Source organism: Ornithodoros turicata, chromosome 2, assembly GCF_037126465.1.
Source record: "Ornithodoros turicata isolate Travis chromosome 2, ASM3712646v1, whole genome shotgun sequence".
Classification (NCBI taxonomy): Eukaryota; Metazoa; Arthropoda; class Arachnida; order Ixodida; family Argasidae; genus Ornithodoros; species Ornithodoros turicata.
This window is the reverse complement of record NC_088202.1, coordinates 38,633,747-38,777,925: the sequence shown is the minus strand read 5'-3', so window position 1 is coordinate 38,777,925 and position 144,179 is coordinate 38,633,747. Positions and strand designations below refer to the sequence as shown.

General features: G+C 45.8%; 2 protein-coding genes and 1 long non-coding RNA gene across 3 annotated transcripts; 1 reads left to right on the top strand and 2 right to left on the bottom strand.

The window, feature by feature from the left end:
* The first annotated feature begins 25,652 nt into the window (after positions 1-25,652).
* On the top strand, positions 25,653-26,657 carry LOC135383374 (uncharacterized). The gene is made up of 3 exons (XR_010419836.1): positions 25,653-25,839; positions 25,917-25,987; positions 26,441-26,657. It is a non-coding gene; the product is annotated as an uncharacterized LOC135383374 (long non-coding RNA).
* Positions 26,658-29,224: 2,567 nt separating this feature from the next.
* Positions 29,225-142,355, bottom strand: LOC135383373 (uncharacterized). The gene is made up of 13 exons (XM_064612856.1): positions 142,265-142,355; positions 141,030-141,086; positions 32,739-32,921; positions 32,435-32,482; positions 31,371-31,430; positions 31,217-31,270; positions 30,898-30,948; positions 30,649-30,708; positions 30,322-30,363; positions 30,199-30,243; positions 29,977-30,030; positions 29,605-29,649; positions 29,225-29,536 (listed from the first exon to the last, which is right to left on the bottom strand). The coding sequence occupies exons 2-13, from the start codon at positions 141,045-141,047 to the stop codon at positions 29,372-29,374; spliced, it is 825 nt and encodes a 274-aa protein (XP_064468926.1). The 5' UTR covers positions 141,048-141,086; positions 142,265-142,355; the 3' UTR covers positions 29,225-29,371.
* Positions 75,485-82,130, bottom strand: LOC135383372 (uncharacterized). Its single transcript, XM_064612855.1, has 7 exons — positions 81,945-82,130; positions 81,636-81,857; positions 80,472-80,622; positions 79,971-80,391; positions 79,345-79,426; positions 76,252-76,393; positions 75,485-76,188 (listed from the first exon to the last, which is right to left on the bottom strand). Exons 1-3 carry the CDS (start codon positions 82,124-82,126, stop codon positions 80,475-80,477), a joined length of 552 nt encoding a protein of 183 aa, XP_064468925.1. The 5' UTR covers positions 82,127-82,130; the 3' UTR covers positions 75,485-76,188; positions 76,252-76,393; positions 79,345-79,426; positions 79,971-80,391; positions 80,472-80,474.
* Positions 142,356-144,179: the final 1,824 nt, after the last annotated feature.

Sequence of the window (144,179 nt, the reverse complement as noted above, 5' to 3'; positions counted from 1 at the left end):
GAGTTACGCTTTACCGAAAAACGACTCGTGTTAGTGAATTCGGTAGGCTTTACAGTCTGAAGCTAATCCCTAAGAGCAGTGGTTACCAAACGGGGAGGAATTCCACACTGGGGAGGAATTTCATGGCTCCAGGGGAGGAGATAGTCCCGTAAGGCCTCTGATCCGCCTTCAAGCGCATATAACAGCTAGCAGTTTGTTCCCGAGGAGTGCAATCGACGACATCAATCAATCAATCACTTTATTTCTCATCAAGTGGTGAAAGGAGGACAGAGAAAAAGTTGTAAAATACACACACACACCTCAGTACCAGACTTGTGCACGTTACTAAGAAAGAGTAATCGATTACCGTTACCGTTACCCCGTACGAAACTTAATTTTTTACCGTTACAAATTACTCGTGGAAAAGGTAATGAGGTAACGTCTAGAAAAGTAACGCGCTACTTTGCGAATTACTTTCGATATCTGAGAGAAAACGAGAAGAGTCTGAACGCCGTCGTTGCTTACCGGAAGCGTACTGCAAGCTGCAAGGCACCGACAAATAGCATGAGTTATACCCCTGTCACACGGGCATTTTCGATCCTGCTCGACCGAACCTGCTTGAACCCAATGCAGATAGGATGGTGCTACACGGCCGCTTCCAAGCAGGATCGAACTTTGATCCTGCTTGACTCAAGACAGTTCCCATAACAGGATTGAGAATTTCAAGACTGCTCGACGGCCGCCATTTGCATCCTCGACCCCATTGAACTGTCATAACTTAAGACGGACATGCGCGCGAAGCTACAAATGATGCTTACATAGATATACGATAAATTACCACTAATATCGCTGTTATATAGGAAACGCGAAATTAATGAGTTCCGTTTATTCATTTGCACAGGTCAACCATTCAATGCGCATTGAAAGTGGCCGTGTAGCAGCGTCAAAACTCGAGCGTGCTCGGGAAGTTCAATGCAGATCGGATTCGAGAAGGATCGAAATGCCCGTGTGACAGGGGTATTAAAGCTCAGACATATATTTATATGATGGACAGTAAAAAATGAAAAAAGATCTACACTGCAAAAAAGTCGGCGTGAATGCAGAATTGATTCCATTACGCAAGTGATGAACTTCAATAGCAGCATGCTTCTCAAACTTTTCGTCCCTTAATTTTCCGCGCTTTCCTGTGTGAACGACCGTCGGCAGCCACACTGAACACTCTCTCCACCATTGCACTGGACGGAACTGTAGTGATGTACCGTAGGAACACCTGCGATATTATTCGGTGGTCTGCAAAGATTGACAAAGGGGCGGTCGCAGAACAAGAAGGGTATCGAGCGACCTCATCGCTGTTGTGTGGGAGAGATTTACTGAACGAATTTCACGTGGGTACTATACAACAAGCACAGCATACACACAAGATCAACGATGCAGGACGATGCAAAATGCGGCTATTAACAAATGAGAGGTAATGAATACCAGCTCCGGTGGCGCAGCGGTAACGCGTGCGCTTGGAGACTGCGAGGTCCGCGGTTCGAATCCGCGGGCCGGCTGTGCCGTCTGGGGTTTTTCCTGGGTTTCCCTCAGATGTGTAATAGCGTATGCCGGCACAGTTCCCCTGAAGTCGGCCCATGGACGCAGCTATCCTCCCCCCGAGCGGATTCCGCTCGGTCTTCCACTTCACCCTTTCCTCTCCTCCTGTCTACCACCTTTCCCTTCCCGAGAAACATGCCGCCTAATCAGGCAGGCAGACCTCTCGGTTCCTCCCAACGACACTCCTCGTCCTCCTCCTCCGAGGCAATGAATGATAAATAATCATGGATGGGGAAAAAATATGGGTGGGGAAACAATATGTATAAAATATGACTACGCTTATGACAAAATATGAATGACAATAGTAGTAATCATTCAACCCAAGTTTTACACAGAAAATCCGCGGCAAGTATTGCACTTTTTACTTTAAATTTTTTAAAAATTTAAATTTTTAAAATTTTTAAATTGGGCAAAATCTAACTCAGTGCAATACTTGTCGCGGATTTTCTATGTAAAACTCGGGTTGTAGAAAAAAAAACTAGATAGAAAGGAAGCAGAGAGTTGGAAACAATTTATTTGAAAATCAACGACGCCATCTTGAAGAAATCACGCCGGTGCAGGCGACTGGGGGGGGGGCACGACGGTTGCAGAGGCAGGTGGCCACCTAGTTCCAAGGCATCAGACCAGATGGCGCCAGCATCGTAGCTCTATGCGAGAAAGACAGAGAACAACAAAGTACTAGCGGCACGTAAAAATGGCAGCACTGCTCAACAAGTCTAGGCATGCGAGAGAAAAAGCCTAACCAGAGCGTCACAACACTATGCGGCTAACACAAGGCGGGAACCACTACCCACACGACGGTAAATGTGCGTCAACAGGCTTGGTATGGGACACCGCTAAACAAGTCTAAACATGCGCGTACAGCGAGAAAAGGCTTAACCCGAGCACGGTAAAACAATGCTCACACACCGGTAAATCACTCACCTTTTTCCCCTGCGACTGCTCATCAGCCAGGCAGAAACTGAGCGGGCACAGGGACTGCAGAGCAACCGAACGCACGTCTGCTCTCCGTGACAGCCAGCCAGAAACTGAGCGAGCGCGGGGACTGCGGAGCAATCGAGCGCACCTCTGCTCTCCGCGACAGCCAGCGAGCAACTGACTGGGACGCCGCTCCGCGGCCGCTACACATGCGCGCGCTCTTAGCGCCCTCTACGGCGGCCATCTGCGAGAGGCTAAGAGACAAGAGCATTCCTGCGCCCCCTGCAGGACGTTCTCATTGGTCGTGACGTCATCCTATTGTCTCAGGGCTACCCTGTTTTTTTCCACTAATGCTCCTTTGGACAAGGTCCACCTGAAACAATAGTGCCATGGTATGACGTCATCATGTACCTGCGTGGCTCAAGAACGCGTGCGCTCTAGACAGGGGACCTATTATTTATTGAATCACTATGCCAAGATTATTTCCTTTATTCTTCTATAACGATTGCATAGAAAGCTATTGCAGAAGAGCACCATGTGTGAAAGCTGATTGTAGGAATTCCAGTCTTACTAAATGAGACTTGCAAAAGAACAAAATATCCTAACACGTAACTCCATCAACGGCTAATAAGAGGACTAGGCACTCAACAAATCAACACAGAGTACGGGTAACAAGGAGCGCAGAACGATGCGTCTACTCTATCCGACAGCCGAATTACGGAACTGAGTCATAATGCTTTTTCTCCTCTATAAAGTCATGCATCTGTCCCTCTTGCGGTTGATTTCTGAACTAATTTAATCGCGAAATTATTAAGAATAGCACTATTCCCATTCAGGACAGCACTATCGACATCGTCAAGACAAGAATGTTCTTTGTCAAAAAAGAAAAAATACAAAGCGTCAACAAAGGAAAGCATGCATATCGGGGCATGTCAGGACACGTCAGGACAAATCGCACGACTGTTGGCCAACAGAGGAAAACAAACACTTGAACAGAGTGAAAAGACACTCACTATCATCAGACACGTACACTACATTCCCTCATTGTAAATCCGCTCGTCACAAAATCCACCTGCATCGTCGAACACCATTCACCAGTGACGAACCACACATCCGCACCCCATCAGAGGCAGACAGAATCCCACGTAAGCTACGCTCTTCCACTGACGATCAACGCAATTGCTAGGAGCAGAATTAACGTGTCTACACCCGCCAGTGTCCAAGAGAGAAGTGAATCCTTGCGCCCCCTGCAGGCCATTCTCATTGGTCGCGACGTCATCCTATTGTCTCAGGGCTACACTGTTTTTTCCACTAATGCTCCTCTAGACAAGGTGAACCCGAAACAATAGTATCGCGGTATGACGTCATCATGCAGGTGCGTGGCTCAAGGACGCTTACGCTCTAGACAGGGGACCTGTTACTTATTGAATCACTATCCCAAGATTATTTCCTTTATTCTACTATAAAGATTGCATAGGAAACTATTGCAGAAGAGCACCATACATTAGAGGAGATTGTAGGAATTAAGCATTTCATTCCCAAAGTCTTACTAAATTAGACTTTCAAAAGAACAAAATATCCTAACACCTTCTATGCCTACATACAACGAGCTAATCGAGATATGTCTATCCCTTCCGAGAGCCAGGCAGGTAACTGAATAATGTCGCTTTGTTCCTCGACTGGATAAAGCACCTGTCCCTCTTGCGGTTACTCTGTGAACTAAATGAATTGCAACATTATTAAGAATAGCACTACTCCCATTCAAGGCAGCAGTATCATCAAGAATGTTCCTTGTCAAAAAGGAAAAAAACTACGTGTAGAAGGAAAACATGACAGGGCCAGGAACAGGGCCAGGGCATGTCAGCACATGTTTGTCAGACAACAAGGGGGGGAAAAGCAAAGAGAAACACTTGAACAAAGCAAAAACCAACATCAAACTATTTCTAAGCACACACACTCCTCTTATTCAAAAACAGTGCTCATCATAAATCCGTCCAGGACAATACATACCATTTTTCTATTGCTACACTTTTTTCCAGTAACGGTCAATGCATTGCTACAGACTGCGTGACGTCATCACATCCTGCCTGAAGAAGACAGCGGCATAGACAAAGACTCCTATTATTTATTGAATCGCAAGATTATTTCCTTTGTCCTACTCTTAATGATATTCATTCTTACATTAAAATTCAACAAAAAAGCACACCAGTAAACTACCACTGGTCTTTTGAAATAATAAGTGAGTCCACTCAACATCATCACCAGGCTTATGTAATACACGACCCTTTCTATGCTCGTATACTCATTGTCTGAGGCTACACCTGCGAGCAAAAAGGCGCGAAAGGCGGGGGGCAAAGTTCCATTCACGCTCGACGGAGGACTAGACAGAACACCTTTACGGGAACATGATGGCATTCCCACGATATTAATGATTATTGCATTGCAGTTTAGAAAAACTACTACAAAACTATAATTTTAGGAGCCTATTAAAATTCTACTTTCTATGGAAACTATAATTGCCCTATTACTTGGATCGCTATTAATGAAGCGCTCCAATTTTTTCTCTCTTCCCATATCAGCCTTGTGATGCAGTGAAGCAGAGTCACATCCAAAATAATTAATTTACATTGAGGGTGTCGTGCTTCAGGAATTCCTATCCTGCCCTCAGATGCAAGCATTTCTGCACGAATACCTATAACAGCTTACTTCTTCAACATACCGAGCACCTAACATCTAACAAACAAGCAGAGAAACCCACTTCTCAGCTTTACCATGCGACTTTCTTCTGCACAAAAGCAGTGATTTGAGGAGCAGCAAAAATTGCGCGCACTTGGGCTTGACTTCAAAAAACTGAAGCATATGCTAATAAACTAAGAAAAAGACACTCATGTCTGGTATCAGATCATGCTACATACACAGCCGCATTGTCCCTTCGTAAAGAAAGCACAGGACGAGGGCACACAAATTCCTTTAAGCGAGCAGGGAAAAGGCTTAAGGCCTCAGGAATAATAGCACAGTCACCGGACATCGCCAGTGGCTACCACAAGATAACAACAAGGTACTAGCGGTAGGTAAAATTGCAACACTGCTAAACAAGTTCAGACATGCCATGATGACGTCACAAATCAAGAAAACAAGCACGCACACTCAGACAGCACCTCAGGAATGCACAAGGAGACGTGCTTTATAGGAATTTCTACTCCACACTCAGATACCAGCATTTCTGCACAAATACCTATAAATGCAAACAGCTTACTCCATCAACATATCGAGCAAAGTGAATAATGGCACTCAACATCATATAACAAGAAACAAACAAATTCAATTCTTAAAAACTCTCCTTTGCCAAGCAGCATTCTTCTGCTCTACCTGGGGCCCTATCCTCGTCAAAAGTAATCGACCTCGATTACTTTACGTCACAAGCTGTAGGGCGGGGCTGCCACGAAATACCCCGCCCTTAAATCCCGCCCGTTTCAATTGAAATTTATACCTAGTTTTCCTTCGCAGCCTCTCGGCCCTAATCTCGGACCGTGACCCTACGTCATTTTGACGTAACAATGACGTAAAAGATTAGTTTCAAAGCTGAAAAGTAATCTAGCGAAAGAGGGTCGATTACTTTGAGCGGCGATGGGTTTCGTGATGGGTCCGCATGTGCATTTCCGTTTATTGTGTTGTATAAAGTCTGTATGTGCTCGTCACAACAAAAAATTCATGTCGTTCTTCGTTTGTGTTTAATGATGAGAAAAAAGCACCACGTAACACCGTTTCTCTGCGCCGATCGCGGCATCGTATGCGTGAAAGCGGCGGGCTTTTCGAAGCGTCGTCCGAGCCGTACGTCGTACAATCAATGTTATTGCAACGTAGCGGTGTGCACACAAAAAACTCATCGATCAAAGTTCACTGTTTCTTGAGTAAAACTATCAATGCTCATTTGCGGTATCATTCGCACCCCCACAGCTCACGAGCAAAAGAAGCATATTGCAATGCGAATTATAATTCCGCATATCGAGCACACGAACACACAGAAAAATATAAAGAAAAGCTCATAAATAAAGCTCAAGTTTTAAAGCACGAACCGATTTGTCATAAACGCGTTTACGGCTCGCGCCACACTGTCCGTTCGACCCTTTGCCCTTTGCAATGATCCTTCGCGCTTTTATCGTTTTGTCCGTTTTGTTGCCTGCCATCAGCGCCATCTCACGGGTACATACCGAATTATAAATGCCAAGTACAATCACGGTGTCACACAAACATTGCCGTCTTGCACACCTGTACGTCAAGAAAAATGACAAACAGCAAAAAAGGAAATTATCAGCGTTCTTTTCCACGCATTTTCCACGAAATTCAGTTTTACGCCGGTAGAGTTTTCTGTTTCCGACACCTAAGAACCGAAGCAACAAGGCAGGGCAGGCAGATCACAGGTGTGGTCTTCGGATTCTCAGGAGGAAACACCGATAAGGCGGGTCGCTTTCCAAGATAACACGTGGGGCGATTGGTTGATAGAAGGTGTCAACCCGCTTTTAATATTCACGCCTTTTTTGATTGTGCACCAATGACAGAAGAAATTTCAAGTAATCGAGGTAGATTACTTTGACCAGGATAGGGCCCCTGGATGCTGACTTTTTCCCCTCACCTACATTCTGTGTAAAAGCAGTGAAAGGAAAAAAGAACCGCAAAAAATTATACGCATTTGTGCTCCAATAGCTGTAACTGCAAGAAACCGTAACGCACGCTAATAAACTGAGAAAAAGACACCCATTTCTGCCACCAGATAATTCTTGCATAATGCCACATACACAGTCGCATTGCCCTTGCGTAAAGAAAGCACAGGACAGGGATACACAAATTTCCTTAAGCGAGCAGGGAAAAGGCTTAAGTCGAACCGCTCAGGAATAATCGGAGAATCACCGCTTATCCCTATACGCGGCTAGCACAACATGACAGCAACAAGATATTAGCGAAGGGTAAAATTTGCAAGACACTACTGAACAAGTCCAGATATGCGACATCGCATACAAAATACTGCTCATCGGGGAAAAGGTCTACGCCTGCAACAGAAAATCATAGAGCATACAGAACTTCATTTTTCTGTTTCGCGTAAACTGAACGCGGTCTGCTTTGAAAACGACGCACAAATTTTCTTGCCGGCGTCGGCCACTCATAAAATACCCTGCCCAAAACAAAGACTTCACCAGGTTCGCGAGGCAATTCCATTAAAAACGCTCGTCCTATCCTACAGATAGCAATGCAAACGCGACTAGCACCCTTATTTTTTAACCCACTATTTCACGCAATAGTACATAAATGTATCACTCGTGTCACACGAAAAGGCAAACACTTACTTGTCAAGTGGGGTCCCTGGTTCAGAAAAGCGCGCGCGCACACAGACACACACTCATATTTTCACACTCACAAACACAAAGTCTATTTCACAAACGCATAAATCCATATTTTTCCCCAGGTCAATAATTATCCAACCAGCGTCAAAACGGGGAGAACGCACATATGCCTACACAAAACAATAGGTCTTTGTTCCGGATGTAATAGGATATCACCAGTCGACCGTCGCAATGCAAAAAAGAAACACAGCATCGCAGGAATGCATATTCGCTATATATCCACCAAGAAAACGGTGCCGTGCCTCTGCGCAGCGATCATTATACAGGAGTGAATTCACTTCGTTTTCTTTTTATGTCCTTGCACCCATATATGTTGCAAGAATATTATAGAGCAGAACGGGTAAATGTGAACATCATTCGCTACACACTGTAGCTCTCATCATTTTTAAACCAAACCACTTAACATGTGTTCATAGGCCTTAACTAAATAGGTGAGCCGATAAGGACTCAAAATAAAATCAAATAAAATAATCATTCCACCATCGCTGGCTGCAGTTTGGGTACACAACAGAGCAGTGTGCTCCCATCAACACGCCTTGGGCTGGATTTCACACACACACCCGAAGCCTTTTTGAATACATTCTGCTGTCGCCGGAATAAAAGATTTATCGTGAGGGTACTACAACGTCAGCTCTGTTGCTGTTTAAGTGATAAAACAGTGCGCTCGCTCGGGGTAACGGATCGCCCGCGTCACGCGTCCAAACCGCGAGAACGGGCCCGCGTTGCGCTCGCACGGGGAATCGCGTGCGTCGCGAGTCCAAACCGCGAGAACGGGCCCGCGCGCGGCTCGCGTGGGCGCGGTTCGGGCGCGGTTCGGTTAGTGAAGGCCTATGAACACATGTTAAGTGGTTTGGTTTAAAAATGATGAGAGCTACAGTGTGTAGCGAATGATGTTCACATTTACCCGTTCTGCTCTATAATATTCTTGCAAAATATATGGGTGCAAGGACATAAAAAGAAAACGAAGTGAATTCACTCCTGTACAATGATCGCTGCGCAGAGGCACGGCTCCGTTTTCTTGGTGGATGTATAGCGAACATGCATTCCTTCGATGCTGTGCTTCTTTTTTGCATTGCGACGGTCGACTGGTGATATCCTATTACATCCCGAACGAAGACCTATTGTTTTGTGTAGGCATATGTGCGTTCTCCCCGTTTTGACGCTGGTTGGATAATTATTGACCTGGGGAATAATATGGATTTATGTGGTTGTGAAAATAGACTGCGTTTGTGAGTGTGAAAATATGAGTGTGTGTCTGTGTGTGTGTGCGGGCGCGCTTTCCTGAACCAGGGACCCCACTAAGTGTTTGCCTTTTCGTGTGATACGAGTGATACATTTATGTACAATTGCGCGAAATAGTGGTTTAAAAAATAAGGGTACTAGTCGCGTTTGCATTGCTATCTGTATGATAGGACGAGCGTTTTTAATGGTATTGCCTCGCGAACCTGGTGAAGTCTTTGTTTTGGACAGGGTATTTTATGAGTGTCCGACGCCGGCAAGAAAATTTGTGCGTCGTTTTCCAAGCAGACCGCGTTTAGTTTACGCGAAATAAAAAAATGAAGTTGTGTATGCTCTATGATTTTCTGTTGCAGGCTTAGACCTTTTCCCCGATGAGCAGTATTTTGTATGCAATGTCGCATGTCTGGACTTGTTCAGTAGTGTCTTGCAATTTTTACCCTTCGCTAATATCTTGTTGCTGTGATGCTGTGCTAGCCGCGTATAGGGATAAGCGGTGATTCTCCGATTATTCCTGAGCGGTTCGACTTAAGCCTTTTCCCTGCTTGCTTAAGGAAATTTGTGTATCCCTGTCCTGTGCTTTCTTTACGCAAGGGCAATGCGACTGTGTATGTGGCATTATGCAAGAATTATCTGGTGGCAGAAATGGGTGTCTTTTTCTCAGTTTATTAGCGTGCGGTTTCTTGCAGTTACAGCTATTGGAGCACAAATGCGTATAATTTTTCGCGGTTCTTTTTTCCTTTCACTGCTTTTACACAGAATGTAGGTGAGGGGAAAAAGTCAGCATCCAGGTAGAGCAGAAGAATGCTGCTTGGCAAAGGAGAGTTCATAAGAATTGAATTTGTTTGTTTTTTGTTATAGGATGTTGAGTGCCAGTATTCACTTTGCTCGATATGTTGATGGACTAAGCTGTTTGCATTTATAGGTATGTGTGCAGAAATGCTGGTATCTCAGTGAGCTGCTGTCTGAGTGTGCGTGCTTGTTTTCTTGATTTGTGACGTCATCATGGCATGTCTGAACTTGTTTAGCAGTGTTGCAATTTTACCTACAGCTAGTACCTTGTTGTTATCTTGTGTTAGCCGCGCGGCGATGTCCGGTGACTGTGCTATTATTCCTGAGGTCTTAAGCCTTTTCCCTGCTCGCTTAAAGGAATTTGTGTGCCCTCGTCCTGTGCTTTCTTTACGAAGGGACAATGCGGCTGTGTATGTAGCATTATCTGATACCAGACATGAGTGTCTTTTTCTTAGTTTATTAGCATATGCTTCAGTTTTTTGAAGTCAAGCACAAGTGCGCGCAATTTTTGCTGCTCTTTCCTCAAATCACCGCTTTTGTGCAGAAGAATGTCGCATGGTAAAGCTGAGAAGTGGGTTTCTCTGCTTGTTTGTTAGATGTTAGGTGCTCGGTATGTTGAAGAAGTAAGCTGTTATAGGTATTCGTGCAGAAATGCTTGCATCTGAGCGCAGGATAGGAATTCCTGAAGCACGGCACCCTCAATGTAAATTAATTATTTTGGATGCGACTCTGCTTCACTGCATGACAAGGCTGAAATGGGAAGAGAGAAAAAATAGGAGCGCTTCATTAATAGCGATCCAAGTAATAGGGCAATTATAGTTTCCATAGAAAGTAGAATTTTAATAGGCTCCTAAAATTATAGTTTTGTAGTAGTTTTTCTAAACTGCAATGCAATAATCATTAATATGGTGGGAATGCCATCATGTTCCCGTAAAGGCGTTCTGTCTAGTCCTCCGTCGAGCGTGAATGGAACTTGGCCTCCCGCCTTTCGCGCCTTTTTGCTCGCAGGTGTAGCCTCAGACAATGAGTATACGAGCATCGAAAGGGTCGTGTATTACATAAGCCTGGTGATGATGTTGAGTGGACTCACTTATTATTTCAAAAGAGCAGTGGTAGTTTACTGGTGTGCTTTTTTGTTGAATTTTAATGTAAGAATGAATATCATTAAGAGTAGGACAAAGGAAATAATCTTGCGATTCAATAAATAATAGGAGTCTTTGTCTTTGCTGCTGTCTTCTTCAGGCAGGATGTGATGACGTCACGCAGTCTGTAGCAATGCATTGACCGTTACTGGAAAAAAGTGTAGCAATAGAAAAATGGTATGTATTGTCCTGGACGGATTTATGATGAGCACTGTTTTTGAATAAGAGGAGTGTGTGTGCTTAGAAATAGTTTGATGTTGGTTTTTGCTTTGTTCAAGTGTTTCTCTTTGCTTTTCCCCCCCTTGTTGTCTGACAAACATGCGCTGACATGCCCTGGCCCTGTTCCTGGCCCTGTCATGTTTTCCTTCTACACGTAGTTTTTTTCCTTTTTGACAAGGAACATTCTTGATGATAGTGCTGCCTTGAATGGGAGTAGTGCTATTCTTAATAATGTTGCGATTCATTTAGTTCACAGAGTAACCGCAAGGGGGACAGGTGCTTTATCCAGTCGAGGAACAAAGCGACATTATTCAGTTACCTGCCTGGCTCTCGGAAGGGATAGACATGTCTCGATTAGCTCGTTGCATGTAGGCATAGAAGGTGTTAGGATATTTTGTTCTTTTGAAAGTCTAATTCAGTAAGACTTTGGGAATGAAATGCTTAATTCCTACAATCTCCTCTCATGTATGGTGCTCTTCTGCAATAGTTTCCTATGCAATCATTATAGTAGAATAAAGGAAATAATCTTGGGATAGTGATTCAATAAGTAACAGGTCCCCTGTCTAGAGCGTAAGCGTCCTTGATCCACGCTCCTGCATGATGACGTCATACCGCGATACTATTGTTTCAGGTTCACCTTGTCTAGAGGAGCATTAGTGGAAAAAAACAGTGTAGCTCTGAGACAATAGGATGACGTCACGACCAATGAGAATGGCCTGCAGGGGGCGCGAGGATTCACTTCTCTCTTGGACACTGGCGGGTGTAGACACGTTAATTCTGCTCCTAGCAATTGCGTTGATCGTCAGTGGAAGAGCGTAGCTTACGTGGGGTTCTGTCTGCCTCTGATGGTGTGCAGATGTGTGGTTCGTCACTGGTGAATGGTGTTCGACGATGCAGGTGGATTTTGTGACGAGCGGATTTACAATGAGGGAATGTAGTGTACGTGTCCGATGATAGTGAGTGTCTTTTCACTCTGTTCAAGTGTTTGTTTTCCTCTGTTGCCAACAGTCGTGCGATTTGTCCTGACGTGTCCTGACATGCCCCGATATGCATGCTTTCCTTTGTTGACGCTTTGTATTTTTTCTTTTTTGACAAGGAACATTCTTGTCTTGACGATGTCGATAGTGCTGTCCTGAATGGGAATAGTGCTATTCTTAATAATTTCGCGATTAAATTAGTTCAGAAATCAACCGCAAGAGGGACAGATGCATGACTTTATAGAGGAGAAAAAGCATTACGACTCAGTTCCGTAATTCGGCTGTCGGATAGAGTAGACGCATCGTTCTGCGCTCCTTGTTACCCGTACTCTGTGTTGATTTGTTGAGTGCCTAGTCCTCTTATTAGCCGTTGATGGAGTTACGTGTTCGGATATTTTGTTCTTTTGCAAGTCTCATTTAGTAAGACTTTGGAATTCCTACAATCAGCTTTCACACATGGTGCTCTTCTGCAATAGCTTCCTATGCAATCGTTATAGAAGAATAAAGGAAATAATCTTGGGATAGTGATTCAATAAATAATAGGTCCCCTGTCTACAGCGCACGCGTCCTTGAGCCACGCAGGTACATGATGACGTCATACCGTGGCACTACTGTTTCAGGTGGACCTTGTCCAAAGGAGCATTAGTGGAAAAAAACAGGGTAGCCCTGAGACAATAGGATGACGTCACGACCAATGAGAACGTCCTGCAGGGGGCGCAGGAATGCTCTTCTCTCTTAGCCTCTCGCAGATGGTCGCCGTAGAGGGCGCTAAGAGCGCGCGCATGCGTAGCGTAGCGTAGCACGGCGCACGTAGCGTAGCATGTACAGGCAGCTACGGTGGTTGCTATACAGCCGCGCAATGATATCTCGATTCCACTGAGGGAACTGATATGCTCGTAGTACAGCAAACAGGTATGAGTGGTCCATACGATCGAAGACCTTTGCTTAATCGAGAGACAAGAGGCAACCATCAACTCCGGTGGCGGCAGCGTAATGCAGAGCATCGCGCAAGCCAGAGAGCGTGTCCTACACGCTCCAACCCGGAACGCTGCACGTTTGGGAGAGATGTATTATTGCCGGCGGGACACTCTGGATGCGCTGGGCCAATATATATGACAAAAGTTTATAATCACAATTCAGAAGCGTAATAGGACGCCAGTTTTCTGAGTACGCGAGGTCACCACTGTTCTTGGGGAGCAGAATAATGTGCCCGAAGCTAAAGGAATCAGGGAATGCCTCCCCATCCAGGCAAAGTCGCATAAGCTCGAAGACGAAAAGGCGGATGGTAGGCCGGAAAGTAGCGTAAGACTCAGTAGGCAGACCATCAGGGCACGGGCTGGTACAAGAGGCTGCCCTGGATATAGCGTAGTCCAGTTCTTCGATAGTCAGCGGAGCCTCAACGGAACGTTGATCCGCAAGTGAAAGGGACGGCAACGCGTCAAGAAAATCACTGTCCTCGGTACTTGCAACTGGTGTGCTGGTGTAAAGAGAGCGGAAGAAAACTTCGAAGCCGCTTACTACCTCTTGTGGGTCCTCAGTAATAGTGCCGTCGGCATCACAAAAGCTGTGTGGTGGCAGCTGGCTGCTGTGCGAACGACGAGCACAGTGAAGGTAGCGCACGACACCCTGACCAGCAAGCGCCTCAGACTGGGTGTGGCACATACGAGCAGCCCCAGCTGGCGACCAAAGGAGGAGCCTATATCGCTCCTGGAGGCTCTGAATGTATTCCTCCATCAAAGGGGATTAGCGCCCCCACCCCCCTGCGCACTGCACGTATCTTTACAGCAAGCCGTCTCAGAAGAGCGCTCCGTCTCCTGGCGCGTTGTTGGCCCAACGACTGAAACAGGCGCCGTGTCCACATCTTGAACGCTTCCCACGACTCCGTGGAAGGAGAATGACGAGAGAGGTAGCCAGCTATTCTGGATCGGTCCTCAGCCACAATGGCGTCATCGTAGAGAAGCGAAGTGTCCAGTCTCCAGCGCGAGCCCTGGGCAGCTTCAAAGTGCGCCATGTCCAAGGATAGCAGAACCGCGCTGTGGTCGCTCACATGAGCACCGAGCTGGTTGGTGGGGACAACAACACAGTCCACAAGACAAGAGCAAAGACTTGAGGGTATATAAAAGCGGTCGATCCTGCTCGAGGACCCAGCCCGTAACCAAGTCGCCGAGTATAGAGACCCGCGCAGGGCTGTCTAAGCGTCGCTAAGGTTACGGTGCGCCGGCAGGCTTCTCAGCTCGCGGGCACTCCACGTCGGCCTTCCCCGGCCGGGTCCGCGGTTAGAATCCAGCACACAGTTGAAGTCCCCACCGAGAGTAGCTTCAGGGAGAGGTATGAAGCTCGTATCCAAATCTTAGAAGAAACCGTTGGCTTCGGAAGCTCGCGCCGGGGCGTAAATGTTCACAATTCGGAATTTTGTGCGGTAGACGAAAAATTCAAAGCACAGTGCTCTGCCGTCTGTATCATTTCGCTCTATGCAGTGTGGCAGTAAGGCACTGTTGAGCACTACCACACCCACTCCACACCGGTGAGTACTACCAAAACTAAAGAAGCCGCGAACATTACAATGTTCTTCCACTATATGCATATATCCTCCGCGCTGGGTATGGATAAGACGGCTGTCTTGGAATTTGCAGAGGACACTTGGTTTTGTCTTCCCGAACAATGTGGATGCTTTAGTCTCAAAGATATTTATTATTAAAAATTTTAATTGTATTACTGAAAAAAATACTTGGCCTGAAAAATAATCGAAAATCAGCGAAAAATAATCGATTACGTTACAAATTACTCAAAGACCTAACTGATTACTGGTAACACAATTACACGTTACAAATCTACAGCGCACATCGCAGCAGATGTTGCAGTCATGGCCCGCGCCCGGAACGTACTGTTGAAGTCTCTTCGGAGCCTTCCAGACAGCGAGTGTGCACGCTAGAATGACTCTCCAGGGCGCTGCGCCCGCGCTTTTGAGCGAGGGTTTGATGCCACTACTGACACCTATTAGTATTCATTAATATGGCATTGTAGGACGCGCGCTTTGGGAGGTGTTTTCAAGCTCGGAAGCTCGGTGAACAGTATACAGCTTCGCGGTATAAGTTGCACGCACCTGTTGTGACATATACATATGACAGTGTAATCGTGTGATCAAGAAGTCCCTGAGGCAGGGCCGTAAACAAAGAAAAGGGCATCCACTATATGATGTATCGTCAAGCGCTCGCGTCAAAAACGCTTCCAGCTCCATTGCAAAGATCCTTGGTCAAACGATCCAGACTGTTTACTTCGTCAAAGGTGGCGCTTCCAAATCGCGACCTTTCCAGGAACTGTGCGGTGATATGGACGCTGGTCACCAGTTCCTTCTTTTTCCTCCTTTCTTTTTCATACAAACGTTCGTTGGCTTTCAAGGGGAAGCGTACCTTCCAGGGTGTTTGAACTCCGAGAAGAGCTCAAAGTATTCTTTCATGAACAAGGGAACATGACGTATTTTGCCTGGTTGAGTGATGAAGAATGAATGTTGCGTCTCGCCTATTTGGTGTACATGTTTGAGCAGCTAAACATGGTGAACACGGTGCAACACGATGCAACACAATGCACATGTAACATGAACATCACTGAACATCAGAGGAACAGGAACATCATCAAGTTGATGGACTCACTGAAGGCCTTCTTGTGCACAGTAGAAAACTGCAAAAGGAATGTCAAATGAGGTAATGCCGCAATGTTCGAGAGGCTAGCCTTGACGCTTAGCGGCAGTGACCATGATGGCAAATTTCCAGCGTTCGCCAGGAAAGAAATTCTGCTCCCCTTCAAGGAGCAATGAGGTGACATTTAAAATCGCTCGAAATCCTTCCTCGACTGTCAAGTTGTCCACCAGGAGTCACCGTGTAAAATGTTTTCACTCTGTGGTGCCGAACTTACAAAAAAAAAAAAAAAGGAAAAAAATAAGCGATCGGAGAAAGTATAGCCGCTAAGGCTGGCACGATGCTCGCGTGACGGGGAGAGTACCCCGAGCCCTTTACAGCGTCAGCTGTATAGTGGAGACTTTCCAGCGATTGCGTCGGCATCGTCGGCATTCGCTTGTTCGCACAAAAACGACGACAAGGGGAAGATACTATCACAGGAGCGGCGTGAACGAAAACGACGAAGACAGCGGGTAAAGACACGCGAGCTATGTTATTTGTAAAATTTTACAGCGTGTAGAATTTTTGTGGATGCTTTCCCGAGATCGCGTCGGCGTCGTCGGCATTCGCATGTCCGCACAAAATTCTTACGCATGTGCGTTCAGCGCTGGGAGTGCGGAGGATAATCTCTCCAGTTTACAACCGCTGTCCATGGGACGTGAGATAGCTGACATCGACAGCACTTTGGCGGACGAATTTAATCGGCTGCAAAGCCACCGCCTACGCCATCACCGGTCCTCCTCCCCTGCTGGAAAAAGTAGACCCGATCTCATTAAGCGTCCGCGTCAATTTCAATGAGTTTCAATGAGAATGTATGCATCCAATTCATTTAATGTGAATATAGCAGGTATTTCTCATTGAAGTAATGAGAAGTGTTGCGGGAAAGCTGACTTTATGTTTGAGCGCTTGAACAGATGTTGTGGTGAAGGAGTCTTCCAGGGAACCGGGAGCTAATTTGTCCAATGAGAACCAATGACTTTCAATGAGAACTGAGACACCCAATTCATTTAATGTGAATAACGCAGGTATTTCTCACTGAAGTAATGAGAAGTGTTGCGGGAAAGCTGACTTTATGTTTGAGCGCTCTAACGGATGTTGTGGAGAAGGAGTCTTCCAGGGAACCAGGATCTAATTTGTTTAATGAGAACCAATGACTTTCATTGAGAACTGGTACACCCAATTCATTTAATGTGAATAAGGCAGGTATTTCTCATTGAAGTAATGAGAAGTGTTGAGGGAAAGATAGCTTCATGTTTTAGCGCTCTAACAGGTGTTGTGATGAAGAAGATTAATAGGAAATCAAGAACCAAATCAAGTAATTAGTTCACTAGGTGCCAATGAGAAACAATGATTTCCAATTGGAGCAATCTGAACCGACGTGTTGTGCAATGAAGATCTCCTTCGCAGAAGAAGAACAAATTGGGCAATAGACGATTTCAGAAAATGCCGCATGACGCCGCGTAGTGGCGTGGTGTGCGCAGCCTCGCAGCGCATCATGGGAGATGCACTCCGGGCGAACGAGCGGCTGTTTTGGTTTTCGCTTCGCCTTGGCAGTGTGTTTTCTTCGCTCGGCCTGAGCTTTCTTTGATTTGCTTCATCTACCGGACGTACTGGACGAAAACCGCTGATCGAAGGTAGATGAATGGTGCTCTTTCCTCTATCGTGATGGTACGTGTGTGACCAGCGGAAATTTTGTCTCCGACTGTTAGCTAAAGAGGAGTCGACAGAGGAAGCTAAGCCCGACGACGAGTGGGCTTGGCGCGGAAGCTCGCCACAAATAATTTGTGGGTTGTATGCCTCGCTCTTTGCATTTGCAATCCGTGACTTGTAATGTCGGCATGAAGTTGACAAACGGGAGATTGGCTTAGGATAGTTTGACTTGTTTGTGGTTGTCCTGATTCGGTTCGAAAGGCGGACGAGTGACGTATTCAGTACTTCTAAGACCACCTATCACGATGTCTTTCTGTTTTATTATTCCCTTTTTTGTCTGTTGCTGTACGAAGAAGTATTCCACGGCGCGTGTTGCGCCCACTTTAATAGTTTTTTAAAAATATAATTTTTCGTTTTCCTCAGAGATGACATCGATCCCTTCGCGAGGGTTTCCCTACGCGTTTCATGTGTGTAGATATGTATGCATGTAAATTAATTTCAGGTAAATAATAGGCACACCTTATGCAGAGTACGGAAGGATAATTCTTGTAACTATGTATATATCTCAATGCAGTTCAATGGTTACACTCTAAATCTGGTGATGCCTTTTCAGCGTTAAAAAAAAAACAGTCCTTTTTTTACACTAAAGTATTTGGTTAATAATAAAAACATGGTTGCAACTAACTATTGCACGACAATGCTGAGCTTTTATCAGGCTGCTGATGTGATGAACGTTTCATGAGTGTATATGCATGTAAATTAATTTTGTGTAAATAATAGGCACACCTTATGCAGATTACGGAAGGATAATTCTTGTAACTATGTGCATATCTCAATGCAGTTCAATGGCTCCACTCTAAATCTGGTGATGCCTTTTCAACGTTTAAAAAAACAGTCCTTTTTTGACACTAAAGTATTTGGTTAATAATAAAAACATGGTTGCAACTAACTGTTATTTTCTTAAGTGAAATTAAAGAACACACTTCAAAGACGTCACCGACAAATTTGTAAAGTATACTGTATACCGCAGGTCATAGTGGTTTATTCGAGCGGTTCAAAGAAAGAGCCCACGCTGACTGTTGAATTTCGGGGGTTTGTTTCGGAGTTTAATTATTCAAAGTGTAAATAAGATAGAGCCAAAATGTTTCGGGTACGTTTGCTCTGTAGGGTAGCCTTTCCAGTAACAGAAGTTCGGATTCATTTGGAGGAACCGACATTCAGTGGAGAGAAAAAGTCTTTGGCGTAAAATAAGTGCCTTTTTTTAACGCTGAAAAGGCGTCACGTAGTGATTTTAAGCGTCACCAGATTTAGTGTGTAGGAATCATATGCTCAATCGTGACAAAGTAACAGCTCCCGACATTTAAAACACACAATCTGCAGGTGCTTTTTCAGCATTAAAGGTGAATGCGCTGCAAGTATTGTTCAAATTTGCAGAAACAGATGGATCTTGTTTCGTACGTGTAACATTGCAAACACGCGTAATCTTCCACAGATGCTGCGCACAGAGTGGCAGCCCCTCAAGCTATTTCCTTGTCAGCAGTGGTTCATCTAAGAAGTTGCACAACAATGCACAAGTCTTCCAAACAAAATTGAGCGACCCTGACACTGAGTTACAAAAAACGTACTTCAAAATTCTAAACATTTTCACATTCCGAATAACACGTTCTACATGAATGCGAACTCTAGCGATCCTTCGTGTTGTTGTTTCATCTTCCATGGTCAGCTGTGGAGCACCATTTAAGAATGGGGGAATATTTAAGCCAACATTCAGTGCGGCAAGGTCCTCAACAATAAGAAATCCCCGGTCCGCCATAACACTGTTGCCTGGTTCAAGTAATTGATACAGTCCACTCTGTTTAACCAGAGCCTTATCTGAGATCCTCCCAGGTGCCAAGTCACTTACAAATGTAACAAACCCATTTGGAGCAATACCGATGAGACCTTTTGCTGTGTTATGCGACTTATATGGCGAGTAAGTATCACTTTGAACCCGCAGGTCACTCGGGGTCTCAATGAAGAGTTCTGTGCAGTCAAAGATGACTCTAGTCGTTGGTTATGATTCCCTGAATACTTCCGGCATAAAGTCATTCACGGTCTCTCTGGAAGGCCATATAGGTGCTCCAAGTAGTTGCTCAAGAATTAAGTCCAAAATGAGCACAGTTCACTCACGTACCCTAAACTGACATCATATCTAAATGCCAGGTCCCGTTCCAGTAGTCCCACCCTGAGTCTGATGAGAACAATAATGAGCTGCTCCTCCACAGAAAACACCCGACTCCTACCTCTGTTTGATGGACTCTCGGTGCAAGCGTTCTTGTAGTCTTTATAGCCTGCCTCAACAAAGCTGCAAAACCTTTTGAAGCGCTCCAGGCCATTAAACCCAGTGTAAAAATGAAGCTTTTCACCGTCGGAGAGAACACGGGCGGGGGTGCACCTGTACCGAGCTTTTGAATGGAACTGCCCCGTTCTAGTTTCATCTCCAAATCACAAACATAAGACTTCAACTCCTGCTGTTCCTTGGAGAACTTTTCACCAGCTGTGGCCAGTGTTGCATGGAGCTTTTCCAGTTCATGGCTTTGTAGTTCAGCAGCTGTTTCGAGTTCAGTGATACGGCACTCAAGCTGCCGGTTCCTGTGACGCAGGTCGTCATTTACCTGTGCCAACCAGTTCACGATTCAGATTCACGTTCTGCAGCGCTGCATTCTTTTCATGAAGGCTCGAAACTGCTTCTCGTAGCCGTGAACATTCTTCAGTGAGCTTTGCATTTACATCTTCGAGCTGCCTGGGCTTGGTACCATTTGTTGCATTTGAATGTTCAGGTGCAGCTTCCACCATTGCACTGTCTGTAGGTGCTAGAATCAGATATGGAATTATTTTCGCTTCTGCAAGTAGAGGTGGGAAATAACCGAGTACAGAACTGCTCTTACCGTGATCGTATGCCACTGCACCAGTCCCATCTTGGCTCACACTGGGATATGTCTGGGATATGTCTGGGATACTTCTGGGCACAGCTCCAATGTGCAGCTGACATCTTCAAAGGATGTTTCCACGGTAACCTCCACAGCGGTATCTAGCATGGCTGAATGGTTGCCATGAACAGAGATAAAGAAATATCACCCTTTTTGTCCTGTTGACGAACATGGTATAGTTCCCATACCTGATTGGATGAAAGTCCTAGGCGTCAAGTAGCGTGGCAACTTGTCCATGTACTCCTTTCTTCCTGAAGTGTGCGCCGCAGATCCTTTGTTTGGGTTTAGGCTCCCATGACTCCGGTAGCACAGTGTTCTGGATAAGGGCTTGTATCCAGAGCTTGCGCAGGGGATCCTTCTTGGGAAAGTAGTGCCACGACAGTTTTTTGTTGTACGCAGTACGATGATTGCAGCTGGGTACAACGCACGGGCTCGTCCCTCGCGAAGGGATCGATATCATCTCTGAGGAGAACGAAAAATTATCGTTTTAAAAAACTATTAAAGTGGGCGCAACACGCGCCGAGGAATACTTCTTCGTACAGCAACAGACAAAAAAGGAAATAATAAAACAGAAAGACATCGTGATAGGTGGTCTTCGAAGTACTGAATACGTCACTCGTTCGCCTTTCGAACCGAATCAGGACAACCACAAACAAGTCAAACTATCCTAAGCCAATCTCCCGTTTGTCAACTTCATGCCGACATTACAAGCCACGGGTTGCAAATGCAAAGAGCGAGGCATACAACCCACAAATTATTTGTGGCGAGCTTCCGCGCCAAGCCCACTCGTCGTCGGGCTTAGCTTCCTCTGTCGACTCCCCTTTAGCTAACAGTCGGAGACAAAATTCCCACTAGTCACACACGTACCATCACGATAGAGGAAAGAGCACCATTCACCTACCTTCGATCAGCTGTTTTCGTCCAGTACGTCCGGTAGATGAAGCAAATCAAAGAAAGCTCAGGCCGAGCGAAGAAAACACACTGCCAAGGCGAAGCGAAAACCAAAACAGCCGCTCGTTCGCCCGGAGTGCATCTCCCATGATGCGCTGCGAGGCTGCGCACACCACGCCACTACGCAGCGTCATGCGGCATTTTCTGAAATCGTCTATTGGTTTAGCATCGAACCATCATGATCACTGTGTCAATTGAATTAATGTGAGCAAACATGTTGTACGGATAGGACTGCTCCATGCATAGATGAAAGGACGAAGATCATGAAAGACACATTCGAGGGATAGAGCAAGTTGGTTTACACTGAATACAGTCATCATTGAAGTCAATCATTCTAATTTAAAATATCTTCTATTCGAAACGTGTTTGAATTCCTACACACTTCAATTGGCACACACTACGCAACTGACGAGTTTTAAATTGCTTACATTTAAATTCATATATTTTTTTGCACTGCACGAGAGGGAAAGAGAATATTCTTTTCCCCAGGAGCATGCATATAGAAATACGCAGGAGTGCCTCAAGTGAAGTATGCTCTCTACCCATGCATAGTTTTGCACATTGTGTTTGCAAGTGGTGAACAAACTTGTGTAAGCAATATATAGCAAAACATATGCAAATAATGTACGCTTGTATGTGACAGCTGTAAGTATATACTTCAAACAAGAAAATCTAAAATAGACGGTACATGACATCGTGTAAGAAAGATTGATGGTTATAGCTTACGTTATCTCAGAAAAAAAGGAACTGCTAGAAAAGACATCAATGGTTATCTCAAGATTGTCGCACTACTAATACAATTAAAAACTTGAATGATACATGCAATGATAGAAATTTTACCAAGAAAGGAAAAACAGTTTTTCACAACGGTAGTCATCACTCATATTCAATCTTGTCTGGCAACTTGGTCACCACAAACTGCTCATTTAGTGCCATGCGCATACGTCTACATGCCAACACTACAGGTGAAGGTATTCTTACTCACTGCGAAACATAGCATATTGTTAAGTATGTTCCGAACACTGTTGTATTCCAAAAGTGTCAGTGAACTTACCGTTTGCTGACCCTCTTGGCGAAAGCTAATGCGAATAATCTCGGCATATGACCCGCCGTCCAGACAAACTATCTTATTGTTTGTCCTCTGACATTTAATACGATATGTAGTAGCATTGTACACGACCCCTTTGGCGATCATTCGCTCGTAAGCGGTGGATGATGAAGGCGATACTGCCCTTGCATTTTTTAAATATGTTAACGGTCTCGAGCCCTACATCTTTCCCAAGTGCCCGTGCAGACGAAAAACTTTCAAATCATGTTGCAGCAAATGGTTCTGAAACAGTTGCGCAGCATAATTAAAGCGGCCACTGAAATAGGGCACGGATAGGTCCAAAACTGAAAACACTTTTTTTTTGCAATGTGAGTCAAACAATGAAAACTGAAGGACACTGACGACTTGCAATAGAGGAGCTCTATTTCGCACGCAAACATAAGAATGAGCCTAGAAAAAAAAAAAAAAAAAAGACTGCCGAGGCAGTTTCTAAGCTGGGTCAGTGCAGGTTGAATTTACATTGTGAAACTATCCATAGTTCAATGCTGGATTCGAGCTGGAAATGGGATGCATCCTTGTGGGATCCTTGTGGGATGTTCCAGCGACTACGCCATACAGTGTTAGATTCCTGGCTGTGAAGATAAGCTGGGCTTATATAAAGCGAAAAAAAAAAGGAAAATAAAATAACTGTCGAAATTAATTGCACAACGTGTACATATTAAATTATGCTCAAATACAATAAAACATATTGATTAAATAATAAAATAAACGAACTAAGAATAATAATTCTAATAATAAATAAATAAATAAGATAATAAAATAAATAAAGACCGAAACGTGTGCAAAGTTATGCACACAACTCCGCGTTCCTGAGTAGGTTGCAAAAAACTGATTGTGCACTGCGGCAGCTTTACCGTGCGGCGCTTCAGCTTTGCCAGTCTGTCAAAACGAAACTACAGCCATAATGCTCTCGTCGTCGTATGCGACCGAGCGCCATCGGCATCAATTTAAAATATGTTTTGAACTTGGAAACGTCTGTTGGCGTGTAGGATCTAAGATGCAGTCTGGTAAATTCTTGGAGGAAGGAAAACTAAGGAGGGAGCACGACCGTTTCTTTCCGAATCACAAAAGTGTAGTGGAAGTGACGACATATAGTACCCGTCATGAGGACGTCATATCGATCAGGTGACTGGAGGCAGCCAATCTGCGGTGAGCCTTCGCCACAACTGGGACAAACAAACTGGGGCAGCTGCCGGCGTGGATGGTGGTTTCTGGCGCCCGGCGAGGTGTTAGCAATAAGAGATAGATACGAGATACTAGCAGTTAAGATTACTAAACCGACGCACAAGTGATACGGTAAAGTTCGTAGCATTGTCACCGCACGTTGCAAACTTTCAGGGAAACAATTGTGCTGAAAATTTTACTGGAGAAAGCAATCACGAGCTGCGCGGAACGGATATGAAATCCGACGATGTTCTTGTTAGTGTTACCTATTCAGTGCCGTTTAATTTGGCTCCATAACGTAGTATGGCTTCATTGTCTGTACCACGGTACTGAGAGTAACCTGCTGGATGCAACCGGGAAAGTACAGAACGCACGGGTGGTTATGTTGCATGTCGTCGCTGTACGCAAGTAGCTGAGAAAAATCAGTTTTTCTACTTGTGTTATCCATGAATATAACCTTCCTTATCTTGATACCATTTCTTTGTCTCATGTGATTAATATATGTATATATATATATATATATATATATATATATATACGGAATGGAAAAAAAGGTAGCACCACTGGCCACCTGTATGCACTGTACCACATACTCACCCCATCCATATGAGTTTTCAAATGCAATGTGTCGTGTCCCATCTCCGGACGATTTACTGGGGAGGACAGCTCCTTTTGCAAGTGTTTTCTAGGCATTGCACATGTGGGTGCAATACAATAGTATACGCATGTACATACATCGGACACTTAATGTTTTTTTGTTTCATGAGGCACAGAAATAGGAGGCAAGTTAGCTGGTGCGAATGCGATGAGGGAAACATCTTGAGTTTGAGAAGCAAGCACAGGGACACGGATGAAGGGGAACATGGAAAAATACCAAGAAGCAGATGAGACAGACTCAAAACCAGCAAGTAGTCTGCCTCGGCTGCTCCTTTGTATTTTTCCGTATTCCCCATAACCCATGTCCCTGTGCTTATTTCTAATTCTCAAGGAGATGTTTCCCTCATCACATGTTTATGGCTTGTGCAGATGCATGACATAAGTTATATACATAATCACTATACATTTGTCTCAGAGCACAGATAAACAAACAAACAAACAAAAAAACAAAACAAAAAACAAACAAACAAAAGGGGTTGGGGCCGAAGCCATGCAAGATCACTGTTACACGGCAGCTGTCTCCACAATCTCAACAACTATGCAACGTGGCAACATGTTCACTTATTCGAAATAGCTGCAAAGTCCTAATTTACTGACCTTTAAACTGAGTCAGCTTTGTAAACATCTGCCTCACTCTTTTTACGTGAAGTTTTTGTGTTGTATCCTTGCTAATGTGATGCAGCCTTATGTCAATGTACTTCTCTGCTACGCACTTTACGAGATGGACATAATGATTGTCTAAAGGACTTTGATCGAACATGTGATCACGGAGCAAGGGAAAAACGCTCCAGTCGAGGAATTTGTGGAGCACTTCGGAAGTCATTGTTGCAAGGATGTTCTTGGCCGTGAGTCTATTTTCTGCACTGGCAATCCGGACAACTTGTTCTGATTTCTGTGCAATTTTGATTACACTTTCAGATGGATAGAGCAGCCCTCCTCTGCTCTTTCGATATATAAGAGCATATGTTGGCTCTTCAGAAGGTGATGCAGTTAGTGCATTTATGCACGTTTCACACAGCAGGGACGTCTGAAGTTTGCGCACAACAAATCCTGCTATGTATGTAACTATCATTCCCCCGCATTCTGAAATGTGCCCAGGATCAGGACAGTAATTGTGGTCGTCATCAAAACCCAAGTTTTCTTCACAGCTTGGCAGCAGTTGCCTTCGATCGCTTGTCCCGTTCAAGACCTCTTCAGAAATGTGCGGCTCTTGCACTGCTCACATGGAGTATCGCAATGTGCTCCTGTGGCAAGCAGTTGCCAGTGGTGATGTCTCTGACTTCGTTTTGCACAATCAGTCGCTTGAATGCTGCGGCGAACTGTTGGGCACTAGGGTTGTCGTTGCACCGTCCATGGGATCTGATAGCACCAAAGAAAAGTTCGAGATGATCTTGGCTCACCTTATGAGATGGTATGTACATCAGGACCTTTTTCTTCAAAACCAGTTCATCATAGAGAATAAGTAGGCTTTTCATTGCAATTTTGAAGCCCAAGAATCCAGTCTTCCGATTGGTCTTCAGTAGTGGGATGCCATTTGGATGTTCTCTCAGGCTGGACAGGTAAGTGTCTGCAATGTTGAACAGGGACTGAACGGAAGAGATGTTAGCTGAACACAGTGGCTTTTTCCAGTGCTTCTGATACATACTTCTTGAGTTTAGGACGTCAAAAATATTATTAATGATTCGGAGAAACTGTTCTGTGTCTTGACTTTCTTCCATAGATCCCTTGTGTGCGACATTCTGCAATGGCATCCGCAACAGACATAGTTAGAACTTGAGCTGCCAAACTGACTTTCATTGGTTGTCTTCGCCAATCGATATATGAGCTGCGGAGACGGTTAGCAAGGTGCAGTCCCTCTTTCTGTTGCAGACTGTGCAGCTTTTCGATGAAATTCCACTTTATAGCATTCCCGTCTGGACTCATTACGATCTTCTTGTCACACAGCGCATTTCTCACGAGCTTCAGCATATGACAAGGATCCATGGAAACGACAACAACTTCACCTGTTTCAGGGTGCTGGAAACTTGTCTTCAAATTTTTGGGGTCACTGAAGTTGCACCCAAGCTGTCTAAACATTGCGAAGTTTGACGGTGCCCCATCACAAGTTAAGGAGACAACAGTCGCTCCCACTTCATGGGCAAGGACAAGACTGCGTTGTACTAGGTCAGCCCTTTGTTCACCGCCAAGTCCATCAACAAGAAAATAGCCCAACGGGACCTTCCACCTTCCATTAATAGCCACTGCTATTATCACGAATGCTGCCTTAGCCATTGGCAAGCAATCGCCATCTGTTCCAGTGCCCATGTCAACATAGCCTTGGAATTGTTTGCCGTCCCATTGGAGCTGCTGTCTGATTGAAATTTCATCCACCATGAGACTGCATAATGTTGGAAAGCCTGACTTGCTGTTTTCTGTTGCTTTCATTTTCAATGCATTCAGAGCTTCTTTTGAGAACCCTGGCCTGCCATCAACTGATTGGTACCATTTGCTCAGTGTTTTTGGATGAGGCAGGCAGGTGTCGAATACACTCCGTACATAGTTATAGGCCCGAGGTGAATAAAAATGTAAAGTCAATGCAAATGCTCGCAGCTGAGGTGAGTACTGTGTGGGGAGGGGATTTCCTGTGCGTTTTGCAACCTGTCATTTCAATAATTCTTGATTTGTAGCACCAAGGCTCTCCAAAACTGCAACATTCTCCTCAAGCAGGATCTTCTGTCTTGTTAAATCCTTAATCACACCTTTCAGCCCCGCATTTCTTTTCTTTAAACGTCGATTTGCCTGTTGAAGTCTCTTTATCTGTTTGCTGCTTTTGGTATGTAGGGACGTATACCACTTGACCCGTTCTCTTAAGAAGGCTTTCTCTGGAGTATCAGCTGTGGATTTTGCCTAAAACAGATCCATATACAACATAAATTTTTGTGATGTACATTTTTCCATTTTCTGACGTGGTATGTCCTTGTTAGAATCTTGTGAGGATGGGAAGGTTTTATCCTACAGCACACTTTGCCATCTGTGCACAGGACCCGTAAACTGACTCAAACCGGCATATATGTGGTGCATGTATACATGGTGTCTACTAAACCCCTCCTTACTGTTTTCTATCCTTTTAATAGAACTGTCAGGTCTACTTGAAACGACCACGAGTGGGAATGAAATTTAGTTTCTCGTAAATGTTATATCCTTGTCTCCGAAATGATGTTGGGCCATGCCTCATGAATATGTATACACACCAGTATGGGTCTGTAAATGCCTGCTTCTGGTACTGCTTTTTGGTCTTAATTTAATTCAGCCAGATCACATACTCACAATGCTTTCTAGTCCCCACAGTACTCCAGTTTACGAACTACAGATACATGAATCACAAATCCGTTTACAGGGCTTGCGCAAACCACATTGTTGTACCTGATGTCGTCACAGGAATAATTGGGACGTTTCCTATCATTTATTCGTTGAGAACGTGTCGTGTCGTCTTTTTTCTGTTCAGTGTCTCAGGTGTTATCGTCGTTTTTACATTGTGCCAGCTCCCCTGCACTTCGTTTCTTTTCAGTGTTCAGACCTCTTGCAGGTCATGACAAATATTGATGAAGGGAGACTGTTCTTGCAGTCCTGACCGTTTTCAGAGTAATATTTTTTCCCCAATAATTAGAAACACTTCACAGATAAACTACTGCACATATTACTACCATTCTCCCCAACAATTCCAGGTTCAGGAGGTTGCTCATCCTGGTATAGTATAGCTGATATGTGCCTTCAGACTACTGTTACAGGCTTATAGTTATATAAAGAAAATGGGGTTCACATTTAGCCTGCAGTACGCCATCTATAATATTTTAGACAACAATTATACTAGAGAACTTTCTATTCTACTGCAAACTTACCCCCTGTTGTAATTTGCTGTCAGGATTCCTATTTAGAACGATAGCTAATTTACATAAGAACAGAAGGGACATGTAAATATAACTATTTTGCTGTCATGATTCCTATTTAGAACAATAGCTAATTTGCATATGAACAGAAGGGACATGTAAATATAACTATTTTGCTAAAAAACATGTTCATCTTCTGTAAGGTGCATAATCTCAGGGTAAATAGTCACACATGCTTGATTTCAGAAAAATTCATTTGTTTATTGATTCACATAGAGGAGTACATTGTGCAGAACAGAGTCAGTAGATGTTAGTAAAATCATCATTGAATCATCAGTCATAAGTGTTTAGTATACATTTTATTTCGAGCAATGAGGTTAAAATGCATGCACATTCTGCCATGTGAGAAGAGAATCAGTATGGATAGATTTAAATGCAGATGCGGCTATATGCACCTGGTCTGCAACCTAAAATTACACACCATGCAAGACAGAAGGATCCGGGGCTTTTGCCGAACGATGAATGACTGCGTAATGCTAGCAGCTGTGTGTCTGCAGCACCTACACACGGGACAGAGCTTACCCATAACTTTTGCGCACTTGTAGAAGGGCCAGGGAGGGAAGTAAATCTTTCCTCTTCAACCTAAATAGGTAAAAACATTTAGAATATCATTCTTTGTGTCACAAGTGTTTGCATTGGAATGCTGTTTCCTTTTGGAGCCCTGTTATGCCAACATGCTTGCAAAAAACTGACAGCTAGGGGCTGTGAACATAGAATTCACCATTCATACCTGACTTGCGTGGTTTCCAGAACCAGGGGATGAGTCTTCCTCGAGTGCAGATCCACTTGTGCCCTAGAGTTACCATTTGCTCAAATAAATTGTAATGTGTAAAATTTGCATGAAATTTGCATGTGGTGCCCTTTCAGAAAGCCACATGTACTCTGAGAACACTACTTGGGACCCCATTACGACAGCACTCAACAGTAAACTTCAAATGTGGGAGCGTAAGGGCTACTATATTCTGTCGTTTCCAAGGGCACTTACGTCACATTACATGAAAGAGCATATATGCACAACTAGGTCATCATGGCATAGGGAGATGATGATACCCCAAGTGAAGTTAAGGGGAGCTCTACACTGTTTTCCTTTGTCAGAGCAGAAGTACTATGTACCTCTCGTGGTCCTTCAGCTTCCTCAGTGTCCACACTGACAAGAGGGTCCCACAGGAGTTCAGAAACATGCTACATTTTCATAAAAACATTTACGTAAAATTTCACCAATCCAAGCTAAATGTTGTCTGGCATTATACCTGTTCCTTTTCCTCCATGTATTCTTGTGATAGCACGGGGGATTCCTGCAACAGGAGCATGACATGATGTAGAATTTACTTCATTTATTTTGAGTATATAGGCAAAACATCAAGCTCTACAACTGTTAACTTGTATGTCAGAGGCAGTGAACAAAGGAGAACCCAGATAAGCACAAAAACCTTGGCACTAATATTTTATTCTGCGCTTTATGGCCTGCTTGGTGGGGTGCGCGGTGCATATAAATAGCTGCAATGCGTCTCTACACTGACTTAGCTTAAGTCACTGCATCTGGTCTGCAACAGGTCTCATTAGCAGTTGTGGAAATATTTAACACGCTGTGGAAACAATTACTTAAGGCAAATTTCTTTTACCTGTTGAACTTGCTCCACAGAGGGTGCACCTCCCATCACAGAACTAGAACTCTCCTATAAAGTGTGGAGAAGAAAGTCAGCCTGCATATTGCCTAATGGATGTAAATGAAGGTTTACATATTTCATTTCTGCTGAGCAAGTGCAATAGAATACCTTGGTAAACTGAACACGAAATTAAATTGACAGCCTATTGAGTAGCACATAAGCTGGATAATATATTACCGCCTGCATGTCAACCAGAGAGTCACAGGGAATTGGTGACGTGCCCTAGAATGTGAGGAATGCAGATACATAAGGCACATAAGTTCACTCCTCTCCAAAAGCTGCTGTATGTATTCATTTCACCTTTTGTGTCACGAGGTTCATCAGTGATGGTGGAGCCACTACCTGCAAAATTAATTCAGCATAGCAGCTAAAATTTCTTTAGAGCATGTAACTCAATACATTAAAAAAAATTTCAGGACGTGTTTGTGCACTAAGCTTGCACCTTAATGTATAATATGAAGCATAGTCTGTTAGGAAGATGAAATATACATTCTTGTGGCAGAAGATCAGGAACACAACTTTTTTTTTTGTTACTGGATTGTCACTTTAACCAAGTGTATACCTATGTACCTAGTATCTACACTCATATACCCCCACATGTGGTATATTAATTTATAATTGTGTTACCTGGCTCATTTGGGACACCAGCTCAACAGGGAGGTGTTCCGTGGAAGGACTGCAACTATCCTGTGAAAAGCACTATGTTAGCTTGCATAAAAAAGTAAGCGCTTGACTCAGTGCTCTATGCGTTCCTTGCCATGTGCCCAACTGTCATCGCTGTATTCATTTTGGGGATAACGAGTTAGCCAGCTATGAATACGCATGACTTGAACTACAAAACAAGTCTAGGAGAAACTATAAAAAGTGATGCATTACCACTTCCATTTCCATAGTGGTGAGAGGGTCCCACAGCAGCTCAAAGCTAGTCTAGAATTTGAAAACACCTATGAGCCCACAAGATGCACTATTCAGATTACTATGCAATTGCATCACTAGGGGCCTGCCGTACACACTGGGTGATGTGACGGAAGGGGGTGATGTGCTGGAGCAGTATTACACTTTCTGTACAGTAACATATATTTTTATGTATTGCAGACCATGCTACTGTGTACAGTGTATCACATATGGAAAAAGATTCATTATGGGAGAGGGGGGTGACATGCAGCCTATAGTGATGCCGCTGCTGCTATTGTACCTCTATGGCTCGCCCCTGTGTTTGCAGTGGTGCTGCGAATGATGTAGAAGCAACCTGAAAAATTAAAGTCCACATGAATGAGGCCTTACACGTCCTACAGCTTCAATGTGCATAAGTCCACGGTGGCGTAGTTGCACGTCACAGCTCCTCATACCTCTTCTACAGGGGGCACTTGTGAAATGTGTGACAGGGTGCTGTCTTCAGTAGGGATGTCCTGTGGAGCATATGGAACCAGTTATTCCAACAGTTATCATATGATAAACATGGGTCTTTCTCATTCGGTTTCTAGCTATAAGCTGTTATGTGAAAAACAAGCATACAGGGTGTCCCAGAACTATGTCATTGTATTCTAATTAAAAAACTACGCCACCTAGAATCATGAGGTCAACGGCATTCGTTCTTATGTGCATGTCATGTATCCTATAAGTTTTATTATGTAAATTTTTGTGAAGGTTAACTCTGAAATTTGCCAAGTAAAGGACACTTTTTTACCCTGAAGTGCGTGCTGAATTTACTCTAATTCATGATAATTGACAGTGACAATCAAGATCTATTCTATCGGAAAAAATAGCCGAACATCACTCTTCTCGGGGTGCTTGAGCATAACGCACGAGGGCTTTTTCAGCGCAGTCGCTGTTCGACGAAAGGAGGTTGGAAACCCAGCCCACAGAGTGATAGTAGAAAAAGTGACAGCTCCTGAAATTGGAAGAGGGAAGGCATGCATGGTCCCCAGCCGAAGCCGGACACGATAAGCTATGTCTGTGTTATCTCTCTCTGCCATGCCGACGTGGGCTGGGTTTCCAACCTCCTTTTGTCTGATTGACAAAGATTTTGGTGAAAATTTCGTCGCACGCTATCCTGTGCGAGCTCCGTAGAGCATGATTTTTGGCTATTTCTTCCAATGCAATAGCTCCTTAATATTCCTGTCAATTTTCATGAATTTGAGTAAATTCAGTACTCTCTTCACATTGGTGGGGTAAGTGATCTTTACTTGGCAAATTTCAGAGTTCAGATCCCAAAACTTTACATAGTTAAGCTTAGGACACATGATATGCACAGCAGGAGGTGGCAAGAACCCAGTAAGAACAAATGCTGCTGGCCGCATGATTCTAGGTGGCTTAGATTTTTTTAATTAAAATTCAATGACACGTTTTCTGGGACATCCTGTATCTTCTTGCTGCTGTACACTACAATACAAGATAAGCATAACTATCTCACCATTGTGCCTTCCACTGTAGCTTCAGCCCCACTTGTGGTTCCAGCATGCTAAAGAAAATAGAGGACATCTGTTAGTTTGAAATATTTCCTGAAGTATCCAGAGCGCTGTACCTTGCGAAAATAGAGATCAATGATTTTCTTTTTTTTCTTCCTGTACCACTGAGCGTAAAGTACGATATATTTATATCACGTGCGACATGCAACCAGCGTGATAACTAACAAGCAGTCAAGCTAAACTACCCATTTGACGATGAAAGCATTAAAAGTATCACGTGCGCGCTCTGCGTCGTTTATGTCGTCCTACGTCATGTTGTGGGAAAAATTTGGGAACTGCACATGGACGAAGTCGGACGAGAGACTGCGTTTGGACGAAGTCGCTTGGTGAAAGTGCTTCGAGCAAACTCGGCTCCACTCTGGCGGCACCCAGTTCACGTCTTTCCCCAAGGCCTCGATCCATTTTGCTCTTAGCTGTGGGTTTTTTGGAAACCTACACAGTGACGAAAGCAATAATCAGCCGTAACTTAAAGTCCAGCATTTCTGACTAACAACTTTCAGTTTCCTTGCATATGAATTGATCATATACAGGGTGTCCCAGAAAACGTGTCATTGAATTATAATAAAAAAACTATGCCACCTAGAATCATGCGGTCAACGGCATTTGTTCTTATTAGGTTTTTGCCACCTTGTAAAGTTAATGTCATGTGCCCCAAGTTTAATTATGCAAATATTTGCGAACTGAACTCAGAAATTTGCCAAGGGAAGGTCACTTTTTTACCCCACCAATATGAAGAGCGTGCCGAATTCACTCCAATTCATGATAATTGACAGTGATATTCACGAGCTATCCCATCGGAAAAAATAGCTGAATATTATGCTTTTCGGAGCACCGGACCATAACGCGCGATGTCTTTTTGAGCGCAATCGCTCGCAGTGCGACGAAAGGAGGTTCCGAGGCCAGCCCAAAGAGTGATAGTAGAAAAAGTAACAGTTCTTAAAATTGGGAGAGGGAAAGCATTATCCCAGCGAAAGTCGGACGTGATAAGCCATGCCTGCGTTATCTCTTTTTGCGATGCCGGGGTGGGCTGGGTTTCCAACCTCCTTTCGTCGGACTGACAAAGATTGCGCTGAAAAATTCATCGTGCGCTATTCTGTGTGACCTCCGTAGAGCATGATGTTCGGCTATTTTTTCCGATGGGGTAGCTCCTGAATATCCCTGTCAATTATCATTAACTTGAGTAAATTAGACACGCTCTTCACATTGGTGGGGTAAAAAAGTGACATTTACTAGGCAAATTTCCGAGTTCAGTTCGCAAAAATTTACATAATTAAACTTACGTTACACGACATTCACATGAGGAGGTGGCAAAAACCCAGTAAGAACAAATGCCGTTGACCGCATGACTCTAGGTGGTGTAGTTTTTTTATTATAATTCAATGACACGTTTTCTGGGACACCCTGTATACTCACGAATGGAATGAAACTCCAGGCTCTTTGCGAAGAGAGCGCGATCTGCAGCGTTGCACGCAGCAGGTCGGCATCTCCTACACGCTGAAGAATGTAAACGAAGTTTCAAGTGCAACTGCAGCAAACACACGCAATTCAAGATCCTTGAAACGCACGATCGCAAACCAAAACTCGCACTCACAGCTCCTCTGACAGCTGCGGAGAGCTGGGAGAGGAGGATTGTTTGTCCCAGTTGCTTCTCCTCACCCAAACTTCCGGAATCGCGCAAAATGACGTCACACTCCCTCCTTATTTTCCTTCCTCCATGGGTAAATTAGATGGTGCTTCCTGCCCTTCAGCTCCGCCGACCGTATAAAAATCTGAACGTCTTTGCATTTGTGTAGTGAGGTCCTCCGTCACGCATTTTGTTCCTGAACCCGTGCACGAGCTCTGTTAGCACAAAGGTAAGCGGCGTGTTTCGGACGCTTAATCCTCAACTCCCAAGCGAACCAAGAGGTGTTCTAGTGACCCGATATTTATCCATAGTTCTCTGAAGTGCCTTCATGATGTGCCATCATCCAGTTTGCACTAGACGGACTTACTTTGTCGGACAATTAGATGAGAAGGTGCTACTGGATAAGTGACGTTCGTGATTTCTCATATGCATGTATCAGATTTTACCTGCTTCAAATTGTGTCACACATTATCTCCTTATAGTGTTGTCACTGTTGCTGTATGTACACTGGATATTTGTAGTATATCTGTTTTCATACCTGTTAGTGTGGATCAACTTTGGATCAGAAATTAATGAAGCAGAGTGGCGTTTTCATTGTTTTAGCTTCCTTTTTCATGCACCTTTCTTTCTGTTAAACGAGTTCGCATAGATAGTGTCTTCATTTGCAGCCAAACTGTCTCACATTCTTACAATAAATCTTCCAATTTATTGCTCATTGTCACTTCGAAATTTTCTCGGCATATTTCAGCCTTTTCAGCTTCCTCGTGCAACAGTTTACCTTGAATCAGTTGCTTCAACGAGATATGATGTAAGTTTTCAGTAAGGATACCCTATATACATGGGTGAACTTAGAAAAATAACCAACCTTTCCATTCTGAGGGCTTCCAAGAGCTATATTCTCTGAAGTCCTTTGGTGGTTTCGATAAAGAGCTTCGTGGCGTCATTATTCTTCTGCTAATTATGATTATTGTTTGTTTCTTGCAAACATACAAGGTGTTTGTTTTTATTCGCTACAACATTTTTATTAAAAACTAGTAGGGCAAAATAGATGCCATTTTTCAGTTGAGTTATATGGCCAGGCGAACATTCGCTCGAAGAAAATCATGCAGCTATATGATCACGAATTACCTAAAGTTCATTAGCTTTTTAATTATGGGACTTCTCGCAAAGGCGAAATAACAGAACGGGATCTATTCGGCGTCGAAAGTAATTTCATGTTGAAAAAAACACACAAACGCGCACGTGCGTTGAAATATCTGTCGCAGAATTTCGCTATGCAAATGAGCCGGAACATGAACTAAGCACGTTTCTGGCGCAGAAAGAGCGACACGCAACCGAAGTGGGAGGGCCACGTAATTTGGAGCGATGAAACTGATTGATGTAGGAGCTAATGGCCAGATAGACCGCTCTTCTACCCGGATAAGGCGAAGGTCGCATCGTTTCTGCGTTTACAAACTGCGTATTTCTTGTTTCGGCTCATTTGCATAGCGAAATTGAGCGATGAACATTTCAACACAGGTGCGCATTTAACACATATTTCCACATGGAATCAGGGTGTCGAACCGCAAAAAATACGGGTTCGGTTCGGGTTCGGGTTCGCGTTGTTTTGATTTCGTTCCGGTTCAGTTCCGGTTCGGCCACGCCAAAAATCGAACCGGTTCGCAAACCGGTTCGCAGCCCCGAACCGGTTCGCGAACCGGTTCAACGCTTCCGTTTTATATGTTCCATAAAACTGCTTTTATCAGGAAATGCGTGGCTAATAGCTTACTGCTGTTGTCTGCATTGACGTCTCTAGCGGTGAGGTAGCCCTTTACCGAGAGAAATGAGAAATGGATGAACACTTATTGCAACTAGAGTTCACGCTGTTGAAGCGGTGTAGTCCTGCTACTTTCTGTTCCCAAAATCTCTTTTTTCACACGCACAGTGCCAGCAAGATACACTTAAAGGAAGCCTAATAAGATGGACAGCGTAACATAGACGACAGTACTTGCCGGCACACTGCCTTCGCAGCGTGAATCGATCTGAAACCGTACTGAAGCATGTCGAAAATAAGCCTGCCAACCTTACTCTGTCCGAGCTCACAGCAGTGTACTAGTTAATCCACAACACAACGGCAATGTGTCACGACACAACTGCGCTACCAATAAACAGAACCACATTTACTTTTCAAACCACGACCAATCATACAGGCACCGTTCTGCGTACGCTCCTTCTCCACTTCTCATGTTTCTGACTTGTTTAATTTGTACTGCTCACGTGTAAAGGGAAATCTTGGGCGCTTATTTGATCACATATTCGTCCTGTAGAGCTATATAACTGGCCTACTCCATTCGTGTTTCATTCGTCCGCGTGGCACCTCGTCTCTGAAGAGTAGACGCCGCACCGCGTGCGTGGGGCGCTAGCCGCGACGCTCACAAGGACAACTGCGCTTCAACATGTTAAAAAGACGCTGAAAGTATACTTACTATACGTCGTCGTCTGACTGCTAGGTGAACATTTCTGAAATCCATAGGCGCGTGATGATGATACCAATGTGTCTTCGTTCGGGGATAGAGAGGAACTCTTATGCTGACTTCTTTTATGTCCGAACCGTTTTGTTGCGAACCGGTTACCGCTATTATTTTTTACGGTTCTGCTCCGGTTCGGGTTCAACAGTGTCATGAAAATTTCGGTTCGGGTTCGGGTTCGGTTCCGGCAAAAATAACGGTTCGGGTACGGTTTTCGGTTCGGGTTCGGGTTCGGTTCGACACCCTGCATGGAATGTCTTTCAACGAGGAACATATTCCTTTCCGTTTCCTCGCTTTTATGCGAAATCCCATAAGTAAAGAATTAATTAATCATTATTAGGTAGTTATTGATCGTGTAGTTACAGACTTTCTTCCGGAGAATGTTCACCTGTCCATATTACTCAACTGCAAAATCGGCGTCTATTTTGCTTTGCTAGTTTCTAACTACAATTTATGTGACGAATAAAAGTAAACACCTGCAGAATGCGTCTTTGGCTTCACACAGCCACGTACCTGTGGCAGTCCGTACAACGCCTAAAAGCGATAAAACCCCGGTGCAGGGGACACAAAGAGACAACACAGACGAAGCACTGACTGACAAACAACTTTAATGGCAGGGACACATCTTAAATATACCAACTGCACACCCGACCCCTAGTGGCACAAATTATCACAAAGTTATCAAAAAACTATCACGCAAACAAGGCACCAAGTAAACGCCCCCCCCCCCCGGAACAGAATTCGCGTTAGTTATCAATGAATTGCTAGATTGTATCCGTTACCAACACGGAAGGCACGCTAATGCAACTATCTCCAGCCTGTCCAGCCTGTACAGCCGTACAACGCCCAAGAACACCGTGTGCAAATTCAAAATATGGCATGTTTATTAGTGCAGCTGGTCCTTTATATTCGCAGACATTAGAGCTTGTCCTTTAATGACTGCTGAATCTCTCTCACTGCTGCTTCACCAGTCGATTCTCTTGGGGTGTTAATGGTGATAGGGTCCATGGCTGAGGCATAGTGCTCTCCTTCATGGTAGCACCAACTACATCCACAGTACCCGTGAAACCCGACTGTTTTGCATGGGGGACAGAGATATGGAGTCGACACAGCAGCATAGTCCAATAAATCTGCTTTGAACAATGCTTCCTGACTTCCATGACTTTCACGACTTCAATGTCACACCACTGAAAATATCCTTTGCATCGTCTACAGAAACGAGGAAGGTGTTCATGTCCAGCTTTCCTTTACCACAATCTGCCTCACAGTTTGCGGCAGCTCATTTATCATCACGTGAATTGACCAAGCTGATTTTTGCTGATTTAACTTCTGCTACTTGTGCCCCATCGGTATTAAATGTATAAGATAAGTTGTCAATTGATGACAGGACCTAACCGGGCTGGGATAATGCTTCATACTTTGCTCCGTCCAAGATGCCTTCAAATTTGTTTCTCTTAATTCTTTACAGTGACTGCCGGCAACCTCTTCTCTAGTGTTCGGTTTACACTGCATTGTTGCGCTTTATGAGGTGCTCCCTGGTAAAGAAGCAGGAGTGAAGGAGGCTGCGCCTTCAGCTACTGCTAAATGTTAATTACATCTTTTAGATTTTCTATTTCCCACTATCTGATGCATGACAGTATTACTAGCCAAACATTTCGCATCTGTGAATGCACAGTGTGACTGAGAATATTACACCCAAGCTGAAATATGTGCTGTGATAGAATACAATATGTAGTGCATTGATCCAGTAAATTAGCCAAATCCCATTGAGTCTAATTCATTTTTGCGGGAATTCATTTATACTCATTGGAAAGCTCTAGACATCTAATGTGACTATACCACAGGCGAATCGAAATGGAGAGCCATTCCAATGAGAAATATCCTGCTGGGGCTCATTGGTTCAATGAGACATGACGGGGACATTCAATGAGTTTGAAGCCACCACTTCTCATTACATCTCATTAACACTTTCTGTGACTTCTCATCATATCTCATTAACACTTGCTGTGATTTCTCATTACATCTCATTAACACATACTGTGATTTCTCATTAAGACTAATTGAATATGGCACCATTTTCAATGTAATATTTGTCCCAAATCATCTATTGGGAATGAGAATTTTCGCAGTCACTGAATGAGATTTGTGTACATGATATCCAATAGGTTCAATGAGATTTTCATAGGATTTTGAATGAGACGGTTTCCAGCAGGGTCAGATACCCGAGGGTACGGCTGTAGAATATGTACTACTGCGCCCATCTACAATGTTGCAAGCTCATTGGCCGAGACTGTGTGCACGCTCCGGTTGGTCGACAATGTTTTGAAATCGCATTTTGTACGCGCGCATGTGCGCGCAGCGTCCCGCCGGCCGTTTCAGCATTGTTTCGAAATAGCACGTCTCGGCCGGCACAGCGTCCTCTTGTGTTCCATGTTTCAGCCGTGTCAATCGACTACGAAGGAATGAGAATAAGGTGAGAGATTGACGTCATTCCACTCGAATCCGGGAGTTTGGGTGAGGAGAATGAACTGGGACAAACGATTCTCCTCTCTCAGCTCGCCGCAGCACGGTTTCGAACTTCGAATCGAGATCAAGGGCTGCAAGTTGACACACAGGTTCACAGAGGTAAGTTGGTGACACAATGGATGTTTCGGTGACAATAACTCCCTTCAGTGAAGCAGACTAAGTGCTAAATTCAAGTAAAGGGACCGTTGATCTCGATTCAAGTGTTAACCCTGCCGATCGTGCAGCTTAAACGTAGCTTAATTGAACCATAATCGTTTCTCCTCTAAGTTCACAGCGTGCAGCAACACTACTACGAAATTCATCGCTTCACTTGTCTGTCGCAAGGATCTCGTATCTATGCGGATCCACCAACAGGGTCTACGCGATCTAGGCTGGCAGCTGAACCGTTGCATTTTTGTCGCAGTTGTGGCGACGTCTCACCGCAGACTGATTGGCTCCGGTCACCTGGTCTATATGACGTGCTCTATATGTCGTCACTTCCACTACACTTTCGTGATTCGGAAACAAACTGCCGTGCTCCCTCCTTAGTTTTCCTTCCTCCTTGCAATCGACAGGACAGTTTGTAGAAATATGCAGAGTTCGAGGTAACACGTTACTGTAACTAAGTTCCTTTTTTTTTTTTTTTGGTAACTTGTAACTTAACTCGGTACTTTTGCGCCGTGGTTAACTTTCAGAGGAGCTCGTTCCTTTTTCAGGTAACTTTGCCAATGTAACTTAAAGGGACGGTCTCGTACACCCTGGCCCATCCACAAAGCGTACCATTCGATTCCTCATTGCTGAAAACGTAATACTGTGAATTCGCTCGCCCAGAATCGTCACGGTTATTAAATAAACGAATTATGTTGATAAGAACAGCGCCAGCACATTGCGATTTCTGTTGGCAACAGCGATATCCGCTACGATGGCAGACCGCTTATTGGATGAACAAATCGTCTGCTCTCGCGCCTTTTTGCAGCGGTGAGAGCAGACGACTTCCAAGAGGTGCTCGAGGATCACGGCGACGGCAATAAATTTGCTGCATGTGGTGTGGTCAAACAAAAGACGCGTATTGTAAAATGTGGCCGAACAACAATGTCAATACGTCTCGCATCTTCATTTCGAGCGGCAGTTTACGCGGATGACTCCACCTAATAAAGGCAGTTGACGCTTATTTACTAACTTGTCTCGTATCGTTCGGTATTTTGAGCACTTCTAGTTCGTCTTACCTGCGAAAAGAATATTCCGTATGGAAGTGGTGAAAACATAACCCGGGTGTATAACAACTCTTTTGTCGACGACAATGTGACGAAAGTGGATATAGAAAAGCACCTGTTGGGAGTCACACACTCGAAACATCTTCAACAAAAGGTCTGATTGTCACACGCGCGTGCGTGTACTCCGCACGTTTCGTTCACGATGCATATGAGGTAAGAGACGTTCTGCGGGCACGATATGTATGGGACGGCGCCGAACGCAGCTCGAACTAAAAGATGTCGGCCGTCACGCAGTCAACTGTTAGCGGCAATGGTGTCCAAAGAACTGGATACGCGCAGTATTGAAATGTAGGTATTACTTTGTTGATAATAGCCAAAAGTGATGTGCACAGAAATTGTCGGCACCGCACGAAACGGCAGTCCCGCGTACCTCGGTAGTATTGCGAGAAGGAAGTGCTTGATCCAGCAGGCTACATCAGTTTGTTTTGCATATAGCCCCTCTAAGGTATTATCCCTACCGGAGCAGTATATCGCCAAACTATGCTCAATAATGTTGTCTTGTACCCCTTCAGTAGCTGACACTAACTGATGAGAGTGGCACTCCTCCCTGTGCCAGAATCAACACCTATTAATGGGTCACAAATACAACAACTCCAATTCGCAGGCTTCACAGCTCTATTTAATTTTTCCCTGCACATTGCTGATGTGAGAAAAGTATTGCATAATATAAATATGTAAGTTATATCCACAAATCAGTGTTGTGATTATATGATGTTCAAGCAGCAAAAGACAAGACAACCTTGTTGACAGGACAAGACGACAGGTTGCTCAGAGCTTGCTGCTTGAACATCATTACCGACCATTACCAACAACCCAATTTTAACAAAATTGGTCAGTGCTGTGGACGTACACTACAATAAGGGACAATAAAAGATGACTACATAAACACTCAACTTCCGCAACCTTTATATTCAACGTGCTGGACATGTTAGTCTGCAACCCCTGATATCAAATCAAAATGTGAGCCAGTATGGGCTCATGAACACACCGGTGTAACATGAGCAAAAATAAGACTGACGACATGTCGACAAGTTGCAAACCGCTGTTCCATCTTACAAATTTGTCATGCACGTCTAGGTATTTTTCATATTTTTTAAACATTTCCACATCTTTTATATTCAACGTGCTGGACATCTTAGTGTGCAACCCCTGACACAATCAAAATCTGAGCCAGTATGGGCTCATGAACACACCGGTGTAGCATGAGCAAAAATAAGACTGACAACATGTAAATATGTTGCAAAGCACTTTTCCATCTTACACATTTGTCATGGATGTCCAGGTATTTTTGATATTTTTGAAAGTTTTTAAACATTTCCACATCTTTTATATTCAACGTGCTGGACATCTTAGTGTGCAACCCCTGACACAATCAAAATCTGAGCCAGTATGGGCTCATGAACACACCGGTGTAGCATGAGCAAAAATAAGACTGACGACATGTCGACAAGTTGCAAACCGCTGTTCCATCTTACAAATTTGTCATGCACGTCTAGGTATTTTTCATATTTTTGAAAGTTTTTAAACATTTCCACATCTTTTATATTCAACGTGCTGGACATCTTAGTGTGCAACCCCTGACACAATCAAAATCTGAGCCTGTACGGGCTCATGAACACACCGGTGTAGCATGAGCAAAAATAAGACTAACGACATGCAAACATGTTGCAAACCGCTTTTCCATCTTACAAATTTGTCATGGACGTCCAGGTATTTTTGATATTTTTGAAAGTTGTTAGACATTTCCACATCTTTTATATTCAACGTGCTGGACATCTTAGTGTGCAACCCCTGACACAATCAAAATCTGAGCCAGTAATGGCTCATGAACACACCGGTGTAGCATGAGCAAAAATAAGACTGACGACATGTCGACAAGTTGCAAACCGCTGTTCCATCTTACAAATTTGTCATGCACGTCTAGGTTTTTTCATATTTTTTAAACATTTCCACATCTTTTATATTCAACGTGCTGGACATCTTAGTGTGCAAACCCTGACACAATCAAAATCTGAGCCAGTATGGGCTCATGAACACACTGGTGTAACATGAGCAACAATAAGCCAGACGACATGTAAACATGTTGCAAACCGCTGTTCCATCTTACAAATTTGTCATGAACGTCTAGGTATTTTTCATATTTTTGAAAGTTTTTAAACATATCCAAATCTTTTATATTCAACGTGCTGGACATCTTAGTGTGCAGCCCCTGACACAATCAAAATCTGAGCCAGTATGGGCTCATGAACACACCGCCATAACATTAGCAAAAATACGGCTGTTCCATCTTGCACATTCGTAATGCACGTCTAGGTATTTTTGATATGAAATATTATAATCATCAATGATGATAAGGGCTTATTCGATGCAGAAGCATGGTCTTTGATGCAGATATGTTGGATGGTCCTGAAAAGGGGCTTTTTTTTTCATAGGCCAGGGGTAATTGAAGACGTTGACGTAGATCAGCTTATCCTTGATTTTGTTATTTGCTCCAGGTGTAATGACATGAATGGAAAGCCTTCACTTATCACGTTGACAACCTCCTGCCGCTTGCGGGAATGGATAGAGAGAGCAGCTTTCTTCAGCAGTCTATCCAAGTTCTGGTACATATATGACTAAATGCCCAAATCTGAAATTTTGCATAACGTACCATGAAACACACATTTTTATATGCAAATAAAAAGCTGCGCAACAAAAACAAACCTTACAACACCTTTCAGGAGAATACAACACCATGTGTACGTGACGGATCGAAACAGGTTCCGGATTGTGTGCACAACAAATGCTGCTATTGGCGAGCAGTGACTACACACACACCTGCAATGTTTGTACAATTTAGAATGGTGTCGCGATCATGCGGAACATATATACGCAAAAAAGTGCGCTTTTATGGATGAGTCTTACCCGTCAATCGATTCCGGATCATCCACTACTTTCACTGGCAACCACGTTGTTGTGGCAAAGGGTCAGTAGCTAAAGGTTCATCGACGTCCCCGGTTCTTCAATCGATCGGCGCCGATGAGCTCATCTTCACCGCTTACTGACAGGGACCCGTCACTATCGCTAAATTTGCTATCAGACATTACGACGTCGCGCGTGACAACTTCCAAGCGCAAAGCACATACACCTCCGACTGTATTCGCTTCGGTCGCCCAATGGGCGACCTGCCACCATAAATACCATAACCACGTCACATGTGACGTTGCATGAGAGGGAGTTGAATCCAGCTGCGACTTCCGTCGTCTGCTGTCGCGCCATATTCCTTCAAATTTCTCGAAAACCACTTCGTTGTTCTGGTTGAAACTTCGCGACTGTGTTTCTGTAGCACTCTTGGATATAATTTCAGCTAAGTTTCGGAATCGCTCGATCTGTACGAGACCGTCCCTTTAAGTTGTTCCAAGTTACTTTTAATTCGCTTTTCCCCACTCACGTCCACATATTTTCTTGGTTTCTCTCCGGTTCCTTCATGGCATGTTTTTGTCATAAAACGTGATATTCAATCAATGACAGTATTTTGTTCAGGAAATAAGAACCGCTGCCATTGAAATGAAGCTGAAGCATTGTACGCCCACAGGGAGTAAGATGCATAGCGTTCGAATAGATCTCTACCAGAGAAACGTCATCATGACGTTGGCAGACAGACTGAAACGGATACAATTTGGGAGGAGAGGGCTGGGTTCCACGAACGGTGCACGCTGCCTCCCATTGAAAGAAAAGTAGGACCCAAGGACGCGTCCCTTTCAGGGACCATCGTAATCCCCTCAAGACTGTGGCTTTCGGGCGCGACCTTGTTCACCTCTAGCTCCGAGCGTAGTTCAACTCTACCAAATTTGTGGAGCTGTCGAACACTGTGACGCCATTTGTTTACAAACAGGGAGAGGTCTAATGTTGGACATAAACGAAAACGATATAAACGTGTTGCACTTCTCCGCAGGCAACTCAAGGTCTAACTCAACTGCTCACGCGCGCTGCACCTGCGTAATGCTATTTTGTGTCCGAAGTGGGAAGTCCAAAGTGGAGCTCACTGAATTGTTTTCAGATTCGTTCGCTTCGCGCCGATCGCTGGGGAATAATTCTCCGTCTGCGCTGCTGATTCATGACGGGATTACTTCTCTTCGGGCTATTCTGGCACTGTTCGTTCGCGCTTTCTGGCGTGATCCACGGGGTGGTCTGGCCGCTCCTGATCGTGAGAGTGGGGACTGGGCTTAAATTTGTTTGCTGATGTTTGGTGTTCCTTGGCTGATCTTTCACTGGGGATGGATCCGTTCGGCACCCAACGAGTAAAGTATCTCATTGCGCGGTCTTAATTAGGTAGGGGCCCTGGCGCGTCCGTTCAGAAGTGGACGCAACCGTTGCCGTGCTCGTTGTGAAGGGCTTCGTGTTGGCTAATCTCAGGCTGAAGTTCGAGGTTGGTGTATGTTCATTGACGTGTGCTATCTTCTGTAAGCTGCCGGGCTCTCAAGGACGCGTTTGCGCCGGAGGGCGGACTGAATTTTCGTGCACATGTTTGGAAGGCAGGGTGGTCGTGCAGGCTGTGAACTGTGAACACTAGTAGGCATATGTCGATTTTCGGTGTTACTAGGCATCATATGTGGCTCGTCCATATTCCTGGGTACTGTGTGATACAATACTGGTATACTATACGTCAAGGGCGTGAAAGCAAGTGTAGCTGAGTCGATGAAAGCTCAATGTGCACGTGGGAACGCAAAACTAAACTGTTCTCCGCAGGTCCGCTTTTTATTTCGTGTTTCTTCATTTCTTTTGAGTGCCGTGCTGATTGCGAGAACGTTATAATAAGCAGGGATAACCGCAGCAACACGATGACTGCTGGAACCGCGCCTCTCCTCTCTTGACTCTTTCTTTATAATAAATGTGAGGTCACCGGTCACAGACTTGATGACGCCATCGCGTCACGTGGTGTCGTGACGTCACTGAATCACTGAACGAATCACTAAAACGAACTGAATTAAATGAATCGATTCACTAACAAGAGTCATTTTGCCCATCACTGATGCACCCACCAGATAACATCACGCCTGCTCTGTTTACAAGTGTTCGGACCTCCTAGAACGAAGAGGTCAGGTTCCCCCTCAAGTCATTCGATCCCATTTTTATTTTTATCTCACCGTCTCTGGTAGACGCGAGGTTCTCTACCTCTGCCGCAGCATACACCGATGGTGCATCGCGAAATGGCAACGCCGCCTCGGCATTCGTCATCCCATCCGAAGGCGTAGTGGAAGGACGTCGCCTTTCGCATCAAACCTAATCCACAGCTGCGGAACTCTATGCCATACTTTCCTTTCTGCAGCACAGCGTTGATTTTACCCAGCGAGAATGGGTCGTGTTCACTGACTCTACATCTGTGCTGAAAGCAATTGAAAATTCTGGCATCCGAGGCTCATCCGCATCATTGGTGATGCATGTGTTATAGGCTTACAACCTTGTCAACGAAGCAGGGCACAGGCTGGTTCTCCAATGGGTGTCGAAGGGAATGAACAAGCCGACAGCATGGGTCCCATACAGAAATATGTGGAAATGTCTGATCGCCCGGACAATAGCGAGGCACTCTTTCTCAATGGTTGAGTACGCCCCTCTCGGTCTAATAACTTTCTACTGGCATACCCTACTGGGCGAAGATCATCGGAACCTCGTTGAAGTAGAACCGCTCCTAAGCCTGTGTCAGATGCGTCTGTTCGAAGAATGAACGGCTTCGTGAAATCGGGCAACTGCAAAATGGGTGCCTCAGCAAGATGCGCTTTGAGCGTACAGAACGACCGTTCCTGCTCTTCTCCCCATTTTACGTGGGTTTTCTCTCGTTTCTTGGTCAGGTCTGACAGTGGCGCAGCAATTGACGAATAGTTAGGGATGAATTGTCGATAGTAGCCAGTCAGTCCTAAAAACGACCGAACCTGTGTCTTCGTCTTCAGCCTCGGTGCATTCTTGATTTTTTCCGATGTAGCTGAGATGGGGCTCTGTTTCCCGTGACCAATCCTGTGTCCCAAGAATGACAACTCCGTGAACCCAATTTCGCACTTTGCTGGCCGTACCGTTAGCCCTGCTTCTCTTATCTTCCTGAAAACTTCGTTCATCTGAACGTGTTCTTCCCACGTATCAGTGGCGATGAGTACGTCATCGTAGTAATGTTGCACATTGGGGATTCCCTGCAGCACTTCTCGCATGAGTTTTGCAAATACCGCTGGTGCTGTCTTCAAACCGAACGGCATGTACCTGAACTGATGCAGGCCACTTGGCGGTTTTTGGTTTTGACTCCTTATTCTGACCTCATCAGAATGATTAAGAAAACTGACTCGTCAGATAGATAAACCTCGTGGAGAGGTGAAAAAACGTTCCTGTATTTCACCTTGAGTTACATGTTCAGACAGACGAGAGCGAGAGCTCAACAGTTGGTCTACATAAGACACAAGAGAGAGAAGAAAGGTCACGTGGTACAGAGATCCAAAGCGTTGTACTCAAACCAAATGATATCAGTCGAAGTATACACGGAGGGGCAGATTGGAGGGAACCATAACATGCCACCCATCTCGAAGCGGGATCCCCGGTGTTGATACAATTCGAAGAACCCCTGTCTGACTCCACAGGCCATAACCACAACAAGTGTCGGGTTTAACTCGGTTGCGTTACAGCGGTCTGGCTGGACGAGGTGGGTGGCTTCGGTGTGTTTGTGGTTCGCTCCGTTTTCTTTTCTTTCCGTTTGTGTACAACGCTTTGGATCTCTGTACCACGTGACCTTTCTTCTCTCTCTTGTGTCTTATGTAGACCAACTGTTGAGCTCTCGCTCTCGTCTGTCTGAACATGTAACTCAATGTGAAATACAGGAACGTTTTTTCACCTCTCCACGAGGTTTATCTATCTGACGAGTCAGTTTTCTTAATCATTCTGATGAGGTCAGAATAGTGAAAAAACGCCTTCCAAGGATTGTTGGATATACGCTTGCTGATGGACGTCTACCATGCGGACATATGCGTCAGCACCAGCCTCAAGCCACACCGTCCTTGGATGAGACTTCACGCTTGACACTGTCGCCGGAAGACCGTGCGCCGTCTCGAAGCAGCGTCGGATACACCGTATCTCGCCTACAAGCAACAACGGCAGATATAGGATACATCGAGAAGCTTCGACGTCTCCGGCACCTGTCCTTCCTCTCCGTGAACGGCGTTCGAGGAACTACGTGAACGACAGCCTACATCGCCATGGCCGGGAAGGACACAGGTGAGCACTTTGCAATCCAAGAGAGAGATAATTCGGACATAGCGGCTGCGGCGCCGTCCGTAGATGAACAGGGCGCTAAGCCGAAACGTAGAGTAGCCCTCTCGCAAAAGGCTCAGCAGAACTACGAGCTCGAAAGAGATGAGCATCGTGCGAAACTAGATAAAGCTTGGGAAGAAACAGCGCTCGAGCTGGAGAAGATCTGTATACCAGAGGCGTCGTATCAAGAAGCCGGGAGACTGAGCACCTCCTACAAACGGTACAAGCTTCACGCTGAAAGGTTCTCCTCCTTCCTAACAAAGACGAATGTAGAACAGAGTTTAACGGAACGAGACGTTCAGAAAGCAATCGACAAGGATCGGGACGACCTTGTGCGAGGTATAATCACCGAAATTGAACACCGTCTCGACGGCCAGCGAGAGACGGGCTCTCGGCGCTCCGATGGTTCTGTTCATTCATCCTTGTCGTCACGACGTTCCACCCATTCCAGTTTGGATTCATCAGTAAGCTCCGCAGCGACTAGAGCTAGAGCCGATGCCGAAGCAGCTCGCGCTCTCACGTCTTACAGTCAACAGGAGACTGCCATGAAACTGGAGAAAGCTCGTATAGAGGCCAACCTAGAAGCACTTCAAAGAGAGAAAGAAGCTGCTGTCGCGGAAGCGCAAGCCAAGGTTCTAGAGGCGGCACTTGAACAATACGACCCACGGCTTACAGAAGTCAAATTCGTCGACACGTCGGAAAGGACTAGGGAGTACGTTCTACGTCACGGAGTACCCCAGAGCACGCACGCGTTTACGGGAGACAGTCATCGATGCCACACTGTAAGCGGTGAACAGACGGCTGCTGCAGCACCTGGCGCGTCACAAGGTGACAACGTCTCTCGCGCTGCCGGTGGAAGACTTTCCGGAAGGCGTACAATTGGTCTGGGGGAGAATCAGAACCAACTACACTCCAGAATCCCCTACCCATTATGGGTGACGTCGCCAGGTACTTACTTCGCCGGGAGCTGGTTACTACGGGCCTCTCGAAGTTCGGCGACCGTCCGGAAGACTATAGGTCGTGGAAATCGGCATTTCGTAACGCTACTAAAGACCTTGGAATATCAGCCACAGAAGAGATGGATCTCCTGGTGAAGTGGCTGGGGACCGAATCGTCCGTGTACGCTAGAAGGCTAAGAGCTGTACACATCGGAAACCCGGACATGGGACTTCAGGCGATCTGGGAACGGTTAGAAGAGGCCTACGGTAGCCCAGAGGCAATCGAAAACGCGCTAATAGACAGACTTGAAAGGTTTCCGAGGATACTAGGTAGTGACCGAGAGAAACTGAGGGAGCTGGGAGATTTACTCCAAGAACTCGAGTCAGCAAAGGCAGATCCACACTTGCCTGGGCTCTCCTACCTGGACACGTCACGTGGGGTCAACCCCATTGCAGCGAAACTTCCTCTACATCTGCAAGAAAAATGGATCGCTCTAGGATCGAAATACAAGCGGGAACACCGTGTGTCTTTCCCACCATTCTCTGTCTTCTCAGACTTCGCCCGAACCACAGCGAAGACAAAGAATGATCCAAGTTTCATAATCGGGCCCTCAAGCGATAACACAGGCAAGAAGGACAAGACGTCCTCGACAACGCAATCCTCTAAGAAATCGTCTGTATCGGTGCACAGGACCACGATTACCTCTTAAGAAAACAGCTCAGCGAGTCAGGTGGAAAGAACTCCAAAGAACCCGGAAGGAATGTGCCCATTGCACAAGAAGCCACATATACTTAGCAAGTGTAGGGCATTCCGTCAGAAACCTCTCGCCGAGCGAAAGCGCTTGCTGTCAGAGTTCGGCGCATGCTTCAAATGCTGTGCGATGACGCACAACGCGAAGAGCTGCGACTCAACGATACATTGCACTGAATGCAATAGCGACCACCACATTACGGCACTTCATCCAGAGAACGTTACCTCGCAAGCTCGACGCACCGCGGTAGTCCCGTTGGCTGAGGAAGACGGTTTCAGCCGAGCGTCCGCAAAGGTTACATCAAGCTGCACGGAAGTGTGTGGAGATGCCAATTCGAGAGTATCCTGCTCAAAAATATGTCTCGTCAAAGTGTACCCAGAAGCTCAGCCAGAACAAGCAGTTCGGATGTATGCGGTCATTGACGACCAAAGCAATAAGTAATTGGCCAGACCCGAATTCTTCGAATGCTTCAACATTCACGGGTGCGAGTATCCATACACGCTAAGGACGTGCGCCGGGGTGGTTGAGACGTTGGGACGACGAGCTACCGGCTATGTTGTTGAGGGCATCGACAGTGGCATACGTCTGCCTCTACCAACGTTGACGGAGTGCGACCAGATTCCTAATGACAGGAATGAGATTCCAACACCGGACGCTGCTCGCAGACTTCCTCATCTCAAGGCACTGGCAAATGTCATTCCGCCACTCGACCCCAATGCACAAATCCTACTGCTCTTAGGAAGGGATCTCGTTCAGGCGCACAAAGTGCGTCAGCAGCGCAACGGTCCCAACCACGCTCCTTTCGCCCAGAAGCTGGACCTCGGGTGGGTCATAGTTGGGGACGTCTGTATCGAACGATTGCGCACTCCACAGGTCTGTACCTTCGCCACAACCGTGTTGCAAAACGGCCGTCCTTCCTACTTCACGCCCTGCCCCAACCACATGATTGTGAAAGAAAAGCCCTGCTTTGAGCATTCTGCAAAAGAAGTCGTCCAGTCTCCCCCGCCGCTAAGCAACGACCTTACGGATCCCCTATTCCAGATCACAAGAGATGACGAGAAGCTTGCTCCGTCAATGGAAGATAAAGAATTCCTGAGCTTGATGGACGGAGATTTCCACAGGGACACGTTAAACAACTGGGTAGCCCCTTTGCCTTTTCGTGTGCCCCGACGTGAACTCCCTGACAACCGAGAACAGGTGTTTTCTCGGTTCGCTTCGTTACGTCGCACTCTGGAAAGGAATGCGGAAATGAGGAGGCACTTCGTTGCCTTCATGCAGGATATGCTCGAAAATGGCCACGCTGAGCAGGCACCGCCAAGAAAGGAAGCCAACGAATATTGGTACCTCCCCAGCTTCGGTATTTACCACCCGCAGAAACCGGGCCAAATCCGGGTAGTTTTCGATTCAAGTACCAAGTACCAAGGTGTTTCGCTCAACGACTTGCTCCTTTCGGGACCGGACATGACAAATAGCCTGATCGGTGTGCTTCTCCGTTTTAGAAAAGAGGCTGTGGCGGTAACGGCTGACATCCAGCGAATGTTTTATTCCTTCTTCGTACGTGAAGAAGACAGAGACTACCTGCGCTTCTTGTGGTTCCGAGACAACGACACCAGCAAGGATGTCATTGAATACAGGATGTGTGTACATGCGTTTGGCAACACATGCTCTCCCGCTATTGCAACCTACGGCTTAAGGCGCACCGCACAGGAGGGAGAGCAGGACTTTGGTGCGGACGTTCGACACTTTATCGAGAGAGACTTCTACGTCGACGACGGCCTCAAGTCCTTACCGACCGAAGAGGAGGCTATTGATTTACTCAAAAGGACACAACACATGCTGAAAGGAGCAAACCTGCGGCTTCACAAGATAGCCCCTAACTCTGTGGAGGTCATGGGCGCCTTCCCATCCGATGACTACGCCAGGGGCCTTAAAGACATGGACTTCGACAGAGGTCACGTACCGATGCAACAGAGCCTTGGACTAAACTGGGACCTAAAGGGAGATACGTTTACCTTCAAAGTGCCCGTAAAAGACACCCCGAATACACGACGCGGCGTACTATCCACTGTGAACAGCCTATACGACCCCCTAGGATTCACAGCCCCAGTGACAGTACAAGGTAGGCTGTTGCTGAGAGATATTTCTTCAGAAACGTCAGATTGGGATGCCCCTCTCGACCTGAATGACAACTGGCTAACGTGGCGATACTCCTTACATCATCTTGAACGGCTCAAGATACCACGCCAGTACACTGCAATCTCTCTCTCCGACGCCCGTCGACGGGAAATCTGTGTATTCTGCGATGCCTCAGAAAAGGCGATCGGCGCTGTGGCGTACATCAGAGTCACAGATGCTGATGGAATGCAACACGTGGGTTTTGTGTTTGGAAAAGCAAAGCTAGCGCCGCGCCCCGAACAGACCATTCCAAGACTTGAGCTATGTGCCGCAGTGCTCGCCGTCGATATCGCAGAGTTAGTCGTTAGCGAGATCGATGCTCACATCGATGACATTAAATTCTACACGGACAGCAAAGTTGTGCTCGGATACATCTTCAATCAATCGAGGCGTTTCTACGTCTATGTCAGCAACCGTGTGAACCGCATACGAAGATCTACGAAGCCCGAGCAATGGCATTACGTTCCCACCGGTCAGAACCCTGCAGATCACGCCACTAGACCTGTGGCTGCAGATGCTTTGGCTGGCACGACTTGGCTGACAGGACCGAAATTTCTCCGGGAATGTACGGACGCGCAGAGAGAGCGCACAGCCTTCCCGCTTTTTGAACCAGATCAGGACAAGGAAATCCGTCCTCAAGTGGCTGTCTCGGCAACTCGCATAGGAAATCAACAACTGGGGGCTCATCGCTTCGAGCGCTTTTCGACATGGACATCCTTACTGCGGGCCGTGGCATGCCTGGTGCATATCGCTCGTTCCTTTCATAACCCTTTGGCTGATTGTCACGGATGGCATTACTGCAGCAAACCTCGAAGCGCGGATGAGCTGAACGAGGCGAAGAAAGTAATCCTTCGTTGCGTCCAACACGAAGAATTTCCAGAAGCCGTCACATGTCCCCGTACGGACGCAGCTCAACAAAGTCGCATTTCGTCCAGCAACCGTTTGTGTGAGCTCGACCCGTTCGTCGACAATCAGGGCCTGTTGAGAGTTGGTGGACGCCTACGGAACTCCGACCTCGACGAAGCGGAAAAGCATCCAGTCATCGTTCCGGGTCGCCATCATGTTGGCTTATTGCTGATACGGCACTATCATGGAAAAGTTAAACATCAAGGGCGACACTTCACCGAAGGAGCTATTAGAGCTGCCGGGTTTTGGATTATCGGCGGAAAAAGATGCATCGGCGCCATGATTCATCATTGTATCACATGCGGCAAACTTCGAAGAAAATTGGAGCATCAGAAGATGGCCGACTTGCCTGAAGATAGGCTAAGCGCGGACCCTCCGTTCACCTACGTGGGACTTGACGTTTTCGGCCCTTGGATGGTTGCCTCACGTCGCACAAGGGGCGGTCTCGCCCACAACAAAAGGTGGGCAGTCTTATTCACGTGCATGGCCATTCGTGCAGTGCACATAGAGGTCATTGAGTCAATGGATACGTCAAGCTTCATTAACGCCCTGCGAAGATTCCTTGCGCTCAGAGGCCCAGTGAAACAGCTCCGTTCAGACAGGGGCACGAACTTCGTTGGTGCCTGCTCTGAGCTCAAGATGTCGGCTGTTGGCTTCGAACTTCGTAAAGTTCAACGCTTCTTGAGCGAGCAAGGCTGCACCTGGATTTTCAATACACCTCATTCCTCCCACATGGGTGGCGTGTGGGAACGCATGATAGGCATGGCTCGCCGGATCCTGGATTCAATGCTTCTGAACGACGGCTCTCCTCGCTTCTCCCATGAGGTCTTGACCACATTCCTAGCAGAAGTGACCGCCATTATAAACGGAAGACCATTGGTTCCAGTCTCCTCGGATCCCGAATGTCCCTCAGTGCTCTCCCCTGCGATGATCCTGACGCAGAAACCTACGTCGTCAACAGCACCTCCAGGAGATTTTAAAGGTCTTCATGTGAAGCAGTGGAAACAAGTTCAAGCTCTTGCCAACAGCTTCTGGCATCGCTGGAGAACACAGTTCCTGCCCACCCTTCAACGCCGTCGCAAGTGGAAAACCGATCGACCTAACCTTCAAGTTTGTAATATAAAGACGACGACAAAGATGGGACATGGCCGTCGCTTGTATGCGCGAGCTGAGCGCGTGGCTTTCATGATTAAAAAAAACGTTCTCTCGTTCTTGGAGACGGTCGCATTTCTACCCGCTCGACTACGACATGGTGGCAGCGGTGGGATGTTAGTGGAACAGCCCAGTTCACGTACTTTGGAATGTCCACCCAAGACTTAGCAACAGCGGCCGGCGAACCTACGGCTACGCCTGCGCCTGCGCCACCTGCGTTCAACCCGTTCGCGGTAGAACTTCCAGACAAGTTCGATTTTCGACAACCGGAGGGGTGGAAGCGCTGGGTGACGAGATGGGAGCGGTACCGGATCATATCGGGCCTGCAGAAACAGGACAGCTCGACACAGGTGAACACGTTCCTGTACGCTATGGGGACCGGGGCAGAGGACGTCCTCGTTTCCATGCGACTAACGGACGAAGTAGCCAACGACTACGACAAGCTCAAGTCAGCCTTTGACAAGTACTTCGTTCCAAGCGGGAACGTGATCTACGAGCGCGCGCGCTTCAACCTGCGCTCTCAGTTGGAACACGAAACTGTGGAAGAATTCGTTAAGGAGCTACACCGGCTAGCAGAGTTCTGCGAGTTTGCTTCGCTCAAAGAAGAACTCATTCGAGACAAGCTGGTTGTTGGCCTCCGGGACAGTCGTCTGAGTGAACGGCTACAATTAGACTCCCAACTCACACTGGAGAAAGCGGTGACAATGGCCCGCAACTCTGAGGCTGTGAAGGGCCAGCAGAATCTTCTTCGCGGGAACGAACCTCCATCGCAGGCACCGACGGCGAATACCACGCTAGACGTCGTCACTTCTAGCAGGCCAGCTTCACACAAGGGACGGCAGTCTGAAGCCCGGCCTCCAGCTCAACGACCGGCACAGCCAAAGTCCGATCCCTGTAAATGGTGTGGGTCGATGCGATTCCACCCGAGGATAGAATGCCCTGCACAGGGGAAAGTCTGTAGCCAGTGTGGGAAACTGGGCCATTTCGCGTCAGTCTGCCGGACTACACCGGCGCCGAAGCCAGCATCCGGTCGCGGACGGCGTGGTCAGCGCCCCAAGCAATCGCGGAGAGCGCTCGAAGAGGTATTCCTCGATGGTCTACAGCATCCCTCATCGTCAGACGCCTGGTTTATTACGATCCTTGTCAACGGCAGACCAATCAAGTTTAAGGTTGACACCGGAGCAGACGTCACGGCCGTGCCAGAGTCAGCCCTGTATCCAGAGACGCGACGCTTTGCGACACGTCCTACGAAGAGGCTCTACGGCCCCGGCAAGTCCCTGATAAACACTCTGGGTCAAGTACACGTCGACATGAGCTGGAACGGCAAGACGACCAACCAGGAAGTCTTCATCGTCGACGGCCTACAACACTCTCTGCTAGGTCGACCAGCCATCAAGGCCTTGGAGGTTCTCCCTCAACTTCTCGAAATCGGACACGATCACGGACACGACTGCATTGCGTCAATGTACCCCGAGCTCTTTGGAGGCCTAGGACTGATGAAGGCAACATACAGCATTCACCTTGTTCCGGGACCGAGGCCATATGCAGTAACGTATCCAAGACGTGTAGCACTTCCATTGCTACCGAGTGTACAAGCCGAAATACACCGAATGGAAGGGCTGGGCGTAATTCAAAAGGTAGAGCACGCCACGGAATGGTGCGCACCGATGGTAGTTGTAAGGAAAAAGAACGGCAAGCTACGCATATGTGTTGACTTCGGCGAGCTCAACAAGCAAGTCGTCCGTGAGCGCGTGATCATGCCGACGGTAGAAGAGAACCTCAGCAAAATCACGGAAGCTAAGGTGTTCAGCAAGCTCGACGCCAATGCTGGATATTGGCAAGCCCCCCTATCACGAGAATGTCGCGAACTGACCACCTTCATCACCCCGTTCGGAAGATACCAGTTTCTTCGTCTGCCCTTTGGTATCGCGACTGTCCCGGAATTTTTCCAACGAGAGATGTCACGGATACTTCAAGACCTCGACGGTACTGTGTGCCATATGGATGATGTCTTGATCTACGGGAAAAATCAAGAACAACATGACAGGCGTCTCCATGCAGCGTTGCGTAAACTCCCAGACGCGGGCATCACCCTCAACGAGGAGAAATGCCAGTTCACTAGGACCAGGATACACTTTCTGGGTCACGTTCTGGACGAACGAGGGATCTATGTTGACCCTGAGAAGACCGAAGCCATACGCAAGATGCGGGCACCGGAGTCTGCTAGTGAGCTACGGTCGCTCTTCGGGATGCTTACGCACTTGATGAAGTTCCTTCCGGGGTTGGCCGAAAAGACGAAAGTACTTCGTGAACTCCTTTCTTCGGATGCCGCTTGGTACTGGGGTCCACAGCACGAGCAATCGTTCAAACAGATCAAGAAGGATCTCACAACCAGTCCCATTCTGGCGTACTACTCTCCGTTGCGACCACACACTTTGTCCGTGGACGCGTCGTCCTACGGCCTCGGAGCGGTGCTGCTCCAGGAGGAAACTGACGGTCGACGTCATCCAGTTGCGTATGCGTCGAGGCTCCTGACTCCGACTGAGCAACGGTATGCACAGGTAGAGAAAGAAGCTCTTGCGGTGACGTGGGCATGCGAAAAGTTTCGTATGTATGTCCTGGGCCTTCGCTTTCAAGTGGAGTCTGACCACAAACCCCTCGTGCAAATCTTTAACACCAAGAGGCTCGACGACCTCACTCCGCGCCTACAACGATTGCGTATGCGGACTCTGGAATACGACTTCTTTGTGACGTTCGTACCGGGGAAGCAGCTATACACAGCGGATGTCCTGTCAAGAAATCCACTTTCGCGCACCGACGACGTTGGCGGCAACTTGGAGTCGGTAGTGGCAGAATACGAAATCCTCACCGTCGAGATCTTACCTGCGTCTCACACCATGCTGTCACGCATAAGGGACGCCCTGAAGAAAGATGCGACCCTTCATCAAGTCATGGAGTACTGTGAGACACAGTGGCCTGAGGTCAGTACTCTTCCAGAAGACGTACGGAAATACGTCAGCGTGGCTGACGAACTTTCGGTGGTACGGGGACTTCTGCTTCGAGGCTCCCGCTTAGTCGTACCACCAGTCCTCAGAAACGAAATTCTTGAGCGTTTGCACACGGGACACCAGGGAATAACTAGGTGCAGAGCAAGGGCCCGTGAATCGACGTGGTGGCCTGGCATCAGCAATCACTTGCAGGACTACATCCAGAGGTGTCCGACTTGCCAATCACACAGGGCACCTGGGACGGAGCCGCTGCTGCAGACCCCTCTCCCAGAGCGTCCGTGGCAAGTGATAGGGATGGACATTTTCTACGCCAACCGTAAAAATTACCTGGTAGTAGTAGACTATTTCTCGAAGTTTTTTGAGGTTGTTAGGCTGAAGACTACCACGACAGCCGACGTCATCTCTGAGTTGGCGCCAATGTTCGCACGCTATGGGATTCCAGATATCGTTCGTTCGGACAACGGCCCGCAGTTTACTTCGGCGGAATTCCTACGGTTCTTGGTCACCCAGGGGGCCAAACTTGTGACGTCAAGTCCACACTTTCCGCAAAGTAACGGACAGGCGGAACGCACAGTACAAACGGCTAAGGCTCTCCTGTCCAAAGCTCCAGATATTGACAGAGCGCTCCTGGCGCATCGAAGTACACCAGGGGCATGTGGCTACTCTCCGGCAGAGCTCCTCATGGGTCGACGTCTCAAGACCAACGTTCCAGTCAATCCAGCTTCACTTGTTCCACCATGGCCCCAGGTTCGAAAGTACCGGAGGCGGTACAAGAAGCTCCAACGCTCCAAGGCGCAGGGGTACGACAGCCGACATCGCGCAACGGAGCGACCTCAACTAAAACCAGGAACAGCGGTTCGCATCCTAGCCGGCGCTGCTGCACACGGCACCGTGATCGGACATGCGGATACACCAAGATCGTACATGGTCAGGACCGAAACTGGCCTAGCAAGACGGACCCGAACACACCTGCAGGAGACAACTCCCACGGGGGATGCCTCCATACATGCCGAAAGAACGTCGGGACAACCGCCAGTGAGAAGGGGACAAAACAGCGGACAGTCAGTGACCCAAACCAGATCAGGGCGACTGGTGAAAAAACCAGAACGTTACGGGTATGGGGACTGTTCGTAAGTTCGTGTAAATATGTTTTGTGGTGTCCTGTTTAAAAAGGGGAGGTGTAATATAAAGACGACGACAAAGTTGGGACATGGCCGTCGCTTGTATGCGCGAGCTGAGCGCGTGGCTTTCATGATTAAAAACGTTCTCTCGTTCTTGGAGACGGTCGCATTTCTACCCGCTCGACTACGACATGGTGGCAGCGGTGGGGCAGTGCCAGTTGGCGATCTTGTGCTGCTGAAAGACGTGGGCGCTAGACGCAACGAGTGGCCAATGGGATGAATCACCGCTGTGCGGCGAGGGAATGACGGTAAAGTGCGCAAGGTGCAACTCCAGACAGTTAAAGACGGCAAGAAGAAAACCTTTGAACGACCAGTCTCCGAGATGGTTCTTCTGTTCTCGCCGGATCAAAGTGACTGAACTCGTTTGTGTGCATGATAGTGCATGATAGTATCTGGTATCCTACGGGACACCAGCCGGGGGAGTGTGCTGCCACTTACAAGGCACGGGTTTCGTTTCTTTGCTCTGTATTCTTAGCGTGTGAATTTCTTGTACTCAAACCAAATGATATCAGTCGAAGTATACACGGAGGGGCAGATTGGAGGGAACCATAACATGCCACCCATCTCGAAGCGGGATCCCCGGTGTTGATACAATTCGAAGAACCCCTGTCTGACTCCACAGGCCATAACCACAACAAGTGTCGGGTTTAACTCGGTTGCGTTACAGCGGTCTGGCTGGACGAGGTGGGTGGCTTCGGTGTGTTTGTGGTTCGCTCCGTTTTGCCCCTCCGTGTATACTTCGACTGATATCATTTGGTTTGAGTACAAGAAATTCACACGCTAAGAATACAGAGCAAAGAAACGAAACCCGTGCCTTGTAAGTGGCAGCACACTCCTCATTGAGGGGAATCTGCCAATATCCCTTGGCAAGGTCGAGTTTAGTGAAATATACGCGAGAGCCAACCCCTGCAATTAGGCAATCCGACCTGGGAATGGGCTCCACGTCTGCAACGAGGATATCGTTGAGTCTTCGGAAATCGATACACACCATGTTTGGTCCGTCGGATTTCTTTACGATCAAAACTGGAGAATGGTAGCGAGAGTTAGACTTTTCAATAATTCCCAGCTGAAGCATTCCCTCCAACTCCCTCTCAACCTCACCTCGTACGGCAAACGGAAGGGGATATTGTTTCACATGCACCGGACAATCTGTTGCCGTCTGTAAGTTGCATTTCACCAAATTAGTGGAGCCCGGCAAGTCGGAAAATATTTCTTGATACGCCGCCGTTAGGTTTCGCACGTCACTTCTCTGCTGTGTGCTTAACTCCTCACCGACGATTGCGTCCCGGCAATCCTCTCTCGTTTCTCCTAACGTAGTAGGAACCTCCACGTGGTCTTCGCACCCATCCCTCGCAGCCACTGATGCCAACATGGCGTTTACTTGTGTCGCTGGTTCTCTTTGTTCATACTTCTTCAGAATGTTCGCATGAAACAGCTTCTTTTTGTGTCCGAGGTCGATAACATAGTCAGCTTCTCCCTTCTTTTCAATTATTTTGAAGGGTCCTTTCCATTGCATCATTAATTTATTTCCCTCCGTCGGAAGTAACAGTAGGGCTTCGTCTCCAACTTCGAGCTGTCGGTCTCTGCTTCTCGTGTCATAATACTTCTTGTATCGCTGCTCCAGCTCCTCGTGGGCGATTTGACAAGTCTCTTCGAGCTTGCTCCGCAGATCCAATATATGCTGATACGTCGTCTTAACCTCTTCATCAATCTGTGCTCCGCCCCACAGCTGTTTCAAAATTGCCAACGGCCCCTTCATCTTTCGGCCGTACAAAAGCTCAAATGGGGAAAATCCCAGGCTTGCCTGTGGCACCTCCCTATATGCAAATAAAAGGGGTGACAAATAGCGATCCCAGTCCCGTGGGCGCTCATGGCACATTCGCTTCAGCATCTTCTTCAATGTTCCATTGAACTTCTCTACGAGTCCGTTGGCCATCGGGTGGTATGGTGTTGTGGTGAGCTGGCGAACTGATAGCAGCCGACTGATCTCCCTCATCAGGTCGGAAGTGATGTTAGACCCCCTGTCGCTGAGTATTTCATCTGGCAATCCAACCCGGGAGAATATGTTCAGTAAAGCTTCAGCTACTCTTTCTGTTTCGATGCTTGGCAATGCAACGGCTTCCGGAAATCTGGTAGCATAGTCGACGAGAGTAAGTATGTAGCGATTGCCCCCTTCCGACGGTGGTTTTATCTGTCCGACGATATCGTTGGCCACTCTTTTGAATGGAGTGTCGATAATAGGCATTTTCCCTAGTGGCAAAGGTCGCGTCCTGCCACTGGCACTGGTTCTCTGGCAAATGTCGCACGTTCGGACAAACCTTTTCACGTCTGACTGCAGTCCTGGCCAGTAAAATTCTATCATAATTCACTCGGCCGTGCGTTTTGACCCTTGATGTCTGGCCATTATTCCATTGTGTGCCAACTCCAAGACCGTAAGCCTGAATTTTTGAGGTACCATTAGCTGAATTGTTGTCTCCCCACTAAACGATTTATACTTCCGATGAAGCAAATCGTTTTCCACAAAAAAATAGGTAGTTGCCCTGACGCCGGTTCTTGCTTTGGAATTGTTTTCCGATGGAAGCAAAAAACTTTTGCAAAGTCGGGTCGTCCTTTTGCTCTTTACCGAAACCTTCATTCACTATGCCCTCGCTTAGGAGTGGACTTCTCAACGGACGCGTATTGCGTATTGCGCTGCTGAGAGGAGATCGTCGTTCCGTACTTCGACGCCTCGTGGCTCCCCTGACTTGCCATCAATGGACCGCTGACATTCTCACCCCAGCCATGCTAAACAGAGTTGATCCAGCGCTGGCTTTCGGCATGCCTCGACATACCTTTCGTCAAGATGTCGCATTAGTTCATCGAATGCGCCTCGATGTAGCTTATACAGCGCAGTGGTGTTACCGCTTGAGACAAGTTGACTCTCCCCAGTGCTGTCACTGCGGTGCTGTAGAAGATCTAGAGCACATTCTTCTGCATTGCCCACACTACGATGCTTCAAAAACCGTACTCTCAGGACCCCTTAACGAGCTAGAGTCTCGCCCTCTCTTTCTCGCAAAATTGCTTGGTCCCTGGCCACATCCAGCCCCACCAACGCTCTCCCCTTAAGGATCTCGTCAGCTGTCTGGATTCCATAGGACTCCGATCCATATTGTGAAGGGGCTCATTATTTCATTCACCACCAGCAATGGGGTAGAGTATCGCCCCTGACGACAAACTCCCCATTCATCATCTCACGATAAAGTTGTTGTCTGTAAATGTTTCTGTTTCTGCAAATACAGTTGCACACGCTTAGTGCAACTGACGATTATCATCTTTTATTGTTGCAACAACAATTATCTGTAGGTTTTATTGTTACACATTTGCAAACTGAAGGTTATTTGTTTGTTTCAATGCCCATCATGCATACATCTGCAGTGATGTACGATGGGAGGCTTATTTGCGTAGCCTTAGAGGATGATTTCTTCGTCCGATTATACTCCAAAAGCCGGGAGATGACATAATGAAAGAAAGAGAGGACTCCGACTTAACGTAACAAATAACAACTTTAAGCAGTCCCGCACAATCATCCCGAACAATACTGTCATCTCCTTAAGTAGCGACTGGTTGTTGGCTCTCCCGCTCACTCTTGCACTGATGATGCCCGTCGTATGACAGGCGAAACGTCTGATTAAAGTTGTTATTTGTTACGTTAAGTCGGAGTCCTCTCTTTCTTTCGTGATTTCTTCGTCATACGGGAAGTGGAAATTCCCTGAATCTGACTAAGGCCATTTTGCCAGTCGCCAGGAGACCACCTGGTTCGTGTATGCCAGGTTGAGATCTTCCCAACGGATTAGGAACAGCGGAAGGTTTCTACTCCGTTTCGATGGTTTCCAGAAAGAAAAGCAACCCAGAAAAGCGAGTTGTGATCATAAGGCGAAAGGCTATAAGGAAATATACAAAGAAAATAAGGCTATAAGGCGAAAGCAACTGAAAGCATATCAGATTCAGTTAACATTGACCACGGAAAACGAAAACTTCTTTTGGACTGGGGGCGCTTCACGAGGAAAAGAAAGTCTGAGGGTGGCCACTTTCGCCTTTTATAGCTGAGGTACACAGGATACGCATTGAAAGAAACAGAAAAATATGCAACGTGCATACGTAAAGCAGTAAAAGATTACAATCGTCATTTGCACTAAGCGTGTGCAACTGTATTTGCAGTTCTATGAAAGCTATATCGAAACGAATCAGTGAAGCGAGCTTCAAGGAGCAACACGTTTGAGACCCAGTGTTATGCACATGCAATGTAGTCTTGCCACCATACTTGACGACCAGTAACGCAAAGTAACGCGACACAGTGTTGCCCATAATTTTCCCAAAAATTGTGAGTTAAAAAGTGTCCAAATGCCAGGGCTGTTCATGTATATTGTAGCTGCCAGTGAGCATTTTAATGGGTGCAATCGGAAAGAAGAAAATCGTGCCATAAGAGTACTGAAGCTCACGCTGTTGAGCAGATAAACTGCCCTAAATTGCACGTATCCACGTATCCAGACGTTCCTGTCAGTCTTTTCCTTGCTGGGCTCAGCGAGGTGCATATTGTTTGAAAACACGTATCTCAAACACGTTCCGCTGCATTTAGCCCTTCCAAGTAATATGTGTCGGTTTCATCCTTACTAGGGAGAAAAATAAGGAATATACTGTATGATACGAGCACGTGCGTATTTAAAGGCGGTTGTGACATTTCGTCCCAAGTTACGTTGGAAAATGCAAAAGACGGTTATGTGTATCGACGTGAATCTCCACTCCAAGTTTTACAGCAAACGGGCTAACACACGCGTAGAAAATGGGCACCGTGAAGACCGAAACCCATACACCTCTGACATCACTACAGGCGTCTTCCTCCGTAAGTGTAGGCAGCACAGGAGAGGCCACGTGCTTACAAACACCAATGAAAATAGCAGTAGCTATCTCTGCAGAGCTGGAGTAGCCGCCAACCGCTCCATATTTTTCTTTTTCAAACCAACCAACCATGGCTCTTCTGACGTCAGAGCTTGACGCGGGCGTGTGTTCAACTACGACACCTAAGTAGGTAATTATTTTTCCTCAATACTCTGGTGGGGAGTACAATGTGGCCATGACGTAATGAACCTCATGTACAAACGTTTCCGAACCCATTTATCTACCGAGCTCGCGCAGCGTGCTGCAGCCAGCGTCACGTGACGGGAGTTGCATACGTCACGACGTGCTCTCGTTCTGCGATGCGCTCTTTTCACGAGGAGAAGGATTTTTCAAGGGTGTGCGGTAGACAGCCCTCGCGCTCGCTCTCTATAGGTCATCCAGGCTCATCGTTCTTTCGCAGGAAATCATTTCCTTACGTGTAACATCACAGTACCATTATTAACTCATTATTAACCCATTTTATTCGTTGGAGAACACTCTGCACCGAAAAACGAAATTTGGGGGTCACCTCATTACTCCTTTAACAGCCCTCGCTATCTCGACAGCTATCTCGACATTTTCTAGACTGCGTATTATGCAGGGTTGTTACCTTTTAAAAGTATCCGAGTTACAGATACGGATGCCCCATGGGAGAAAATACACCGATATAGTTACAGATACTTTCAAAAATGGACTCAGTAATTTTACACTTACTTCTTCCAGGTTGATGTAGCGAGCTATTATTAGTTGCATTACGATTAATACAGCAGATGAAATTGGGTCGCATGATGTTTTTCATTTCTTCCTTCCGTTCTTATGGATTCTGAACCCCCCCCCCCCTCCCAGATATGAACCATTCAATATCTTCATTCTAAGCTCAGCTGTTTGCCTGTTTGCTTTCCTTCTTAATGCTTCAATTCACTTGCATACCTTCTGCTTGCACGAAGGAGCACAATAGTTTGAAAATTATTCTCCATCATGCGGGTCGGAAGATTTGTGCTAACGAGCCCCCCCCTTACAGCTAAATAATCGCTCCATCGCGGCACTGCTTGGGAACCCAGTGTTATGTTTGGAGCTCAGCCATATTGCGTCACATGTTGATGACGGCTGTCCTGTCACTGATGCTTTTTTTAATGTGAAAAAATAGATTGAAAAATAGTTCAAGTTACTGACAGAAGTAACTGAAAGAAGTTACATGAATTGTATCCGATATACTTCACTCAAGATACGCAAAAATATCTAAATACACATACTCAGTTACTTAACAACCCTGACGGTGTTATGCGCATGCAATGTAGCTCAGCCGCAGCACTTGACGAGTAATGCGGAGTCAGTGGAAACTTGGACACAGTGTTGACAGTGGTTTGGGAAGAAAGAGTACTGAGGACTCATGCTATTGAACAAATCAATTTTCATGACGGCTATGTGCATCGATATGAACATACATTCTAGGTCTTTACAGAGAACGGGTTAACACACGCGTAGGAAATCGGCACCGGGAAGACCGAAACTCATCCAGCTGTGACATCACTGCAGGTATCTCCCTCCGCCAGTGACGCAGCGGGGGATCGAGAGGTCACGTGCTTACGAGAACCAATGGAAATAGAAGTACCTATCGCTGCAGAGCTGGAGTAGCCACCATCCAATGTACTGCTCCATAGACGAAAGTGTGCTGGGCGAACGCAATGCATTCTGGACAGGTCACATGGTCCTACGTCACAGCAAACGTCACCGCACACGTGACCTTAGAAATGGCCGTGCCTGTGATCGGCGGCCAAAGCATTTGTAAATAAACGTGTTTGCCATTTCTGTGCGCGATTTTGGGCGTTTCTCCATCCCGGTTATTATTTTTATCCGATAATCTCGCAGTAAAACGCGCAGTTTTGTACATCAGGGCTCATACTGTTGTCCACTTCCAAAAATGTGATGACGACCCCGCGACGACACACTGAGCCGATGTGACGTAATTATACTAAGGAGAAATGGGATACCATGTCCTCGAAGAAGCTCCGTATAGTTTACGCTGGCAAAATACGTTCATCTCTTGATTTTATGCCTACGGAAATATGTTGGCAAGCGCTAAAACGACATGAACACAAAGTCACGTGACCTTAAAATAACGTTGCATATGGCGTACGTGTGGCCACTACAAGGTGGCGGTTTTGCGTAAAGCACCCGCTTGAGTGTAGTTACAACAATGGCGGGCTTGTGTCAACCCTGTGGTAACCGCCATCCACTCCACATTTTTCTTTTTCAAACCGACCAACCACCCATGGCTCCTCTGACGTCATAGCTTGACGCGGGCGTGTGTTCAAGAGTTTGTATCTCGCCAACTACGTACGACACATCAATAAATAGTTTTTTCGCAATACTTTGGCGCGCAGTACAAGGTGGCACAAAAGTGTCAATGATAATATTAATTACGTGATGTTACACGTAATGTTTGTCTGCCGATAGTACAGCAGTGTCATAACACCTTTTATCTACCGAACTCTCGCAGCGCACTGCAGCACTACACGAACTGGTGCTTCCGAATTGAGGCACGCGCATGCGCATCTCCACAAGTCTTTCCCAGAAGCACCCATGCGTTGAAACTGCTTTGTGTGCGGTACGTGCTTGAGGGATACGTGGATTTCACCCATGGGCACAATCATCTTCAATGCTGTGCGTGTAGTACGTTCATCGCATTGTCATTCTCTCTGAGCACGAATGCACGCCCTGGATATGTACTCGCTTCGCGATAGCTCATGGGCGATTCGATAGATGCCCCACCCGTGCAAGGCAGGAAAGAGGGTCTCTGGAACAATTAGGGGGTCATTGTAGGCCTAGTAGGCATCATTCATTGTTTTGTCCCCATGAAATACATCCCATGATTCCAACATCCCGTACACAATTGTCCTTGCTATTGACTGTCTTGATATCATGCCCAACATCCGCAGAAAAAAACTTAAAGTGTGCTTCGCCTGCATTACACCCATCGACGCAATGCATAAGAAACGTATAATTTCATTTTGGCAGAGAACGCCGACACTTTTCACTGGTTCGCCACTGGATCCTGTGAGATCTATGTTCAAGAAATTATGCCGAAAAAGAATTATCCGTATATCTATACAGGCTTTTGTTCCCCCGGCGTTGGAAATCTTACACATTGTACTCAATGGGACAGAAGTAGAATTCGCGCTCCATCGTGATCTCACAGTCTTATACATCAAAATATATCCGCTTTTGCTAATTTTCCACTGCAGTTTCATAATTAGGGGGACCATGTTTGGAACCTAAAATGAATGTCTTGGTTTTGTAGCGAGCCAATTTTGTTCCCGAGGGCATCAAAGTGCGACTAAAATGTGAGACATCACACGTAAAGAGGGCTTAGCCTATCGACACTTCCGCATGTAGGAAAGCCGACTGTACATTTGAGCACGTGTAAATGGGAGGAGGAATGAACGTCGAAAGGCAGGGGAATTATCAGAGTTCAGCGCGCATTCTCCTATGATAACCAGCACCGCAAGACGGCTTTGATCAAAACATCTACCAAATAAAGGTGTTCTTTCAAGTGGGTGAAGAACATTTCTGGTGACTTCTGCTTTAACAACAGAAGAGACAAAGCTGCAGATACTGCGTTCCCCTGAAGTTGGCGTTTTGGGAAATCGAACGCTCTCTTGTTCTTAGTATCAGTTTCTTAAACTCTTTCTGACATTGTACTTATGGCGTTAAAAAGATGTACAAAAATTCTTATGGCTGTAGTGTACCGTTATTGCATTGTGACCTGCCCGCCGATGATTTTCTTTTCACCTTTACCTTATCTGTGACCCTCATGTTTTTTTGTATCTATACAGTGTATGCTTTGATGGGTATAATTTGATGGGTACCTTAATGGCTGTAAAATCGTATATTTTGTCTAACGACGTTATATACCTCTACTTAGGAGAAGGGAAGGCAAGGTAATTTTTTTTTTATTTTCTTCATGCATACACGCGCTTTCCAGAAACGCCCCGATCAAACAGCTCGCCTAAGGTGAAGTAATTGTGTGCTTCCAGTGACTTGTACGCTTGCACAATATCAGCAGTGAACAGTCTAAGCGAAAATATTAGATAAACTACAATGCGATTGTGATCGGCGGCATGTTCTGTGGCTGGGCTGTCCAGTTGTCGATGTGTAGCGCAAAGAGATCGTCTTGTATACCGTTCGTAAACAAGTTGGTATTGTCTGATTCCTTCATAGCTCTATATTATTCGGGTATTCTGGAAGGAGACAGTCGAGAGCGTTGCAGCAGTGAAATACAGCCGATATCGCACTTGCGGAAAGCATTCGCACGGCTGCGTTCAGTGTGTTCCTAAGCAGCACAATGTACTGCAAGTCGAGTGCAATAGGGGTGGACGGGTAGGTGGAAGACCTTGAACACACTCTTGAAACTAAAGAACATTGATAAGACAGATACCGTCCACCCCTATTGCACTCGACTTTCAGTACATTGTGCCGCTTGGGATTTTGCCCACACCAACTCCACGCATACGCAGATGGCGCGCGTCTTGTCTGTCAACAGCTGGTCAACAGTAAAGTGGTCTATACATTTTGAAAGAACGAAGAGATCACTTCTTTCCGTGCGCATTTCTGCTGCTGTCGGGCGGTATTTTTACGCGCTTTTTCTGAAAACGGAGAAAAGAAAAAGAACTGAGAGGAGGTACATAATCACGGATAAGAGAATCGAAGACCCCCTTCCCTCTCTACAATTCCGCGATTGACAGTTTCGCTATAAGTCCCTGCAGTTAAAAGGATCACCAATTAATTTCAATTAACGAATTAATAAATTAACGAGGAAACAAAACAAACTGAGTGGACTGACTGGACCCTTACTAATATTACGCACCAAGCCTCGTTAAAGGGGCCGTAAACAGGCCACCAAACATTTCTGAAATAACGATACCCCATGAAAGAACGCAGATCATAATACCCAAATGTACATTTCGTTCGGCTCGTGCCAGCTCATTGACCCATATAACTGCTTTCAAAGATTAATAACCAGCGAGTCTCTCTCCACCGCGCATACGTCACATGGCTGCGTAGCGTTTTGCCGTCCAACGGGGGGCCGAGCTGCGCACATGACGTTTCAAATTACCAGCCAATAAACATACTTCGTTATCAGCTGCGAGTCGGAGCGCTCAGTTTGTTTGTGTGAAACGACGTTTTGCGCTCCGTGGTTCCGAAATTCAACGTCATGACATCTTCAACATCTCCGGCTGGCGCAAACGTCGACAGTTGGGCTGCTATCACATGACGCGATTCGAACCTGGGTTCCTCCCAGCCACGACGTGACATGTCCAGCACGCTATCCACTGTTACACACGAGCTGGTGACGCGATGGCGGGTGGCTCAAACCGAAGTACGGCAGCCCAGTTGTCGGAACCATTCGAAGATGACGAAGATGTTCCATCACGCACCTACTTAAGATTCCGGAACTGTAGCCCCGGATATTCATTCGCGCTCGTGGTGTGCTGCGTGCTACTGCCCAGAAAACGTAGTGCGCGTATGATACCTAAATTAAACGCATTTCTTTTTCAGTTTGAGGCTATAACTGTTTAGACTTTGTATAGAAGAGGATTCACGTTCATCTAGTCCAATTCCGCATCTGAAATAAAATCATACGTGGAACACTCGATCGTAATTGGTCAGGAAAGCGCTACGTCAAAATGACGTAAAGTTAGAGCGCAGGGCGGAGCTAAAATGCGAAAGAGTGCAGCGAATATTTCATCCGTATGCAAGCGCCTTTTGTTTTTGAGCGTTAGTAATTGCAAGGAGTTTTCACTGCCTAAGTTTCAATAACATAACACGAAGAAATGTGCACCTTTTGTACCTGTTTACGGCCCCTTTAAGTGCAATGCACCATTTGCCCTACAATAATAGAGAGAACAGAAAGTGTCCAAGCTATGATGTCATTGAGAATACATTTGTACTAGCGATACTCGTCTGGCATTTGAAAGCGATGAAGCAGTCCTTGTCAAGCTAGTCAGGCAGTGCGCGTTATCACCAATCAAAAGGAAGTGACCCGTGATAAGTGTTCGCTCTCTCCTTTCCTCCTCCTTCCTTCCGGATTTCATGCCTCCTTTCACCTATGCACGTGTACAAACGTAAAATTGTCTTACTTACACAACATGTGCTATTAGGCTAAGCGCACTTTAGGAAGACGTGTCCGCGAATCTTGGGCATGTGATATCTTCTGTAATTTTAAGTATTTCAAGAATAAGTGCAGCCGTGTATTGTGTTGTTACCGTATGAAATGCATGCGTACTTTTTTTTCTTGCGTTCATTTTTCTTGTACTATTCTGTTACCACTGTTGTGTGTTTCTAACGCTGTATGCTGCACTGCCCGTTAGGCTATATTTTAGCCGTTGGCATGCACCAGTGCCAAAATAAAAGCGCAATCAATCAATCAATTGTATTTCCATATAAAATAGCACGGATTTCCATAGCCTCCAATTACGAGACTTTTTCTCATTGCTCGCCTTTCTCGCGAGACGAATTGAAATTACACCAGAGAGAGCGCGGGCCAACCAATGCCCGCGCTTTGGTACACGCGGAAAAGTACTACAAAATCGAAGATAGTACCAACGTAGTGGTAGCAATCGACTATCGTGAGAACTCTCAGGATGTCGAAATTATCCGCAGTCCTACCCTGTGCTACGTGCAGCATGCCATCATACAAATGTATAGGCTGACTTACCCTACACGTAAATTTACTCCAAATTATTATTCACTTAAAATCGCACGTGCGCCCTTCCACTCCACCTCCCTGATCAAATCTGGATGCAGTTATAGGTAAAACCAGAATTCCCGGAAAATCTGTATTTCGAAATGAACCAGGAAGTTATAGGTACACCAGCTTCATTCCGCTGCGAGATCGACCTATAGGGGGCGACACTGTCACCTTTCTAGTGTGGATAACACGTGGGCCGATATTCAGAGTTGATGGTTCTTTTCCGTAACTCTTGTGTATATTCATCGAAAGATCACTTGTGCCGCGATGGTACGATACTGTTCGGTTCCCCAATGCTCCACCTACTGCACTGAACGCAGAATAAGCGTGTAAAAGCAGACGACGCGTCCACACTGCGGTAGTTCTCCGTTCTCCGCAGCGCGCCTACACCGTTCGATCTCGGAGCGAATAGCTTCAACTCACCTTTTGTTCGAACTGGCCTCATATTGCTGCATAGCGGTTGTACACTGTGCCATCGATTGGTATAGCGTTATCAACACTCAAGTGAATGATCGAGGGTTGTTGTTCGCTATCTATTCAAAGATTGTAAAGACTTGAATACATGATAACAAAATGTGTTTATTAACCGAAAGGCAAGTACATAGCGCTGCCGAACATCAGTATACCCGAGATGACGAATGAGCATTCAGTTTTTGTTTGCTGACTAATACAGGTGATTACGACTCTTAACATTTACGTAAGTGTTGCTTCGAGGCATATGTCACTCATAAGTAGCATCTACAGGCCTGTGCAGCGCAGTAGCCTCCTTTCCCGCCCATGTTCTGGCAGTGGAAGTGACAGCGACTCAGGTAGGAAGGGCAACCGTAATGGCGTCCTGCAGAAAGAAACAGAGCATTATGTAGGTCAGGGGTTCTCAAACTTTGTGAGCCCAGGGAACCCCTATGAGTTCGTCGGTATAGAGCAGGGGTGCCGAACTCATTCGTGTCCGCGGATCGCATTGAACCATGGAGGGACAAATCGGGCCGCATACCACAGGTTCGGGGTAGCCTGTTCCTGATATAGATGGCGCAGCAGAGAACTTACGAGCAGTGCCGTGTATGCCAAACGAAGTCTGGCCATTAGGAGGAGCCTAAAAAAGAGGCTCGACCTGTCAAACAAATTGAGCGTTTTTCATTGGCTGCTGTTTTCTATGCGGGCCGCCATGACACCAAGTTTTTCCCGAAAATGGCGGCGTAGCTTGGAACGGCGAAGCGAGGGTTTCATGAGAATTTTTTTTCACAAATTACTTCCATTTTATTCCGTAAGTGTACATTCTGTTCAAATTATCTTACATAATCACCTTTAAATTACGCTCAGTGTTAATGTTTACCTGAAAATAATATGTTTCGTCGTCCTTGTTAGGCCTAGTAACGACAGCGATCACAGGCAAATAGCAAGAAAGACGCTACGGATGGCCAAAAATTTTCATTTTATGACATACTTTTATTCATATACACACTTTTGCCCGTTCTTGATTCAATCTTGTTATGTTTCATAGTTAAAATATGTATAATACCGGCAGTCTGTTCCAACAAGCGGTTCTGCCGGCCAATCAGTTCTGCTAGCAAGCGCTTCTACTACTTCCGCCCTTCTGGGTCTTCCCGACATGCTCCTCTCCATCCAGATGGCGCCTTTAAAGGGACGGTCTCGTACACCTTGGCCCCTTTATAAAGTTTACCATTCGATTCTCCGTTGCTGAAAATGAAACACTGCAAGTTTGCTGAACCAGAATCGTCACGGTTATTAAATAAACGAATTAAGTTGATAAGAACGCCATAGCATATCGGGATCTGAGCTGGCAACAACAATATCCGGTACATCTCGTTGCGGTGGAAAGGGTGGAAAGTAGACGTGATTGGATGCAGAGATCGTCTGCTCGCGCGCGCTTTTACACTTGCGAACTGCGAGAGCAGACTACGTAGTTTCTGAACTGACATGGGACCGTGCGAACTCCCACACATTTTCTTTCACTTCGCAGCGAAAAACGCGCTTTCTAAGAAATGGCATACATTGTCAACCCATGTAGTGTCCCCGTTTGGAGAGAAAAGGGATACTTATGGGGACGACTTGACCCAAATAAGATCATTTCTCGCTGATGAGCTTGTCTCCTATCATTCCGTCTGTCTTCAGTCGTCGTGGTTTCACCGTCTTTCGAAAGAAACATGCCGAGTGGTGGAAACTACTGCAGTGTGCCCGGGTGTAGCAACAGATATGTTGCGAATAGCAACATGAGTTTTCATGCTCTGCCGAAAGACGAAACGATGAAGCGCAAATGGGAAGTAGCTATCGGGAGCCAAGCGCCTTCAACCAGGGCCTGGCTCTGACACGCGTATGTTCCGCACATTTCGCGGACGATGCGTATGTCTTCAGGCCGGACGTTCTTCAAGAGCGATGTGGGACGACGCCGAAGAGGAAGCGGCTCAAGGTAGGAGCCGTCCCCTCGGTTTTTGAAGCCACTACTACGGATGACAACGACGTTGGCCAAGTTGCACAGAGTTGTGACGTAAGTGCATTTGATTGATATAGATATATATGGTATGATAAAGAGCTATTGATAAAGCAGATTTACCGCGAAAAATCGATTACGCGCGTAAAGCGTGAACAGAAAGTGATCCAGCAAGTTCAATTCTTGTTTTGTGTATCGTCTTTCCAGGAGTCACCCCAGCCGGCATTCAGCAGATATCGTGAGTACCGAGCACACGTTTCTTATCGTTGTAAATTTTAGTACGTCGGAAGAGCTCTGCGAACACGGTACGATAAAGGAAGTATAATCAAATCCAAGCTTGGCAGTGTTTATTGTTTTTCAAAGAGAACTGTGACTGGTAAAAAAAAAAAAAGACATAATAATTGACGCAGATGCGACTGCGATGTCATCCACTTCGAAGAAACGGTGATTTGCTTATGTTTTCGGAAGTGTCGCGGAAGTGAACCACTTTCCAACGTACAAAAACTCGCTGGCATATACGCACATATGACAAGTACACATCAGTGACCATGTTGCATGACATTCGCATTTCACATCATCGCGTACAATGCTAAACGTTATGGGTTGCTACAGTTCATATACATTTTGGATCACCAGACTAGAACTTGTGAATCTAATATTGCATTTTTATTAATGAACATACCTCGTTGCATATATATGACCACATATAGAACGGCCGGCGGAGTATTTATGTGCCAAATGGCAAAGCAGCTGGTTCACTTATTTTCATTTATTTGTTTATTGTCTTTTTACCCTTTAGAAGGTGACACTTCAAAGGGATGGAGCTGTGAGAGCAGGGGTGACTTCCTTTCTCTACCAGGACCAGCATTTCATGATGCAGTGTCATCAACAGGTATGTAGCAACTCAGTTACAGCTTGCTTGAACTGAATAATGGCAGGTGAAGAAAAAAAAACATAGGTTGTTTACTTTATTCTGCTATTGGCATGAATAATATTCCTGTATAAATATATCATTTCCTTAATACAAATAATTATGGTAGTTACAATAACAAAATAAACTACTTTATTGATACACAGTAAACATTTATAAAGCAGTGCCACAAATGCATATTACTTATCAAATATTGACAATGAGGGACATACTAATGGACATCAGTTAAGAAATGCGATGGAAAACACAGAAATTGACAGAACAGAACATGAATAGATCAGTTGTGTATATTGCTCTAGGTTGCTCATAACTCTAGATTTCCCAATATATGCTATAGATGTATGCTAGCTGGTGGAGAAACTCCATGACAGGAGAATCTGAGCAATGGACAACATGATGCTCATTGCTCAGGCTTGCCTGTCATGTAACTATATATTTCCACCTACTTTACAGTGGACGTGCTTGTGCTAGATGGTTTGCATTTGGAGCCCCTGTCACCATACCAAACTGTCAGCCAGTACGGCTTCATGTACACACTTGTGCCGTATAAACCAAATAAAGGGGCCAGAACTGCGAACAAGGAAACACAAACCGCTGTTCCATCTTGCACACTTGGTATGCAATCTAAGTACTTCAAATACTGTGTACTGTTCATTTGAACTGATTTCTGTTTGCGGATGTTAAAAACAGCATATGGCTTTCAGGAACACAGACCCATATGCATCGCTCTAGTGCGTCTGCACAAACAATCGTTTCGGTGCATCTCTCCAGTACAGCCGCATACGCATCATCCAGCAGCCATTTCAGTTACATGGATGAGTGTGGTGACAGCGGGATGGGCAGCTACCTCGAGATGCCACCACCACAGACGTCCAACTCAGAGGTTGCAGCTTCAACTGTTAACAACAGCCTGCCATCAATTCGGTCCTCCACGCCAATACCAAGGGAGCTTGACACGACTGCTGAGTCTGAATGGTAAGTAGTTGAATGCAAGCCTTTTTATGGTACAGCATGTACGTCAACTGGAAAAACCAAGAAAACTACACACATTGATTGCGTTATATTCAAATCACTCGTAACAAAACAGAACACACATCATGGCCTGATGAAAGCAATTTGTGCACAACCTTGTAAGTAGTTGAATGCAAGCCTTTTTATGGTACAGCATGTCGTCAACTGGAAAAACCAAGAAAACTACACACATTGATTGCGTTATATTCAAATCACTCGTAACAAAACAGAACACACATCATGACCTGATGAAAGCAATTTGTGCACAACCTTGTTGCTTTGCTCGTGGAATAGAGTTTTCTTGAAATGTTATTGTCCTACTCTGCAGCCCACCTGATCCACATGACACAACTTTTGAGCTGTCCAATGCTTCGGGAAGCACAGACTCTGACGAGTAAGCTTATGCGACTAAAATTTATGTGATTTTATACCTATTTTTAAATTGCTTGTGCTCTTTTAGGTTTGAGTACCAGGATCAACCTAAGTCACAGCATTCTTCCCAAGTTCGTAAGACGTAAGCATGACTAATATGTCTGCGCTTAAATTTTCATGTGTACTGCTTTCTTGTCCTGAACAGCTTATTCTATAACATGCATGAGAAAATTTAGCAAGTGTTTTCAATTATCAATGTTTTCCCAGTATTTGAATAATGTTGTACAATACTTATTTCTGTTGCAACAAAATGCTGTTCCATACTGCATAAAGTCTTAGTTTTGTAAACCATTACTGACACTGTACATCCTTTGCACATCGTGTTTAATCACTTCATGCTGAAAGTGCACTAGGTCTGCTGTGCATTTCATTTTGTGTTATGTGCATTGCATGTTATCTCATCAATGGCAATTAATATGATGTACTGTGTTCTAAGTAAATATTTTTTTAATATCATGATTGTACTTTCTAGGTCTGCTACAGAACGGATGTTCATTGTAGCAGAGTCTTGCTTACGACAGCTGCTGTCATTCTGTCCGCAATGCCAGAGAAGTGATGTCACAGCAAACCTCACCCTCAAGGGCACATGCGTCAGAGCAACAATGACCTGCGGTTGCCAAAAAGAAAGACTGTGGCAGAGCCAGCCATGGGTGGGAAACAGGCCACTTGGAAATGTCTTGTTGTGCTGCGGAATCCTCTTTTCTGGGACAAACATTGCCAAAGCCCTCCGTATGCTTCAGGTAATGGGAGTCCCAGCACTTTCAAGGTCCCAGTACTACAAGGCACAGCAGTGCTACTTGTTTCCTGCAGTGAATGACGTGAGTACTTCTCATTTTTAGGATACGCTGACAGGGTGACTGACAAATGACATCAAGTAGCATTCATAGAATACAAATATTGCCACAAGTATGAAACCCTCATACTTTATCGTAAGGAGTATGTACATCGAGCCCTCATTAAACGCTATATTTGTCAACCCTGGTCAAAATGTTGAACAACTGACGAGTACGATGAACTATGCAGAACAAAAGCCTGGTTATGAGGATTTATGTTGTGCATAAATCAATAAGCTGTTCAACACTGTCATTGCAGGTGTACGAGATGAAGCAGAAAGAGTTATTGGAAAAGCTGCGCCCAACCCCAATGACACTTGCCGGTGATGGGAGATGTGACTCTCCAGGTCACACAGCTCTCTACGGCACATACACACTGCTAGAAACCAATGCCAATCGCATTGTGCACTTTGAGTTAGTCAAGGTAAAAACTGGTTACACCTTTGGGCATTTATGTGAAACGTATTGAGTGCACTAGCTTTAAGGGCTCTTTTATTGCAAATTTTTGGCAAAGTTTTATCTCAAATGTTATTCAATTTATATAGAGCACTTGGTGATAGATTGTTTCCCTTTCACTACTTTTAACTATACTAGGTAACAGAGGTGGCAAGCAGCAATGCAATGGAAAAGCATGGGCTACAGGTGTGTCTGGCATTCCTCGAGGCGCATGATATGGTGGTCGAGACACTCGTCACAGATCGCCATACGGGAATCAAAGCCATGATGCGAGATCTGTGCCCCCACATAAAGCATCGATTTGATGTCTGGCATGTTGTCAAAGGTGAAATCAGAGTGAACATAAAGCTTGCAGTTTGTTGTTACATTTTTGTTTATATCAGGCATCAAGAAGAAACTTCTTGCTCTCGGTCGCACAGCAAAGCACCAAGTGGTGCAGCTGTGGATCGAAAGTATTGTCCGGCATGCCTACTGGTGCCCCAAAACGAGCGCTGATGATGGGGATCTCTGCCTGGCAAAATGGGTGTCAGTAATGAACCACATTGTTGACATCCATGTACATGAAGGCCCTCTTTACCCTGTCTGCTACCACGGTCCACTGTCCTCACCAAGGGAGTGGCTGAAGGAAGGTAAGGAACTGAAAATGTACCAAGAATGGTGTGAGCCTTCATGACAGATAATTCCAGACAGTGAGACCTACATGCGGTTACATGATATCTTGATGGCCCCTACACTGCTCAAGGATGTTCCTAAGCTGTCATCGACAGACCAGACATTCGGCTTGGAAGCGTTTCACAGCGTTCTTCTTCATTTTGTGCCAAAACTAAACAGCTTCTGAGATGCTGGAATGCGTGCAAGGTGATACACTTGAACACTTAGATGATACAGAAAAAGAAGCCCACAAGGTTAAATGACAAGCTATATGCATTCCTTTTTTTATCAGAACTCAACTAGCTGTCTTGCATTACAACGAAAATGCGGACCGCTTGCAGTTGACAGAGAATGGCACAAAGAAGTACCGACTGAAACCTTCCAAGATAAAGAAGACTTGGCTTGCTGTCCCACTGAAGGAAAATGCCACACACAGTAAGATATAGAAGCTCAAAGCATGTACTTATTGCAAAGAACACTGATGCATAGGAAGCATAACCACAAACCCTCTTGTGTTGCACAGACTACACATCGACACTGACTAACTCGGTTATGAGCCGCATACAGAGCTATCCGACGTTTGAACTGGCCAAAAGGTCAGTGCTCTCAGAGGCTCAGCCAGCACGTTCAACAACGTATGGTGACAGGCCCTCTCTTGCTGATGCCATTAAGCAACACCGAGCCAGGTATTTATGATGCAAATGATACTCATATGTGAACTCAGAATTTGTGTAATTAGCTAAGTTTATAGCATAATGAAGTAAACCTGACGCAAAAGACAAAAGTACAGAGGAACAGACAGGACGAGCGTCCCTTCGAACTTCATTGACACAAAATGTAGGCCAAAAAGAAAGTAAATCACAAACAGCACCACAGATCTCACAGGTTCAAAGGCACGAGTAACAAAAAAAAATCTTATACATGGAAAAGATGTAAAAAGATATGAAGGTTCACCCATGCCGACTTTGTATAAATTGTATTTCCCACTCATATAACGTAATCGAGGGCCTGCTGACGCAATTTCTCCGTTATCAAATATACAGTAATTTCCTGAGTAGCCTGTAATAGAGATTTTCCCCAAAATGGTGGTGCTTTGAAAGTCAGGTTTACATGCACATCTGCTACAGTGAACCGCTAAGTTTCCAGAAGGCATACCTTTTAAGGTATACTGTTGCTCTCATAATCTAATATTAACAAATATACATCTCTGTCAGAAATACACTTTTTTACATGAGAGTGTGACTGAATATACCGCACCTGTTATACAAGGAATAAACTTCTGAGTATGCTTGATATCACACGCACTAGCCCAATCATTTTTCTTCCTATAGGCCACCTAGTTTATTTGGGGCTGAAAAGACTCTGGGGACAAAATATCTGTTAACAACCTTTTTAATACTGTGCGTTACACGGTGAACATATGGCAACACAGCTGGTCCCCCCAAGGGTCTACCTTCGTTTCTTTTTTCATTTGCAAGGATATATGGCAAGAGCCCCTCTACAATTCCCACAATAAGGTGGTCAGGGTATCCAGCATCAACTAACCGTCTATGTTGCTAGATGAATGAGGAGCAAACCCAATGCTGACATGACGCATCCAGGGCAATCCTCGATTACGTTATCAGAGTGGGAAATACAATTTCTTCAAGGTTGCACGGGTGAACCTTCATAGCTTTTCACATTTTGTTTCTTGTATAAGATTTACGGAGATTAGTTTTGATTACTCCTGCCCTTGAGCCTGTGAGATCTGTGACGCTGTTTGTGTTTTCCTTTCTTTTTGGCCTACTTTTTGTGTCAGTAAAGTCGCCCTGTCTGTTCCCCCGTCCCTTTGTCTTTTGCATCGTGTTCACTTCATAATGCATTCGCACCAACTAGCCCAACTGCTCGATGTGTTGTAAGTTTACAGCATTGTCTGCCAAGATATGACAACAAAATTACTTTTTTTTTGTAAATTTATAGGTTCAACGTTTGATGTGCAAAGGGCAAAGGAAGGCAATCCTGAAGTCTGCCCCAGTCTTCATGAAAAGTTTGCCACCACATCTGAAAGAAGACTGGTAGAAGAAACAACTAAAAAACGGCCCTTCTCAGGGCCACCCAAATTTCTACAACAGAGGCCAGCAATGCGTCATGAAACCCTTTCATACAGATTTAGATTTGCAGATCTCATTTTCATTACTGTGCATGGATTAATGGGATCTTCACTGTCCTTATAAAGTGGCAGCAGAGATCTCACTGTCCTAAAATGTGCCCTCTGGAGGGCGATTAGCAGATGGTGTGTCCAATGCCAGCACAGGCAGTGTGAATAGTTCTGATCATCCGAAGTAATTTTAGTCTCAGTAATGTGTTACTCCAGGCTAGGTGGTGCAAGCTACCGCCCATCCCAAAGGGAAATCCCACCATATCCATCCATCGTCAGGCCACTCCGAAACCTACATAGCTCTATTTTGGCCCCAGCACCAGTGCGCCTATATGTGGTACACAGCCATGCAGGTATTTTATCACTTCCACTTTTCGTCACAGTTGTCCCGTGAAGGGAAGCCACAAATTTCTTATACTTTGACAGCTCCCCCTCTCTCTGCCCTGTATTTTTCACTCAGGAATATGTGTGACTGCATTTAATAGAAGACTGGTATTTCATTACGTATAATTTACATCAACTACTCAAACCACAGCAAGCTGCACTTCTCTGGATGCTTGTAAGTAATATAACCTGCAATTTATGGACAAAATGGTTTGAGCTTTACTGCAATCAAATGTGTCTCACACATACATATTGCATTGCAGCTGTCTACGTGCCAAGTACATATGTGGAACCTTGACTGTAGTTTCATCTTGCCTCACATATGCTTACTTTGCAGCAACATCTGGCAAACAATTTGCATTTTCTTCTTCTCATTCCAGCAAAGAACTTGCCGTAAATCAGAGATCTACCATGGCCAGCAACAGGATACCGACAGCAATCTTAGGTATACCACTCAGCATCATGATGAGTGGTAAACCTTTGCGACATTGCAAAATGCTACAGCAGCACAATCTACTTGCATGCCCACCCCATTCTAGGAGGAGCAAGCCTTTGTGCCATCCTTTGTGCAATCCTTGACTGCAAAGCTTCCAAATACTGTAAGGTCTGGAAACTTCATACCTGATTCCTGCAGCAGGTTCATTGAGTTGCATATGACAGTGCCATGCCAATGCATGCCAGTTGTATTTGTTGCATAGCTAACCTGCAAAAACAGTGCATGTGTAGTAGATAAAATGCTAAGAGCCTTAAAGGAGCATGGAAGGCACTTCAAAATTTTACTGTGTCACATGAGCTACCACTCTGAAACTGTCACACAAAATATTTCCTTTGGGAAGTGCTAATTTATTGGAAGAATTGCTATGCAAGAGAGTGTGCAGTGGTGGAGACGTCACTCAGTGGATCCTAATGACTCCTCGCAGAGCACATGTCATTGGTCATAGAGAGTCATCTGCTAAAGCTAGCAACCAACCAAGACACGGGATGGGTGGTACAAAATCGGATTGCAAAAAGGAAGATGAGGGAAGAAGGCATTCGCCTTAGTATTGGCACATAGCATTGCGGATTAGCAGCCGAGGGTAGCAGGTTTTCTGACCCACGAGATTAATAGCTCTCTTGGACTCCAAGATTATGTGCTGCCCTCTTAGTTTTGTGCAAATGTCTATCCCAGGACTCATAAACCTGTTTTCTCTAACCCTGACATGTTCGTTCTCAAGTCCTTGCATGCTCCTTTCAAAAGAAATATGTACCAATACAGCTGCACAGTGTCCAACAAGGATGAAAACACAGTTGGATGATGAGGCATCTGTGTGCTGACCCAGCAGCTCCTGTCCTGCATTGAGAAAAATTGAAGAAACGTAATGCCTTTGTCAGGCCTTTCAGGAATGCACGTAAATTAATGAATAATATTTAATATAATTAATAAATATCATCATCATGAATGACGATAAGGGCTTATTCTATGCAGAGGCATGGTCTCTGATGCAGACATGTGGGGTGGCCCTGAGAAGGGCCTTTTTGCCAAAGGCCAAGGATATTTGCAGACTTTGACGTAGATCAGCTTGTCCTTATGTTTGTCATTTGCTCCAGGTTCAATGACAAGGACACTGGGTGGCAGCTACGTTCAGAAGACCATTCAAGTCGTGATGCTTATGACGAAGTGCACAAGCCCTGTAATTTTGTGTAATGTACCATGAAGCACACGTTTTTATATGCAAATAAAAAGCTGTGAAACAAAAACTATACATCACCTTTCAGGGGAAGTAGCCTGTGTACGTGACTGATGGGAACAGGCTCCGGATTGTGCGGACAACACATCCTGGTATCTGGCGCCTATTCCTTGGACCAAGATATCCCCAGATCCAGTTTGTAAAACATGCATATGCTGCATATCTGATGCACCTGTCAAAAGAAATACAGTTGCATGTAAATCCCGCGTTTGTTAACGTGACATTCTATAAACCAGGGATGTGCAGTAATTAACTACTTGTAATTTAAACTACTGTAATTAACTACTTGTAATTAAACTACTGTCAGTATTTAAAAAGTAGTTAGAAACTACTTGAAAAAATGGTAGTTATAACTACTAGTTTACTACAGTAGCCAGGTTACAGTGGGCTACTACTACTTCACATTATTTCACTTCGCCTACCATGTGCTTGTTACCGACAACTATGAGAATTTTGTCGTCTTCTACATCAGACACACAGTGGATCTGACACAACCAGTAAAAGCTTATTCAGCATTGTCATTCAGTGAGAGAACTGCATAATGTGCACTGCAATGTTCAACACCGGTGCACAGAGGCGCATGCTTTGCCTGTCACAAGTATGCAAAGCCCGTGGGGCAAGAATGGGTTTCGACGGGGAGTCACGACAGTATCCAGCATGTTGTAACAGGAGTGTTGGTCAAATGGGTTGCGCTGGACTAGTTAGCTACAGAATGGAGACACTCATTGTCAAGATTGAGTACAGAAATGCTACGGCACATGAGCAGAAAGTATGTTTCTTGTGTTAATCATGTACATAACAATCGACACACAGATTACATTACAGATTACACACAGAGTACATTCAAAGCACTTATGCCCCCATTGTGGCAGGTTGGTGGCGATGACTATCATTGCATGGCATGTCACTACATCAGTATTGTATAGAAGGAGCTCACTGTCTTCTAACTACCCATGCACTTCCTATTTCTATGCCTCAGGGATTATGAATATAACAATGCGCACAAATACCACAAATGTAGTTACACAATTAACTACATCCTAGTAGTTGCATGTGATGCAGTTAAGCTAATAATTAAACTAAAATTGACACAGTAGAGTTAGTAGTTATAGTTAAACTACTAAAAAAGTAGTTACAGCACATCTCTGTTATAAACAGTAGTGCAAGTTCAGAATCACAACACACCTGTTATCGTTAGGATCCAGCGGCCGTAGCTGACGGCTGTGTCGCCGATACGGAGCGCCGTTGACGATCAACAGTTCCCGACGTGTGCAGAAATCAGGGAACAGCACATGTTGGGTGATGCAACGTACACCGGAGTCAACAGCAACTGCTGCTACCCTGCCGACAGTCATGCAGCATATATACTCGTCAGCCTCCTGCGGCGAGCAGTGGCCGCACACACACCTGCAATGTTTATAAGGGTTTAGAATGGTGTCACAATCAGGCGGAATATATATACGGAAAACGCTGCGCATTATCCATAAGTCTTACCCGAAGTCAGTCGGTTCCGAATCATCCACTACTTCCACTGGCTGACCACGTTGTTGTGGTAAAGGGTCAGCAGCGAAAGGATCATCGACGTCCACGTAATTCAATCGGTCGGCGCCGATGAGCTCATCTTCACCGCTTAGTGACAGGGACCCGTCACTATCGCTAAATTCGCTGTCAGACATTACGACGTCGCGCGTGACAACTTCCAAGCGCAAAGCGCATACAGCTACCCGGTGGTGGTGGTGGTGATAGGGCTTGCCGTTGTCGGCCTCACGTATGTGGGCAACGTCACGACTCACGCCCTGGGGGAATGTGCGTCCTGGGCCGACTACAGCTACCCGACTGTCTTGTGCATTGTGCTTCGGTCGCCCAATGGGCGACCTGCCACCATAAATACCATAACCACGTCACATTTGACGTTGCATGAGAGGGAGTTGAATCCAGCTGCAACTTCCGTCGTCTGCTATCACGGCATATTTCTTCGAATTTCTCGAAAACCACTTCGTTGTTCTGGTTGAAACTTCACGACCGTGTTTCTGTAGCACTCTTGAATATAATTTCAGCTAAGTTTCGGAATCGCTCGATCTGTACGAGACCGTCCCTTTAAAAGTGGACGCAAAATCCATTGTGTTGGTAGGTAGTCAGGGAATATCCTATTCAATCTAATCCAATCCAGTCTCCCGAAAATGTCGGTACCCAGTGAATACAGGTAATATATAGCTTCTTCTTCTTCTTCACTAACTGAGCGGGAGTTGGAAGTTGGTGGCTGTCCAAAAGGGCGCCTGCAGCTCCATTTCTTGTGAGTTTCGCCAATATGGTAGTGATTATCATACGTGACACTCTGTAGTGAGCATCACATGTACTATTGTGTTTTGTTTACACTTCTTTAGTAGCAACTCGATATGCCGCTATTCTTCAAGAATGCACATAATGCTTTCATGGCCTAGTCTTGTTGTTGAGGACTTGTAGAAGCTGAATGGACGGTTGTCAAGTTTTTCCAGTGTCGTTTGAAGGTTTCTTCTATGTTTCTCAAACACTGGACAATGCATTATGACGTGGTGCGTATCTTCAGGGACGTTGCAAGTTCTGCAGAATGGGGAGTTTGCTAGCTTCATTTTGTGAAGGGTTTTTCTTGTATATAATTGTCCCAGTCGGGTCCTGTGAATAGCTGTTTGAATAGTTCTGTCTAGGCTGACAGGGATATTTGTTGTCAGACCTGGATCTATTGTAGAGAGGTAATCTAGAGATGCCTTCCAGAGGTTTCTAGTGAGTTGCTGAATTGTGTTCTTCAGGTGGATTTTGCTGTCGGCCTTTGAGAAGGGTATGGCACTAAGCCTGGTCTTCTGCAATGCTGCTTTTGCTGCCTTGTCGGCAACCTCGTTGCCTGGAATTCCGCAGTGGGAGGGGATCCACTGTAGAGTTAGATTGTGTCCATTTTGTATGACCTCTTGGAAGGTGACAAGAATTTTATAAACCAAAAAGTTGTTGTCACGCTGTTTGGTGATTGCCTGTAGGGCTGATTTGGAGTCGGTGCATACTAGCCAACTTTTGTGTACGGATCTCTTGATAAAACGGAGTGCCTTCAGTATCCCGTGAAGCTCCGCTGTGATGGAGGATGTGTCGTGTGAGAGCCTGTATCCTTTGACTGTGTTTTCAGCGACGAAGGCACTTGCTGATTTTCCTGCAGCAACTGAGCCATCAGTGTAGATCACTGTCTCCATAGGGAAGTTGTCTTGCAGGTAGGCAAGGGAGAGTGTTCTTAACACAGAGGCATCTGTTTCCGCCTTTGTAGTTATTCCTGGGATCTGTGTGCAGATTTTCGGTTGCAGGAGGAGCCATGGTGGGTGTTCCTGTCGCAGAGTGGGGACTCTCTTCTTGGGAAGGGTTGTGTTTAACTTCAGAAGTGTCTTTGCTGCTCGGCTTTTGTAACGGGCTTGTATTTTTTTAGGTAGTTGATGATCCGTGTGCCTGGTAAGTAGCCGGATAATGTGCCGTCGTGTCTCTTGATGCCGTAGTTCTTCAACTGGAGTTTCGCGGGCTTCTACTAGGACTATTGGCGTTCTGGCTGTTCTTGGTAGCCCGAGACAAATCCTGAGGCTCTTTCCCAGTAAGTTGTTGAGCTTAGTTTCTTGTTTAGGAGTTATGCCATGAAGATGCGGGATGCTGAAGGGAAGTGTTTGTTTTATCATGGCCTGATGAACGTTTCGGATGGCTTTTCCGTTCCCTCGTTTCATGCCTGCCAGCATCCTCATGACATTTGAGTATGTCTTAGTAATTCGTTGTAGTTTATTTATTTCTGGGGTCCAAGAAAGGTTTTGATGTAGGACTATTCCCAGAAATCTGTGGCTACGTGTCCTCTTGATTTGTTCGCGTCTTATTTCCAGACTGAAGTCCTTTAATTTCTTACGGGTGAAGGCAATGTAAACTGTCTTTTCTGGACAGGGGTCCATTGCACGTTCTTCTAGGAAACAAGCGATGGTTTCCAAAACATGTTCGAGTGTTCTCTTGATATAACTGATGTACCTTCCTGAGACCCATATACATAGATCATCTGCATACATGGTGATTTTAACACGTTTAGGAAGAAGCTTTACCAACTCATACATGACGAGGTTGAAGAGAATGGGGCTGATGACACCTCCTTGTGGTACTCCATGACTTATTGCAGTCGCACTTGTTTTCCCTTCTGTTGTAACCATTTCTATAGTCCTTTCAGTGAGGTAGTCAGATATCCAGTCGTATGCACAGCCTCCGATGTCAGCGTTTAAGAGCCCCTGACGCACATGTGGATGGCTGATCGTATCAAAGGCTCGTTTGAGATCCAGGAAAACTGCCACTGTTATATAAGACAGGGCCATGTTGTGTTCAACCTCAGAGACGAGATCCATAACGGAGTCCGTTGAGCAGCGGCCTTTTCTGAAACCTGTGAGTTCGTCCGGAAAGACATTGTGCTTCTCCAGCCACCAGTGTAGCCTGCAAAGTACCATACGTTCCATCACCTTGCCTATACAGCTGATGAGGCTGATAGGTCGATGGGATTGAATATCTGTGGGTGTTTTATTTGGTTTGAGGATTGGTACGACCTGAGCCATTTTCCATTCCTTGGGCAAGTATCCCTTTTCCCATACATTATTGTAGATATCAAGTAGTTGCTGGGTGGCGGTTGGTCCGAGGTTTTCCAGCGATTTATAAGTAATTTTGTCGTGTCCTGGGGCTGTTTTCTTTCTCGATGCTTTTGCAAGTGCTCGCTGTAGTTCACCCATGGTAAATTTTGAACTCATTTCTGGTGTTCCTTTATGTTTGGACACGAGTACATTTACGTAAGCAGTTCGGGCTGATTGTATATGCATAGGGCTTGATGGTCTTGTTATTGTCGTAAGGAATTCTTCAGCAATCATTTTTTCCGAGGTCCCAGTTTTCAAAGCAATGGCACGGAAAGGGATGTTTTGCTTGGGAAGTGATTTCAAGCTTTTTATGATGCGCCATATATTGGTGCTACTTGTGGATGGATCTAATGAGGCACAAGTCTCGGTCCATTTTTTTTATGGCTAATTGTTTGAGATGTCTCTTGATTTTTTCTTTGAGTGCACTGGCCTCCTTCCATTGTCTTAGGTCCCCTGAGCGTCTGAATCGTCGTTCAGCCCTTCTGCGCTGGGCCCTGAGTTGCTGGAACTTAGCATCAATATTTGTATATGCACTAGGTACTGTAACTGTCTTGCTTGCTTCCCGAAGGTTTTCTTGTATTTTTGCTGCAAAGTCTCTCGGAGATCCACAGCCTGAGAGGGATGCCGTGTTTTTATGTCGGAAATCATGCCAGTTGTAGACTGTAAGGGACCTTCTGGTTTTTTGTTGCCTGCAGCTTTCTTCAATAATATAGATTGGAATGTGGTCACTTCCTCTTGTATCAAGATCCACAGCCCATGTAAGGTCTTGTGCAATATCATTTGTGCACAGCGTGACATCAATGCAGCTGCTGTAGGTTGGGCCACGCAAAAACGTTGGAGAGCCATCGTTAGAACTGTAAGATTAAGGCCCATAACTAGGTTCTCTAGCTGTCGTCCTCTTGCGTCCGTTGTCCTGCTTCCCCATAGAGGGGAATGAGCATTTACATCAGCACATATTATTGCGGGTTTCAGGTAGCAAGGAGATAAATGTCCGTAATTGCTTAGTATCAACTGCATTTTTTGGAGGTATATATGCTGCAACAATGGTAACTGTTTTTGTAGATAGGCGTGCTCTTGCAATAACATATTCCACAGAGCCGACACTGGATGACTGCACAAAAACCGACGGAATATCTCTCCTGGTTGCTAAAAATACACGGCTCTTGTGTCCCGGGCACATGTAACAAACACAGTTTGAGATCCTGAAAGTACTGCTGATTCCAGTTTCTATGTACGCTAGCACTGGGATAGGATAACGTAACAAAAAGTTTCGCACGTCACTGATTCGTCCCTGAAGTCCATTACAGGTCCACTGCATAATCGTTGCACTGCTGTAGATTTTATCCATGACTGGCTTGCGTAATGATCCTCAGCAGCTCAGGTTCGAAGGCTAGAACCTGCTTTACCTCGGGAAGTTGTTGGGCTTGTGGGAGAGACACAACAATAGCCTTAAATGCTGCAAGAACAAAAGGAATGATCTGGAGGACCAAGGAGACTTCTGTTGTGGGTGGAACCCTTCTGTCTGGTCGAGGGATGAGTTTCCTTGGTGGCACTGGTGGCGGGGTAGGCTTGTAACTTTCGGCAGACTTTTCAGTAGACCAGACACTTGGAGGCGGTGGAGGCTTTTCTGCTGGTGGTGGGCCTGTGGTCTTTCGTTCTTGCCTTGTTTTAGCTGGCCTTTGTGGCAGCTGAGGGAAATTTTCAGACGTTGGCGGTGGTGGCAGAAGCTGTTCTTTCTTTTGTTGAGCCTTTTGTTTTGTTTTGCGACTTGCAGCTTGCAAATCACTCTTTACTTCTTCATTACCATAGGCATCAGCCTGGACTGCTCTCATGGCGGCTAGGCTTCGGGGACACTTGCCATAGGAAGCTGCGTGGGGGTCATTACAGTTGGCACACGTATTTTCCCTTCTCGCAACACAATCACGATAGTTGTGTGGCCCTGCACATACCTTACAGCGCGTGGTGCCTCTGCAATTCTTTGCGAGGTGGCCGAACCGTATGCAGTTGTAACATTGGGTTGGCGTAAAATACTCATACACTTTGTAAGTGTCGAATCCCACTTTTATAGAGTCCGGCATTTGAACATCAGACTTGAAGGTAATAATCACACTAGTGTAGTTCCTGACGCGTATGTCTCCGTCGTCTTGCTCCTTGAAGCCTTTTTGACGACGAGCATCCACAGCACCATAGGGTTGCAAGAAATCCAACAGTTGTTCATCAGTGTATGGAATCCTGAGCCCAACTATTTTCCCTATGTTTCTTGCATATGAATCTGCAACTCGTGAGGTCACAGCAATACTGGCAAGCGTTGTTAGCGCAAGCAAGGCTTTGGCAGCAGGCAGAGACGCAACCGATATCACAATACTGCCGTCCTTTGCGAAACGGTGGCTTTTAATTTGCTCTTGAGTTGCTTGCAGGACTTCTTTAGCAACGTTTGTTTGGGTATACTTGCAAGAAAGATTTTTTAGGATTAACAGGTCTCATAATAATAAGTATTCCTGCTTTGCTTTGCTTTTTGTGCACCACAGTGATGAATCCCTCATAGTCTTCCATTTTATCTGAGAGATCGTTTATCCAGGACTGGTTCAGAGCACTATCTATAGCCACATCATTGCTGCGTTTGTTAAGTGCAGTTGTAAGAGTATCACTTTCAGTAGATTTCTCATCAGAATCGCTTATCTCACCCTTGTCTGAGGTGTCAATACGAGGGCGCGTTTGTTCTGACTGGGCTTACTTTGCATTTGAGAAGTTGTCAGGGGGTCCTTAGCCAGGCCTTTTTGGCCAGCATCGTCCTCCATGCCTTGATCCGCCGCGGTGATAACTGCGATGTTAATTGAGGCACTTGGTATTGTAACTTACAACTACCTGAGAGGCGGACGGCTTGTCCGCATAGGGCGGAACGTCGACGAGCAGGGTAGCCTTGTAAGTAACGGTGTCAGAAAAATGGGAACAAAATAGGCTTAGCGAAGAGCTCTATGCAAACACGTCCTTACTCAAGAGATAAACTGATGTTCTGAGGCTGGAACAACATAGAAGGGACAGATACAAACAAAGCCTCAGATTGCCTAAGAAATCAACGATGAAAGATGAAAGTCACTGAAAAGGTTAGCCAGCTGTAGGGATCGAACCCACATCTTCTGGATTACCGGTCCAGGGCTCTACCAATTGAGCTAAGCTAACACGCCTCTCCAGCGACTTTCGGGGTGCGTCATCTGAAGGGACGACAAACCAGCCACTCTCTCTCTCACTCATCCTCCTTTAACTCTTACATTTTTGCTCACTCATACACACATTCATACGACGGAAATGGACGCAAGCGGCACCTGTTGAACAAGAGATAAACTGATGTTCTGAGGCTGGAACAACATAGAAGGGACAGATACAAACAAAGCCTCAAATTGCCTAAGAAATCAACGATGAAAGATGAAAGTCACTGAAAAGGTTAGCCAGCTGTAGGGATCGAACCCACATCTTCTGGATTACCGGTCCAGGGCTCTACCAATTGAGCTAAGCTAACACGCCTCTCCAGCGACTTTCGGGGTGCGTCATCTGAAGGGACGACAAACCAGCCACTCTCTCTCTCACTCATCCTCCTTTAACTCTTACATTTTTGCTCACTCATACACACATTCATACGACGGAAATGGACGCAAGCGGCACCTGTTGAACAAGAGATAAACTGATGTTCTGAGGCTGGAACAACATAGAAGGGACAGATACAAACAAAGCCTCAAATTGCCTAAGAAATCAACGATGAAAGATGAAAGTCACTGAAAAGGTTAGCCAGCTGTAGGGATCGAACCCACATCTTCTGGATTACCGGTCCAGGGCTCTACCAATTGAGCTAAGGTAACACGCCTCTCCAGCGACTTTCGGGGTGCGTCATCTGAAGGGACGACAAACCAGCCACTCTCTCTCTCACTCATCCTCCTTTAACTCTTACATTTTTGCTCACTCATACACACATTCATACGACGGAAATGGACGCAAGCGGCACCTGTTGAACAAGAGATAAACTGATGTTCTGAGGCTGGAACAACATAGAAGGGACAGATACAAACAAAGCCTCAAATTGCCTAAGAAATCAACGATGAAAGTCACTGAAAAGGTTAGCCAGCTGTAGGGATCGAACCCACATCTTCTGGATTACCGGTCCAGGGCTCTACCAATTGAGCTAAGGTAACACGCCTCTCCAGCGACTTTCGGGGTGCGTCATCTGAAGGGACGACAAACCAGCCACTCTCTCTCTCACTCATCCTCCTTTCACTCTTACATTTTTGCTCACTCATACACACATTCATACGACGGAAATGGACGCAAGCGGCACCTGTTGAACAAGAGATAAACTGATGTTCTGAGGCTGGAACAACATAGAAGGGACAGATACAAACAAAGCCTCAAATTGCCTAAGAAATCAACGATGAAAGATGAAAGTCACTGAAAAGGTTAGCCATCTCTAGGGATCGAACCGGACCGAAAGTCGCTGGAGAGGCGTGTTAGCTTAGCTCAATTGGTAGAGCCCTGGACCGGTAATCCAGAAGATGTGGGTTCGATCCCTACAACTGGCTAACCTTTTCAGTGACTTTCATCTTTCATCGTTGATTTCTTAGGCAATATGAGACTTTGTTTGTATCTGTCCCTTCTATGTTGTTCCAGCCTCAGAACATCAGTTTATCTCTTGTTCAACAGGTGCCGCTTGCATCCATTTCCGTCGTATGAATGTGTGTATGAGTGAGCAAAAATGTAAGAGTGAAAGGAGGATGAGTGAGAGAGAGTGGCTGGTTTGTCGTCCCTTCAGATGACGCACCCCGAAAGTCGCTGGAGAGGCGTGTTAGCTTAGCTCAATTAGTAGAGCCCTGGACCGGTAATCCAGAAGATGTGGGTTCGATCCCTACAGCTGGCTAACCTTTTCAGTGACTTTCATCTTTCAACGTCCTTACTCGTTTCGTCGTCGTCGTCGTTTTTGAATATATAGCTTGGATAGCCTGAGATTAATAGCTAACTGTATTTTGGCTCGTGATTGGCCAGAGAGCTCAAAAAGGGGGTGGAGCTTCAGGTATAGGCAGGTCCCATTAATGGCCAGACTCCCTTTGGCATACACGGTACTCCTTACGACGACATAAGACGTATATATTTGCGTTGCTGAATCACATGGTCAGCAATCTTTTTTTTTTTTTTTTGCTGTGTGCTGAGGAAATTTGTCGCCCCTCGTTTTTAACTATTGCGTCAACATCGGGCGAAAGTGATCGCCTAGTTGCAATCTTAAGGACTGTGTTGGGGTGTTCGTTTATGAGTTGTGGGCGTAACTTTGACTTATTCAGGTTCATAACAGAAAACACCTGCTCGTAGTTCTTTGTTGATACAGTTGTCTTGCGACGTAAAGCCACGAATTATTGTTATTATTAGACGTCTACTGTACAGAGCATGAACACGTTTGTTGTATAGTAGTTATATAGTTGCATAGTGTGTATATATTGCCTGTGGTTTGCGTACCGATAGTCCTTTAGTGTAGCCATCAAATTAGTGAGTGTTGAGGACCGCTTGTGTATTTCGTTCATAATAAATTTTCCCTTAACAACAACACGTTTTTACGCGACAATGTACGTGTCTTCGGATTCTTTCGTGCAACATAAGAATGAAACTAAGCCGCACTAACTTCAGCGAATTTGTTCTATATCGGTACGTCGCACCGCCATCAGTTGCATTTGTAAATCTCAGGAACGTTGTTCACAGCTGTAGAAAATCGGGCTCGGGATCTATGACGTTTTTCCGATTTTCGTTTAAAACGTTTCCGTTTAAACGGTTTATACACCGTTTAGATTAACGTATATAGTCTGGAAAACGTTTCCTTATGAAACGTTTAAACGTTTTGTTTAATGCGAAACGTTTAAACGTTTTGTTAATGCGAAACGTTTAAACGTGTCGTTAATGTGAAACGTTTAAGCGTTTTGTTAAAATGAAGCGGTTGAACGTTATGTCAAGGTCGTTTAAATGTCTTGTTAATACGAAACGCAACACCTTTCCAAACGGATAGCTATTTAAGCAACTTCTTATCTTTATTAATGGGAAACATGGACGCGCCAGGCATTACGGGGATAGAAGTTGTCCCCGTTATGCCTGGCGCGTCCATGGTTCCCATCAGTAATTACCAATGAAAGATGGAAGTCACTCAAAAGGTTAGCCAGCTGTAGGACTCAAAGATGTAGGTCTTTGTATGTATTTGTCCTTTCTATGTTGTTCCAGCCTCAGAACAGCAGTTCTCTCAAGTAATTACCAACTACGTCAGTTTCTCACTGTCTTATAAGTGGCTTCTTACTTCAGTTCATGTTTGGCTTTTAAGCAACCCTATTTGTGTTCATTTTCGTCGTACATTTCATTATGAACCGACGTGTTTCACGATAGTTTTAAACATGTCGAGCTCGTAATGGCGGTGATTGTAGAGGACGCTACTAGTTATCTTGTTAGGAACTATAACCGCTAGTAGGCGCCGATGTTGAGGGTGTTTAATATAAGGAACCGGCATGACCGGTGGGTGGGCTTTTTTGTTGTTTTTCTGCCCGCTATCAAGACTGGGTACGTCTGCAGTTGCTCGTCAATTCCCAACATGGTGTCAGGAGTGGGATTCAACTGAACGTAAATGGGCTCCGACGATGAGGGAGTGCCCACGTACGCGTACGGCCGGGAAACTTCAGCCTGCGTTCACCGCAGGAAGTTGACTTTGCGGTCCCGGCACAGTGGTTGGAAGATTTTTCGTACGCGTCGGGTCTCTTCGCTGCGAAAGAAGTAAAAGTTCGGACGCTACTGTACTGCATGGGACAGCGGGCGCGAGTAGTGCTGAACTCATTTACTTCGGACGAAAAAGTGCTCAAGTCTTTTGAGCTTGTCAAGTCAACGTTTACAGACCATTTCGTTCATCCTGTAAAGAACTATACGAGAGCTCAAAATTCCACAAGCGTGTCCAACTTCCCGGTGAGACGGTGGACTGCTTTTACTCGACATCGCAGAACATGGTTAAGCGCTGCAACTACAAGTCGTCTGAGGTGGAAGAACGGTTAGTCCGTGATAGGTTAGTCGTAAGACTCTAAAGGCTGGTTCACACTGCCACGTTCGCGCTTACGGGCTACGGGTTGCGCTTACGTAGTACCCATCTCGTTGCCGGCTACGTTCCTCCATCGTTCACATTACTACGTTTCGGCGCTCCGTTCCTCCAATGAGGAGCGGCGTCCTAGAGCGCCATCCTTCCGAAGAAAAGTGAAATAGAGCAACAGAGTAGCATGGCGTCCAGCGTCCAGCACCCCGGTGCCGGCTGCTTTGGAAGACAGTCAGATATTCCTTGACGATGTTCTTAACTGTTAACTGTTAATGTTCTTAACGTAACGCCATCGTTGCCAGTGCAACGTACAACTCACTACTGCGGACAAATTCATTGAGTGAAGATATCACATGACAGACCCACTGCTATGCTAATTGTCATCCATGAGTTTTCTTTTTTCGTGGCATCCCTGTAGTCGCTTCTTTTGCTATTGTATAGCCAGGGAAACTTCTCAACTTGGAGAATAAGAGCTTCTAAGACAGCAAATGTTTGCGCCATCTTTGCAAGGAGACGGGCGAGACAAAACGCATGCGCGGCATCCCAACTTTTCTGCCATCCTATTGGCCAGTACCCTTACGGTTACGGAGCTTGCGGGAGAAAAGTTGAAGTTGCCTCAACTCCTCGCGGAAACGATCTTGCGGGTGCCGTCTCTTCGTCGTCATGGCAACCCCCACCGTAAGCGCCCGTAACCCGTAGCCGCAAGCGTAAACGTGACAGTGTGAATTAGCCTTTAGACTCTCGTTTGTCGGACCAGCTATGCCGTAACGGAAAGTTGACGTTGGCTGAGGCTCTTGTCCAAGTACGCCAACAAGAGGATGCTGACAAGGAAAGGGCAAACCAATGTCAGCCTCAAGCTGTCAACATCGACTCCGCAAGAACAGGAGGAAAAAGAAACAAACTAAGCCATAAGATAACGGAGTGGACATGAAGATAAGGCTACATGTTCCTTTTGCGGCCGTGAACCACATGCGCGCTCAGTGTGCCCGGCTAAGGCGGCGTTGTGTCGGTTGTACCACAAGCGAGGACATTTTGCCATCGCATGCAGAGCCAGAAGAAGCAAAAACCTAGACACCATCCAGCTATTCGCCATCAGCGCGTCCCGTAAAAAGGGGAAATTCGTGGAAGTCTTTGAAGTTTGTGGACGGTATCCCCTTGCTGTTTAAAGTGGACTCTGGAGCCGAAGTAACTGTTATTCCGAGTACTTTCGGCGGGATTCCGGAGCCGTTGCAAGTACCCGACGGTGATTTAGTAGGGCCAGGAAATCAATCCCTACGCACAGAGGGAACGTTTACAGCTACTTTGGCATGGAAAGAGAAGGTGGTGACGCAGAAGATATACGTCGTCGAAGGTTTGGAGACTCCTCTTCTGGGATTCCCTGCTATCCAGGCCTTAGGTGTGGTAAAGTTCGTCGGCCAGGTGGGAAGCTTCAAGAGGAAGTCAGGACGTGCCGTCTTACATGTGCCAGTAACGGAAAGTGCGCCCAAGGCGGCCACGCTTCCTGTTCATGATACCGAACGTGGGCCATCCAGGTCGTCGGACATCTTCAAGGATCTGGGAACACTAAAAGAAGAGTACACCATCAGGTTGCAACAAAACGCAGTGCCGTTTTCGTTGAGTGTGCCCAGACGGATTCCTATCCCCCTCAGAGACGTGGTTAAAACGGAACTGGATAAGCTGGAAGCGCAGGGGGTCATTCGCCGGGTTACACGCCCTACGCCGTGGTGTGTTGGATTAGTGGTCGTGCCGAAGGTATCGGGAGGCTACCGACTTTGTGTGGACTTGACCAAACTTAATGAAGTGGTGCAGAGGGAACGTCACATTATCCCTACGGTGGAGCAAGCACTAGGTCTTCTTGGCGAAGCTAAGGTGTTCTCGAAGTTAGATGCAACCTCTGGCTTCCACCAGGTCAAGTTGGCTCCTGAGAGCCAGGAACTCACAACATTCATCACTCCCTTCGGTCGCTACTGCTACCAGCGCTTGCCGTTTGGAATCACATCCGCACATGATTTTTTTTTCAACGGGTGATGGCTCAAGTATTGGAGGGCCAAGAAGGGGTCGTCAATATGATAGACGATGTTTTAGTGTTCGGCAAGGACAGGAAGGAACACGACCGTGGCTTGGAGTCTGTTCTCAGTCGCCTGAGGAATGCCGGTTTAAGTTTGAACTCCGGGAAGTGTGTATTTGGTAAGAGCAGTGTCAAATTCCTGGGCGTTGTTGTCGACGAGAGAGGAATTCCGCATGACCCCGATAAAGTTGAAGCCATCGTGATCATGAAACCGCCGGAGAATGTAGCAGGTGTCAGACGATTGCTTGGAATGGCGAATCACATCGGAATGTTTTTACCAAATCTCTCTCAGGTGACTGCACCCATTCGTGCATTATTGAATAAAAACAGCATCTGGGTCTGGGGAGCTCAACAGCAACAGGCCTTTGACAAGCTGAAACAGATGCTGGTGTCCGACCGATGTTTGGCCAGATACAACCCTGCTTATCATACGACAGTGTCAGCCGATGCCAGTTCCGTTGGAATAGGTGGAGTTCTTCTACAGGACCAGCCGAACGGTGAGCGACGTCCAGTTGCGTTCGCTTCAAGATCACTTACGAAAACCGAACAATGGTGCGGACAGATTGAAAAGGAAGCTCTGATCATGACATGAGCTATCATGCGATTTGAAGAATTCTTGCGAGGATTAAAATTCACCGTGGAGACGCATCATCAGCCGTTGACAACACTGATGGGTAAAGCCGACCTGGATCTCATGCCTCCTCGCATACAGCCTTTTCGTATCAAGTTGATGCGATTTCAGTTCATGGTGGTCTACGTTCCAGGACGACTGCTTGCAACGGCTGACACGCTTTCTCGTGCACCTGATCCAAGAACAACCAAGAATGATCGTGAGGCACATGGGGTTGAACTGTATGTGGCGGGCATCGTGGAAAGCATTTCAGAGGATACGTGCGTGAGCACAACGGAACTATAACGATGCCAGGCTTTAGACGGTGAATGCGTTCTGCTGTCAAGATATTGTAAGCAAGGTTAGCCAAGGCAAGACAAACTTCCACCGCAGCTACAGGAGTACCGCAAGTACCAGGGAGAACTTTCGGTATGTAATGACTTGCTGATGCGAGGTAACTGCATCGTAGTCCCAACATCGCTTCGTCAAAAGATTCTCCAAGTCCTGCATGAGGGGCATCAAGACATTAAACGATGCAAGGCACGAGCAAGGGAAAGCGTCTGGTGGCCTTCTCTGGGGAAGCACATTGCAAGTCTGGTCAGCGGGTGCCATCTGTGTGCACAGGGTCGAATCCAACGCAGCGAACCGCACCTAAGCTCGAGCACACCGAGTATCCCCTGGGAGGAAGTAGGAATCGACATTTTCCATTTGAACGGCACGGACTATTTACTTATCGTCGATTACCGTTCTCGATACCCAGAAGTGATGTCGCTGAAATCAACCACTTCCTCTAACGTAATCACCGCAACGAAGAGTGTTTTCGGACGTCACGGCATACCAGGGACTGTACGGAGCGATAACGGTCCGCAATTTGTAGCACGGGAATTCAAGCAATTTGCTCGTGTGTACGGATTCGACCATGTGACCAGTAGCCCCCAGGTACGCGCAATCTAATGGCCAAGTGGAGCGAACAGTCCGCACGGTGAAGGGGCTCCTCCAGAAGTCGCGGGACCCGTATCTTGCTTTATTAGTGTATCGAGACTCCCCAGGTGTATCAGGATTGAGCCCGGCCCAGCTCCTAATGGGGCAACGGCTACAGACAACTCTCCCAAGAAGTCTACACCTTTTGAAGCCTCTCTGGCGCGACAGAAGATTTGGGGTGTTGTTTCCAATGCAGCCCCCAATAGACGGATTATCTCCGATGTATAGAAGGATTAGCCATTGTGTAGGGTACACCACTAGAGGGCGCTAGGAGCGACGCTTCACCAGAGCGCTTCACCACTAGGGGCCGCTGCTGTCGCATTCCGCGGATGATGTCATTGCTCCTTCGGGAAGCATGGTGAGAGATAGCGGGAGGCATGGGATGGCGATGCGAAATAGAGCGCCCTTGTGCAAGGCTGTGGGGGCGCTGCCCGCGATAGGACAGCCACTCTCGGCGGCGGCTCTCCACAGCGTTGTTATGGCCTCGTGACCGCATTACGTGGCGTCGGCGGCAAAGGGTTTTGGGTCCAGTCTTTGAGCGAGTTTATATTAATCTCACTCCGTTTATTGTTCAACTGATGGTTGTTGTTTGAGAGCTCAATTGCTATGCGGTGAGATTAGTGTGTACGGCAGGCATACGGCATACGACAGTATAAATAAATTAATATAAACAAAAGGACGTGCACGATAAATTACGCCACATTATGCTTCCCGTGTGCTACACTTTGGGTCCAGCGTTGTGTACCAGTCTATGAGCGAGTTTATATTAATCTCACTCCGTTTATTGTTCAACTGATGGTTGTTGTTTGAGAGCTCAATTGTTATGCTGTGAGATTGGGGTCTACGGCACGCATACGGCATACGACAATATAAATAAATTAATATAAACAAAAGGACGTGCACGACAAATTACGCCACATTATTCTTCCCGTGTTGCTACACTTTACATTATAAACGCACTTTCGCGAACCATTCCGTTCACAAACAGCCGTGTGCATCTCGTCGTCTATATATACTTAGATACTTTCCTTTTAATTGCCTAATAACGCTTTTGCGACTCGAGCACATATATTAGAAGGCTCCAGACTTGCGCAATATTATTTTGGTGATGGTGCATATGTTCAAACAAGAGTGGAGGAAAGTTGTTCGTATTTGCTTTATATATTTATTCACTTCAATATATCATTCTCACGTACTAGTTTAAATTTACTTAGCGGTTAGTAATACTGCAGTATAAGCAATTTAGGACACTACAGTGCTGTAAGATATATTGTAAGCACCTTATGGTTCCAGAATCACTGGGTGGATATCAGTAAAATTTTAGTGCCTTCCTTTCTGTGGTGGTCACTGTCACTAATAGAGATTCAGTTAAAAGGACGACAGAAACGAAAATAGGCTGCAAAGCTATTTGCCTCATATTGCGATGTGTACCAAAACAATCCGGAATTCGACTTAGATTTGCGTATATTAGTTGAAATGCCGCCACAATCGCTATATAAAATTCGGCATTGGAGCAGTCTGAGCCCCTGGTGAGCGTCGCCGCGCCGCCGTAGCAGACCACGGAAGTGACGCACGTTGGCTCTCCTATTGGAGTTCCTGACTTTCATTTCGCTTCATTTCATTTGGTGTTTCGGCGTACGTCTAATTCCTGCTACGGGGAAAGAACGGAGACGAAGAAGCATGTACGAACCCATCTCTCATAGGATATATTGTCTTCAGACTTCCACGAGATCTCCGAATCAAACATCTTCAGGCGTTATTCAAAATTCGCCGTGTTTGTGCCGGGCAGCCGCACATGGAGCGCGAGAGATATTTGACGTCACGCGCTCCTCAGATTTTCCCGCAATGCTTGGCGCGCTCCATGGGCGATCGTGTCGAGTGGGCTGCCCAGCGCTCTCGTAATCGTCAGAAATATAGCCATCCGCACAGCGTACTTGCAAAATACTAGCGGCACCATAATTTTACATATTATTTACACCTTGTTCGGTCCCCTTTTTGCAATGGACAAATTTCGTTTCCGTTGTCCTTTAAGCGTTGTGGCAATTGCAATGTAATGTAGTGAGTAATTATAGTCAAAAAAGTCTCAATAAACATGATACCTTCACAATACCATCTGTGATTCCTAAATGTCAGTATGACAAGGCATGAAGAAATGTTAACAAAGTGCATGTTATCCAAAGCAAGTTCTTCCAGATCCCCCCCCCCCCCATGTACACACACTAAAAAAAAACGGGTCTTGGGTTTGCCTCTGGTAACATAATTTAACTACACAAATGCAGATATGTGCAATCAAACACATTTGCAAGGAAAGCATGACGATTATTGCAGTTGCAACAGTCATGTCAGTAGGTCATGCACACCTTGGTATTTTTGAAATTTCTCAAACATAAGGCAGATGACATGTCAACAGGTTGCAAATCTCTGTTCGATCTTGCACATTTGTCATGCTCATCTGGGTATTTTTGAAATTTCTTAAACATCTCCACATCTTTCATATTCAACGTGCTGAACATCTTAGTGTGCATCCTGCAAACTGTTTGTATTAATATTAGGTAATTTCATCAGCGAAGCTAAATGCACAGAGGCAAACCCAAGACTTTTTTTTTCTGAGTGTGTGTGTGTGTGTGTGTGTGTGTGTGTGTGTGTGTGTGTGTGTGTGTGTGTGTGTGTGTGTGTGTGTGTGTGTGTGTGTGTGTGTGTGTGTGTGTGTGTTGGGGGTGGGGGATGTGGAAGAACTTGCTCCGGATAGCATGCACTATGTTAACATTTACTCATCCTATTCATATTCCAAATTTCTAAAATACCTATGTGCATGACAAATGTGCAAGATTTAACAGCGGTTTGCAACTTGTCGACATGTCATCTGCCTTATTGTTGCTCATGTTACACCGGTGTGTCCATGACCCCATACTGGCTCAGATTTAGACTCGACATCCGGTGTTGCACACTAGTTGTCCAGCACGTTGGATATAAAAGATGTGGAGATATTTAAGAAATTTCAAAAATACCTAGATGAACATGACAAATATGCAAGATGGAACAGCGGTTTGCAACTTGTCGACATGTCATCTGCCTTATTGTTGCTCATGTTACACCAGTGTGTCCATGACCCATACTGGCTCAGATTTAGACTTGATATCTGGTGTTGCACACTAATTGTCCAGCATGTTGAATATAAGAGATGTGGAGATGTTTAAGAAATTTCAAAAATGCCTAGATGAGCATGACAAATGTGCAAGATGAAACAGAGATTTGCAACCTGTTGACATGTCATCTGCCTTATGTTTCAGAAATTTCGAAAATACCAAGGTGTGCATGACCTACTGACATGACTGTTGCAACTGCAATAATCGCCATGCTTTCCTTGCAAATGTGTTTGATTGCAGATATCTGCATTTGTGTAGTTAAATTATGTTACCAGAGGCAAGCCCGTTTTTTTTTGTTTTTTTTTTTTGAGTGTGGGTACATGGGGGATGTGGAAGAACTTGCTTTAGATAACATGCACTATGTTAACATTTCTTCATACCTTGTCATACTGACATTTAGGAATCACAGATGGTATTGTAGAAAGTATCATGTTGATTGAGACTTTTTTTACTATAATCACTCACTTTCCAATATAACAGATGACTGTTTACATTGGAATTGCCACAACGCTTAACTGAATCCCTATTAGTGACAGCGACCACCACAGAAAGGTAGGCATTAAAATTTTACTAATATCCACCCAGTGATTCTGCAACCATATGGTGCTTACATATCTTACAGCACTGTAGTGTCCTACATTGCTTATACTGCAGTATTACTAACCGCTAATTAAATTTAAACTATTATACGAGAATGATATAATGAAGTGAATAAATGTATAAAGCAAATAGGAACAACTTTCCTCCACTCTTGTCTGAACATATGCAACATCACCAAAATAATATTGCGCAAGTCTGGAGCCTTCTAATATACGCGCTCGAGTCGGAAAAGTGTTATTAGGCAATTAAAAGGAAAGTATCTAAGTCTAATATATACACGACGGGATGCACACGGCTGTTTGTGAACGGACTGGTTCGCGAAAGTGCGTTTATAATGTAAAGTGTAGCAACACGGGAAGAATAATGTGGCGTAATTTATCGTGCACGTCCTTTTGTTTATATTAATTTATTTATATTGTCGTATGCCGTATGCTTGCCGTACACATCAATCTCACAGCATAGCAATTGAGCTCTCAAACAACAACCATCAGTTGAACAATAAACGGAGTGAGATTAATATAAACTCGCTCAAAGACTGGTACACAACGCTGGGCCCAAAACCCTTTGCCGCCGACGCCGCGTATCGCGGTATTCATCTAACCACCATAGTACAGTGCCCTAGAAGAATGTAGTGGAAAGAGCGGAACCGGTTTCAGCCCGATAGCTGAGGAAGGACGAGCGGACGGCCGCTGCTGGATCTCCTGGCAAGCAGTCCGTCAAGCAGTTTTATGCCGCTCTTCTGGAGCTCCTTCCGACGGCGAGCTCGGCTGTGCCTCGCCCGATGGCGTGGCTTCATATTGCGGCCGGCTGGTTGGATGCGCGCCGCGCAAGCTTGCAGTGGCGTCTTGCGCACGACGTTTTACCTCTCAGGGACAGGTTGTCCCGCTTCGGTTTGACCAGGCCTTTTTGCCCTTTCTGCCCTACCTTTGAAACGTCGGAGCACGCTTTCCGCAACTGTCTACTCCCGGATTTTTTGTGGCACAAGGCTGAGGTGCTTTACAGCATTCCGTTCATTCGGTGGGGCACGGTCCAGTAACTGAGCTCCCTCCCAGTTCCGGTCGGCGATAGACGCCAGTTTGTACTCCTGGCGGTAGAAATAAACTACCAGGTCTGGATAGCACGCTGCATAGTTGTGCACGGTGGCCGTGCTCGCACCGCCGTTGAGGTACTGAACAGGGTCAGGGCGGGCATCCGTAGAGTGTTATACAGGGAGAGAGCAATTCTTGGGGCCGTCCAGTTTGGTAGGCGGTGGCAAACATCAGCGACCCTCTTCGAAGAAAGCAATGGTAGGTATGTCATCCACTTCTAATATCCTTCGTGTTGCTGTCCCACGAGCAACTCTCCGTGAGTTTTGGTTTGTTGCGAGGTGGCATCTAGCACGTACATCAATCCCAGACCTGCCATGAGCTCGTCTTCGGGTGTTGGCGTTGCGATGGTTGTAGGCTAGTGCGTTTGTTGCGTTAAAAGGAGCCAGCCAATATGGCTGGTCTTCCACGATGATGCCAATACATAAGGATCTCCTGGCGCTGCTGTCGAATTCCCGAGGAGAAACTGTGAAGCGGCTATGATCGATGCAGCGTTTTTGCTGTGTTTGTGTGATTTGCGTGATGCTTTGGTGACTCCGAAAGAAGGCGATGTGTGACGCATCAAAATAATGAACCTTCCTGTAAATTTTGCCTGTATTTGAGTGTGCTAATCCTCGACGGAGAAGAAGAAAAAGAAGGTAGAGACACATTGCTTCGCGCCCCTCTGCAAGACTGGCTACCCGGATGGCTTTCTGTCGAGCTCAATAGCTGTGGGCTTACCATTGCAGCACGCTATCCTTGATGGACTACTTAACACGACACGTCGGGTGACATCGTGACATCACGAAGTCAAGATCCGCTTGATAACATTTTTGGCATTGTGAGGCAGTCCTCAGGCTGTCACATCCAACACCACAACAGTTTTTGATAACTGGTTCTTGCCTTAGTTTTTTTAGTCTGGCAAACTCTGTTGCAAATGAAAATGCGAAGCCTGGTGTGTTAGATGCTCTGCTCAGTACAAACGGCATAGAGGAATACAAATGCGCAAAGCAGACTCTCATACACAAGTTCATTGGAGATGGTGACCTCAGCAGTGCCGAACTTGTAATTGAAAAGTCAACAGACCATGTCGCATGCGTATCATCAAGAAGCCACCAGAGACTTTTTTATATAGCTGGCTATGTTGCCCGAAAATTCCTGTCTAAATCAAAGTGTGACATGTGTAGAAAGTTGTTGCTTAGTGTCCCCTGAGGTCGCTCATCCACAGGCTACGTCTGAATGTGACCTTGACTCCGTTCTATCGCTACCAGCTAGGGTTTTGAGGCTAACCTTAAGTGCAACGAGAGTGATGTACTTGCCAACGTAGAACACATACTCCTCCGCTGTCGGACCTATGTCAACGAGAGGCGTACACTGCAGTCATAGCTTGCAACTCTTGGCTGCCGCCCCTTCAACTTGTCGAGCATCCTCGGCCCTTGGGACACCGCGGCCCACTCCAGGGCGGCCTTACGTCATGTAGTTTTTTAGCTTTTTTGAGGTGACAGGCCTAAAGGACTCATTGTGACCCCAACAGCGCTCTCAGACATTCCCACGATCACGATCAGGATCGCCATCACCGCTCCGATCATTCGCGTCATCTCTCATCGTCATCGCTCATCATTGTCACCACTCATATTAGACCCCCTAGCTATGGGGTAGCGTTCCACTCCTAGAATGGAAAACCTCCCCACTTCATCATCAGAATATATCTGTTGTTGTTGTTGCTTAGTGACAAGAATGATGTACAGAACCTGCAGGCAGCTCAGCTGACTCAGCTGAAAGATAAGGGGGCCTATTGTATCCATCAGGCTTTATGCTTTGGTTCGTGGGAAATTTGGAAAACGTGTTTACGAGCTGCTTCAGTACGCAGGAAGTTCACCATGAAAGCATTATGGGCGTCATTGCACTTTTTCATAGAACTCGACAGGATGCCATTGGTTGCACTGAACATTACAAGCAACTGAGTGCTGAAGTTATGGCATTTTATGTCACCACTATAGGCTTCATTTTTTTTTGTTAAGCCGCTGAATCGAGCCAAAGCACAGAAACATGACTGTGCAAAATATCTGAAGCTGAGTCGCTGCACATAACTTGTCATTTTTACCTGCCAGTAATTAATTTTGTTCTTTACATTATGTGCATCTAATGTTTCATTTAGTTGCAGTTTTATTGTGTTTTTTATATTCATACTCTGTGGACGTTATAATCTTGTGTCTTATACTTGTCAGCAAACTTTACAGCGTCATAGTCTGCGATCATTCCATACCTGAAAGCATAAACCTGTCTCCCTCATTGCGTGTGCTTCCTGTTTTATGTGGCATATGCCGGTAGACTGTGTCGTGTAGTAAAAGTTTTTGAAAAAAGTAACAAGGAATAATTCACAAACAGACACCGCACACACAACTAACAATCCTAGCGCGATAACCTCGTACGCCGGCGTCAGTTTCTGCTCGGAGTAACTACGCCAGCGCCCCCCAGAGGCATTCGCCTCAAGAGCCTCACAGAGGGAGCGTCGCATTTTTCACTGCAATCTTCTAGGGCACTGTAACGATAGTACAGTGCACTTTACACCATAGTCACGAGGCCATAACAACGCTGTGAAGAGCCGCCACCGAGAGTGGCTGTCCTATCGCTCGCAGCGCCCCCACAGCCTTGCACAAGGGCGCTCTATTTCCCATCGCCATCCAATGCCTCCCGCTATATCTCACCATGCTCCCCGAAGGAGCAATGACGTCATTCGCGGAATGCGACAGCAGCGGCCCCCAGTGGTGAAGCGTCGCTGGTAGCGCCCTCTAGTGGTTTACCCTACACAGTGGCTAATCCTTCCATTCATCGGAGACAATCCGTCCATTGGGGGCTGCATTGGAAACAATACCCAATTTGACAAGAATGATAGACGAGCCAAACAGCGCCAGGCAAGCGACTTCAATCGACGACACGGAGTAGTGCATCTTCGTCCTCTACTCCTGGTGAGCGAGTCTGGGTACAAGATGCGGAATGTACAGCTACAGTCCTGAGCCCTGCCAGGCGACCACGTTCCTACGTTGTTGAGATCACTACAGGGTTGCTGGAACGGAACTCAAAGCATTTGGTTCCATTCGATCCGGGAGACATCGTGGTGGACGAAAACCACCCGCGTCTGAACCAGCAACGATCACCTATGGCCCGTGACAGTCCAGAAGAGAGCACGAACGCCGAACAGCAAGCAAACGCTGACCGGCCCACAACCCCTTCGAATGAAGGACGGAGAACGAGATATGGAAGACTTATTGATGCGCCGAAGCGCCTCAACTTGTAAGGAGTCTGTTTTGCTTAGACTGAGCTTTGGCAAGCATTTATGTGATGTAATTTTGTTACTGTGATATTTGGTTATGTTATCTCGGGAGGAGAGATGTAGAGGACGCTACTAGTTATCTTGTTAAACCATAACCGCTAGTAGGCGCCGATGTTGAGGGTGTTTAATAAAAGGAACCGGCATGACCGAGGGGCGGGCTCTTTTCTTGTTTTTCTGCCCGCTATCAAGACTGGATACGTCTGCAGTTACTCAACAATTCAATTCAGTCAATTCCCAACAGTGATGACGTTTGAATCTTTTGGATAGTTTATACTAAAAATTCCGTATTTATCTTCTTTAGGCGAGTAGTATTTTGGTGAAAAGACCAACGCGGAAGATTGTCCCATTGAGCGAGTACTTTAGCCTGAAGCATGTAACCTGCTCTTTCCTACTGGTTCCCACTATTGCACTCTAACACCAGAACATTTGCCAGTTACGCGTTAAGAACCAATCACTGTCGCGAATGATATCATGAGCCAGAGTGGGAAAAAAGGGATGAGCACGACTTTTGTGACATGATGCGCTGACGCGAATTCCCAGAAGGAGCCGTATACCTCCCGTTATGAACAAATTGGGATGGAGAAAAGGATAACACCAATAATTGTAATTCTTCCGGATGATGTCGATAAGGTAAAGCTCCGTTTTTGGAGTGTCAGCGATCCCAATGCCATGACTGCACGCGGAGCGGAGTTCAGTGTACGCTGCGAATGGGGTCGTGGCAACGCTCTATTGACCACCAAGAAACGGAATAAAATGCGCCCTGCGCTGTGACTGTTCTTTATTTAACACAAGACGGTCACAAATGAGCGGGACAAAGTAACATGCCACTTTAACTATACCCTGCACTGTCGTTCAAGGAAAGTAAAGTTTCAAGGAAAGTTTAGAGGAGGAAAGAAAACGATTAAAAACGATTATGTAAAAGAAAACGATTAAACGTCTCCTAGGGAAACGTTTATATACGTATGGGTGTCGCTGTACGTTTATGCAAACGAAAACGTTTAAATACGTATTGTTAGAAGAAGTCGACATGCTAACCTCGTTGCGTGCGCACCCATTCTGGCGCACCTGCCCCACTTTTCGGAATAAACCCGTCCCGTGCACACGCACTGTTGCTGCCTCCCAGGTTTACTGCTTTCTCACAGGTTATGGGCCCAGAACACTAGAACTGTGGATATGGGAGACAGCAGCAAGTTTACGGTTGCAAAGCTCACGGACGGCAATTATCAGGTCTGGAAGTTCAAAATGAAGATGTTGCTGACCCGGGAAGGAACGTGGACGTACGTGGACGGACCTACTCTACAGACACCTTCTGCAGACTGGACGGCTGGCGATGAGAAAGCGCAGAGCACGATTTGTGCACATCTGTAATTGCGGCTCAGCGAAGGCGATGTGGCAAGAGCTACGCAAGGTTCATGAGCGAGCAAACCTTAGCAATAAGCTCTACCTGCTAAGGAAGCTCTACCAATCCAAGTTAGCGGAGGACGAAGACATGCAAGGCTATATAAGGCGTACCTTGGAGTTAGTCGAGCGGCTGACAGGAAGCGGACAGGAGACCACGGATTTCCAGGTAGCGGCTCCTTTGCTCAGTGGTCTCCCGGAGAGCTACGAGGCGCCCGTGACAGCCATGGACGCACGGCCTGACGACGACCCGACGGTGGAGTACGTCAAAGGAAAACTCGTGGACGACTATATGAAAAAGCGAGCATCAAGTAGTTCAGCGTCTGGATCGGGAACTGCCCTTCAAACGAAGAGAGACGACAGTAGGAAACCTTCGTCCGTCGGGAGGCATTGCTTCTACTGCAAGGAGGTAGGCTACTTGAAGTGGAACTGCCCCCGTTTGAAGAGGGGCAGGAGCCTCGGCAGCGCGCTAAGGCAGCAGCGTCCGACCGCTCGTCATCGTCCGAAACTGCATTTCTCGCCGCTCCCGAATTGCCAGGGAGACCATGGTACGTTGACTCTGGTGCTACCAGCCACATGCGTAACGACAGGGATTTCTTCACGGAGAATTGTCGTCAGTCAGCAGAAACTGCTACCGTGGCGAATGGTCAGAGAATTTCTTCACATGGAATCGGTGATGGCATTCTACAGTGTCGCATTTCTGACTCCAAGTACAAGTCGGTCAAGGTGAAGAATGTACTCTACGTACCCTCCCTCGAGAGTAATCGTCTGTCTGTCAAGAGTGGAAAATGGCCTCTATCGCTTGTCGACTTTGAGTACTACGGCTGCTAGTGTCTCTCGGACGTCTCGTCACCGAGAGTGCGTACACGTATCGACGATTTTTCACGATGCACTGTCCTGTACCTGCTGAAATCTAAGGACGAGGTATCTGCAAAGCTGGAGGAGTACTTGGCCCTGATGCACACACAGTTTGGGCGTCATTCGCAGGTGATTCGCGCCGATAATGGGACAGAGTACACCAGTGGCAAGACACAGGCCCTTCTGCGCAAGTACGGTGTAACATTCCAGACATCAGTTCCGTACAACCCAGAGCAGAATGTGGTCGCCGAGAGAAGGAACAGGACACTCTGTGAGAGCGGCAGGAGTATGCTTTTCGGGGCAGGCCTTCCAAAGTTATAATGGGGCGAAGCTGTTACGACTGCCTGCTACCTTCAGAACCGGCTGGCCTAGCAAAGCGGCATCGAAAACTCCTAACGAATCTGGACCTGCAAGAAGCCCCACCTGGAACACTTGCGCATGTTTGGGAGCACGGCCTATCTGCATGTTCCTAAGGAGAAGCGGGACAAATGGGACGCTCGGGCTCTTGAGGGTGTGCTAGTGGGTTTCAGCGAGACGCAGAAGGGGTACCGGGTGCTTCTTAAAGGTAGTCACAGTGTCATAGTGACGCGCAGTGTGATCGCTGACCGCCCGATCATGGAAGCGTTCTGTGGAGAATCACCCGCTTTCCTGCGTCCGCGCACACAGCGTTCGGAGCAGTCGTCTTCTGGTGAAGTTGAAGTGGAGCTGCCTAGCTTTCGCCCTCCTAGCTTGCCCTTGCGCGGTGACAGCGTTGGAGGTGTTCCGGTGACTGACAGAGTTGCACCAGGGTCCGGTGCGGACGTTCAGATGGCAGATGGAGTTGCTCCCGCAGCTGATGGGGATGGTCCTGCTCAACCACGGCGCTCGAGTCGGAGCAACACAAGAGTACCTCCGGGCCGTCTATCTTATGTGGCCTGCGCGGCATCCGCGTCCGATCCAGTTAGCTGGAAGGACATGCAGATGTTGCCAGCTGCTGACAAGGACAAATGGATAAAGGCTGCTTTCGATGAGATCGATTCACTTCACCAGCTCAACACCTGGGTTCTTGCAGAGTTGCCGGAGGGCAAGCAGCCCTCCGGCTGCAAGTGGATTTTTAAAACTAAACTGGACAAAGATGTCAACGTTGTGCGTTACAAGGCAAGACTGGTCGCTCAGGGGTTCTCCCAGCAGTTTGGAGAGGAATATGATGCCACGTTTGCTCCAGTCGCGAAGCTCACCACACTGCGTATTCTTTTAACAGTGGCAGCTGCCGAGAACCTGAGAGTTCGTCATTTCGACGTAAAAACCGCATTTTTGTATGGCGAAATCGAAGAAGACATTTATATGCAGCAACCGGAAGGGGTCGTCGCTCCAGGGGAGGAACATCTTGTGTGTAAGCTTCAGAAGTCGTCGTACGGACTTAAACAGGCTGCAAGGGCATGGAACATCAAAGCCAATCAAGTACTGCTTGGAGCGGGCTTCACACGGAGCCAGGCAGACCCCTGTTTGTACACCCAAGTAGTGAACGCATCCCGGCTATACGTACTTGTATACGTGGACGACATGTTAATTTGCCATCGAGACAATCCTACCATAACGGGAATTTGGCGTCAGTTGAATAGGCACTTTGAGCTGAAGGACCTTGGACATGTCTGCCACTACCTTGGTATCGAGACCACGTCACGACTGTTTCCTGCTACATCAGAAGAACAACAATAGATGCATTGCTGGAGAAATATAACCTCAGTACTGCTAAGATCAGCTTCACACCAATGGATCCAGACTATATGAAGTTTACGGGGGAAGATCATCTACTGCCCAGCAACGATCTGTATCGGAAAGCAGTCGGAGAGCTGCTGTACCTGAGCACGACGACACGGCGTGATATGGCCTGCGCAACTGGCATACTTTGTCGTCGAGTGAGCAATCCGCGTGAGCGAGATTGGGGGGCCGTGAAGAAGCTGTTCAGGTACCTGATGCATACTCGGAACTTTAAGCTGACCCTTACAGGTCGACAAAGCTTGGATTTGACAGGATATGTCGACGCAGACTGGGCCGGCAACGTCACTGACCGCAAGTCAACAAGTGGCTACATCATCCTGCTTGGAGACAGCCCCCCGGTCACTTGGTCCAGCAGAAAACAGTCATCTGTTGCTCTGTCGAGCACCGAAGCAGAGTACATTTCCGCGGCTTATGCTTCACAGGTCTGAGTTTTGTGGCTGCGTCCATCGTGTGAAGATTTCGGACTATTCATTGGTCAACCGACACCTATGTTCGAGGATAATCAGGGCTGCATTAAGCTTGCCCTTAGTGAAGGGATCCATGCCAGGACGAAGCACATCGATGTCCGTCACCATCACTTACGTGATCTAGTCGCACGCAACATCATCAACTTTCAGTACCGCGAGTCCGCTGACAACATCGCGGACGCTTTGACGAAACCTTTACCACGACCGAGACTGGAAGCGTTAAGGCAACGGATGGGGCTCATCAAGGGATAACCTGTCGAGGGGGGGGGGGGGGTTAGAAGAAGTCGACATGCTAACCTCGTTGCGTGCGCACCCATTCTGGCGCTCCTGCCAACTTTTCGGAATAAACCCGTCCCGTGCACACGCACTGTTGCTGCCTCCCAGGTTTACTGCTTTCTCACAAGTATACGTGCTGTTGAACGTATATCTAACAGAACACGTTTAAACGTGTTTTAAGAAAACGTTTAATCTGTGAAACGTGTTACAAAACGCATCTCTTAGGAGAACGTTTACCATAGAGCTCTAGTAGAAAACAGCCAAAAGCCCCGTTTCCAGAATCCTGGGAGGCTAAGTTCGTTCAGTGTAGAGATAACTTGATGCGTCGAGAAAGACAATCAGAATGCGTCTATCGGACAGCAGGGAGCACGGTGCGCAACGCTGTCCAATAGGCGCGTTCCGATTACTTATCTCGACAATCAGCGAACATAGCCTCCCTGAAATCGAAGAATCTTTGCTCGGATTCTCTCAGATCACCAAGCCTGCGGCTGAGCCGGTCCGTTTCTGGTGGCATTGGTGGCGGAACACCGGGGTGCAGAATTTTTCCATTAGAGCGACACCCTAGCAACAAACAGGAGCGTACACACACACTGAAAGATGGAACGGATACCTAGTCACCAGTTTTCTATTCGATCTCGTCCTGGTAGATAGCAGGAGGCCGCTCCGATGAAGAAATACGCAACTACCGTGTTCCGTAAACTTTTGTCCCAAGCTGTACCAGTATTACAAATAGGCCATGTAGGGTTTGCTCAGGTATTTTCGTAGGAATGTACTATAGTAATATCAATTAAACTTACAGACAAAAAAAAAAGAAGTCTACCACTCGCAAGTGAATAAGACAAGTATTTCAAGAGATTGAAACATTTGTTTTACTGAAAAATAAGCTTTCGGACGGAGTCCGTCCTTCATCAGGTGCGATATATCGAACCTGATGAAGGACGGACTCCGTCCGAAAGCTTGTTTTTCAGTACAATTAATGTTTCAATCACTTTGAATACTTATAATATCAATCAAGCAAAAATCAGCCACGTAGGGGCAGGTTTAGAGAGTCATCAGCGAAGACGACGAAAGTAACACCTTGACCCAACGGGAACGTCCAACTTTCAACCTTTCAATGATTAAAGGTTGATTATGATTAAATGTTGAAAGTGCAACATTCCCTGCCTTCTGTCTGCCTCGGCGTTACGTTCGTCGTCTTCGCTGTTGTCATGTGCCAACCGGCCCCGTTCGTCTCCTATTTAGAGAGTCCTCGGCTGCTACAGGTAAATGGCAACTGCAGTAACCAACGCAAGATAAACTGCACGAATTCAGAGCCCAAGCAACGTCCAGTACAAAGCCACGACCGTTCATGAAGCTTGGGACGGTTTTTCTTTTCTTTTTTTTTTTTCTCGGGAGCCACGGGGCCGCCACTTCGGCACCCCTGGCATAGAGAGGAACCCCCTCCCGCTCTACCTGCGACGTAGGTTTTGCGCACTTTCATACAACTACATATTATTCGTCAAAAACCTCATTGCCAACAAGACATAGCGGGTTCTTTTCATGACGCACGCATCCATACCTAATGGATCCTTCGCAGTAAAAATGGTAAAATCCGCGGTAACGTACTTCCTCGTCGCAGCCGTACGTGCTGCGGCGTACGCAGTGATCCTTCCAGGATTTTGATCTCGGGACAACGTTGGTGTCCCGTTGTGAGGGTGGGACACCCATATCCGATTACTTTCTCACTTTTTTCGCCTTTCTGGCAGGTATTTTGGGCGGCATTGCAAGACCTTTGGAGCCGGCATCAGGGCGGTGCTGGAAAAATCTCTGTGCGTACGTGTGAAGATGCGTCGCGTGGTTACCGTTATGCGCATGCCGTATAACGCTGGATGACCGGCCGGATCTCGTGTGATATCGCGGAACTCACTTTGAAAAACACTGCTGTAGGCGACGCGGAAACGGCCTTTAGAAGATCGCAATGTTTATGCGGGTGTCTATGCGAATAATAGGTCTATATACAGGGTGTCTTTTTTTTAGGCGATACAGATTTTTCATAAAAAAAACTATAAGGACTATAGGCATGCTGTTTTCACTTCTATCATCTCAGAGTCGGCGGACGTCCTTGGCCATATGTTGCTCAACCGTCAAATGACTAATTACCTAAAAGTCGTTAATTAACTTATTAATTATAAAAGCAACCAAGTTGGTAGCACCCCGATTCGTCCAAATGTTTATTTCGTCCAAGTATTAACAACGTCCAAGTACTCAGCACGTCCGAAAAAAATTGGACATAGTGGGCATTGGACGAACTGAACCAAAGGGGGGGGGGGGAAACTTGACCAACCCGTCCAAATACTTAACCGTAGCGTCCAAACGCTTGTTTCGTCCGAAAAGGGAGGGGGATCTCCGAATGCGAGTGAACAATTGCTTCGTTTACGATTGAAGGTAGGATTTAAACATTCACACCGAAAGATGCGATACCATACACCAAGTAAAACGAAAAACAAATGCTCAGCCTGCTCTGTTTATTTATTTTTCTTTCTTTCTTTTTTTTTCATTCCAACAACTGACTTCAACATTCCCACTGAAAGATGTTATACACCGAGTAAAACGAGAAACAAATGCTCAGCCTGCTCCGTTTATTTGTTGTTGTTTTTTCCTTTAAACAACTAACTTATTAATTAGAATGGCCCAGCAAGTGGGACATGCGCTGCAGGTATGCCTTGATGACATGAGCAAACTGCTCTGTTACGTCTGTGAAGGGTGCTTCGTCTCCCAGCATCATTTCCCCTGAGCTGAATTTTCCGTACGCCCATCAGAAGGAAGAGCGCGCCTCTTGTATCGTCTCCTGCTTGGCGAAGCCCCGTTCAACAGCAGCCGAATGCATACCTGCAAATGGCGGTAAGAAGCATGAATACAAAGAGAGCAAGAGAGGAAGTATATATGCTATATTCTATTAATTATCATGATGATGTTCCCTGATTATGCGAATTTGTTGCTTACCTGGTTGTGCTTACATTGTGTATGGTTGACTCAAATTCGACGAGGAACTTCGAAAACGTCATGTCGGGTTGGCTCTTGAATTTCATGCGCAGCGAATTATGCCACCCTTCGGCGTGATTGTTTGTGCGGAGATCGTCCTCATCCGCAAAATAATAACAGAGATGAGCGTTGGTAAGCCGCTGCCGCTCGAAGTAGTCTACGTAAAGGCAAAGGACCGCAAGTTTCCTTTCAGATCCCTAGATGTTTCCAAGAAAGATCACTGACATTGGGAAACGCGGTACTTAGCGAGAACACAGTTAGTGAAAACAACACATCGTTAACTGGACGGTCACTGTAGGTCAGCGGTCCTGTGAACGGGTTTGTGTTTTCTGTGATTCCCCGTTTGATCGATAATCCATTTCCTCTCATGAATACAGTCACCTGCCATTCACCCAGTGTCAAAATGGCCTGTACTTTCATGAATGCAGCCAGGCAGTCGCCTGCCGAAAGGAGCAGAGCCTTAGGGAATTCCCCCATTTGGACGAAATGGGCTATTGGACGGTACGGGTATTGGACGCGCTGGGCAAGTTTCTCCTCGCCTGTTCATTTCGTCCAAGTGTTCAGTACGTCCGATTTTTTTCGGACGAATTAAATATTTGGACGTTGTGAGTACTTGGACGAAATAAACGTTTGGACGAAATGGGACGTAACCATGAAGCACATCACAGCCGACCGAGTGTTATCGTTCGCTTTGCGGATTTGTTAAATTGGGGGACACAGGGTTCTTTTTAAATCTACATTCCATTCAACGAGCAACATAAAATGGATAGAGTTCGCTGCTTTAGTTGGCTAGCGATATCGTTCGCTGGATGCTAGTATTTCTCCACTGTCGGTCAGACACGAGTGTTACAGTTGTCCTTACACCTTTTTCTGGGCCGATGTGTATGGGTTATAAAAGCTCTACACCCACTAATTCAGTTGTTTCATTGTCCTTACAACTCCACTTCTGCTGAAAATACGGTTCGTCAACATAGAAAGTATTAGAGAACAACTACAACATCATTGTCTCGGTTGAGTTGGGAACTACGTCCGACGATCCGACGATACCCAAGTTCAGCGAGCGTGAAGTCAGAGCCTCAGGATAGTGGGCATATGCGTTTCATTTCATTAGTACGAATACAGAAGGTAATGTGTCATTGCGCTCAGTATTCTGTAGTATTCCCCCTTATAAAAGAACGCGGCTACCATTTTTCCAACATATCTGCCAGAAATACGTAGAAGGTAGCAGGACCTTGGAAAATAACCAGTGATGAATCACCTCGTGTCATAGTGAAGATTTATTTGTTGTTGGAGAATCGGCTTCCTCATCTTGCCGTGTTATCTGTATTCAGCAAACTTTGCGAGAGAGGAACAAAAAGAACAGATGTAATCGGCACAATGCAAGCGGTGCAGCGGGTATAACCGCATTTATATTTCTTGTTCAATGGTTTAGTATGCATTAGCATGAATGTTAATTTAAAAAATCCCGTCTCCCAATTTAAACAAATAACGAGATAGCACTTGATCGCCTATGATCCGTTCCCTCAGCTGTTCACAACGGCGCTCCTGTAATTTCCGGGATGCTAAAAAATCGTCCCTGGAGAAATCGTCCCGGGTGGGAACCTAGGTTAGAAACGGGTCCTAGGTTAGTTTTCAGGGGTTGAGTTAGTTTAGGCTTGTTTTTGAGAGTCTTCAGTCCATCGCATCGTCCCCATAACTGGATATTCCGAAATCCTAAGCTGTTATTTGAAGAAAAGTAATTGATAACAGTACACACATGAGTAAGAAACATCTACCCTGTGTCTTTTTATTTTTTGTCGAATCGTTCCTCTTGGCATCCAGAAAAAAAGTCTATGTTGGGAATATCGCGACTCCCAATGCGAGGCCTCGCCACTCGACCTTTCGGTATCTTCCTTGGTTGGTTTTGTGTGTGTCGACCCGAAGCCTTTATCGCCCTTCACCTTCTTTGTACGGTTTTGCAATCTAGCACACCAAGGCGAGAAGAAAGGGAGTCCCCTGTCACTGTGGGTTGTCGACTGACATCATTTTTCTGACAGCCGATATAATGTGAAAGAAAAAGAAAAGGGAACATGGGGGAAAGGAGTCTTTCAAACATCTTACTGAATATATAAGAAAAAGAATGAAGAAATAGAATAATAAGAAGTCTATTCTGCGACGAAAATTTTGAAAAGTATTTTGCACCAACGCCTTGTACATGAATTCAAATATTTGATAATGCTTACTTACCAGAAATATATATACCAAAATGTCACAAGAGCAGCATTCAGGGACACTCCCTCTGAAACCCGGCTTGACCTGATAGCAGAGGACTACGCAAGGAAGCTAAGTTTACAGGGTGGTGGGTGAGTACGTTCTTTTTCACGTTGAAAATGCAAGCAAAATCAACAATACAGTGTGTAAACCGACAATTTCAGTGCTCCTGAACGTTGGGATAATCGTTCGTGAAGAACTATGCACGAAGAACTTGCAACGCCTTTCAAATTTTCAATGTCTCATTTGGAAAAGAAGCTCATTTGTTTCTGTTCATGTGTCAAGTGAAGTTTTTCATTGACCAATTGTATATGCGAATGCCTAATAACTATAGCGCTCAGCTGTTTACGCTAAGGTACTTTGCTATAATTGCGGTCCTGTGCAGGGTCATTACCCCCACCCCCCAGGGAGGTGTACACTCCCCCTGAATTTTTCCAACCACTCCCCTGTAATTCATGAGATTTCCCGATGCAGCTTGGACACCAATGCATATACCCATAGATGTATCCATATAGATATACCACCCTATGGTTCGTTCCACTGGAAATCCCGCAGACATCTTATCACGCCGGGTACCGCATCTTGGCTTCTAGCGCATTGATGATAGTGCCAGCCGCAACAACAATGACAAAGAAGAAATTGTCGTTCCTCTTCGCTGCTGATACCAGTTGCGCAACCGACTAAAAGCTGATACCTTCCGTTTGAATTCAGCATGAGAGAGCCCGATATGGCAAGGAAAAAAACTTGCCAAGATACGGGGCACAAAAGTGAACTTGCACGGCAAATCGCCGGCAGTCCGAACATTTACACGGCAACAGACACCTACGAGCACTGGTGCTGAAATATGAGGAAAAGACATCATAGATGAAAATACATATCCGTTACGAAGCCGTTTGAATTTCACTGTTCATGGTAATCAACCAATTTTTCTCGAAGTGAAGCACGCATAAAGAAGTCCATGGTTCGCTTGTACACGTCGACCTGCAAGAAATGACCCACAGTATCCTTCTGAAACATTGCATCACTTGCCAACTTCTTTGAGAAAAGTAAAAAGTAACCTTTCTGCAACCCCGATGATGGCAGGGGCAACCAAGGAATACACCACAAAGCGTCACTGGTGTATTCTGCATAGCCAAGTCATTATCAACGACTTATTCGAGGCCCTTGTACTGGGATTTTAACAGTGGTGACCACAAAATTTGGAAAAGGCGCCGGCAGAGCCCTCTAAAACGGGCAAAACCCTTTGTATCATGGTGCCAAAGGCATATTCGAGACGGCTTATGCTATTGCCCTTCCCAATGGGATTGTAACGCAGGCGACCGCAAAATCCGTAAAAGACCGCAGCAGAGCCCCTTAGAACGGGCGAAACCGCTTTAATCATGGTTCTAAACAGATATTATCAACGGCTTATGATGCTCAGCAGAGTCCTTTAAAACGTACGAAACCCCTTGTATCGTGGTACCAAAGGCATATTCATGACGGCTTATGATATGCCTTTCTACCGGAATTGCGCAAGAGGGGACCGCAAAATTTGGATACGGCGGCAGCAAGGCCTTTTAAAACGGGCCATACTCCCTGTATCACGGAGCGAAAGAAAGAAAGTTATCAGTGGCTTGGGTGCAATGCTATTCTGCTGGAGTTATAACACAGGCGATCGCCAAATTCGGAAAACATGGTAGCAGAGCCATCTTAAACGAGCAAAACCCCTTGTGTCATGCTGCCAAAGACATATTATCAACAACTTATACTATGTCATTCTACCGAGATCATAACACAGCCGACCGCAGATATCGGAAAAGGATGCAGCATAGCCCTTCAGAACGGGCGAGACCCCTTGGATCATGCTGCCGACGACATGTCATCAATGGCTTGTGCTATGCCCTTCTACTGGGATTGTAACAGAGACTACCGCAAAATACGGAAAATGCGGCAGCAGAGTCGTTTAAAACGGTCGATACCCGTTGTATCATAGTTCCAAAGTCACTGGAATTAAAACGGATGCGACCGCAAACTCCATAAAAGGCTACAGCATAGCCTTTTAAAACGGACAAAAACCCCTTTAATCATGGTGGCAGACATTTCACACACATATAAAGACGCCACGGCTTATGTTATGCCCCTCTCCTGTGATTGCATCGGAAACCACCGAAAAAATTTGGAAAAGGCGGCAGCAAGGCCCTTTACAATGACTCAAATGATATGTATCATGGTGCCAAAAACATACTATGAACGGCTTGTACTGGGATTGTAACAGAGGCTACCGCAACGTTCGGCAGCACATCGAGCCCTTTAAAACGTGCGAAGCCCCTTTAATCCTGGTGCCAGGGCGTACATGTAGAGGTCGCGTTTGAAGAAACTGCTTCCAAAACGACACTCGCTAAGCAAAAAGCGTCCTAAGCTGATTTTGTAGTATGTATACGTGAAAGTAAGATGATCCCCTGTTGCACCCTGAGAGGTCGCGTTTGACAAAATCGCTTCCAAACCGGCACTCGAAATGGCCAAATGACCAATTTAGTCAACTTCGGGGCTTAATATCCTTTGATATAAAAATAATATTAAGGATGTCCTAAGTTAATTTTGTAGTATGTATATCTGAAAGTAAGATCACGGGGTTTGAACCCCGTATCTTGTTCTCCTGTTGCACCCTGAGAGGTCGCGTTTGACAAAATCGCTTCCAAAACGGCACTCGAAATGATCAAGTGGCCAATTTCGTCAACTTTGGGGCTTAATATCGTTTGATATAAAAATAATATTAAGGATGTCCTAAGTTAATTTTGTAGTATGTATATCTGAAAGGAAGATCACGGGGTTTGAACCCCGTATCTTGTTCTCCTGTTGCACCCTGAGAGGTCGCGTTTGACAAAATCGCTTCCAAAACGGCACTCGAAATGGCCAAATTGCCAATTTTGTCAACTTCGAGGCTTAATATGATTTCATATAAAAATAATATTAAAGATGTCCTAAACTAATTTTGTAATATGTATATGTGAAAGTAAGATCACGGTGTTTAAACCCCGTACGTTGTCCCCCTGTTGCACCCTGAGTGGTCGGGTTTGACAAAATGGCTTCCAAACCGGCACTCGAAATGGCCAAATAGCCAATTTCGTCAACTTCGGGGCTTAATATCATTTGATATAAAAATAATATTAAAGATGTCCTAAGCTGACTTTGTTGTATGTATATGTGAAAGTAATATCACGGGGTTTAAACCCCGTATCTTGTTCCCCTGTTGCACCCTGAGAGGTCGTGTTTGACAAAATCGCTTTCAAACCGGCACTCGAAATGGCCAAATGACCAATTTAGTCAACTTCGGGGCTTAATATCATTTGATATAAAAATAATATTAAGGATGTCCTAAGTTAATTTTGTAGTATGTATATCTGAAAGTAAGATCACGTGGTTTGAACCCCGTATCTTGTTCCCCTGTTGCACCCTGAGAGGTCGCGTTTGACAAAATCGCTTCCAAAACGGCATCGAAATGGCTAAGTGGCCAATTTCATCACCTTCGGGGCTTAATATCATTGGATATAACAATAATATTAAAGATGCCCTAAATTAATTTTGTAATATGAATATGTGAAAGTAAGATCACGGGGTTAGAACCCGGTATCTTCCCCTGTTGCTCCCTGAGAGGTCGCGTTTGAGAAAATCGCTTCCAAAACGGCCAAATGGCGAATTTCATCAAGTTCGGGGCTTAATATCCTTTGATATAACGACGATAATAAAGTTACCCTAAGCTGATTATGTAATATGTATATGTGAAAGTAAGATCACGGGGTTTGAACCCTGTACCGTGTTCTCCTGTTGCACCCTGAAAGGTCGCGTTTGACAAAATCGCTTCCAAAACGGCATCGAAATGGCTAAGTGGCCAATTTCATCACCTTCGGGGCTTAATATCATTGGATATAACAATAATATTAAAGATGCCCTAAACTAATTTTGTAATATGAATATGTGAAAGTAAGATCACGGGGTTAGAACCCGGTATCTTCCCCTGTTGCTCCCTGAGAGGTCGCGTTTGAGAAAATCGCTTCCAAAACGGCCAAATGGCGAATTTCATCAAGTTCGGGGCTTAATATCCTTTGATATAACGACGATAATAAAGTTACCCTAAGCTGATTATGTAATATGTATATGTGAAAGTAAGATCACGGGGTTTGAACCCTGTACCGTGTTCTCCTGTTGCACCCTGAAAGGTCGCGTTTGACAAAATCACTTCCAAAACGGCACTCGAAATGGACAGTTTTATCAAGTTGTATAGTTTAACCTAAAAGCAATATAAAATACAAAACGGTATCATTTGTATATTACTCACTCAAAATAAAGTTGTCTGTTCTGTCAGCCCCTTCGAGTTCTGGAAAAAATGACCGTTCGCCTTTCGAACTCCTTCAGACCGGCCGTACAGTCTCAGCGCATGCGTATTACAGTAATACTGGGACTTAGTCCGTCGAGCGCCTCGGAGGGGAACCCTGTCTGAGTCGCAACCTTGAAGGCCCTGGGTGCATCAGGATTAACACTCACACATCGTGCCGTGGTTGGTATGTGGCCTGGAGGACGTACTGAACGAAAATAGGCGATGACATTTCCAAAATTTGACTGCCTTTGTCGAAAAATCGTAGTCTAAACATGGGCGCTGTGCAAAAATCCACGGAATCCCCATAGGCGCAATGCATTAAAATTCATTTGGCCAGGGTGCACTAGGCTTATATTCTGCTGGCGCCTTTCATGTCTCCAGGGGTTCTTTACATGGTGTTCTTCTCTACTAGACGATGACATCTTAAAAATTTTATTCTGTTTTGCTGTTAATTGGCATAAACGCTGTCTCCCATTGAATTCACATCCTGTAAGGCCGCTTCCCGCATAGCGGCTGAGGATAGTGACGGAGTGCGCCGGCGGGAGGGTGACCGCCAATTTTGGGATTGTTTTTGTATGAATAATAGAGTTATTATCAAGGTAAATTGTATGTACGCGAGTGCAGCAACAAAAAAGAAAAGGGAATGCTGTTTCGAGTACTAGACTTTCCTGACCGGCATTGTAAGCGCTATGTGTTTATAGCCTAATTTACAGCCGCTGGTACATCCAGTTGAGAGTCTCCGAGATACCGACATCTCGGGCGAGCTTTGATAGCATATGAAGTTACCTTTCCTTGGCCATTTCCTTTCTTAATTGGCAATCGCCTTGTGCTCAGACTCACTGCTGGCAACATTCGTTTATAACACCATCTGTATGTGTACTGCCCATATTACCATCCGTACTATCCGATCACACTTGTACGTCGGCATACTGTAAGTATGCCCTAGTAAAACAATACGAAGAGCAACTAAAAATTCCGTAATCAGTCAGCACAGACGCCAGTGACTCGTGGAAACAATAATTGTAGTATAAATACATAACAACAAAATAAAAATAACAACGTACTCATATAGCAATAGGAGACAAGCAAAAAGACGTGAATGTCTCGAATCGAACTGCGGACCTTTCGTGTCAAAGTCCCACACTTTACCTCTCGACAAACAGCGCAGAGGGTGCGGGCCGCCTTAAACTCGCGACGTCAACCATGCACAATGGGGATTATTTCGGAATCGGAGTCGAACGGCGGGATAAGGACGGCGACCGTGGCGGCCATCTAGAATCGGAAACATCGTGAGTCGGAGTTGCTCCCCGACTGGTATGGCCCCCTAAAGCAGTTCGTTATCGTTCCTGGGTCCTTTCCCTACATTTTTGGTGCGGAAAACCCGGAAGCGTAGACGCTCATTGACGGAAGGATTCCAGGAACGGGAAAACAGTATATAGTAGCGTCAGCGTAGTAACGGTTCCGGTTGTTTTCAGCCAGAACGGGAGCCACGCATGCACTGTGCATTCTCATGCAAATGGTTCATTCACTTGCAGAAAAAGCACGGCGTCAAACCCAAGACGTGAAGGCGAGTCCCGCAAGAAATTACGCACGACGCCGCTATTCGCTGAGAGTGGTGCGATGATCGAGATGCACGAGGCGCTATACGTCTCGTGCTTCTCGATCAATCGACTTTGATCGCTCATGCATCTGCTACGGAAATCCAGAAAAACAGAGGACGACCATAACAAACTCGTCTGAGATAGCTGTGAGATTTTCTTTCTGCCAACAGGCATGATTTCACCCCATTAAGCACTTGATTCACATACCGACGTCCGAAATATCGTTGTAACTCTCCGACGTCGTTGTCCCTGAATCTCTGCTCGAAAAAAATGACGAAACGTGCCTTCATTGCAGCGTAAGTCACTTCATACGTACGTCCATTAATGACACGCATTTAGAATCTAACGAGGCTTGCGTATAATCCCGATCACTGGCTACGATTTACTTTGTCGCTCTTTGTCGCTTCTTCATTTCTCCCTTGTCCTTCTTCTATCTCTCATTTCGAGCAAATGAAAACCAATTCGTCGAAGATAGGATGATGATTTACGACGCTAAAGAGAGATAGAAAGAGTACATTCTTATCACGTCATTTCCCGTTAGTTACTGATCAGCGCTTCCGTTTCCCTCTTCCAGCATCATTCCCATTAGCCGAGTGAAATATTAACTGCGCCATAAGTAAAGCAGACGATGACATAATGAATTCTGATTGAAGGGGGACTTCTACCGCCGTTAAGGTGGAACGTTACTATGGCTGTCGCGGAAACGGTGAACCTGCAACAGGGAGAACGCCGAAGGAACAATTGGAGCTCTCCATCAGTACGGTGCTTTCATAGACTATTTGTTTCCATTAGCCGAATGAAACATTAATTGCGCCATAAACAAAGCAAACGATGACATGATGAATTCCGATTAAAGGGTACTTCTACCGCCGTTAAGGTGGAACGTTACTATGAGTGTCTGTGGAAATGGCGATCCTGCAACAGACAGGACGGGGAAGAAAGAATTGGAGCTCTCCATCAATACGATGCTTTCATAGACTTACTATATAGACTTAGTATACAGGGTGTCTTTTTTTGGGCGATACAGATTTTTCATAAAAAAAACTACAAGGGCTATAGACATGCTGTTTTTACTTCTATCATCTCTGAGCCGGCGGACGTTCTTTGCTATATGTTGCTCAACCGTCAAATGAATAATTACCTAAAAATCGTTAATTAACTTTCAAATTATACAAGCTACGAAGTTGTCCCAATGAGAACATCGGTTCCTTTCGGTGACGTGATATCGTAGCCGTTTTCAGAACAAAAATCTGTTCGGTAGATCGTCCGCAAAAAATTCGTGAAGGAACACCACTTCTTTTCTCTATTTTGTTCATTGCGCATCTTCGGAGACGCGTCTTTCCTTCACCCCCAATGTGAGAGGGTGACGGAGCTTCATGCGTCGAAGATCCCACCACGGTGCCGCCTTACGCGTCAAAGAGGGGCTTTAACTTGCGGAAACAAAACAAAAACACGTGTACCGGGTGACGCTATCGGAACTGCCCTTATCTTGGGTTGCATTTTCCGTTTTCTTTTACGGCGTATTCCATTGCGAGAGCAGATTTTTCCCGGCGCTGGGTGGGGTTTGAGTGCATGCTCCCGACGGGGTCACACGGGCTTGCTTCGTCAATGGAATGCTAACAATCATTCGAGGTACGAAGCACGTGCTGCGCATAGAGCGTGAGCCCGTGCTTTCCCGAGTTAGCTTTGGTTATACTTTGGTCTCGTGGGTCAAAAACTATTGCCCTTTCCAGCAAACGTTTTGCCCTTGCTCCGCCAATGAAACATTCGGTGTCTGACACGATTCTGCCAATCGAACAGTTTTTGTCGCTTCTCGGGGCAAAAATTTGACCCAGCTCTGCCAATGGAATGCCCCATTAATCTTTTTCCAGGACGCAAGAGGCGACGGTGTGCTCTTTCACCCTTTCACATTGGGGGTGAAGGAAAGACGGGTCTCCGAAGATGCGCAATGAACAAAATAAAGAAAAAAAAAGGTGTTCCTTCACGAATTTTTTGCTGACGATCTACAGAACAATTTTTTGTTCTGAAAACGGCAACGATATCAGGTCACCGAAAGTAATCGATGTTCTCATTGGGACAACTTGGGGTAGCACCCCGATTCGTCCAAATGTTTATTTCGTCCAAGTATTCACAACGTCCAAGTACTCAGCACGTCCGAAAAAAATTGGACATAGTGGGCATTGGACGAACTGAACCAAAGGGGGGGAAACTTGCCCAACCCGTCCAAATAACCGGACCGTCCAAACGCTTGTTTCGTCCGAAAAGGGAGGGGGATCTTCGAATGCGAGTGAACAATTGCTTCGTTTACGATTGAAGGTAGGATTTAAACATTCACACCGAAAGATGCCATGCCATACACCAAGTAAAACGAAAAACAAATGCTCAGCCTGCTCTGTTTATTTATTTTTCTTTCTTTTTTTTTTCATTCCAATTTTTTTCATTCCAACAACTGACTTATTAGTTGAAGGTAAGATTTAAACATTCCCACTGAAAGATGTTATACACCGAGTAAAACGAGAAACAAATGCTCAGCCTGCTCTATTTAGTTGTTCTTTTTTTCTTTTCTTCATTTGAACGACTGACTTATTAGTTAGCATGGCCCAGCAAGTGGGACATGCGCTGCAGGTATGCCTTGATGACATGAGCAAACTGCTCTGTTACGTCTGTGAAGGGTGCTTCGTTTCCCAGCATCATTTCCCCTGAGCTGTATTTTCCGTACGCCCATGAGAAGGAAGAGCGAATCTCTTGTATCGTCTCCTGCTTGGCGAAGCCCCGTTCAACAGCAGCCGAATGCGTACCTGCAAATCGCGATAAGAGGCATGAATACAAAGAGAGCAAGCGAGGAAGTATATATGCTATATTCTATTAATTATCATGATGGTGTTCCCTGATTATGCGAGTTTGTTGGTTACCTGGTTGTGCTTACATTGTGTACGGTTGACTCAAATTCGACGGGGAACTTCGAAAACGTCATGTGGGGTTGGCTCTTGAATTTCATACGCAGCGAATTATGCCACCCTTCGGCGTGATTGTTTGCACGGAGATCGTCCTCATCCGCAAACTAATTCCAAAGATGACCGTTGGTAAGCCACTGCCGCTCGAAGTAGTCTACGTAAAGGCAAAGGGCCGCAAGTTTCCTTTCAGATCCCTAGATGTTTCCAAGAAAGATCACTGACATTGGGAAACGCGGTACGTAGCGAGAACACAGTTATAGAAAACAACACATCGTTAACTGGACGGTCACTGTAGGTCAGCGGTCCTGTGAACGGGTTTGTGTTTTCTGTGATTCCCCGTTTGATCGATAATCCATTTGCTTTCATGAATACAGTCACCTGCCGTTCACCCAGTGTCAAAGTGGCCTGTGCTTTCATGACTGCAGCCAGGCAGTCGCCTGCCGAAAGGAGCAGAACTTTAGGCAGTCGTCTGCCGAAAGGAGCAGAGCCTTTGGGAATTCCCCCATTTGGACGAAACGGGCTATTGGACGGTACGGGTATTGGACGCGCTGGGCAAGTTTCTTCTCGCCTGTTCATTTCGTCCAAGTGTTCAGTACGTCCGATTTTTTTCGGACGAATTAAATATTTGGACGTTGTGAGCACTTGGACGAAATAAACGTTTGGACGAAATGGGGCGTAACCCTATTTGCGAGCACAAAATGCTACGCATTCCAGTTATTTGATTTGTAATACAATAGCCACAAAACTTTTTTGTAATCTACACCATCTCATTCAGTGGTCATTCACTGGAGTGCTCACCCTGTGTCTCTTTGGCCTTTCCATTTTCAGCCTTCTGATTTTCTTTATTTCTAAAATAAAATAGCTACGCTTGTCCCATCCTACAGTTGGCAATACGAAATAAAATAGATAAATTTCTAGATAAAATGAAAGGAACTTGACGCGCGAGGAGGTCTCGGAGCACAAATTCCGTCTCATAATGCGCTGCTTATTACCCGGAATTCAGTACTATATTTTTAGACACTCCTTGGTTTTCACAGGGTGCTTCACATTACACCAGACCAGAGGTGGGGAAATTACTTTTATTTTGTAATGATTACCATTACTCATTACTTGTATAAAAAACTAATGCATTACATTACTCATTATTTTTTGAATATTAGTAATGCATTAGTAATGCCATTACTTTAACGAAGTAATGGCATTACTCTGGTATTACATTTACGTTTTAGGGCATAAGCCTCAAAGGTGCTATGCATAAGTTTTTTCCTTGCTTTTTTTGCTATAGGCAATAGCCACCCGAGTATCCCCAAAGCGGTGCCACTAAATCCCCGCAGAAAAGAGTCTGATAGGCAAAAGCTATAGATAAGATTTATTGCAGATGATGCCTTTTCTAGCATTATGGAGCCGGCGGATCTGGCCCAGCCTACAGCTCTGTCCTGGCAGAGAAACTACCTCTGACAGCACAAGAGAAGCTAACACGGTACCATACCAAAACAGTGAATCCCTACAGCAATTGTTACGCATTACCCTCATAGAGGTTATGTTTCTATTTCATTGATTTTCCTTTACTTCAAATGATATCATCATGTAGACACTTGTGACACACACCGCCGACTGTTGAGCTCTTGCAGAATTCCCCAGGCTGCGCATTTCTCTTTCCTTGTTGCCCTGTGCTCATTGTTAAAGGCGGGTTGAGAAAACCTGTATGTTCCCAATTTTCACGTGGCGCAATGAACATTCGACAAAAGTAATGAGTAATGCCACCCTGCATTACTCAGTCGAAATGTAATGCATTACCATTACTCATTACTTGCTGGCAAAACGTAATTCATTACCATTACCCATTACTCAAAAGTAATGCATTACCGGTAATGCATTACTTTGTAATGCATTACCCCCCACCTCTGCACCAGACCTTTCGTTCAGCGTAGAGTTACTAGTTCAGCGGAGAATCCCCAGTGACCCCGAGCTTTTCCTTATCTTCGTCAGAAGGCCTCCCTTTGTTCGCGGTTCAAAGACAGACGGGTACAGGTTTTGGGTCATCCAACGCGCAACCGGCAAGGAGTGTCGAAAGACGCTTCCGGTCAAGAGATCCAACGAGTCAAGGGATCCATCGAGTCAGGAGATCCAACCGGTCACGTGACAGGCGAGTCAAAAGATCCAAAGCGTCAAGAGTTCCAACCCGGTCAAGAGATCCAACGGGTCAAGAGATCCATCGAGTCAGAAGATCCAACCGGTCACGTGACGGACGAGTCAAGAGATCCAACCAGTCAAAGCGTGATACTGGTCAGGATTCCCGACAGAAAAGAAAGTCTATCCCATGTTCATTGCAAAGCGATTGCACTGTACGTATTATTAAGTTAGGAAGTAAAATGGCCGGTAACAGTGAATACTTTTCGGTGTTTTCTCTCTTCTTACCACACACGCACAAGAAAAAGTAAGCGAGAAAATACTGTGGTTGCGCCGTAGGTTACGGCGGCGAGTCGAGTCCCCCTTTTGCCTTTGCACGTTTATGTCCATTGTCCCTAACGCCGTAACACGCTATGCCAGAACGGATGCTTGTTACCAAGAATATTAAGCTCTAGAGTTGGAGCTTCTGTTTGCATGTCTTCTTATGTCTTCGTCCCTGTTTCGACTGCTCCTTGTTCTCCGAGAGAATATTGAGCTCAACTTACAAAGAATCGTAGGCCGCAGAGTTTAAAACTTATCCTTGTCGCATTCTTTTCATTGGCCCCCACCCTTGTCAGGTTATTCTATTCTTTTCCTCACCGTGCGGGAAAATACTGTCCGACTGTGCTTTCCAATCAACATTGACCTGTCACGTTCATTGACCTCAACCCCAAGATGCAGGGTATACTGCTGGACTCAGAGCTCTCTTTGTACTTTTGTGTCCATTGGCGCTGCCGTCCCCACGTTACGCCAGAACTGAAGTTTGTTACCAATAATAATGGGCCCAGCCGTAAAGTGCTTTGCCTTTGTCCGAAACACACACACACACACACACAGAAAGATGTTCGGGCATATCAAGCTATCTTTCGTACCCTGAGAGAGTCCATGATCACACGGTTCCGCCATGTAGAACGTGTGTCCAGAACAGCGACTTGGCTCTTCGACTACGAGCCTGCTGTGATACGAGAAGTGTTTGAATAATCAACGTGTTTGAAACAGCAGCCGGCCCAATGTGAGTGTACGTAGCCCACGCTAACTATAGAAATAATCTCTAACACGAAGCGCTTACATCCCCATTTTTTTCTTTATTCACATCACATCACATCACATCACGAAGCGCTTAAAAAAAAAAAAAGACAGCACTCCTATAAATCTTGTGTTACAAACAGGTCGATCTTACAATGCAACCACCTGTTTTTAACACAAATGACATAAGACAACTGTCGGCTTTTCTTTGACTGCGCTATGTGTTACAAAGTAAGTAACTAAGTCAATAAAAATGAGATGTTGATATGCCACCTGCATTTGTATTCTACAGGGTGGGCCATTTATATGGATACACCTTAATAAAATGGGAATGGTTGGTGATATTAACTTCCTGTTTGTGGCACATTAGTATATGTGAGGGGGGAAACTTTTCAAGATGGGTGGTACCCCAACACGTAAAACGGGTTCCTCGTATTTCGATACGGGTAGTTTCTGCTTAGCGATGTTAGAGTTAACGACGTGTAACACAAAGGGGTCAAAAGATCCAAGGCTGGCGAACCCTCAGATGAGTCAAGAGATCCAACCGGGTCAAGAGATCCAACGGGTCAAGAGATCCTCCGAGTCAAGAGATCCATCGGTGGATCTCTTGACTCGATGGATCTCTTGACCCGTTGGATCTCTTGACGTGGAATCTCGAAAATCCAGGGAACCGATATCGAAAAATTGGGCGTATCTCAAAATAAAGTAATCGATGTCCCTGCTGAAAAATAAACTACTGTAAATAAATGTTATCTGGCTATTTGTGCGCGCAAACTGCCAGAGCCCACTTAGACTAACCTGAACATGACAATGCAAACTCGAACATTTACTAACCTAATAATCAACTAACTAACGTGCTGTTCCCTCACGTCCGCCTCGCTAAGCCTATAAGCCTACAAAAATGTGGATTTCGTTCGCTAAAATGACTTGGACAGACATCGAAATTTGTTGAGTTTGTGTGGTAAATACCGATGTCGGACTTTTAACCACGGCATATCATCGTACGAAGCAATCGAGCATTGTCGTTGGTTTTCCTTGTTTCGCGGACGTGAATTTGGGTTCCGGGAAAGACAATTGCTCATTGCGTCGGCGGAAATAATTGTGCAGCGGCCGCTTGATCGACTTTTCTTATTCGTTCTCGTGGAGCGTTCATAAAAAAAAACAAAAATAATAAAGATAAAAAATAAATCGACCAATAAAAGAAAGAGAGAGAAGAACAAAGAAAGCTGCAGTTCTAAATGGCGTTACCCTAAGGAACATTTATCTGTGTGTAATCCGCTTGCTCACTGTTTCAACATTGCGTTGAAACAGCGTTGAAACAACAGCTACGTTGCTAGACCCTACACAACATAGTGAAGCACGACAAAGGCACTTGTTCAGTTCCTGCGAGTCTGTGGCCTTCTGGGTGAACCGTGATCAATCTCGTGTTTATTTTCCTTTTGTGTTTGTTACGTTTTTGTTTTCTTATTTTGATTTGTTTCTTCCTTTATCTTTTCTTAGCCGGGAATAGCAAGCCGCCGTAGCGCAGGCTAACCTTTGAGAGAAGGGAGTCACTGAAAAGGCAGCTGTAGGAGTCGAACCCACATTTTCTGGGTTATCGATCCAAGGCTTTGTGTATTTGCCCCTTATTCAGAGGCTAACATTTCCGCCCTTTTTCTTTGTTGGCGGACTGAGATCGCGCAGAATCGAAATACATAATCGACATGCATAAAAGGCACAATCGAAATTTTGTACCGTATTATGCCTAGTAACACATCCCCAAGTTGGAAGGTTAATTTCTAATCCAGAAGTGTGGATCGTAAAAGAACGTGGGATCGTCAGTGGAGGTGCGGACGGTTGCTCATTGGACAATTCAACGCTAAGATGCAACAAACAGTAAAAGGATATACAGTAATAAAATAATAATGAACAGCAAGCTTAGGCGTATCAGGCACTGGAAAATGCTTATTATGATTTCTCACAAGTGATACATCACATTACTGCGCTTCATACAACGGAGATACTGAGGCTAGATTCCGAACGTCTTGCATAATGCACGCGTTTGATATTCGTGCCGATCGCTAGGTTTCGTGCTACGTTTACTTCAGGGGCCTTTTCTCCGGTGACCTTTTCTTCCCAGAGTAACTGGGTGTGGTTTCTTACTTGCTGTTTATCGTGAGTAAGGAAATGAACTTTGACACACACATAGAGAGAGAGAGAGAGAATGTGGTGGTGGAATATATGTGCTTCCAACATTGCTTTCAACATTGTAATACACGCATGTAAACTAACAGAATGCAGCGCTAGATCTGGCATGCTGATTACTATCTGCAGTTCTGCTATCTATGACTTTAGGTGAAAAAACGTGTGGCTTTGTGCGTGTGCTCATAATTATGTGTAAATTGGTGAGTCTCTATGGCCTATTATAACCTGCGAACCCTCATTGCCGGAGTAGCAAAGTGCGACTGCGAAAAATTCCCTTGAGAGAGATGTCGGCCCAGGACGCACAATTTCCACGGGACAGCATGAAAACAGATATGTATCGTCACGGAAGCTAGCCACGGCAGTGTAAGAAGAGCTCAAAATTTAACTTTCATTCCGCAGTCAGCTAGGAACATTTTGTCCGGGGACGATGGTTCCTCATTGCGTGCGCAGAAATAATGGTGCAGCGGTGGTTTGATCGATTTTTCTTATTGGTTCACCTGGAGCGTTGATGAAAAATAAAGTAAAATAAAAATTAAAAATCAATAAAAGAAAGAAAGAGAAGAACAATACAGCACCTTCGTCAAGCCCCATATGAGAGAGCCATCCGCGCGGAACGAGCAGGTCACGTCCAGTGTTGTCGAACATATCCGCGATCATCCACAGGCAAGCGTCCGTTCCACAGCAGCTGCACTTGAAGTGATCCGAGGGACAACATGTCGCATACTGAACAAGGCCGGTAGACATCCTTACCATCCCCAAATACACCAAGGACTCGTTCAGGCTGACTACGGCAGAAGAACGGCATTCGCAAACTGGACACTTGCAAGAATAGAGGGCAACAAGGACTTTCTATCAAAAGTCATATGTACCGATGAAGCGCGATTTGGGCGCGACGCAAATGTCGACGCCCAGAATCGGCACTACTGGGCTCCCACTAACCCGCACTGGCTGCTGCTTGGTAAGCACCAGTTGCAGTGGTCATTTAATGTCTGATGTGGTGACAGTGTCATTGGTTCATACTTTTTTGACGGGCACCTAACTTCACATAGATAAGACGGCGAAGTGCTCGGAAACGTCGTTTAAGACTACCTCGACGAAATGCCTTTGTCCGACCTACGCGGCGTCTGGTATCAGCACGACGGCGCCCCAGCCCATGCATCGCGGATGTCCTCCCTATGGTTAGACTCCGTTTTCAGAGACAAGTGAATAGGCGCCCCTGACCTGACTCCCTTGAACTTCTTTTCTTTTTTTTTTCTTTTTTTTGTGGGGATACGTAAAGGACAGAGTGTATGAGACCGATCCAGTGACGTCGGAAAACTTGAAGCGAAGGATCGAGGAGTGTTGGGCACAGCTAACCGTTGATCAGCTAAGAGGAACCGTGGAATCAAAGGAAAAGCGGTTTCGTATGTGCCTTGCCGCGGAAGGGAGACATTTTGAACATGCCTTGTGATTTCTGTGCCGCAATAAACCAGATTTGTGTTTTCTTAATTTAGTAGTTTGAACTTAGGAGTTTGCCTTAATCGTAAGTAAAGAACGAAATTTCATTCAAATTTCATTGCGGCTGCAAGGACAAGAATACACCGTGGCGGCGCACAAGGAGCAGATCACTCTCTGCGTTATCACACCACCGTCGATACATCGTCGAACGGTCATCTATGGACAGTATTTCATACTTCCTTCAGAGAATATGCCATTACAGAAGCGTGCCACGAAGCCAAGTCGGGAAACGTCCCCGGGGATGATATGCATAATTTCTTGAGGCAACACTCGTCTCCTGCTTCTAGATTGAAAGTGAATAGATTGTCAATAGTTTCTCGTTATTTCAGACCGGGACTTTCCAGAGACACAGAGAATTGTTGCTGCTTGCCACTTGTATATTTTCGATTATTTTCATTGGTCTATTCCCTAGCACACTCTTCTACGATGATAGTTTTTGATTCACAATTTACACATGTGATATGCTTTGCTTTGTGTTCTGTACATGAGAAAATAAGCAAATCCCTTCGTGCAAGCAATAGTGATTGTGCGTTTGTTGTTGTATCTGACATGTACGTTGGTAATAAAAAATGTTTGTCAATCTACAACGCGTCTGGCATTTCTTACACTTCAGAGCGCAGGGAAGGCAAAATCGCCATCGTGCGCCATGGCAGGAACTGGGAGAAGGAAAGGGAAAGGAGGAAATGGATTGAATTGGGTATTGCGTTAGATACTCGACCTTGGGGCGAGCGGTATCTTGCGCCACCTAACCTGTGATATTGCATGCTTTTCAGCGCCATGTGTTGAGAGCAGCGGGCGAACCAACTGGTACATTTTCTTTCCACTTTTACAGTCCTCCTTGCCACGGAGCGCGTTACCATTGTGCCTAGGGTAGCTGTAGAGGCCTCACAGAGCTGTTTATTTGAGCTCGATTGTCGTTACGTGCTACATGTTTCGCCCTGACGATTGTAGTCCGCAGAAAGATAATCTTCCGTACGTACACTACCTATGACATTGCCGCCCATGCCATAGACTAGCCTATAGTCATGCCCAGGCCCATGCCGCTGTTCACCCAGTTCACCTCCGCATACACAAGCAATACCGTCCCCGCTACTGCTGCGGGAGACGAGAAGCAGGTACGCGCGCGGCGTAACTCTTCACAGGCCATAATATGTGAACCGGCAAACGCCGCTGCCATTCTTTTAGTTTTTTTTCGAGACACGTGACGCAAACGTCACAGCCAACGTGACTTTCAGAAACGACCAACCGGCATCTCGCGGCTTGTCCTCGCTTCTTCGATTCATCTCGCGGCAAGGGAGAGAAGGGTTTTCGGTGATGCGACCTACTGGACAGGATCTTCACGAAATTGAGCTCTTAACAGCTAGCTCTGTAAAAAGTAGCCGCGAGAGACGCATATCACAACCATGAACAATTTGCGTTGATAAGAAAGGCGTAAAACAGTACTCAATCATTGCATCTTAAATGCCATTTGCACCTCGTATGCGGATGCGCAAAGCAGTGAGGATACATACGATGGCGCTCCGAGAGTTACCTAATGTGAAATAGCAACAGCGTGCGCTATGGCCAGCTGCATATATTACACTATGGCACATTGCACTTGCAGAGCTGACTCAAGTTTTGCCCCAGGATGGGGCAAAAACTGTTCTATTGGCAGAGCGGGGCATGTTTTGAATGTTCCGTTGGTGGAGCAGAGGCAAAAAAATAATAAAACAAATAAACAAATAAAAATAAATAAAATAAAATTGCTGCAAGGAGCAATAGTTTTTGACCCAGTGATTACCTCAACGACTACCTAAGCAGAACATGATGAGGAGAGGAGGCATGCGCGTGATAAGCGAGACCGTGATGATGGAGCGTTCTTTTCTTCTAAATCGCATGTCGCGCAGGTAGTCGTGCTACTCTTGCACAGTGTAAACACTGCGCGTCCTGCTGTGTGTAATTATATGGTACGATTCCGAAACAGTTTGCTGAATCCCACGTGGTCAAAGCAAACCCGAGAAAGCACGCGGGTCACTATGTCGGGTCGCTATGCACAGAGTGCGCATCGTATATATCTTGAATGCCAGCGTTCCATTCACAAAGCAAACCCGTGCGACCCCGCCGGGAGCATGCACGAAACCCCACAGTGCCCGGGTCCAAAATTGCTCTCCCAATGGAATTTGCCATTAAGGTGGTCGAAATTACCTGCAGTCCTACCCTGCGGCACGTGCAGCATGTCACCACACTATAGACTGACACACCTTACGTGTAAATCTACTCCAATTACCTATTAAAGCGAAAGGGAAATGCGCCAGGTGCCTGTAGCTGTGTAACGCTCACCGGATGAATTTATTGACCTCAGGGATACATTATTATAGGATAAACGCGTGTGAACTGTTTAAAGAAAGAAAAGCCCCGAACACCATCACACACGCGTAACATGTCATGCCGCCATGCATCTTACATTGTCTCCCCCTCTCTCTCTAGTCTCATAGCGAAATACATGTTTCTGATACATACATTCCCGGCTGTTGTTACGGATTTGCGCTACGCAGGCTATTTGAACAATGCTCCGAACACGATATATTCTTGGAAGGCTGAGCAGATTACATTCTCCGTTTAATTTCGCTTATAAATCATTCAATGCTCATCTCCGAGATGCGCTCCGACACTTACGTGCTGCAAGGCATATGCTTTCCTTCTTACGTATATCCCCCTCGAACATTTGAAGTGATACGCTTCGGCTAACAAAGACTCGAAACAAAATCAGAATTCCTTATTCTGGTACTGCGTTCCTCAAAAGCCTAGCTTTCCAATCCGACACATTGGACACACAAATCCGCACATTGGTGCGGCAAATCCCAGTCAGAAAATTATCTCCCATGGGTGTCTATCGGATATACGTTCACGGAGATCCGGATATCCGTAGGATAAAGACATTTCTTGAATGGATATCCCAGGGACATCCAAGTGGCCGCGACAAGTACGTCCTACGAACACCCATTTTATGGATGTATCCTGGAGATACGAACGTAAGCAGAAGCTCTCCTGCTGCGTCCAACGTTACGAGACCATTGCGCATATGCGAGAGGCCTCGCCACATCATCTAGTTTTTCAGGTAACTGTGGTACTATCCCGAAAGTGAGTCAAGTAAATCGCGTTCGTTGTAGAGCTGCTGGATTATTAGCATTCACATAACCTATAAAACGGTCGTCGGGGCAGTATCCTTTGCGGTGCATTTCCCGGGAAGATTTTTCCTAAGAAATTAGCATTTTGTGTCGTGATGCCATAAAAACAGGCAAAACACGTGCGTGCATGTGCTGTAGCTATCGTCGTCTAAAATGAACCACAAAAAGTCATATGAAGCGACGTAAACCAGAAAACGACTTGTAGGTGTAGGAAAGACGATGGCAACGGAACATTTCCCTGATATCCTTAAAATGTATCGAAATATGACTATTGTCATCCATGCGAATATGATTAATTACTGCCACCTTCTACCTAAACATCTTGGCTTACGATGGACACAAGGCGCGAGATAGTGGATTTATGGTTTGCTCGCCTGTGGCTCTAACGAACATCCCTGCGTCCTCGGCGTAGAGATGTGAAAAAAAAAAAACTATAAAAACTAGATAAACTGGCCCGTAGGTAGCCGTCTTTAGCCCACGTCAGCAATTTCAACTTCGACGAAAGGGCACACTCTTTTCCCACCATAGCACATATGTGAGCACGCACTCATTAAATAATTCCTTGAAAGCCTGAGTGATCGATGGTGAGTGTGCATTGTGGTTCTGTGTAACACTCTAAAACGGCTGTGGGCGCCAGAGAATGATCGTACTACCCACTGATCTCGATTGTAAAAGGCTGGATGGCGGATAGGGAGCGCGTGCGTGAAGGAACCGGCCGCCATCTTACTGTACCCACAACAGTCGCCGCAGCGATCATGGCAACTTCTTGCAATTACGGTCGTACCAACCGTACTGGCAAGGATAGAGGGCCTAAATTTATACAGGTGAGTCACTCTTCATCAAGGAATAAATAGGCGTCCATTCTGTATATTTAGTTGACCTTTATGAAGTGTTTTTTTGCCCAAAACGAGCACTGGATGCAGGTTGCTTGATCTCTCTTCCGACGTTCAATCGAGCACACTTGCATTTTACCCGGCGGCAAATACAGTTTGAGTGCATAATATGGTTGAAAGAACATGTTACACTACACAGGTAGTGTTGTCATCAATATATGTGCAAGCACTCGAGCGCTTTTTTGCGTGCATTGCTAGCATGGTACACGGTGTTCTTTGCGGAAGCAAGTGCCACATTCATTTCTTTGAATTACCTTCGCGCACAAGTTCGGTATTACGTCATAATGAGACCACGATTGTCACCTTTTTTCATATATTGGTATTGTTTTGTGCCTTGGTTTGATTTGTGACAAAGAATCCTACGTAACGGTGGTGTGGCGCGACTTGAATAACGCCTTTGTGTCTGAGCTGTATCATCAGCTTGTTACGATAGTAATAATTTGTAGCGTGTCGTGCTATTTCTAGAAGTTTTTAAGGCAAAAGTGGTCTCTCAATACAGGTTTCGTCATGAGGGCTACCCAGTGAATAATCTGTGCAGTGTGATACGGCTGGGTGTACAGGTAAGTATCACGTTCCTCATCCACTGGTTTCTACTTTACAGGAAGGAACAACCTCAGTGCACGCACTGTGGTTAGCCTCTCTCAGTTTTGCATATTTTCTTACATGTTCACATCAGAAACACACCTTACACTATAGGCTCCTTCACCCAGGAATATAATAATTAAAGATTATAATTCTTTTTAGAAGAGTTCCCCATATTCTTTTTAGAATAGTTTTTAATCTTTTTAATTTTTAGAAGATACTGGGATTGTAAACCATGTTTTAAACTGATGTTTTAACATTTGTCCAATGCATTTATTAAACAACATATTCATTTTTAACTGGTTGCACCCAAACCAATGTTCTGATGTATTATTTCCTTTGTTGTCGATGCATCATAAAAATTGGAATAATCATCATCAATGCAGGTTACTTCACAGCTGCCTCGACATACTCAAGAAATGGGTGCAGAACCTGCGTAATGCCCAAAAACTTTGACTACCACAGCACCTCCAGAAAGTAAAGGCATATGTGTCACATGGGATTTTTAAAGGCATTCACAGTATATAATACCTTGTATGAACTGTTGTAGATATAAGCAGCCTCTACAATACACTCTCAGAAATTAAAACTTGTCAGGGAGCTGTGATAATTGTTCCAGTTAATAGGCATGCACATGTACGCTATAAGAAGAAAATTATTTATTGAGAATGCACTACTGTTGATCACACTCATGCAGCTGTAGGTTTACCTTCTGCCTCTTGGAACTCTTTGTAGTTGCCTTAGCTGCAGGAGGAGTGTCATCCAGCATGTGAACTACTTGCAGAAATATTGACGTATTTAAGATTATGACACACTTTGAAGGGTTTCAATTCGGGAAATTTGCAGTGGCAGGGCCTGCCAGAGTGAAACCTACTGAATATTTTATGGTGTCGAAGTGGCAGTTCTTCCAGGATAGGAATATCTTAGATGGGAGCAAAAAGCTTGAAATTAACAAAGTGTTGTTTGCATTAAGCAATTTGTAATATACTGAACACATAGGCAGCAAAACAAAAATTTAAAATTCAGCATGTATGAAAATTGGGTGCAACAAATTTGCATAGTGTACGTGTACATTGTCATTCCTGAGATATATATTGTCATTGCAGGGAGGTCACAAAACAATAAATGTATTGTTTTGTCACTTCCCTGCACATTCATTGTATCTTGAAATGCGTATATGCCAGAATAAATGTTGAACTTGAAAAATGTATATTCTCTTTATTCATAGAGCATAACATCACTTATCTTCTTCACAAAAGCATATCGTGTTACATCTTTGTCACGCAGAATGCACAACCAAGAAAGCCATCTTCCATTAAACATCACGTTTCAGACATGATTCAGTTGGTATCATTTCATAGACAGGGTACACCAGGGCTCAAGTTTCAAGCTCCAAATCGTCATGTTGCAGTTTGGAAACCGTACATGTGTAGTGCAAGAGATCCCTCGCACATTAAAATGTAAGATGGGAGTCACCGTTACTGCAAAGTAACTCCTATGAGAGAGACTGACGCTGCAGAAAAGTGTGCAAACTGCGGAAAGTGTCATAGAAGATTTTCAGAAATCGTGCCTGGTTTCACGTCAGTGCTACCATACTCCCCTTTAGATGACGATGATAATGATTGGCGTTTCAGATGTGCAGCTGCATTTTTTGCAACGTGCTCCTCCTCCTTCTCTGGCTACTCATGTTGTTTACGTCTACTGTTGATCACATTCATTTATCACATATGATATTCTTATATATTATTGTTATATTATCACATATTTGATCACATTAAATTTAAAATTTAGCATATATGAGAAAATATCAGGAGGGAAGTTGCTATTCATTGCTCATTGCAACCTAACATTGAGTGCTACAAATTTAAAGAGCGTACCTGATCATTGCCATTCCTAAAATATATATTGCCATTGTAGCAAGGTCACAAAACAATAAATGTAGCCTTTTGCGACCTCCCTGCACGTTCATTGTATCCTGAAACGCATAAGTGCAAGAAATAAATCTTGAACTTGAATAAACTTGATGTTGTATAAACTTGACATAAAATGTTGAATAATATAATGAATGATATAAAATATTGAATGAACTTGAACGCGTATATTCTCTTTACTCATCATCAGTGATCTTCATTACAAAAGCATATCGTGTTAGACTTTTTTGTTTGCGTTTCACAGACTGAGTACACGAGGGCCAAAATGACAAAATCACAACTGTTTCAAGCTCCAAATAGTCCTGTTGCAATTTGAAGACCATACGGGGAGCTGCATTTTTTGGAACATGCTCCACATAACAAGCATGACAAAGTCAGCACTGGATAGCAGAACCCCGTCCCCAAGCAGCATTTCTCACGCTGCAGTTGTATTCAACAAAAGCACGTGAGTGCTGGAGAAGGACATTCAGTTTGGCACAATCGCGCCTGCAAATAATCAGAACAAATAAAGGAAGACGCAAACAAACATAGAAGGGCTGTACTTCAAAAAGAGATAAGTCCTGTGTCTCAAGCAGGTGCTACCACTTTCTAAGTAACTTAATTTGATTAAGCTTACATCACTACCTGATTAATCCTAATGAGTGTGATCTAATTGCGTGAAGTAATTATTTGGGCTGCTTCGGTGTGCCCATATTTGCGAGGCAAAGCACCGCTGTCGTTTACTAAAAGACTCTAAGGCGATGCTTGATATAAATCATACTAAACGCATACCGGCTAAAACAACGGCTGTGATTCTACAGAACGATCTCTCTCTGCCATGCGAGTATATCTTTTCCCGGACCGTTCTTTATGGAACAATTTTTGTCCAGAACGCAGTACGGGATATTATATACATGGTTGTTGTTAACCTCAAGTCGTTTCTTATTGAAATATTGGCTGGGAAACGTGCTGTAGTACAATTCCCAGCGCTGCACTGCAGTGACGGTCTAGTTTCGGAATGAAAAACATAACGTTATTAAGAATCGAACGACAGGACACCTGTGAAACACTGTTAGGATACATCAGTATACTGGCACCTTACAAAATTGTGTGATGACAAACAACGACCAATGCTTGCAGCGCAATAAATACTCACAATCTCTGTTGCCTCCCATTGTTTTCTATGGGCGCACACAGCACTTTAGGGCCCACCAACATGGCGGCCCGAAGGCACGCCTCTCCCCCACGAGCCCCTCTCCCATGCGCGATCCAGCCTTTATACATAGAGATCAGTGGTACTACCGTACCAACGAAATATGAGGACAGCACGAGTGTGACCGGTAGAATCGCGATCATTCCCGATGTCATACCATACTTGCCTTGATATCGCAGTAACGTTGCCGGGATGAACGAAATCACATCAGATTCATGCCATCGGCGATTGTGATTGCGCGTATCGTGAGTTATCGCGCTTATGAGTTATTCTGCCGAGCTCTGTGTAGAACACAGCAGTCAAGTGGGTCCTGGAGACGTGCGCGGAGCGCTGGCCACTGATTCCCGAAAGAACAGACATCAGTCCTAGACATAAGTGCAGATGTGCACTCCTCAGGGCAACAGGGGTGGGTTGAGCAGCTAGTACGGAATTGAAAAGTTTGGAGCTGAGGGCGCTTTTCTTGGGTACCCTATAGGGTGCCCAAATATTAGCTCCCTCTGTGCAGGGTGGGTCACCATTTGTGGAAGCGAATGCCTTACAGCCGCCATGTTTACGCCCACTCTTACCGTGCATAAATGCTCTGTACCGATTTCACCCACTTTTTCGAACCTCCTCTGCTATGTATTTACTCAACTCCAAACTGTATATAGCTAAGTAGCTAAGCGTATAGCTACGCTTTTGTGAGCGCATCGCGAGCTGCGCGGTGGCGTAAAAATGGCAGAAATATTGTCACGAAGCGAAATGAGTCGTCGAGTCGTCGAATAAACAGCGAACGGTTTATTAGACTACTTGGTAGCAAAACACAAGAGTGATAGCTCTCTGAACACAACTGAGTCCAAAGAATGAATGCTCCAGATTGGAGCGCACAAGCATTTAAGCGTCGCGCCGAAAAGTCTAGAAACAGCACGTGCGTTTGCCAGAGAGCAGGCGATGTGTCTGGAAGCTTCTTCCTTCTTCTTCAGCATGCGCCGGGATGAGATATACCGTTTCGTGCCTGCCCTGGAAGTTTCTCGAAGATGATTCGTGGCATTGCCCCCTCCGTAGACGTGGCATCGTCCCGATGCCAGAACCTGTGTCGGCTCATCGCATTTCGTTTGCACCCTGCGAAGCCTCGTAGCCAACGTCGTCGTCTTTAGCATTGTCGTCGGCGCCGTTATCGATTAATGCAGTTGTCTCGTGGTCGTCGTTGGGTATTTGCAGGTCACTGGTTAGGTTTTGAGCGTCGCGGCGGTCTGTATTGCTGTTCGTCGAGCTCGGAGGCTGGTCGCGTCGTGAGTCAGCAGAAGCATACTGCTGCTGTAGAGAGTCTTCAATTGCGGCGGGATGACTACGCGCTGAAGGCGGGAGGCGTCAGGTGAAAATCCGGGTAGACCGAGTCCTCGGTACGGGAAACTGCGGTAGACCCGGGTGGCTTCTTCACAGTGCTAGCAGAGCGGCCTCAAGTCTGACGTTCGCCGTACGTCTGTCTTGCGAGTTCCTTGTGCGCGTGGCTGGTAGCTGAGTGGTGCAGGTTGGGCGGGTCGCGAATGCGCACAGCTGTTGCCGTGCCGCGCTGCCGATGGTGGCTCTCGTATTCATCTTCTTGCGGGTTGGGGGTCCCAACGGCCTGAATTCCGAAGGTAGACCACGCTGTCTTCGACTCAGTCGTTTCTGTTCTTCCAGGCCGTTGAGCAGGGATTACCCTGCATCTCCACCAGAAATGTCACGAAGCGAAATGAGTCGTCGAGTCGTCGAATAAAAGCGAACGGTTTATTGGACTACTTGGTAGCAAAACACAAGAGCGATAGCTCTCTGAACACAACTGAGTCCAAAGAATGAATGCTCCAGATTGGAGCGCACAAGCACTTAAGCGTCGCGCCGAAAAGTCTAGAAACAGCACGTGCGTTTGCCAGAGAGCAGGCGATGTGTCTGGAAGCTTCTTCCTTCTTCTTCAGCATGCGCCGGGATGAGATATACCGTTTCGTGCCTGCCCTGGAAGTTTCTCGAAGATGATTCGTGGCAATATGTTGCAGACGACGCGGTTGCCTTCACCCTATGCAGAGGGAGCTAGTATTGAGGCACCCTAGTACTATAGCCGCAACGTGTCCTGCAGTATTCATGCATGAACACCGTTCGTCTGCTTGGATGACTGGCTATCCATCGCAATGTCAGGTGACCCCAGAATACTCCAGACGCTGGTGACTTCAGTTGACTCCGGCCATCTTCAGGTGACTCTAGATGTCTTCAAATAACTTCAGACGCCTTGAGGTGACTTCAGACGTCCTCGAATGCTTTCAGGTGACTCCAGATGTCTTCAGTTGACTTCATGGCTTTGATTCATTGCTCTGCGCTATTCTTTGCTTTGATTATTTTATGATTTGATCCCGTTTTTTTAATTTGTAAAACCGGCTGTTAGCGCCGCGATGCAACTGCTGCTATGAGCGCCGTGCACACCCGAACAGATGGAGAGACGACAGCAACAACGAGTGGGGGACAGGGGGTTAGTATGCGTCCTGGGCCGACTTCAGAGAGAACTGTGCCGCCATTCGTCTGGAAAAACTGCCGGAAAACCAACGGAAAAGTGCCGGGTTTCGACACGTGGCACCTCCCAGTCCCGGCGTGGAAACCGACCATCTGACCACTGTGATACGCGAGCTGGTATATCTCGTATTGATCTAGTACAGTGACAGATACTGCAGGTAAATGCAGGCATTCTGATGGATCCATTCCATGATGAGAAATGCCTCCGCATGGTAGAGGAAGGGGAAGGGGGGGAAAACAACACGTTAACTCTCAGGTTTTTCTCTTCTTCCAATCCACTGTACCGACGTCCTGCTGCTGCCAGAACTCCCTGGGCAATCGCGCATAAAGCAGAATGACGCTACACTGAACTGAAGGGTTCCTGGCGGTTGAGTATGCAGGTCGTATGACGAAACGGCATTCAACAGCGATTGAATTTTCACGCACCTTCATTTAGCAACTTGCCACTGCTTAATGTAGGCTCAAAAGCTCCTGTCATTCATTCATGCTTTTTCTTTCTTTTTTTCACGTATGCATTACGGCCTAGAGCTTATGATAGAAGCGCTCAAAATACGAAGAAATGGGCGGACACAGTCTGCGTAGTGTGCGTCCCTTTCTTCGTATTTTAGCGCTTTCATCATGAGTTCGAACCAACAGGCCCAAAAAATTGCTCGACTCGGCCTAGAGCTGTGGTACGAGGTGGTATGGAAGATAAGTCCCTTCCTCTTTTTTCTGGTCCACTTTTCCCCCAGACCAGACATGTCGATTTCCTAGCCGCACTGCTTAATGTATAGGAGTGTAACTTAATATAACTAGCTTGTATAGTTTCGCACACTGTACTTTGCTGTATTGAGATTGTCTCGTAATGTAGTTTACTTCCAGCTTGTTCCCAATGTTAAGTTATTTTCTCTTGCTTTCTGTCGCACACAGCAGGCATAATGTACTCACGACTACGTCCAGGGGCATCTTGCACTTTGTCCTTAATAGCCACAATGGAAGTAAGACCTGCATAAGGATGGTACGAGTACATACTCTTTGTACTCTCTTCAGTGCTGAAGGATGCATAGAACGCTAATAATACCCAGTAACCAACATGCATGGGGAAGGGAGACATCTCAACAACTTGGGCTCAATCTTGATGTGCACATAGCGATCGTTATAGCTATATTTCAAAATTTGCGCGCTCATTCCGTCACGCGCATTGGCCGTCAACCGGGGAGCACGAGCGTTTAGCAAGCGTTACGGGATAGCGAAAAGTTCAAAATCTAGCCCCTGCTCCACCATGATAGATACCGTATCTCTAACATGTTACGAGCGGCATCGCACTATCTCCTGTAAGCTGCATACGCCATTCTCACATGTTGCAGTAGGTGTTTTACACAGCACAGCACCCCTCCTTACCGAACAGGGAGCAACCCAAGCGCACCCGACGATAGGAAGCAGAATGAACGCGCATCACAGAAAAAAACACACACAAAAAAAACACGACTTGGATTGAATTGGATTGGATTGGATACCAGGAATGGCAAGGCGTAGTCGCGGAGTATACTGTTCACGCGTTGGCCAATAGGCGTGTTGTGACCGTACCTCTCATGACGGCTCCCGGACTTGGATGTTGAGAGAGGGCATCGCCTCCTTGCAAAGAGGCATGCATAAGAGATTATCTTGAGGAAATACCAGCCTTAATTCCAACTGACGTGGTAGTTTATCTCTGTGTTTAGAGGGATACTTAGAAATGTATTACAGAAAATATTGATTAGTGAACGCTTCATTTCTGAAAAGTGACAGCTTTGGCAGGCGGGTTCATAACTGTTTCACATTTACAGACCATGTGACGAATGTAACCCATCATACTGATTAGCGCAATTATATAAGTATCGGTCGCCATCATTACATCGACGTATCCAGTGCCATACGCTCAAGGTACAGTACAAGTATGCGCTCTACAAGTCACACGCTAACGCCACGAGTCAAACAACGTCTATACAGCGGTAATTGACATTGGCGTGCAAGGACAAGAATAATAGCCCCCCAGTGCCAACTGGAGACCAGTGTTAACTGACTAGAGGTGTTTCGACATTGCTGACCAACACCAATATCACACATGTGGGAGAATTTGGTGTGCCATGGCGCTGCTCTCACGATATTTTCGTCACTAGCATTTATTTTTGAAACATGCTTACTTGCTGCTAAAAGTGCGACGAGGGCAATGACGTGGACTTTCATGATGGTGAGAGCAAGTACTCCTCAAAAGAATGTACTTCCCGGTCAGGCTTGTTGCTTTCAGCACCGCCGTCTATGGAAGGATATGCGATACGACACCTTTAGTCCTCCACGTCAACGGACGCTTAACGAGCAGGAAGCGATCGTAGTTGATAGCAGTCCGGGAGAGCATGCATCCGGCGTCGCACAGCAGGAAGCTGCACCGTCCGAGGTTTTGGCAAATATGCTGCATGCAGGACATGTCTCGGGAGCGCTTTTGCCATAACTTCCGAGTACTTTTATCAATTTTGAGCCGCGATAAATCGAATTTTCTCAGTTAAACTCCGAAACTTGCCATCTCCGAACCTCGTGTATTTCTTTTTTAAAGCTGAGAGTGCATATCGGATTTACCCCGTTCCATTCCAAAATACATTCCCTACTACAATGATCACAGTTGAAAACAAAAAAGAAAAAAAAGGAGCGAAAACTTATTTTTGGAATGAGTCTAATAGACCCAATCTAAAAATAAGCGCAATCTTTTTTACTGAATGAAAAAGAGCGGTCGTTTTCCGGTGAGACGCTCTGCAAAATAAAGAGGCTCTGTTGGAGCTCACAGTGACTCATTAAGAATCTGCGTACGCATAATCATTCTGGTTCACTCTTTCATGGTGAATTCAGACGGTATTCGAACAGTCTCTGTAAACGGCGTACACATCGTTTTCTCTTTCTTCTCCTTTAATTAGCACCTTCTTTCAAACACGCTAATTGCACGCGTTATTCTTATGCACGTGGTTGCCCGAAATGATTAATTGCGAGTCTGGTAAATTTTGAAGCGGTTGAATCCCGTTTCGTAAAAGCATCCTCTTCAGAAATTTGTTAGCGGATGTAATTATGCAGCAAATTTTTATCTGGAAGGCGTGATTCACTTGGAAAGCAGCAGAGAGCATCGATTTTGTAGAAAATGATGGCTAGTGAAGGAGGAGACAGGATGCGGCGAGCGAAATAGAAGTAAACCGAAGGATGCAAATTAAAGGTATTTTAATGTCCTGCATATACGATACACTGAAGCTGGTCGGCTTCTACAGTCGGAGCTGGCAGCAGTGGACAGTCAGTTTGCAGCAGTCCGTTCAGTGTTTCAAAAGTAATTGGGCCCTGGATCACAGTGTCAGACATCGGGCGTTCTCCGCCGTTGCGAAAATTTTCCTGGACTTTGACGCAGACAAGTTATGAGCCTATGAGTGTTTTGTGGGTTTTGCGTTCGACTGTTTGCGTGTTGCGTGTTTGCGCGTTCTGTGACATTTCAGTGTGTGTGTGAAATTTCTTTCTGTCGGAATCACCACCCCCACTAATCGTCATCATCATCATCACTATCATCACCATCATTCTCCTCTTCAATGCATCATCATTACAGGATGCATGGATGCAGGTGCAAGTGACGTGGAGTTGCGGGCCTCACAGTAGTGAAGCCAAAATCTCCATTATATTTTTTCTTAAAATCAAATCAAATCAAAGGTATCCTCTATGAAGTGCGAAAAACGACGGAGGGGTACTTTAATAAAAAATAACCTAGATCAATTGGAACCTACTAACTAGCCCTCACAGCCACTATATAGAGACTTTAATGATGCGATACGAATTTTTAAAATTGACGTATAGTCATCGCTAACTATTCGTGCAGCGAACGACGCTGCAAAATAAGCACAACGACAACCACGTTTTTAGTCCCAAGAAGATGGAGGACTGTGCGAAGCAGCTGTACACAATATACTCATAAATGCATTTGACGTACATGACTCTCATTGACTTCTCTGACACGGCAAGTGGTTGGCTAGGAGAGATCAGTGCAAGCAGAATTGTACATTGTGCTGTGTGATATCTCGAAGGGTCAGCGGCGAA

Excerpts from the sequence above, each read along its gene's own strand:
- LOC135383372 (XM_064612855.1), bottom strand. The coding sequence starts at position 82,126 with ATGTCTGACAGCGAATTTAGCGATAGTGACGGGTCCCTGTCACTAAGC. Across the intron at positions 81,858-81,944 it reads TCGGAACCGACTGACTTCGG|GTGTGTGTGCGGCCACTGCT; the intron begins GTAAGACTTATG and ends TAAACATTGCAG. Across the intron at positions 80,623-81,635 it reads CTGGATCCTAACGATAACAG|GTGCATCAGATATGCAGCAT; the intron begins GTGTGTTGTGAT and ends TTCTTTTGACAG.
- LOC135383373 (XM_064612856.1), bottom strand. Across the intron at positions 31,271-31,370 it reads AAGTGCCCCCTGTAGAAGAG|GTTGCTTCTACATCATTCGC; the intron begins GTATGAGGAGCT and ends TTAATTTTTCAG. Across the intron at positions 30,709-30,897 it reads CCACTATGGAAATGGAAGTG|GATAGTTGCAGTCCTTCCAC; the intron begins GTAATGCATCAC and ends TGCTTTTCACAG.